General features: G+C 35.2%; 2 protein-coding genes across 5 annotated transcripts in view; both read left to right on the top strand.

Annotated features, from left to right (window-relative positions):
* Positions 1–1,473: 1,473 nt before the first annotated feature.
* cntn1b (contactin 1b) lies at positions 1,474–110,557 on the top strand. Of its 4 annotated transcripts, none has more exons than XM_015338990.2 (24): positions 1,474–1,646; positions 43,650–43,831; positions 60,196–60,320; positions 66,699–66,825; positions 68,155–68,333; positions 69,348–69,443; positions 70,052–70,258; positions 70,831–70,930; positions 71,885–72,066; positions 73,394–73,518; positions 74,236–74,356; positions 76,777–76,927; positions 77,580–77,707; positions 78,513–78,688; positions 82,486–82,606; positions 89,120–89,278; positions 90,826–90,975; positions 92,926–92,996; positions 93,980–94,214; positions 96,490–96,593; positions 97,134–97,323; positions 97,875–97,987; positions 98,255–98,411; positions 102,862–110,557. In XM_015338990.2, the coding sequence occupies exons 3-24, from the start codon at positions 60,266–60,268 to the stop codon at positions 102,936–102,938; spliced, it is 3,024 nt and encodes a 1,007-aa protein (XP_015194476.1). In that variant the 5' UTR covers positions 1,474–1,646; positions 43,650–43,831; positions 60,196–60,265; the 3' UTR covers positions 102,939–110,557. The 4 variants fall into 4 exon arrangements, with proteins under 4 accessions (XP_015194476.1, XP_015194478.1, XP_015194475.1 ...); XM_015338992.2 differs by lacking the exon at positions 43,650–43,831 and adding an exon at positions 3,137–3,228; XM_015338989.2 differs by lacking the exon at positions 43,650–43,831.
* Positions 110,558–118,884: 8,327 nt separating this feature from the next.
* Positions 118,885–121,896, top strand: part of LOC107075909 (E3 ubiquitin-protein ligase PDZRN3-B-like) — a 9,116-nt gene continuing 6,104 nt past the window's right edge. The window contains exons 1-3 of the mRNA XM_015338946.2: positions 118,885–119,692; positions 120,358–120,444; positions 121,237–121,332. Of these exons, the coding sequence (XP_015194432.2) occupies positions 118,979–119,692; positions 120,358–120,444; positions 121,237–121,332 (897 nt within the window). The 5' untranslated portion in view covers positions 118,885–118,978. The remainder of the gene's footprint in view (positions 119,693–120,357; positions 120,445–121,236; positions 121,333–121,896) is intronic.

The raw sequence follows: 121,896 nt of genomic DNA, 5'->3' as shown, positions 1-121,896 counted from the left end.
GCTATCAGTCTTACTTAAATTTTTCCGAATAAAGTTCAGGCAATATTTAAAAGACAACTGAAGAACTAAAACTGTGATGCCTCATAGCAAAAACAACTCATTGCAAACAACATCCTGATTTTCATGAAAGAATTTCTGGTTTCATCAGTGTTGCTCCAGGTTAGCTATTGAACTGTTGCTCCAGTGTTGCTCCAGGTTGGCTATTGAACTTTCACTAGACAGTATTCATACAGTAGTTGCCATTTTCTCTATATTCAGTAAATTAACAGATCTGCAGGTTCTCAGGTCTCAAGGTCTGCAGATAAATACCGTCTACAAAGAAAAACCTCAATATGAATTATTAGCAGCAGTGAGGTGATCAAGTAAGTGTTAAAACTGAAGATCCCAGATTGTTTCATGGAAAAAAACTGGTAAAGCCATGGTTGCATCAGGTATTCTAGTTCCAAAAGAGGGCAAATTAACGCAAGGCAGTCCCCGGAAATGGATCTCAAAAAATGATTATTGACATTCCTGGTCAAAAGTGTAACACTGACAGAATTTCATCAATTAATATTATTTAAACCAGTCCTCCAAATGCTCAGCACAAAGAGATCAGCAGATTTCAGGATGTACTTGGGTCTATTGGAGATGATATTGTGATTATATATAATAAAAACTACTAATGATTCAGAACATCATGCCAACTATACAGAAATAATTATATAGAAAAGAAAATTGATATCACAATAGCTGAATTCATCATATACTGTACAGAATTTTTATAATGAAGTCTTATAATGAAGTAGGCAAACCACTTACTAACTACAATTAGAGACCAGTTTTGCCTTGAAGGGGCCACGTTTTTTCCATCAATTCAACTGGCACCTGCAGTCATTGCGAAAGAGAAAGCTATTCAAAAGAAATCAGATCAAGCAAGATCATATTCGATGGCTGTACTGATGGTCGCACTGACTTAACATTCCCCAGATGTTAGCGTTAAATCTATGTTATATATTATAGACGTATATACAGTGAGAGACGCTTGAAATTAAACAAATGTTAGTTCCATTCTTAGTGTCAGACTGTGAAAATAATCTTCAGGCTTGCTCACTTAATCAGGCTGCATTCAAGGTGTTCTTTGAGATTCTGACATTTATAAAGAAACAGTAAGTATATGTCTGCATGTCTGTCAGCAAGGCCATGTAACAACAATCTACTTCACCACCACCACCACTAATAATAATAATAATAATAATAATAATAATAATAATAATAATAATAATAATTCAGGTATATTATGTCAGGGACACTGTTAATTGTTTTTAATTGTTTTGAACTGTCTCTACAGTCTTCGTTCATGCTTTCAACACAGAGCTGCAAAAGACTGCCACGATTTTTGACTCAGCTCTTCAAACGTTTGACTGCGGACCTACTGCAGCTATCACTGGCATCTCTGCTCAGATGTGTTCATACTAATAGGTTTCAGTGGCGTCGCATTCGTCCAATAGCAGCCACATGAGCGCCGCTCCACCACCACCACCACGGCGTCTGTCATCATCTAGTATCCAATAGAAGAATCTGTCTGTCGGGCTTGTTTGTCTAGCGGTGCGGTGCTGACCCAGGTGTGTTTTGCAGAGATTTCACGGACAGACGGTCCACAAGATCAGGTAAGAAAACGGAAACATGAAAATAAAATTGAACTCAAGTTGTTATTGTCACGGCGGCAGCCAGTCTCCTTATTAATATGTAATGCATAAACCTGTCAGTTGGGTTACCGCAATGCAGACCGTGCATTACAACAGCTGTCCGTACCTCCTTTCACTTGGCATTCATAGACTCGTTTGCACTGGAAAAAAATAAAATGTTTCATATGTTTAAAGTAAAATTGTACTGACGTAACATTTCTCTCAAGACACATATGCGCGCATATGTTGAGATTTTTTACATACAGTAGATACACCTTGCATGCACTAACACTAGTTTTGCTTTTTTGCTTTTACCGCTGTAAAAATCTGCATTTCAGCTGGATAGGCTTCTCTACTTGTATTTGAAAAAAGAAGCAGTTTCCACAATTACACCTATCCAAGATTCATTGTAATCGTGTAGAAGGGGAAAACGGCGAAAACAAACAGGCTGTGTGAGTCTAGAACCTATTTCCCCTGCAAAAAGCTAACGAAATGCAATGAATAATTTTTTTCGCATGTTAGAATAAACCGTAAATATCTCATGGTCATGTGATTTTAAATGAGATAACTGTGATTTTTTAAGTGTCACGGTGAATGCCAGTTTCAGACAAAAAGGTCGAATACGAGGATGCATGCGAGTGGACTGTAAACGCTTTAAATTGCGGTCTTCTCCGTTTCTGGTGCTAAAGGATGCAGAGGACAGACTTACTGTTAAGTAGTAAAGGCTGTAGAATGTCAATGGGCGTGGCTGTCTAGTAAGCGGTGGAGGCTTTTGGTTCTCCTAGCCTCTCAGCCGTGAGATATCAACGGATTCATCTGCATTTAGATTACAGCCCTGGTATAATGAAGAAAATTATACCCGTTGCTGTTAAAATAATTGCGATCTGCACACTTTTAAATGTACGAATTCATCTCGTGTTTCATATTTCTTGAGTCCTCAGATAACATCATTTGCACTGTCACACTGCGCTTTAACTAGGATGCTAAGCAAACTCTCCTTGACATTACTGTCCCCTGCTATATTTCAAAACAATATAGGAGAGTATTTGCATCTGCTGACCACATAATAATCCTAAATAAAATACTATGATGAAGAGTATGGATGCCAGTATTGTTAAGCAAAAATATTTTATGTAATGTTCTGGTCTTTTCAATAACTAAAAGTATTGTTACGTAAAAATTATATGGCCTATATACAGTATCAAGCATATTTTATTTATTTTTGAACAGAGCTGCACCTCATAACATTTATTAAGTCAATCTAAGCTTTCCATTTATGTACTGTAGCTTCAGTTTGTGAACTGAGGCTTCAGTATGGTTTAGTGTGGGCATTCTGTCCAATCATCATTAGTTTAGGCCAGGGTTTCCTACAAATCTTGGTTTCATAAATTATATTTCCTAGCTTTACAAATGAAATAGATGTTGGTGAAAATTTGGGTTGTACAATAAACCCATGTTTTCCATCTTATTAGGGTGTGCTGTTGTGAAAGAGAGACCACATCTGAATTAAGACCTTTGTAATGCTTCTCTAGATGGAGCAGTGTTGTGGAATCTAGCACTGCTGGTAAGTGCTGTGAGACCTGTTTGAGTCTCCGGTGCCTGTCTGTGCAGAGTTTACATGTTCTTCTTTTGTTCACTTGGATTTCCACTGGTTCTTCCTCTTGAGAATGTGCATGTTAGATTTGATGGTCTACTCCAAATACAGTAGTATCCCCAGGACAGTATCCACCATCAGAAGGCGTTTGATCTCCACCAACTCCTTACCCAACCATATGCTCCTCTCCCTTTCACCCTTATTGTTTTGTGTGGAATTAGACATAGTATACTGAAAGGGTTTTCTTGTCCTTTCTTCTGTCATCTTGTAGGAATGTTTATGGTCTTGCAAAACTACCAAATGTGCTTTAGAAAACCAGTTGTATGGTTTGTTATTTTGTCTATGTCAGAGAGTACTTTTCTTTTAAAAAATAATAGATTATTCAATTTGCACTCTTGGTGAATCTATGGATAAGACAGCTCACGTGCACTGATCTCTGTGAGGAATCAACATAACTACAAACCATCCTGCTGGACAGGAATATTTTAGTGCGAAATCAAACTGCAGTGGGTTAACAAGCTTGCACTTTCCTTTATAAGATGAATAACAGCAAGCACTCAGTTTAGGAAAAACAGTGCTAAGGTTTAAGGATGGACATGAAACAGCCAAATTGTGAGTGCAACAATGATATAAGATCATGTGTTATCCGATTGTTCATCAGATTCAGGTTTAATCTTTTTAAAAAAAACTTTCTAAGATGGTAAATTGCAATTTTTGAAGAAACAACATGGATTAACAAGGATTATTCACTGTGAAATAAACTTTAATACAAAAATTAGAAACTTCACCATTAAGATTCTGAAAATTAGATACCTTAGTGGAAGGAGGAAGGCTCACATTTTCTTGTGTCCCATCCTGTAACTGATTTAAGAGCTTCTGTGGGAGGGAATCATCTAGTGCTATATTTGTGATTATTCGATAATCTAGTGAATTATGAATATAGAAGAAAATGTGACATTTGAGTGGAAAAGAACATTTTTATCATGAAGAACCTTTTTGTTAAATAATTTTGGTGCAATGCAAAGTTGAGCTGAGAATGAGATGTTTTTAGTTTTATTACTTGCCTAAAGGATGGCTAAGACTGTTAGCAGGACCTTTATTTACTAATCTGAAGAACTGAATTATACTTACAATATTTTCTCTGTGATATTTTTGAGAAAATTTCTAGTGTCATTATTTTGAAGTATGAGGCCTATTGTAAAAGCTTGGTAATACATTAGCTTAAAGCCAAGTGTCTGTGTAATAGTTCATTATACACAGTTCATTGTCCATAGTACCCTATAGACTTGGACCTTAAGATAAACTGTTAATGCCAATTATCTTTCTTGCATGGGTTTCTGTACTGGAAAATGGGACATCAATCTTTATTAAGAGACTTTACATAAATAATGAGAAAATCTATAATGTTATCCTTTGTGTTTTAGAAGTAGTTTCTCTAAGTGGTTTCGAATTCTGGGTGTAACAAGGATGACTTTTAAAAGGACAAATCATTTTGGGAAATGTAGGCTTCAGTTACTTGAATTTTTTAAAATGGTATACTGGCTAAGTGTGTCTATAGTTTCAGCTTTACCATCAAAGAAACTGTTTTAAAATATGACATTATGCAGCTTTTTGAAGTACAAATTATACAAATACAAATTTTCCAAATGTGGCTTCGGGGGCATTTTTGCCATTTGTAATTTTATGGTATTTAATTCCTTATGTTTATGAATTTATAATTTTCTATTACTTCCCATTCATACCTAGTCATTACATAAAAAGTTCCTGAACCCAGTCCCCTTCTGTCTATGAGGAGAGGATGGGGAATTAGTTCAGTATTACATAAGTCTCCTTGGTCAAGGCTTTAACAGTGATGTTTCAAACTGTGTGTACTGATCACCATCTTACTATATACTTCCTAATGTTCAGCATTACAGAGGCACTGGAAAAACCTTGGTGTTTACTGTATGATCAGTATGTTAGAAGAAAACCCAAGAGAATGTCCGTAAGAAAACTACAAAAGTCACATAATTCATTGTATAAGAAGTCCTAACAACAACAAGCAGATGCCCCAAAAATGCACTGAAAAGATAATTAAAACTTTGTTGTGTGTTATGTGTCTCTACAAGATGACCGATAGCTTAATTAATATACGTTATGTATGCGTGCATCATAGGATCTTGTCATGAAATCATTTGTGTACTATGTATGTGAAATTCTTCCATCTGAAATTATTTGTGCAGACCTCTTAAGAACTATTCTAGTTGAAATGTCTGAGAGCTGTTTGAGTGGAATTTGATGGAGAGGTATGGCAGAGGATCTATAATACACGTTTCAGCGTGGGCTAGGATGATTCAGTTCCTCTGCCCACTGCCTGGCAATCAGCTTCAACATGTATTTTTTGTAGTTGTGCCAGAATTATTAATGTGACAAATACAATTTTAAGTGAAAAAAGCAACAGAAAGCTCTCAAAATACAGTTTACTGTAAATGCAAAAAATGTTTATAACGAGTTTGTAAAAAATATTTTTATTCAAATTTATCAAAATGTTTTATGTAATTTATTAAAAATACTTTATTAATGACAGCATATAACAAAATAAATTTAATGTACAGTATATAACATGAGGGAGTGTATTATTTGCTTTTTATTCCAGTAGGGGTTTTCTATGGTTTAGTTCTATATTAAATCGGAGATCTTGCATCCATCAAGACTGATAAGATGTATTCTAAGAATAAAATACAGCCTGCTATAAACAATGAATGGCAACTTAAATCCAGAATTGTTTTTACAGTAAAACCAGGAAATTATTATAAATACAATATATAATTATTTTGCTCACTAGATCTAATGTTATCAGAAGTAAACTTTAAATTAAGTTTAAAAAGATACATTGCAGTTACTACTGTTTTTTTCACTGTGAACTCAAATAATCAGTACTCATAAAAAAAAATGACAGATACATAACATTCTTAAATATTTGATTTTTAATAACATTAATTCAGTTCTACCCTCTTTGTTCAATTAAACATACTGTATTAGTAGTGTTGAACCACTTTATTTTGAAGTGGTAAAAGTTGGACCATTTACTGATAGGTGCCTCTTGTTGCTCAGGTGTTGTTTTTAGGGTAAATGGCCACTGAAATATCTAAATCATCAAATATGACAGTTTTTTCATCACTCATGCTTTTGTGCGTTTCATTAAGGTTGGGAAATGAATGGAGATTCATTCAACAGTGCTGACTCCGCAAACGTCTGCAATTCAAGACAGCCATTTGTGAAACTACATACTGTACGGTATTTCAGTTCACTACTGTTAGACTAACTTACAAAACTAATTATTGTATACAGCCTATAATGTGTATTTCCACTTTTAGAAGGTACAGATTATGTTGTTGTGCCCTTCTCAGTCATTAGGGAGGAAATTGTATTCTTGTAGTCTTATTGTATTATTAACACTTGGAAAGATTCATTGTGAACTATAGATGTCACTTTATATTATTCTGTCTGCTGTTTGTTTTGGGATTAGGACTAATAATATAATATAGAATGCATTTGCCATTGTTTTCTGTCTTTATTTAATTAGTTTTGTAGTAGAAAGTGATGGACTGTATTGCATATTTCTAATGCTTTTAGGGCATGCATGGCAGAAGATTTTGTGCACCATCTGCTTGAAAAAAAAACTACTAAAATAATGAGCATCATCTCAGAAAGTCTTGCTTTGACAAAAGAGGGTTATGTTTTGGTTCATAAGGATTTCAGTCTCTTATTTGAGATATTGTTGTGTATGTTGGCTACGTGAGTTCTCAATCTGGCCAAAATGTCAGTTTTACTTATTTTGCCAGGTGCTTCTCCTACTTCCCTTCAGCCCTATTCATTTTCACCGCAGTGTCCACATATTTCACTTTTTTTGATACTGGTGGCAGTTGTTAATGACACGCATGTTGCTTCTTGCTGTGTCAATGCTGTGAATATAATGAAAGGTAAAATCTGCAAATCTTATATACAGATGAGAATCAATTTTTGTTATTACAGAGGAGATAGAATTTCAAATTAATTTATTAATAAGATGACTTCAGTTTTAATACGTAAGAGAACATTATGGTATATAAATATTTCAGCACTCATATTAACAGTAATCATTAAGATTATAAAGAAAAAAAAATTCTATAGGATTTTAAATTTATGTTTGTATAATGTTTGTTATTTTAAATGTGTAACATTGGATTTAGATTTAAAATATGAGTTTATAGTATGGAATAAAGGGAGTTTCAGAACGGCAGAAATATGGGTCTTTTTATTATTCGTTTCTTAATTGCTTTTAATGCACTGGTATGTTAATTCGGCGCAAAAAGGTAATGTAAAAGCAGCACAAGAAGTCAATGCAGATTGTACTGTGTAAGAAAGAATACTCAGTGGAATTACTGATGGTTAAATGTACAAAGACAGCTACATGCATTCAACTGTTGTAAAGAAAGTGATAATTCTCTCATGGTAGCTCAATACAGTTAGTTCTGTGTTCAGATAGGAGTTTAATGTAAATGCACGTTTGAAATATACTTTGTTTCATACATTAGTAGAAAGCAGCAGTCAGTGATTTCACTGAACCAACTAATCCATCTAGAGAGATTATTGTCAAGAATGGCTGCCATTTTGATGCCCTTATTATGAAGTGAATGATATCAGAATGCTGCAGATATGGATTCAGAAGTATAATTATTTTGTTAAGAGTTAATTCTTAACTCTGCTGATTTATTTTTTATATGATTGAATTTGCCAGTCTCTGTGATTTGGAGGGGGTGAGGGGGGGTTCACAAAGTCATTCTACTTATATACTGTATAAACCTTAGGAAGATTTTTGAATTTGCACTTGCAAAATCCACGTTGTTTACTGTGCTGACTCAAAACAACCAACTATACAAATTCAATAACAATAACAATTCAATAACAACAGAACGTATACAGTATGTTCAAGAGTTGGACATTTTGGTCAAGAAATCAGAATATGTGATCTAAATTAGTGATACTTCAGCAATTGTTTACAAGCTGTGCTTTTAATTCTGCTGTTTTCTAAGAAAAAATACTAAGAAGACCTGAAAAGATGCTATTATATTTATAATGTATATTAATGTCATACATTATTATTTGATGTATTGGGCTGAAATTAGCCTGGGTTGAAATTGTTACTGAGAGTATTTTTTAGCAAATTAGCTACAGTAGATGTGTCTAGAGTTTACAAATTTATTTCAGTGTAATGTGCTTAAAAACATTTGGAAATGCCAATCAGATTTCAAAATGGGAAGCTTCTTTTTGTATCCATATTTTTCTACCCTACATAAAAATTAATTAAGTTCTGAGATTTAAGGCATGTCGTGAAAGAGATTTAATTCTATACCTTCCTCACAGAGATCTGCTATACAGTACCTCTCTTGGGGGCATGTAGAAGGTGCCCCAATCCAGAATTGAATACAGGAACCAAGTGCTAACTACAACTCCAATCTTCTGCCTCTATTGATGTCATTTAACCTTTCTTCCATAATAAGCACTTTCAAAGATAAATCCACATTTTCATCATAATGATTTTGTGTTTGTTGATCATCAGTGTTGCACTAGAAAGGTCTCCTATTCATTTTTATTGTTTATAAGGTGCTGAAAAATATTGCTTGGCAAGTATCTGTGTGTAGACAGAGGTATGGTGGGGTCAATGGCCTGAATGGGTGTCTGTAAAGTCTAAACAAGGGCTAAAGCAGTTCAGAGTCTTTCTTCTGCTTATAATGATCCAAATTATGAGAAAGTTATCAGTGATTTTAGATCAAACCACATAATGAGTTCAGATGAAAAGAGTAAAAATGTATTGTTTTACATTTGTATGTATGTGTTTAAGGATATTATAATGTTTTTTATGTAAAACAACTTTCTTTGGCAATCACAATAAATTAAACAAATTGGTTGATGGGGGTGAATATGGATTATGAAGATTGTGTGACAAATGAACTGGTTCAGTACAGTAGATTTTTTTTTGCCAATAGTCTAGATCTTTAGATGCTTTTTTGTTCCATCTATGCCCTCTGCACTTTTTACTGTTCGATTTTCTCAGTGTTATACAGGATTCCCAAATGCACACACCCACCTGCTAGAACTAAAGCAATATGTGAAATTATATGTGTGTATGTGAAATAGGCATTTTCAGAGAAATAAATGTAAAATAACAGCCTTCTAGTAAATTGATAAATATAGCAATGTGCAATGTTTAGCTACAGTTTATATTTTAAAATACTGAGACATAAAGCATAATGTGTTGGATTGTATATCTGTATTTTTAATGCTGCATAAAAAGCAACAAAATGAAACTAAAATGTAAAAATATTGAAACAAAAGGGTTTTGGATTCACAAGTTGAAATTACATGAATAAAATGAACTGGGATTATGACATGCAAATGTAGACCTTCATATTTGGTTATTGGTTATTATTGTCTTGCTTTAATTTATAATAGGCTGAATTTGAGTATTATCTTTTTAAGGCATAAATTAAATTTGTCTCAATACTTATAATAGAAATAGAAATAGAGCTTTTGGCAGTAGACAAAGGATCAGCTGGTTTGGAAAAAGTAAACTAATTTGCATTTGATAATGAAGACTGTTAATTATGATTGGCGTTTCAAACTAGCGATTATAAGATTTTCCTTCCCTGTGTAATGCTTGTTTACCCATGGTCACATAATTTGCCATTATACTTCTCAAGTAATTGGAATTGAGGGCCTTGTAGCAGCACCTTTTGCTTTAATTAAGGCCATTTTTCTGAGGACATGAGGTGAAAAAGATATAAATATGGACAAGCTGTGATAGTGAAATGTTTATAGATGTTTCAGTCCTCAAGCCAACTGAAAATGAAATAACAAAATCACTCGTCCACACCACATCTTTGAAGCGTTCATTGTATTTTCAAAGATCAAGTTTGATTCCTTTTAAAGCTAGCGAGATGAGGGTATTTGGAAATTCTTGTCACTTTATGACCATTATGAAGAATATGAGTTGTGCTTTGGAAAGAGAGTCGTATCAAACTCAGTGGCTCATTTTATTGAAGGTGCAATAAATCAAAATTTGTTTTTAATTGCTTGTTGGCTTGTTTTTAATTCCATCTTGTTTACTAGTTTTATTTTTATTCAATTATATTTTTAATTATAAAGGCACTTATTCTCCATAACATGTTAGCCAGTCTCCTTTATCTCCTTATACCTGATAGAGTTTCTTTTTCATGTGCAAAAAGAACAAGAATAAAAGTTCAGATGTGAAATCTTAGATTATGTGTTTAACAAATGTATTTGTTATATTTTGTATAGACATAATCATGTTTTTTTCCCATAATGTCAGGATTACTCCAGATTGGTATCTTTGATAATACTGGTACTGTATATGTTCATTATATTTTGAAATATTATCTGTAAAACAAGTTTGTTATTTTAGAACCTGTAAATTGCAAACAGGAATCTTGAGTTGTGATAGTTTGTACCTATTGTTCTTGTATGTTTGCTGGAGTAAAACATCTCCTGCTGAATATCTTGTTTTCCTCAAGCTTTGTAACATCCTCTCGGTAGCTTCAGAGGGTTATTCAGATGGATTGGAGGTTGAGCCCCAGGGGATTCTCTTATCAGTCCTGTACAGTAAGCATTAGAATGTTGTTCCGCTCTTCTTTTCAATTCCTCATGCTGCTGCTGATTACCTGCATATAATAACGTAACCCTGTCCATGCCTGGATAGATGCCCATCCAAACCCCCATCCTCCACCACCCCTTTTTTCTTTTTTTAAAGCAAATAAATACAAAACGTGTTTGGGAAAGTAGATGCGTGGTGTGTTATTTTGAAAAAAATACAAATCTCGTGGTGTCTTCTGCACATTTATTTTAGTTTCTGTATAATCTTATGTTCCCCTAGATCGTATAGGAAGATCAGTCAAGAGGATATAATTCAGATAAATGTGCAATTTTCTGTTACTGCTTGAGTTTGGTTGCAATTTCTTAATGCCAATGGCAATCAGATTATGGATGGTGCCAATGCACTTGTTAGTCACACAGCATTTAGTTTCAATTGCAGCTGTAAATTTGTCATGAGAAAAAAACACTGCTGGCCCCCACAAACTTGGTTCCCTTTTTTTCAGTCAAACATTTTAACTCTGAAGTCAATAGCAATGTCTGTCTTTCACTGTATTGTTTACATGCTAGGAGAATGTGTGAAAAATTAGTAAACATTGTATATCTATTGTAAGATGACCATAGGAAGGGTCATCCAGGACAGGTATTTCAGGAACGACCTGCTCAATATACTCGAATTAGACCTGAGCAAAATGGCCGCCAAGAGAAACCAGCTGACCCGCAGATGGAAAGGGCTTATTCCGAAAAACAACGAGACACAGGTGAGTCTCGTCAGGAGACAAAATACATATTCCCCGGAAACATTGAACCAGCGCGGAAGCCAGTAGGTGAATGCATTTTGGAGGAGAGAGTGGAATCAGCTTAGTGTTTGTGCGGGTTGAAGAATAATGGATTAATGGAAATAATAAAGGATTTCGATTTACAGTTGGTGATTTAGATATGACGCGGATTTGTGGTACTTTATGAATTTTGGAACTCGGATTGAATAAGAATTGAGAGAACGGATTGCAGACTGGCTTAGAAGATGAACGGACTGGAGAAACTGAGAAAAACTCCACTGAAAATAAAGAAGAGAAGTGTGATGTGAGTACTTTTGTCTCAGTTACATAAACCTTTACCCTGGAGACACCACAATTGGTGGAGGATGTGGGCAGCCGCTGATCGGGATTGAGAATTGTGGAAATAAAAGGTTGATTTTTTTTCTCTCGGTTTGTGTGTGAGCTCTCGCTAAGAAAAATGGAACAATTGATACAACAATTATCCCAAGCCACCCTAACCCAATTCCAGGCTTTAAAAGGGCATCAAGAAGCTATACAGGCACAGCAGGAGGCTAATAAAATTCAAACTGAGACTAATCAATGAATTATAAAGGAACATAATTTGGTGAGAGAGGAATTGCAAAGATTAGGAGAGGAAATTAGACAGTCAGTAACAGGGAGAGATCTCAGTAAGATAGAAGAAATTGGGCTTCAAAAGATGACAGAGCTAGATGATGTGGAAGCATATTTAATTACGTTTGAAAGAACATCTGCCAGGAATGCATGGCCCAGATAGCAATGGGCAGGGAGAGTGGCACCTTATTTAATTGGGGAAGCCCAACAAGCCTATTATGATTTAAAAGAAGAGGATACTGAGAACTATGAAACTCTAAAAAAGGAGATTTTGGCGATATTAGGGGTAACAACGGCAATACAAGCGGTCCGGTTCCATAACTGCAGGTATCAAATGGACAAGCCCACTAGATCTCAAATGTTTGACCTTGTACATCTGGCGAAGAAATGGCTTCAGCCAGAAGAACTAAACTTGGGGCAAGTGGTAGAGAGAGTGGTGTTGGATCACTTTGTGGAGTCTGCCTGTTCACTTGAAAAGAAAAGTGAGTCATGGGGATACCCAGACATTAGACAGTTGATTTAGTGAACAGACAACATGCCACTGAAGCCTTGATTAAGGAAGAAAGAGGGGAATTTCGAAAAAGGGGGAGGAAAAACCCCAAGAGTTTGGGGAATGAAAGTCAATAAAGTACAGTGATTATCGAGGTCAACCACTAGTCCAGAAATCTCTTCAGGAAAGGCCAGTTCAAATGCCCCAACCATGGAGAGAAACCCGTAGATGCTTCAACTGTCATGAAGAGAGACATTTAGCCAGCCATTTTCCCAACTTGTGTGAATCTAGGCAAGTGGACAGCAGAGAGGAAGCAAAGTGTAACTACCTCACGGCAGGCATACCCTCCTGTGGGGAACCCCACATTGCTAAAATCAAGATGGGGGGGGGGGGGGGGGAACATGTCGGGGCCTTGTTAGACTCTGGAAGTATGAATCCCTGGTGACCTCTACAGCACTACCTGAAGACACCAAGATCAGGCAAGCGTAAGCGATCCCTAGTACTTGTATTCATGGGGAAACTAAGGTATATCCGTCTGCAAAAATTCCCATTTCTACAGAAATAGGAACATACTGTATAGTTCGACTGTAGGGGTGGTTGAACAATTACCTCACCCTGTGGTGTTGGGACTAGACTGTCCCCACTTTCTCCAACTTTGGAATACTGTCCAGTCTGCTAAGCAAAGTCCACTCCCATGTCCTGGAGACTCGGATGACAACACAGATGAAGAAGGCTCCGAACTTGGAGATGAATTCTTAAATATGGATTTACCAGACTGGGAGCCACCAGAACATTGAGGGAGGTTTGGGACGACCCATTTGGAAGATGGAAACTTGAGACATGCATGGGGTCTCAAATGGGGAAAAATTGAGAGAATGTTGTGTAATGATATGAGTGCCCTGAGTTACCCTTATTTCATGGAGAAAAACAATCTATATCAGGTGCAGAAGAAGGATCAAGAAGAAGTGCAGCAACTCCTTATTCCCAGAGCCTACCAAGTGAAACTCCTCAACTTGGCCCATAGCCACCTCCTGTGAGGACACCTGGGGGTGAAGAAAAGAGTCGAGAGACTGCTTTCTCGATTTTTCTGGCCAGGAATATACAAGGCCATCGAGAGGAATTGTAGGGAATGAGGTAGTGTCAGAAACCTGCCCCTCAACCTTATTATAAGAATTATTTGATTTCCTTCCCCATCATAGAAACTCCATTTGAGCAGATTGGGATGGACTTAGTGTGACCACTGATTAAAACCACAAAGGGACATCAGTATATACTGGTAATAGTGGACTATACCACGAGATACCCTGAAGCCATTCTTCTGAGAGTGGCTACAGCCAAAAACATAGCTAGAGAGCTAGTGCAAATTTTCTCTAGAGTGGGAATTCCTAAGGAGATCTTAACGTCAATCTTATATGTCAAAAGTCATGCAAGACCTCAGTAAGCTTTTGGGTATTCATCAAATCAGAACCTCGGTATATCACCCACAAACAGACAGACTAGTGGAGTGCTTTAATAAGACCCTGAAAAGCATGCTGAGGAAGGCCATGCAAAAGGGTATTAAACCTTTCCCCCAGAGACACCACACTACATATTTCATTCATAAACTCTACTTCTGTAAACTAGGATCTGTCATTTTTTGTTGTTTCACGTTTTTTTAGAAATACTGTAGGTTTTAAAAATATTAAAGATTGATAAAAAATCTCTAGACTAAAATCTTTCTGAAGAATTTTTACAAAGGCACAAGATTCACATCACATCAGTCAACAACAGTTGCATGAGATAGGGGTAGTACCCATGGGCAGAAAAATTACTAATGTAGTTCCCATATGAAGGATAACAAAAAATTAACAAGTGTATATAGACATATACAGTACATCTACCAACAAGTAAGTCAACATGGATTTAGAAAAGGTAGAAAGGTAAGCCTGTCCAACTTGGTAGAGTTCTTTGAACAAACAGCAACAGTAAGAGATAAACACAGAACTTTATGTTATGGTATATTTAGATTTAAAGAATGCTTTTTACTAAAATTCTCAAAATAAATCTCTCATATTGCAGGCAGTAGGTGTTCAGGGTAATATGTGTCTTTGAATAGAGAATTGTTCAATACTTAGAAAATGGAGTACAGACAAAGGGGGGGATATTCAGATTGGGGCGATTCATTATTGGAGTACCGCAGGGATCTGTACTAGGACCATTGCTCTTATTAGTTTACATCATTGATCTTGAGTCTGGTATTATTATAAAAGTATCAAATAATAGCATTATTAGTAACAACTATAGAAGCTTAAAAGGGTTATTTACATAGATAAAACGCAAGACTGGACAAATACCTGACAGGTGTTGTTTAAAGTGGGCTATTAAAAGTTTTTTTTTCTAAACTATATAATTTATTTTTTTAATATTTAAATATACAAAGGAAAATACTGAGCTAGAAGAAGCTATATTTGAAAAATAATTTGGATATATTGATATAATAATTATTTACATCCTCTAGACAATGTGGAGACGCAATAAAAAAGCACAAAATGTTAGTAAATAGTTAACATTGTAGATTTTAAATGGAAAACTGATGTTAGAATTGTATAATGCATTAGTGAGGTATAGTGAGGTATATTGTATATACGTTTAGAATATTGTGTACAATTATGGTCACAATGTTATACTAAAAATTGCTGCTCTGGGATCATTCCACGGAAGATCAGATACTTTCTAGGTCTTGAGAGTTTAAAGCTGGAAAGTACCATAAATTGTCATTTGTAATTGTGTTTTATCTTGTGTATTTTTTTATTTATTGTTGTTGTCATTCTGTAAAGCGCTTTGAGAAGCCACCTTTAAAGGCGCTATATAAAATAAAGTTTTTTATTATTATTATTATAAATAATATTTCTCACAATCTTCGGAGTCTTCATATAGCAGTGTTACAGTACTGTATGTTGTTATTTAATGTTGTCAATTGACAATAGAATGCAGTGTATATGGATACTATATCAAATGTAATCTATGCTATAACAGTGCACTTGTGAAATCCTCCAGCATTTGAGACTAAATACTTTAAGGATCTCAGGTGTAACTGAGTTTAGTTGCAAGCTGTGCTTGTTGGTGCTATAAGCTGTTGCTGAACTGGCTCCACAGTACTACAGTAGGGGTTGGATATACACTGACAAGAGTTCAGATCTTTTAGGGTCTTTATAAATCAGGCTTGCAGAAAACAACAGATATATAAATACGAGGAACTCTGTTATTAAAAATAGAGAGGTCTGTTTCTGTATATATTTACTGTTTAATATTTTTTTTATTTTACTTTAAAACTTCAGATGCCTAAATATTGTAAACAGCTCTAAACATTCGAGCTGAGAAACATTCACATTACTGCAGGTGATTTTGCCTCATTAGTATGAAGAGGTGTACTTTATGTTAATGTGGCTATTTAACATATTATGTTATCAAATAAAACATACTTGCAATGTGTCTGAGTTAAATTTGAAGATAAAACAGAATGAGTCAGTAGCATGGAAGCACAAGAAAGAGAAATGACATAACTCTGTAAGTTGCAAAGCAATATATCGTCAAGTACCCTCTCTTCCATATGGTGGTTAGCAGTCATCATTCTGACACCTGTTTACCATTGGACATCTAAGGCTGCTTTGAAGAAACAGTGGTGTGCTACTGATTCAAGGTTTATATTGAACATTTAATAATCTCCAAGTTTATATGACCCTAAGTATTTATTTTAATGAAAATACGAGACAAAGTAAGTGTCAGGGAATATTAATGAGGACCCTATGCAGAAAAACCAGGACAGACTCCAGAGGTGTAGTCGATGTAACAGTCCGAGGTCCGAAAGCTGAAGGTAAACAAACCGGTACAAAAGTACAAAATCAGAAGCAGAGCCGTAAGCCGTGAGGAAGCCAAGAGTCCAAGCCAGAACGATAACCAAAGTACCAAAACAAAACCAGGAGACGTAGTCAGAGAACAAACCAGGGTCAGGAAGCCAAAAACCAAGAAGTAATAAATTGCAAGAAATCGAGGTAGTTATAACCAGGAAAAACCTAATACTGAGCACAGGGGAGAGTGTGAAGCAGCATCAAATAGGCTGGGGAAAAGGGCTATTTGGGAACCATGCTGGAATGCGAGATGGAATGACGAGTCCTCTGGGGGCATGGCATAACAGTAAAATTCTAACTCATCTGACAGTTACTGGATTACAAAACAAAACATTTTAAAAATCTGACTGAATTAACATTTTAATAAGGATTATTTCCAAGAATTTTGTTAGAAATACCCTGAATATAATCTAAATGTACAGTAAATGCAATAATAATTGAAGCTAAATATTGTAATGAATGGGTTAAGTTTGTATGGGAAGCATTTATATTTTAGAGTGAGCAATCTTGAAAAACGAACATGGTGTTGAATTACTAGTGTTGTTGGAAGTTCTGCGCCCCAGGTTATTGAGGTCCCATTTCTTTTGTTAAATGCCATTTTGCATCTTTGATCTCCAGTAGGCGTTTTCCCAAGATAAAATATGGTGATGTCAGCTGTCTATGTGACCTCTTTCATAAAAGCATGTTTACTTATTAGAATGTTGTACTCAAAGATTAAAGTTTTTCTTTTGTTGCTTCAGCAGTAATGTAGCATAACCCTTACTTTAAAAAAACGAGTTGAACAATTCTCTCATTCGGAGCAAGTTTTCTTATTTGTTTTTTAACCTTTAATTTGCCCCAGGCTGCTATATTATCGCTATGTTATTTGAACTGTATTCTTTGTGTGAATACGGGTATATACAGTAATTAAAACTTCAATACATTTCAAGGCTAATGATTGTTTTAAAGCCATAGAGAAGCAAATGGCTTCCCAGCACCATGGCCCAAGGAAGGATATGAGCTTCAAAATGGCAAAACCCATTGGTCAACAGGGGAGAGCACATGGATATGCCAGCACACCCAGTGCCCTGGATCAAAGGGGTCTGGCTTTAGGCCATAAAAGAGTCAGAAATGCTGTCTAACAGGTTGAACAGGGAGAGTGAACCCCATGGCCAGAATAAGACACCAGGCTTCCCGGACTGCTGGCTGGAGGAGGAGAGTGATCCTAAGGCCACAGAACCAGTAGGCTCCCTAACATTCCTGCTGTGCTGGCAGGTTCCTTAGTATCTCAGCAGGAGTCAGAAAGCAAATTCTGAATCAGGATCATTTGAAAATCTGATGCATTATCACACCTCTAGTGAGGACATGGGCTTCTCTTTTGAAAGGAAGAAATTCCTAGAAATAAAGAGCAGATAAAAACCTTAGTGAAGAAGGTGAAAAGAAGACTAATGGGCGAGGATCTACACCTGCAACCTGGCAATGTCATCAGATGTGCGGTCCCAGCATTTCCCCCCACTGTTGGACTGTAACTTTGTGCAGCACATATGGGTCCTGAAGATACCATTCAGGCAAGGGGGAAGCCTACTAGTTTTTATATAACTCACTATTTACAGCTGTTTACAGAAAATCAAAGGGATATTTTCTCAGTGCATAGAATATAATGCATCTGAAATATTAAAGAGATTACAACAACAGATACATGAAATGCAACCCTGAAGTAAATCAAAACTTAGCCACACCACCTGTTAATCACAAGCTTTAAAATCATTACAGATGCAGTAGATGTGTTTCTGTGGATTCTTTCAAGAAACAGCTGTGTGGGTTCCTTGGGTCAGCTAGGGACAAACAAGCTGGACGGGCTGAATGGCCTCCTCTTGTTTGTAACATTTCTTATGTTCTTTGTTTCTGATTGTATACTTGACAGGAGAATCTAAATAGCTCAGTAATGTAATTAAATTTCTTTGTGAAAAAAATAAAAACTAAGATGCAGTACAGATACTAGGCTGCCACCTAACTATAATTTTAAGTGTGTCACAAAAAACAATAAAGGATATTAAATGAAATGTAAATAAACCTTCTCTAACTTGTTAATTTTTTGTCAACTCAATTTTTACAGTACAGTATCTGGTATGGCACCTTTAATAATCTGAAAATATAAAGTGAAACACTATTTCCATGTACACACAAAAGTTTAGATTTAAATCTACAATGTACAGTAAATCTATACATATATAAATATACCTAAAATATTAATGGAATGAAATAATGATGTTTCAATTAAATGAAAACTTAAAAAAAGATAACTTTTAATTAAAATGTGTTTTAATTAAATCACTCATAAACCAGTCCTCAACTCCTTTTTAAAATGTAAAAAATACTCAAAAACAGTACAGTATGTCTGCTTATTGTTTACTTCTAACTGAAGCATGTTTAAAGCTGAAACATAAATCTAAGATGATCATTGATAGCAACTATATCCAAAACATGAAACATGCCAATTACAGCTGAATGTTTGCCCATTGACACCTTAATACCACAGATAAGTAATATAATTCTTATAGCCATATAACAAGGTTTATGTTCTGTCAGATTTCACTGCTAGAGCAGGTAGCAATGACAAAGCATTTTTTATTTAAATCTTTGAATGATATTTCAGATATTTCTGATAGCACACAAATTAATATAGTATATATACATTTATTAATTTGTCAAAACTAGAAATACATTTGTAGTACAACTCTATACAACTTAAAATACATTGCTTTGTGATTAGATTATTGAGAATGAGTAAGACATGAGTGTGACATTGCATTGATGACCCTGTGTCCTTTTTAAAACCATACGGCCAGTCACCCTTTGAGGGTTTAAAAATGCATAAACAGGATGAGTGTAATGGCCGTGCAGGTCACATCTTAAGGCATTTTGAAACATGGAGGAAATCCAAATTAAAAGAATAGCTGAGCTTTCAGGAAGCTTTATGCATTTAGAGCATCCTGTTCCTCCTGTCTTGCACCCGACAGCTAAATTGTTTGTGGATCAATAGCTTCCATTCCAATCGCTCCACAGATGAGTGAAGTGCATTTAAACTGAGAAATCACATTACAAGAGACAGAGGCTCGTAAACATTTCTAAAACACAAACAGCTTTCATTTTAAAGATGTAAAAGAAATATCCAGAGGCACCAGGCCATTCCCACAGGGAAACATGTTATTTAATATCCATTCATGTTTTTCTAAATATTATTCAATTTGCAGATTTAACCAGTTGAGGTTATGAATGGCAGTTCAGCTGTCATTTGGTCACCAGTAAATGTTTTTTTTTTCCTGTTACTGTATTCATGTTTATTTAAAGATGTTGAAATGAAGTTTCAGTTATTATATGCCTATTAATACTGCACCAAAAAGGTACTGTAACAAAACAATACTATGTTAAGTTTATATTGTTAAATTAGTTGGATTCTCTGTTTGAATTGATCAATACACAGTTGTCAAGATGTACTTGCTAGTACTCAGCCAATACTTGTATGTTGTGAGTAAACCTTAAAATGAGATCTGTTATGTTTTTCTGTATACTTTTGGACCACCTTAACTGGTATAAGGAATGTATGGTGGTAGTACAATAGTAAGTATGATTTCTCCATGACCTTCAGGCACTTTGTAACATAAAGAAACATTTTTAATGTGTAGTTTTATTTTTTGATACATAAAAAATTTGCTGAACAGTCTCCTTTATTAAACATTATTTTGTAATAATTGGTGTGCAGTAATTACACAAGAAACTTGTTTTTTTATTTTTATATTTATATGTATTTACTATATATTGTAATCTATATATAAATACTGTATAAAATATTTTATGTTTTATATTGGTTTTATTTTGCATACATCAGCAAAAACTGCAAAGAAAATTCCAAAAATAAATTATACTGAAATATACGATGTTCAATCTTCACTTCATGACAAACCTAAATTGATTCAAGTGCACTAAATTATTTGACAGATCATACAGTTAGTGAACACCAGTCATCATTCACATGTTTAGGAGTCCTCAGTCATGTTTGTTTTTCCACAAGAACTGGTTATTGTTAGAGATCTTATTGAAAACCCCAGTACAGATATCACTCCCCAAATACTTTTGGAGAGTACTTTTTAACTTCTGTTTTCTCACACCCAAAGAAGGCTCCAAAGCCATTTCTTTTCTTCTGTTTTAAGTATGGAAACCTAACTTGTTCCTTTGCAGCCTATACATGTACATGCTGACACAGATACCTACAGTACTTGAACTACTTTTAATTTCTATGATTTCTTGGGATTCTTTAGTTTGGAGTGGTTAAAGATTGGCATACAGTACAGTATGTATTAAAACTGCTTAAATTCAAGAGAGGCCATGACATAGTTGTGGTATAAATGGCAGTTTGGGCCAGTTGATGGTATCAATTGGTTATTTGTTTTGTTTAATCAAGAGGGATTCTAGCCTGTCTCTGCTACTGGTTATTTCTTAGATGGGCATGTATCCATGGACCATGCTGCCCCAGCTTATACTGCCTGTGTAACATAAATGACAAATGAAATTACAGTGGTCAAAGCAACTCATGTTTGATATTATGATACTGTAGGTAATTTTCCAAACCTTAACCATCAACATAGGATTTTAACATAGTTCTTTATCTTTTTGATCAGAGTTCTATAGCTTCTACAGTAGTCCACAGAATTGTATTATCTTGGAAATATATCATTTCATTTATCATTACATTTAATGCCATACAATAAAGAATTATTATTACGATGCTTTCACTCCTTACTGCTAATGTTTTGTTGCTTTTTCTTATTCAGTTTTAATGTTAATCTGTTTGTTAAGTATTCTGTGGCTTGAGACTAGGCTTGATTCAGAACCACAAATAGATACCTCTAAATGAAACATAGAGTTGTGCATATACATCAAAGTTATACCAATAAAATAGGAATTTACAGATGTAGTTGACACAGTATATTAATTTTATTTGTGATTATAGCCTCATATGTATTAATTTTAAGGTTTATTTAATATAAAATCTGCTCAGGTCTTCATACACTAAATGTTATAAATATTAATAGCAAAAGTTGATTCTTATTCCTATAATATATTCATTGGTTCAGACTGGAAAGGGAAAGGCAATGGCACACTGTGCTGCAGAGTGGACAGATGGAGGGACTGGGCTTAGGTTGAAACAAGGGTGTGAAGACCTACTGTGACAGAGAAAGACAAGGGGAATGTATGATGTAATGCAGTTTATGCCAGTATGAATAATGGACTCAAGCAAAAACAATTGAGCTACACAAAAGCAGACTCATATACTTAGGTGGTCAGTACACTGTAGGAAACTATAGTAGGTGTTGTTGAACAAATGACAAATTAAATATAAGAACCTACCTTACCCTTTTCTTTAATTAAAGGTACACTGATTTTAATGGCTATCCATGAAGAGAGGGCTGAGGGCCACTACAAACCAATAAAAAGACAGGACAGTTCTTTCTGCTGACATTTAATCACTGGAGCTGCAAACAGTATGGATTTAGTAATCAGCTTAAAACCTGTCTTTCAATTCAAGTTATATTTTTCAGGCTTTGCAGTGATTTACAATGTTAGTCATTAAATGAAGTTATTGCAGTTTAATGGGATTATTTAATTTGTAGTATGAAGTTTGTGATAATAGTTTATCTCTTAGCCTTAACTATATTGTGGAGGAAATAGGAAGTGCTTTGTTTTTTCACATAAATAGGGAATAAATAATGGCAAACCCAAAGCATTTCTTAGTGAGATCGTGATGTTCTGCTTCATTCTTTGCAGGCTGTTGTTTGTGTTCCTGCCTAACCCAGGCTTGACAGAAAATCTCTTTTGAACGAAGCATTGATGTAGGGCATTAGCATTCAGCCTGTAGTGCACAGCATACAGGTTGGTTTCTAGTTTCGTGTTACAGCATTTTCAGTAGGTCAGCTGAAAGGCCAAGACACTCTCTTTCAGCATACAAAATGAGTGGGGACAAAAGAGAAAAACAAATCTCAGAAATTAGTGTTGTTTATTATGCCTGTTAGCTGCAGAGCCATGTAAATCTATTTCTTAAGATGCAATTAATCATATTTTTTAAGACTTCTTGTATTCTACTATATAGTTTTTATTTCAAAATAAAAGCCACAGGAATGGCTTTGCATAGAGCAACATTCATACAGTACCTGTAAATTGAGTCTCAGAATTTATTATTATTTACAGTATTATCAAAGTTTTTTAAATGGCTTGAAGGAAAAAAGCTGTTAAAAGCTGTACAAGTAAAAATGACAAAATATTACTTTTTCATGGGATAGTAATAGCTTTTACAATTGCATTTACAACTTCTGCATGTTCACTGGAGCTACTCACAAAGTGTTAATAAAAAAATTAATAAAAGTGTTAATAAATTATTACTTGATGATATACTCTAGTAATTATATGTCTGTCAACAAACACCAAAGTTCATTTTTCATACTTCAAGTGAAATACCCCTCAGTATTTATGGAATTCATTTTTTGTTACTCCAATTAAACTTGATCTTTTCAATGTCAGGAAATACAAGGCATAGAAATTTAAAACACATGAAATATTTGATGTGTTAGTAATAAGATTCTTAATGAAAACGATAAAATACATGTAAGTCATTTAAAATATTGATGCTGTGATGTGTGACATGCCATGTTATGTTAGAGAGAACAAATAATTTCTGATATGTTTTTAAGACAAATTGTGTGTCTTTAGAAAACCTTTAGTTCGGAATTAATGTAAATACTGTATGTTAGAATAATAGAAAAGTGAGGATGATGGATGAAGCAAATCCTTAGTACATTCCTAAATAGTTTTTTTTCAATCTGATTTGAAAAATCAATAGGTGTACAGTAGGAATACCTTACAGCAAATAAGATACTCCCTCATAATTTTGAAACTTGTGATATTCATTAATTATTTGGTTATAGTAAATTGCATAGGGACGTACATATGTAACATTGCAGAAATGTCAAAATTCTTGTATTTAAAATTTTTGAAAAAAAAATTAGTAGTTTCCTACTCCCTGTTTTCAAATTTTCAAGGACATTAGTAAACATGTTTGATCCAAAGGTCCTCCAAATTGACAGCATTAAATAAAATAGATGTGGCATAAGCTCAGCATTATCTTTGTGGCATCTGTGATATTCCAGGACTTTGGCTGATGAGTATTTTTTCAGATCTATTGCCTTTAAATCATATGGGACTAATGAATTATGCAGGCAGATTTCTGAAGACTCCAGAGCTGGATCACTTTTATTTTGTTCTGTATACTATCAGTGGCAGCATAGCTTATAGCATTACTAAAGGGAATAATTATTTTCCCTTAATAAAATGCAAAGTAATGTCAGTAATGTGACTAATATTCAATGGGGAAATCTCAAAATGTTTAAAATGTTAATTAATAAATATCTAATTGCTGCCTTATACATTAGCCATATGCCAGAATTTAATTCATTTGCATTAAATGTTAGCTGCCGGTAGCTTTCTCTGGACCCTGGTGAATATATTTGCACAATCAATTTATATTTGACTTAAAATTAAGTAGTCTGTCTACCCATATCATATTACAATAAAATTGATTTATTAACTTTATAAGAATCTTAACAATCACAGATCAATGCTTATGGTCAATATTTAAATTCATTATATCTTTTACATGGGCCTCTTTTCAGTTTATCAGATCCAAAACAAAATTCGATATTTTTATTTATTAAATCCTGCAACAAAATATATATTTTGAAACTCACTTCAAAATAAACATTCAATCAACAGAGACTACATATAATATATGTCATTGCTAGACCTGAGTAGAGAGTAGCGGAAGGAATGAGTTTCTTTGAATATTGAAGCACACTGCAATAACGGTGCCAGCTTTGATGCAGGTCCTGCTGCACAGTGTGATGTCAAGGGAGAGTGCCTGGCTATACAGTACAGAATCAGACGTACCCACACACCTATCAAATGAGCATTAATATTATCAGTGAAAAACAAACAGCAGTGACCACTTGAACAATATGTTCCCAGAATGACCTAAATCCCTGAATCCTTTTTTTCTTACGAGTAAAGTGTTCTGTCTTTTCATTACTGAGAATAATGTTCAGAATTGGACTTCCAGACATTTTGATCTTTTCATTCAAATATACAGTATTACCCAAGTGCGGTTGTTGTGGCTTAAGGGTTTTTAATTCAAATCATGCTTTGGTATGTTGTGGTGTAGCTGTGGTTGTTTCCGAAAACCTACAGCTTGTAAAATATTTAAATCCCTAATTAAGTGCAGATGAAGTGCAGGCGGTTAGTTTTATTAGTATGATGTGGGTTCTAACGTGAAAATTCAATGTACTTGAAAAGAATAAGAAACTATTGTGTGAATCAATAATCTTTTCAGTAGTCCACTCATAATTAGTAATACAGCCATACTGAAAGCATGTCACATCTGGTTGCTTGTGGTCTCATGGGAAGTTATCAAATGGGATTTTAGGCTCTTCAGTGCTTTGTTAGCTTCATCAAGACAATAAGAGCATGCCCACTGATTCTTTTTCAGCACCCAAGCACAGCTCACTGTCTATGCAAAGCTCCCCCCGTATTGGTAGAAAAAAACATATCATAACAAAGAGTAAAATGAATGTGATATAGGGATTATTAAGAAGGCTAGTGTCCATCTAACTAGGTTTAATGCACAATAAATGTCAAGATTGTCCTACAACAACGTTGATGGTTAGTATATTTGTACAATTAAAATTTTAAGACAGGACTCTGTTACTATATTTTTGTTCCTAAGTTTATTTATGGTTTTGCAACTTAAGTTTTATTATAATTCTTTAGAATTTGTTTATTTGGGCCGGAGGGGTGGCTCTGTGGCTAAGGATCTGTGCCTGTGGCTAGAAGGTTGCCGGTTCAAATCCCACAGCCAGCAGAGGAATCCTACTCTGTTGGGCTCCTAAGCAAGGCCCTTAACCCCAACTGCTCCAGGGGTGCTGTACAATGGCAGACCCTGTGCTCTGACCCCAGGCTCTCTCCTTATCTATGTGTCTCATGGAGGTATGTGAAAAGATAATTCCTAATGCAAGAAATTGTAAGGGTTAATAAAGTGATGTTAGTTAGTTATGAAGTAAGGGCAGTATTTTTACATGAGATGATAGAACATGAATTTGAAAGCTGTATATTTGTTTGATTATTAATAACTTTAATATTTTTTTTCTTGAGTGGAAGATTACAGCTTTGCTACATACAGTACCTTTGCCATTTTGTAATTGTAGCAATGGTTGCAGATTATAATTATTCACATACAATCTGTGTAACACTGAATTGCAAGACAATACTGGAAACCTTTTCATTTCTGAAATTGGTAGATATTTGTATTTTTCATTTCATAGATGGGACCCGCAACAGTTCTTTTTTTTAACACTCAAGGCAGGGGGTTATTATCACTGTAAACTGATGCGTTACTGGTGCACAGATGGTTTTTCACATTTACAATCACATTAGATCATAACCTTTTTTCTTTTGTGCTACCAATTTCAATGAAATATCAGGCTACAGAAGCTTGATATTTCTTGGTGAAATACTAGTTTCCACCTTTTAGGTGGAAAAAAAGGTTAAGGTTTTAGGTTTAACCCTGCACTGGGTTTAGGAATCATATTAAAATTAAAAATGAATAAAAATCAGCCAAAAATAAGTGTATGTTTTAAACAGAAAGTATTTTCAACATAATTCACCACTAATTTTGTGGAAGGTATTTTAAAAGTCTGATACAAATGTGGATGTTCAGGTGTGTTTTTTATTGCTCGAGACATGGTTCTCAAGCCAAATGTAAAATGGCAGCAATCATGTTACTGTGTGTTTGCTTTGGGATGGTTGATTTTATTGGAGTATACAGTACCTCTTTCCATCCAACATGATATAAATGAGGGAAAGGCTTCTGAAAATGAAAGGGGCAAGGGTCTGATATACTGTACAAATTGTAACATTTTTTCAGGAAAATGCCAGTAAAGGTGCTTTAAAAGCAGAAGGGACATTAACATGAGAGAATGACATTGGGAAATCCATGTGACATCTGGTTAGAGATTATTGAAAGTGTTAAGCTGCTTTAATAAAACTGTATAAAACTGTGACTTGTAACCACCTTATGTACAGTATGCTTGTTTAATACATTGTTATACTGATCACAAGCAATTTACTTTTTATGTCATTAATGACATACTGTATTTTGTCATTAACTGAGAACAATGTCAAGTAGTACTGTTTCAGCATTTACTGTACATATGAAATTTAATACTTAACCTGGAGGAATAAAATGAAACTGCCCAACCCAGCTACTTACAGATCACAATGGCTGAACTGCAGCAGAGATTTAAACAGAGGACTGTCGAGATCTGGGTCAGTTCCCTCCTACACATGTTTCCAGGGCTGTCATAATGAGCCATATGACATACATTTCAGGTTGAAGGAAAAACCTTTGGGAGGTGTTCTTTAAATGTTTAGCCCACTGTATTACAGTATATATTTGCTTATAAATTGCTTTCCCAACTGTTAAAGCTAATTTAAGAAAAGAACATCACAAGTGTAAATTCAATGGGGAAGCACAATCAAAGATACTGTTCTCTGCTTCTTGACTTGTAACTAAAAAAATATTCACTTGTCAAGATGTTTTTATTCTGTCAAGAAACCAATGCATAATTGTGGATAAGGGGAAATCCTGGGAAGTTTTGTGATAATATTTGATGACAAAATTCTTTTGATGGAGCAGGGCTATGGAATTTATAATACACAAACATACAGTATTTTATGTTGAATTAACATTTAACCTTAGAAAAAATAATTTTAAAGCAAATTCACTTTCATAAAACTGTACAGTAATTCTAGAACAACATCAGTGTTTAGTGTAATATTAAAAATGTTAAAACTTCACAAAAGGCAAAATGGAATATATGAAAATAGTGTTTTAAACTTCATAACCTTAGTCAGTGGATTATCCATTTCCCAATTACTACAGAAATGAATTATTCATGAAAACAGTTGGTAAAACCTTTGTATTTCCATCTCTGAAATGCAAAGTAATGTTTGTGTAACCCAAAACACTTTGAAAACTTGTACAGAATTTTTTTTCTCTTTTATCTAAAACCTTAACTTGCATGTAAAACAAGTGAATTATCCCAGTGATCTGAAGCTTAAACAGAACCATCTGTGTAGCTGTTTTTATGATGATGTGAGAAAACTGTCTTAGGTCAAACTTTGATTAAAGATAGTAAAAACATCCTATACTGTATAATGCAAGAATGTGTTAATTCATTTAGAATCATTTTGATAGCAATATTTTAATTGTAATTGTCAGTTTTACTTTGTTTTAAATCAATACATGAGTTTAACATGACCATGTTGCTTAGACACACTTTTGATTCTTGCTGCATACTGTACAAAGTTAAAAGAAACAAGAGTCATCTTACATAATTCTGGTCAGAGAATGACAAAAATATTTGATGGAGTTTTTCTATATCATTTTGTTTTCGAGGTTAAGAAATCTGATAGTTTTATGGTTCCTTTACAATTCAATGTAGGATTATTTGTATCATGTTTTAAGAATTGAACCTGTAAATGGTGTTCAATTACAATGTTTTTTTTTTTAGGTTAATAGGTTCCTGTAAACTTTTAAAAAAAATGCTTTTGCAAGCTTTTGATTTTGTACTGTTATGTGTAATGGTAATTTTACACGTAGAAAAGACAATGGTGTGTGAGATTTAATGACATTGTAATGATGACAGTGAAAGTGAAATATGCAGGGCAAATATAGGAGCAACAGAACACAGAAGTTTATTGGGCAGTGGGCTTCTACCCTTGATTTGGAAAGCCCCAGTTTTTATCACTAAAATCCTTCCAAATCATCTGTTTCTAAAGATTAGAGATAATTGTTAATTATCAGGCAAAAAAATCAAATTAAGGGAATTTCAGTCTTTGTGATCTGAAGGATACTCAGGTTTTAATTCCAATTATTCTCTAAATCATCTAATTTAATACATTTTCTTAATTAATTATAATAAAAGTGTTCCAGATGTTCAGAAATACAGTAGATTATCTGGACATCTTGAGTTCACAAATAAAGGTGCCTGCCTGATCTCGATGATTCAAGCTTTACAGTTTCAAGACTGAATTGTGTCACTGACAGACTGTGGCTGAGATTCTCTATGTGACAATGCCCAATTGGCTGTTATATGTATTGCCAAAGGCAGGATTGGAATTAGCCAGAGAGAGAAACAGAAGCCCCTGTGATTTCCTGGGCACCTGCAGGCTTGTGGCTCTGTCAGTTAAAGATGTGCCTCTCCCCCAGTAGGCACTAAATATCCTATAGGAGGCTCAATAGCCTGTTACATGATGGAATCTCTCCCCATTTCCTCATTCTCCTCATATGTGTTTGAATCAAAGATAATTGAAAAGAATTATTCAAAATGAAATTGATCATTTAATGGTAACCCATATGACATTCTGGATAGCAACTTTTCATTAGTTTTATTGTAAGTCTGAAGAGAGGATTGTTCAGGGTTAAGGGCATTTACAGTCCTGCTATACAGCTGAGTTAGGCCAAACATGTGAAATGATCCAAAGACAAGTTTTCGACTTTTGTTTGAACAACTAAACTAATCACTTAAACATCACAGCAACAATGAAAAATAAAGGAGATAAAAAAAACACATTGGCAATGGAGCCTTTGTCATGCTTGTTGACTTTATTTTTGTATTTATTTTTTTTGCTTACCAGCTAGGTATTACTGCAATCTCCCTTGTACCTTTGCATTTCACGTGCTAATGCAGTTCCCCACTCTGACCTCTAACAAAAAACTGTGGCTGCTAATGTAACAGGCTATCTCTTAAGACCCATTATTTCCAGCATAGTCATCAGACTGCTTTCAGCTGCCAATATCTGATAAAGGCTCCTCTTCAATTCTTACATTATGACTCATGGTCACTAGGAATCATGACTGCACTTTCTATATCAACATGGGGATAACCCTTTGGATAATGCTTTGTACTGTATGTGAAGGGGGTACTTTCTGACTAATGTATTTTCTGTGTTACATTTAGCACAAGAAGATCATGTGAATAAAGGGTAAAACAAAGGTTTATTGTGGTTGTATATTAATATAACTTTCATCCTGTCTTGATGATTAGAACTGCATACTGTTCTAGGAGTTTTGTGAATTTAATGGGACAATTTATTAATTGTAACAGTAACTTACGAGGTGGTTACCAGTCTGCCTGGATACAGAAGGCAGATCTTATTGTATACTGTATATACATGTATAGTATATAATCATGAAGAGATACAAAACAAGGAATATGCATTTAGTATACCATTATCTTTTTATTCAGTCTCATTAATACCAAATCTACATTAGATACTCATAAATTAAAGCATTACTTATATGAATTAAATTGATATCAACCTGTGTTGAGATACAATTGAATTCTCGATCGGCAATATAGAATATTGGGTTTACTTATTCAGATATGGATTTATATCTCCCACGCGGACAGCAAAAGATCAGCCAACAGACTCTGTCAAAGCAGTATCCAATCCATCCTTCCTTGTCCTTCCTTGGCTCGCAGCCAACCAGTTCTTGTGTAGGCTGGAGTTGCGCGGAGAACGAGCATCCGTCTGTCAGCTGCGCTGGACCAGGGTTTACTCTCCACTGACCATGCTAGTTAGCGTTGAGCATAACTAGGAAACTCTGTGCACAGGGGGTGACTGCATCGGTCAAAGCAAACTTGTTTTTTGCGTCCGGTGTAGCAACTACTTCGGGATAAAAATATCCAGTTGTCGACAAAGTCCCATCCGTATGCTCCATTGATCAGGCGGGTGTCCATAGTGCTCTTGCTAGCAGCTCATGAGGTCCTTGCTGCAGGCTTGACCTCAAGCAGAATTCTGTCTGTTTGTATTTGCATACGGGCTTCCTCTTGCTTGGCGCATAGAACAAAGTTGGAAATCCCACACTTAGACAACAGTGCTGGCAGTCATGTGATTAAGTCAGAGAAAGTGGACGGAAGAGCAGCCTCTGACCTCTGTGTGCCTTTTTAACTGGAGAACGGTTGGTGATTGGTCAAAAGTTTGCCGAGCAGGTGAGTTTACACGCCCTGCAGATTCCTGATTGGTTGTTCAACTTTAGGGATGACTGACCATGACCTCTGACTCTAGGACCACAATCCAGATGTGCTTAGAGTCTTACTTGACACCCAGGCGCCAAGAATTGGCATCCATCATGATGGCACTGGTTACATCCCTATCCTGGGAGCTGTTCCTTATCAAGACGACAAACATTCCTTAAACAGTACACAGCATTAATGGCTTCTCTGTGGCTTACAGATGAGAGACAGATGTGGCCTCACTGGGAAAAGCACAGCAACACTTAATTCTGTCTTATTAATAAGCATTGCTGCTACACTGTAAAGAATTAATTGACCATTTCGATGCCTGTTATAAGAGTAACTCTAGTCTGCAGGTACTGTATCAATCTGGTATCAACATCATGCAGTAGTCTGTTGCACTGCTACTACTGCAACTGTGTGAGAGATTGGATGCACATGAACATCCACATAAAAAAACAATATACTGTAATAAGAACTCTTATGTGGTAGTTTCGTTGCACACTAAATAGAGTAACATCCTTCAAGTTGTATGTACATGTGGTCATCACTAACAGTCTATGCCATAGTCTGTGCCATGCCATTTTTATGCTTACAGATTATACATTCCCTAGTTTTATACTTTCTAATGATGGCTTTCTGTTCTGTAGTGTTTAATTATCTATTGGGTATAGCTAAAGGGTTAAAAAAAGAAAAATGTTATACATTATATGGACAATTATTTAGTTGTAAAATCCCTGCCCACTCTGTAATTGCTCACTTTTTTAAAGGATGGTATTAGGTCTCCACATGTATTTGTACTTTCTCAATTACAGTTATTGGATTCTCCTGCTTTAAATTCACTAAACAGACATCCTTATAGTGATTACTTATGACATAACGAAAAGTAGGACACTCAAAATTGTAATACCGAAACCAAAATCTCCAAGGCGTAAATAACTTTTTTATTTTATTAATTTAATTTTTTTCCCTTGTTATCACTGGTAATGATTTATCTTTCCAGTCTGAAAAATAAATTTGAGGATGCTATTAATTTAAGGCTCTGCTTCCAATTTTCTTGTTATGCTGTCTTATGTTCCATCTTCCTCAGCTAAGGAGTAAATAAGTTAAGTTCTGAAAGGACAGTATAAACACAAAAAATGATTAAATTTTATTCTCTGTTATTGTTTTGTTCTATATTATACAGCTCTGTTGTATAATTGTAGTTACAGTATACTAAAAACGAAAAAATTCAAATTGCAAGAAAAATTAATTGGTTTGGAAAAATGGTCGACTTTTTTGAAAGTTCAACAAATTTTAGGCATCTGTAGGAAATACTGTATCTGTTCAAAAATAAATGTTTCCATTAACTAATAAGAAGCAATTCTTATACTTCTTATTAGTTAATGGAAACATGTAAGTAAGATACTATAAAGAATCTTTAAAATTACTGTCAAATCTTTCATATATAATTCATAAAACAGACATGTAGTAGAAACGGAAGAAACTTCATTATTTTTTCTTTAAATTGTATTTAAATTTCTTTGAACATCATTTTGTGTATAATTTTCTGACATATTTAATTTAGGTGCATTTAAAACATTAAATGAGCATAAACAGTTAATGTAATTCACATGAAAGCAAAGTTATAAATGTATACTACATTTTTAAAGAACTGGTTACTATAAATTAAATAATTCAAGTAATCAGATTTGCAAAACTTGATTTCATAAAATGAAAAGGACATTCTGTCAGATGTTCCCTTTGTAATTTTATCAATGTGAAGAACATTTAGTTCTTAGCCTAGTAAAATGAGTAACAGTTGTACTGTAGTACTGTAGTTGTATCCTGACAACTCAGAATCCCTGTTGTTTCTTTCAGGTTTATCAGAACACTCATAGCAAGAGTAGCCCCTGAAAAGCATACAGCTATAGTATACAGTTGCAGAGGCAAGTCCCTGTTGAGAAACAGTATTAATGTAGTGTTGTTTTTTAACTTACAAGTCTCTTTTAGACTAAAATATATTTCCACCAGTAGCAGAATTTGTGTTAATCAAAAAAAAAACTGAGAACATTAGTAGATGTATTAATTGAAACATTTTTTCTATTGATACAATTCTTTGTATGAACGTGACCAAAACAGCCAACAATGTAACAGAAAAAAAACACAAATTGAATCAGATGTAGCAGTTCAGTAGGCATATACATTTTCTGTTTTTCATTAGTCATATTTGTTTTCTGGGCCCTGGCCAATCTGTCACATTCCCATTTAAGAGCTTGTTGTGATCAGCAGCACTGCCCCCTGTTTCTTCTGGTAAAAGCAGTCTGGCAAGAGGAACAGTACCTAGAACAAGAAGGCAGTGTCTGGCCATCTGCACAAAGCATAGTGTTTACTGGTGATCCTCTGGGGAGGGCCAGTAGAAAGCAAATCTATTTTCATGGTCCTACAGTAGACCTAGATCTTCCATCCAGCTTTCATGTAACAGGGGATCTTCCATCTTACAGGTTTGATACAATTGAAATATTTCTGAATATCATCAGGTATACTAACAGTGTATATCCTTATGTACATATAGTATAAGATGATGTTTGATGATAAAAAGTGCAGTGTGAAGTATGAGTCTTACATTTGTTATTGTATTTAAATGGCAGCTGTTTAACAATCTATAAGCATGGAGGTAAGAATTGTTGTACACATGCACAGTTGTCTTTGTATTTTAAGTTCTTATGAAATGCCTGTGACTGTATGTTTTTGATGCAACAAAATGAATATAGCTGAAGTTGCTCCATTAGGATTTTGCCCATATGTCCCATATGCATATGCAGTATACTGTATGTTACCTTAAATGAAATTATACCTGTAGCCTCTATACAGTACAATATGTACTCTACAGAATTCAGCTGGTTGAGTTCTGAATCCTGAATCAAAATCATTTTTGTGTGTTGGCTCCCTTTGTGATATAGGGCTTATTTTTAAAAAAAATGTACTGTTGAATTAGAACGACAGAAGCATGTGGTACTCTGACTTCATCCTGTCTCAGAGACTTACCTGCTTTTGTTCCATGTGTTTGTTATTTAATTGCATACTTGCTGTTTCTTAGTCCTCAGTTTGAAATCAACAGCTGTGATGAATGAGGTTAGCACCATTTTACGCATGTTTTTGGGAATGTCTAAATTTGGTTATGTTTTTGGAGAGAGGTTTCTTCCTCTGCTTTATCCACTGTTCTAAAGAAGAATATAGCTCGCTATCTCTGAGTAATTCTACAAATTGCTCATTTTGATCCTGACCCATAACAGTGATAGAAACACTTTTTTCAGTGCAGCTAAGAAATTGTTGGCTCTGTCTTGGGAACCTTTCCAATTGTGATACCATTTTTAAGGAGCTTTTTGACCATTCATGATGTTGGGGGGCAGGGAAATGGTAAAGACCTCAAATGCTGCAGCTGAAACATTTGCATCCTTGCCACACAGCACCTCTGTTGTAGCTATTAATGCTGCGTAGGGCTCCTTTGGGTAGAAAAACAGAGTGGGAACCACCAATGATGGAGGATTGGCCTGTGTTCTTATGTGTGTCAGCATAGCCAATGGCTGTCTAAATAGCCTGTTAGGTTATGTGCATAGAAAAGATTAAATATTTCTATAAAGTATTACAATGCTGTTTGCTATACTGTACTGTATGTGCTTCTTGTAAGTGATGATTTCCAAAATTGTACAAAACTAAAGTTTTGATAGGTCTGCTTATTTTATCTATACAACTACATATATATATAAGTATTACATATATATCAAACCTTTGAGATAATCCTTACACCTGTGAATTTAACTGATTGGTATAGTAATTTTATCTTTTTCTATATATAAACAATTAAATTACATTTGTATCTGAAGGTCTGTAACATTTAATTTAATATAAAAATTGCTGTTACCATTCTAAAATAGTGTTCTTAAAAAAACTCCCAAATGAATGCCAATCTATATGAAAATCTAAAGTTTAAATGTTTATATTCTCTGCATTTATTGTTCGTCAAAATTATTTTTTATATCAATGTGGCATTTGGTTTTAATGTCTGAACACTTGAAAAAACAACATTTGCAGAACTTTTATGTTGTTATACTATTTTAGCAACATCCCTATGAATGTTACATAGTAGTACAGTATGATTTCAAAGTAATATAAATATTTCATTTTTTTTCCTTTTGCTCTTGCCTTGTTGACCTTTAAAAGAATTACTGTTTGACATGCAGTTACTTTATCGAAGAGCTGCATCATGTACTAACCTTTAGGAGACATTAATTGTCTTTTAATGGTACTTGAAACAGATTTTTTGATAGGCTGAACAAACACTGCACTAGGATTGTAATGAGACTGATAGCAGTCCTGAAAACCTGCAAAATATTCTTAAAGACATAATCAACATTACTGCAGATGAAAGAAATAATGACTTTCTTGCATTGAAATTATTATTACATGTTTCTGACTGAATATATTTTGAAGCAATTCACTGCTGTCAGTACTAAGTAGAGCTTTGATTAACATAAGTCAGAGCCCTGATAGGCAGGAAGCAATTTTTGTTCTTTAATGTGCTTCTTGTTGATTTTGTCACACATTAGTGAACATTGCCTTTGATTCTCACAGTTCAATTTGACACGGTTACAGTTTCCTATTGAGATGTTCTCAGGAAAGTGTTCAGAGATGGAAATTTCATTTCAGAACCTTATGGTGGGCAAGTCTGTTCATTAGCCTCCTACTGTCTTTTTTGTGGCAATATGGAATAATTGGAATTAAAACTTGAAACATAAAACCCAAAAATATTTAATTTAAAAACAACTGCACAAATATTTTATTTTTAATGTTTTCTTTTGCACAGAATGATTTCCATTTTGTTACATAGTATTTTTAAAACTAAAATAGTCTAAGCATATTCCATGTTATACTGTAGTTACAATTCACCTCCAAAACCTGCAGTTTACAAAGTAATAATAATAATAATAATAATAATAATAATAATAATAATAATAATAATAATTGCTTATACTTTCATAGCGCTTTTCTGGACACTCCACTCAAAGCGCTTTACAGGTAATGGGGACTCCCCTCCACCACCTGGATGATGCGACGGCAGCCATAGTGCACCAGAACGCTCACCACACATCAGTAATCAGTGGGGAGGAGAGCAGAGTAATGAAGCCAATTCATGGATGGGGATTATTAGGAGGCCATGATTGGTAAGGGCCAATGGGAAATTTGGCCAGGACACCAGGGCTACACCCCTACTGTTTTCGAGAAACGCCCTGGGATTTTTAATGACCACAGAGAGTCAGGACCTCAGTTTTACGTCTCATCCGAAGGATGGCACCTGTTTACAGTATACTGTCCCCATCACTATTCTGGGGCATTAAGACCCACATGGACTGCAGGGTGAGCGCCCCCTGCTGGCCCACTAACACCTCTTCCAGCAGCAACCTTAGTTTGTCCCAGAAGGTCTTCCATCCAGGTACTGACCAGGCTCACACCTATAGTATGTAGAAATATGTAGTATATCTAGGTCTACTACAATTAAATTATATATTTCAGTTCTAGATTTAAATGTATGTTAGACAGGTTTGCTAGAGAAGGCTATTCTTTAGAAAATCTTACAATACAGTATATTATTTTACCTTTTGTTTTAATTACATGAAGTACAGTATTTAATGTAAAATACAGTGTACATTAGTAGCACAAATTGATTAATAGCAGAAAAGGTAATGATTAAAAGTGTTTGTTTTTGTGTGAACAGGGATTTATAGCGCACTCAAAATAACTAATTGAACTGTGCGTTCTTTAAGTGTTATCGTTTTCCATTTTGGCAAAACGTGTGAGCTTTAGTGCCACCGAGAGGAAACACGACTCCACCTTCTGTATAAAGAGAACAACCAGTTCAGTTCTTCCAGTCCACCTTTGGGTCCACTTAACGAATGGCAGGACACAGCTAATTTACAGACTCTAGAACCTCATTTGAGGAGAGGCTTTTACTTTATTTAAATTTTATTAGAATTAAATTTTGATGACTGACCAATGACTGGTATTCAATGAGGCTATTCATGCTGTTTGTAGCAAAGAAGATGATTAATAGATTATATCATCCTAAATCTATTAATAGTCATGGAATATTTCCTTGAAATACCGAAGTGGTTGAAGCAGCCTTTGTATAGTGCCTTTCAAAAGTATTCAGACCCTTGTTATGATATCCTATTTTGTGAAATTACTAAAAAATGCATACACATTTCTTGAATATAATATTTTGTTAAAAATCGTAATGCTCAGACTGGAGATTTACAGTAAATATCAGCAAAAACATATATAAATAAGTTCTTAAGATCATAAGAAATATGTTAATTCATTAAGTATTCTGACCCACGATATACCACTCGTTCAGTATTTGGTAGAGGCACTTTTGGCAGAAATTATAGTTTCAAGTCTTTTTGGTTTAGTCTCAAACAACTTTGCACATAATCTTGGTGCAATTTGTGCTCGTTCTTCTTGCCAGATTTGCTCAAGCTCTCTCAACTTGCTTGAAAATCGCTTATGGACTGCTGTTTTCAAGTCTTTCCACAGATTCTCAATTGATTCAAGTCAGGTCTTTGACTAGGCCACACAAGTACATTCACTTTCTCATCCTTAAGCCACCCCAGTAGAACTTTGACCCTGTGCTTTGAATCATTATCCTGCCAAAAGGTATTTCTATACCCAGTTTTAGGCCTGAAGGTGATTGTCCTCTATGATTTGCCAATACTTTGCTCCATCTATGTTTCCATCAGTCTTGACAACCTCCCCAGTCTCTGCTGATATGAAGAAACTATAACATAATGCTGCTACCATCATGCTTGACAGGAGGGATGGTGTTGACTAAAGGAGTGCACTGTAGATGACAGAGCCTGAGAGTCTCAAAACGTTAGCATGTGGTGTGTGGATTTGTGGTTATTACAGACAATACCACCATGGTGTGAAATTGCTTCTTTTACACTAGAGAGTGAGTAGAAAAGAGATCAGATGCTTTGGCTAATACTCAAAGGTGGAGGCATATAAACCCTACTTGGATTGTGTTGATTTACAACGGGATAACATTAATAAACCATAACTGGGCAGCTAAGCTGACTACCAACACAGACCACAATCAATCCACATACAGCATGCAAACACCAATAGCCACTCTACCTCTCATGCTGCACTCTGATGGGATCTGCTCTTTTTGCTAGAAAACTGATATGGCGCCCCAGCAAGCTTTTCCTTCTGGATTCATGTGGTCATCTGACTAATTGAGTTTGCCCCACTGGTCAGGTGATGGCATACCGTTGGTATTTCTCACAGCGGTCCTTGGGGAATGTAGTGGGCCGAACATTTGCCATCTTGTTCTCCTTATTTTGCAATGCCACATCTTTTTAACAGTCTTAAGTAATTTAACACTTAAAATTTAGATATTTCAATTACAATAAGCACCTTTGTGTTTCAGGACCTCACAGCTTAAACATTTTTACTGGAAACCTTTAATATGTGACAGTGTTGCAGGCATCTATGCCATTTTTAGTCCAGTTTTCAAGATATTCATTGAGGATAACAATTTACAAAGACTGGTCTGTATTCAAAACTGAACAGTCTTGTTATAAAAGTGCAGTTCCAGCCAGAGCTGAGGGTGCCATTGTGTGGTACTCTCTCAAGTGATGAGCATTATATGGCTGCATTTATCTTGGTTTGTTCTTTTTTTTATGATCTTTCAATGATATTGTAAAGAGGCCTACTTTAGACTGAATAAAGGTGTTTTAAAGATAGTTCATATGCTAGATGGCTAAATGAAAATTTACTAAAGAAATGGCAAACAAGGAACAAGATGAACTGCTCACCTCAGGTACCCTGAGAGGATTATGCATGTTCTGTAGGTGGCAAATGGAAATCAGTTTGCGCTATTTAGTATGTTTTCAGTCAAAACAAGAAATTCCTTGTGTCTTAGTTTACTTTATTTTTGTCTAATGAATTGGTGGCTAATCAGAAACATAAGATCATGTCTAAAATGGATCAATGGGTAGCCTTTAGATTTAAGTTGTGGACTAAGGCATAATTTACAATCGTGTTTCAAACTGCAATAACTAAATAGTAACTAAACTCTTGAAATAGCAAGGCATTTTTTAATATTTACAACTATATCAGTAACGTCTTGAAGTACAGCAATTGTGTAAAATTGTAAAACTGTAACATAAACAATGTGATTTGATTAAATTTGATATTAGTATACCAAATTTAAATTATTTAGTATCATTTAAACAATTTGGTATCAATATGGTAATTTGGTATCATAACGACCACATGATACTGTATGATATATGATTTCACTAATGTCTGTCAAGAGTAATGTATTAATATTAAAATAATATGAAAATCTTTCTCTGAACACAAAAGGCATTTTATCACTTAATATTATTCATAAAAGCTGATCATATTTCATTCTGTTGGATCACGATAGAGGCAATATTATCTTGCTTGGGCCTTTGCCAGGACTAAGTCAGTTTATGATTATAGATAGATGGAAATGTACTGTACACTTTCTCCAAAAACTAAACAGATGGTTTGGGTAGAATTTGGTGCTGTGTATACACATGGCACCTAATACAGATGGCTGGTATTACAGAAATGCCAAAAACTGAAACACAAAAAGCACATTTGGGGTATTTCTTGACCTGAGTAGTCTATATATATATTTTATAGGCCATAAAGATAACACTGTGCTACCACTGTGCACTTTACTACTGTGTTAAGACAGTACACCTAATATTAGGATTAGACCCTTGTGAGACTATTATATTTCAATTCTGAATGATTTACATTTTACACAATTTACATGATCATCTAATAGTTTACATTTTTATAATTTACATAATCATCTAGAGCCAATTAACAGGGAAACACATTTAATAAGATCTAAAGTTTAAAAACATTATCTAAATCTACATACAGTAATCTTGGTGCAATTTCTGCTCATTATTCTTGCCAGATTTGCTCAAGCTCTCTCAACATGCTTGAAAATCACTTATGGACTGCAGTTTTCAAGTCTTTCCACAGATTCTCTATTGATTCAAGTCAGGTCTTTGACTAGGCCACACGAGTACATTCACTATCTCATCCTTAAGCCACCCCAGTAGAACTTTGACCCTGTGCTTTGAATCATTATCCTGCCAAAAGGTATTTCTGTACCCAGTTTTAGCCCTGAAGGTGATTGTCCTCTATGATTTGCCAATACTTTGCTCCATCTATGTTTCCATCAGTCTTGACAACCTCCCCAGTCTCTGCTGATATGAAGAAACTATAACATAATGCTGCCACCATCATGCTTGACAGGAGGGATGGAGCCTGAGAGTCTCAAAACGTTAGCATGTGGTGTGTGGATTTGTGGTTATTACAGACAATACCACCATGGTGTGAAATTGCTTCTTTTACACTAGAGAGTGAGTAGAAAAGAGATCAGATGCTTTGGCTAACACTCAAAGGTGGAGGCACATAAACCCTACTAGGATTGTGTTGATTTACAACGGGATAACATTAATAAACCATAACTGGGCAGCTAAGCTGACTACCAACACAGACCACAATCAATCCACATACAGCATGCAAACACCAATAGCCACTCTACCTCTTATGCTGCACTCTGATGGGATCTGCTCTTTTTGCTAGAAAACTGATATGGCGCCCCAGCAAGCTTTTCCTTCTGGATTCATGTGGTCATCTGACTAATTGAGTTTGCCCCACTGGTCAGGTGATGGCATGCCGTTGGTATTTCTCACAGCGGTCCTTGGGGAATGTAGTGGGCCGAACATTTGCCATCTTGTTCTCCTCATTTTGCAATGCCACATCTTTTTAACAGTCTTAAGTAATTTAACACTTAAAATTTAGATATTTCAATTACAATAAGCAGTTTTGTGTTTCAGGACCTCACAGCTTAAACATTTTTACTGGAAACCTTTAATATGCGACAGTGCTGCAGGCATCTATGCCATTTTTAGTCCAGTTTTTTTGTAAAGAGTTTTCGAGATATTCATTGAGGATAACAATTTACAAAGACTGGTCTGTCTTCAAAACTGAACAGTCTTGTTATAAAAGTGCAGTGCCAGCCAGAGCTGAGGGTGCCATTGTGTGGTACTCTCTCAAGTGATGAGCATTATATGGCTGCATTTATCTTGTTTTGTTCCTTTTTCATGATCTTTCAATGATATTATAAAGAGGCCTACTTTACGCTGGAGAAGGGTCTTTTAAAGATAGTTCATATGCTAGATTGTCATGCCCAACATCCCTCCCTAGAGGGCGCTCCACTGCTCCCGTTATTGTCCTTGTGAGTGTTAAGCTCCCCAGGTGTACCCTCTTAGGTATATTATTTAAAGACTAGCTCCTCCAGTCCTTGGGGCTCATCATTAGGGTAAGGATGTCGCGAGGCCCGCCTGGCACCATGAAACCCTATGTCCGTCTCCTGAGGGCATAGGCCTCATCCCCGACACCTCCCGCTTCCTGAGCCCATGGTCTGGAGGATCTCGCCCCGCCACCCTTGGACCTCCATATTTTGTCTGTTCGTGTGTTCCACCCTCCCGGGGATTTCAACTTTGTCGCGTCCCAGGGTGGATTTCTCGCTGATGGACTCTCAGACTGTGCCCTAACCTGCGTGTGGACCTGTTTGGATTTGGATGCTATTCCTTGTCTTCCCCGCTCACTGTCTCACGGACTGTCACTATTATTTTGTGCACTATTAAACCCCTGTGTGTTTCCTTTTACCATGCCTCCTGTTTTCTCCAGCTCTTACCGCATCACGTAGGGTCCACTACAAGACCTGACACGGATCTCGGTCCGTATCCGTAACAAGTCCGAGTGTATACATATGGCACTTAATACAGATGGCTGGTATTACAGAAATGCCAAAAACTGAAACACAAAATGCACATTTGGGGTCTTTCTTGACCTGAGTAGTCTATACATGTATTTTATAGGCCATAAAGATAACACTGTGCTACCACTGTGCACTTTACTACTGCATAAAGACAGTACACCTAATAGTAGGATTAGACCCTTGTGAGACTATTATATTTCAATTCTGAATGATTTACATTTTACACAATTTACATGATCATCTAATAGTTTACATTTTTATAATTTACATAATCATCTAGAGCCAATTAACAGGGAAACACATTTAAAAAGATCTAAAATTTAAAACATTATCCAAATCTACATAAAGTAACACTGTAAAAATTACATATATGTATCTTACATAAAAGCATTAAATATATATTTTTCATTGATATACAGTATTCCAATTTATTTTATTCATTGAAACATATTGAGGTTAGGAAAAGCACAAGACAAACTGACAAACTGTAAGGAGTCCAAACGAGAGCAAAAGTACCAAAACCGAAACCAGGAGACGCTGACGGAGAACAAACCAGGCTCAGGAAGCCAAAACCAAGTAGTGAATAATGGTAAGACTGGGACTAGCTCTTGCCAGGAAAACCCTAATACTGAGCACCGGGAATAGTGTGAGGCAGCACTAAATAGGCTGGGGAAAAGAGCTAACTGGGAACTGTGCTGGAATGTGAGGTGGAATGCCGATTCCTCTGGGGGCGTGACATAACAGCTCTGTCTTCGGTACAGTAAACAGACATGTAAACTTGAACCAGGGATCAGATAATAGAGTAGAATATTTTCTCATAGAGGTACTGTAATTACTGGGGGAAGGGACAATGGTAATGCGAAAATATAATGTTGCTTAAGCAATACATTATGAATTTGCTTTTCAATATGTAGTGGTAACGTAGATGTAACATACTAATACATTGTATTTATGTGTAACAACATTTTACAGTTAATATTTGGCTTTTTTGATATAATTAGTGTTTGTTCATGTAGTGTGGGACTTTGGGTTCTCTCTATAACACTGTTCGCATTATTGTGTGTATTTCTGCACCCAGGCACATCAGTCAGCTTAATAAAAATGTTGACCTATATATCAGCACCAGTCAAAGAAAAGGCTTCATGGTAAGCTGTAAAAAAGATTATGGCATTGCTGAAAGACACTAGCGTGAACTGATAATAAAAAATATATAGGACATGTCGGGCAAGATGACAGATGTCCTCATTGCAGATGATGTAATTTTCCGTCTTTCGCTACGGTCTGGATAATTCAGCTCTTACAACGGTAATTGTGTTAATGTGGAATGCACCCTTGCTGCTCATAGCTGAATATGTGAGGAACATAGAAAAGCAGCTAATGACGAGATACGATGGTGCAGCAGAGGCAGAAATAATAAAAGTGCAGCAGGACCAAAAGCACCCTGCAGTGCTGTTTTCTCTACACACATGCGCGCACATGGAGACACACACACGCGCGCGCTCGCATGATTTATCCTGTGATACCAGTGTAAAAAACCAACATACCACTCCAGACTATGAACGGGATATTTTCTGTTGCGCTTAACCAATGATCTCCCATTTGATTCGTTTAATAGTAGAATGATCGATAACCTATTACACGAGTTCCCAGTGAATGCAGAAAACTGACGACTTTGCTGTATGAATTATGCATATGGTGCCTGTTCCTTATTCCGTGAGCATCATAGGAGACTTGTGGAAGAACCTGGAATTGCCTTTTGCATTTAGTGACTGCAGAGAGGGATTTAATGTTTTTTTTATGCAGGCAAGTGGCTGTAACTGATTTTTTGTTTTGTTAGTTTTGTCTTAAAGTGGCTTAATATTTTTTGGGGGCTTTGTGCTTTGTCAGTAAGCAGCAGTCGTGGTGTGCTTAGCTCCTTTTCCTGCTGTCTGTCCTGGTTTTTGCATTTGTCAGGAAACTGCTGTAGCTGAGGCTTTCTCTGAGGTCACAGCTTGAAGTCCTTTTAATTTGATGGCTGCTGCAGGATAGAACATACCAGCACTGCAAACAGCAAGTGGAATATTTACAGGGTATCTGGACCATTTCTCTCATTCTTTTGTACTCTGGGTAAGAAGCTACAGACTGTCCTGTCTCAGGTAGGTTGACTTTTATTCTGGCAGTTATGTGATTGTAGGAGTTTCAGAATACAAAGGCAAAAAAACAGTGAAGTGTTTTTTTTTCAGACTACTGGCCCTACGTGAACACAGGTGCTGAAATTTAGGTGGCATCTTCTGCTGCAATTGGGCTCTTTTGGAGAATCAAGGTCTTTTGCATGTGTACTGCAAAGCAGAACTACTGTTTGCTCTGCAGTACCTCTAAAAATTAAGCCAAGGTGTTGGGTGTTTGATATAATCTGTCAACTAAAATAAAATCCCTGAAATAGTGAGGTATTTATGTACTGATTTCTCAATACTGATCACCTAAATCTAGATACTTGTCAGACTGCTATAGTAGGGATTTAACATTGTTATTATGTACAGTACAATATACACTGCATTAACAGTACACACTAGTTTAGTGAGAATGTTTTGTTGCTCTTCATAAACTAACCCTGTGTAAATCAATGTACTGTATATTTTTTGGAAATTTAAAATGTATGTACTATAAAGAAGACATAAAGACTTAAAGAAGACATATTTTTTACCACATAATTGTCAGTCTTGTCCATTTGACATATTTTATATGAACCCTGCTGTCTGTGAATGATAATTACATGATTATGCTTCAAACACAATCTAAAACAGTTTTACTGCATCATTTATATATTTAAATTTGTTTATTGAATTAAAATGTAAAAATAAACATCTCAGCATAATTTCTGAAATAACCTTTAAGAGCATATTTTTAACTCTTTATTAACCTCATACTAAAAGCACAGGCATGAAAAAACCTTTGTGACCTTTATTATTTTTCTGTCTTTATTGGCTGGGTTTCTTTACTGCAAAGTTGTGTTATTAATTTAAATGTTTTTTTATGGTCAAATACCTTTTTCATTCTTGGATAAAAATTCTTTGAACATTATTGTTCTTTAAACAGTGGCATGATTTTAGTGTGCAATTTATACAAAACAAAAAGTGATTATTCTGTCACTGCCTAAAGGCCTTAAATCCAATTAAACAATATCCATTATTTAGGCTTTGACTGAAAATTTTAATAAGGGGTTCAAGGGATGTTGGTGTCAGAGCAATTACTCTCATTGCATTAGAGCACCTCTCCCAGGCACAGATCTTTCCAGACGCTTCACATTCTTATGTGTAGATTTGTCTTTCTTCACCAATGTTGTGTTTTCACATGGCCTAGAATCACAGTCACAGATATTATTGTAAAAATAGTAGATGTCGGCATATTTAATAAAATAAACCACTCTCCATTTAGTAGAATAAAGTACAGCTTTAAGAGAGAGAACATTTACGTGAATGTATTTTCAAATCATTCATTTGAAAAAAAAAATATTGCATTTGGTGTTTCAAGTATTTGGTATGCCACGTTCAGTCCTACAATGTCTGGAAATCATTGCTGAGTCAGTAAAGTTGAGGAGCAGTATCTACAAGTAAATCATTAATATAGGAGTCCCTGGAGTGAAAAAGATACAACAATTGAAAACACATTGGAGCCACTATGAAAAATTAATGCTGGTTTTGCAAGTCAATAATTGGAATTGGAAATTAAGGACTTTAAAACATATGGCCTGCTACCCTGGGTGTATAATTAAAAAAAACTGTAAAACATAAGTTAAACATTACAGTATTACCCAAATCAATACTTTAGTACTTTTTAGTTATCCTGTATGACATTAGTTAGTCATTAGATATTAGTAAACCTGGATTATCTTTAAATGAGTCTTAAATTGAAGCAACTGGAGACCCTAGGCATTTTTTAAGCAGCAGTGTTTAAGTTCAGTCCATAAAATATACTGTATCACAGTTACAGTCAGAATATAGAAACATGGTTTTAGATTATACTGATACTGTATGTGTTCTATTTATATATAATATTATATATATAATTTAATATATATAATAAAAGTTCCTCTTATCCAGGTGAATATTTATTCCAATTAGTGTCTTTTTAATATCATAGTTACTATGAAAATATCACATTTCTAACAAACAACACTGTTTAAAGTTACTCATTATCTGTTTTATGAGCAATATTCAACCTTTTCCATGTCATTGTAATGATATGTAAAATCTGAAAAGAAAGGAAGAATAGATCTCTTTTAGGTTCAAAGTTACATCCTGTCCCTTTTGCTTTAGACCTATATGAAATTGGTTTTTGATAGACTGAAATCCATTTCCTAATTAACAAAAAAGACTAGATCAGCAATAATGTGCTGCTTAGATTTTTCTTTGTTCAAAAGAAATTGAAAGGATGAGTGTAGGGCTAAGGTGCTGCTCCTTGAGAACATATTTTAACACTTATTTTAAAACTTAGTCTCTGGAAATAGTCTTGCTGTGTTCAAATAACATACAGTGTCACTCAGTTGTTTTTACAATATTCAAACATATTTCAGTGTGTTTAGAATAAATGTAGAGTCCCCATTTTTCCACTGAAAGAAGGGAACGGAGGCTCTCAAAATTCTTGAATACTGCCATGCTTTCCCCCATCAAGAACTTAGGGTGGAGTTTAAAGAAGCTTATTCCCTACTACCCTGGGTCCATATACTGTAAATGAAACATATTTATGGCTATTAACTATTCTGTAGTCCCACATGATATATCTGATATCAAATATCTGATATCAGGTAAATTAACAAATTAGAAACTCATGATTGCAGAGTAAACAGTGTGTTACTTGTGTCCGCTAATTATGTGAAGGAGATAACCATTGCTTGAGAAAGAAAATGTGGTCATCTAATAAAGATAAATTCCATTCTCTTTCACACTAGTTAATTTGGAGAGCATAATCCAAATTAATCCACATTTTAGTTCATTCGACACCCAAGTCCAGCTCATTTTGGCAGTTCGGAAATCAGGGTTTGGATCAGAGTGCCTTCCAAATGAAGGAACTATGATTCCCCTGAAAAGGTTCTTGGCTTGATTGAGGAGAACTTTCTCCCCCTTCAAATTCAAGCAGTATGAAAGCAATCAAGACAGATTTCACAAGTAAACCGAATGGCTGATGCCCACAGTTACCCATAAATGAGACTTCCTCCAATGGCAATTCTAATATTTTAACCTCTTTTGTTAGCTGAACAAATACACAGAGACAAAAAACACAGTGAAAAATCCAGTTTGGTAAAATATTTAGTCTTCTCACTCTATTCATAATCACCATGGGTTTTAAAATGCTTCAGGACATTTCTTAAAAGATTTACAACACTATTATAACATTCTAAAAAGTGACCTTCAATTCTGAGCTCCATCCAAAAAGAGAGGGGACACTTGAAACTACCGGATACATTAAGAAATATGGGAATGCTGACTGGCTTGGCTGAAGTGCTTAATGGAAACTGGCTACAGCCCAGTTAATGTTATTTAATAATTAAGTACTGTCTGGTATAATATCTATGTATATATAGTAATTGAAAATTTGGTGGTTTCATCAAGCTGGTTTCAACACAGCCCAATAATTCACAATTGACCACTTTAACCGCAAAGTGTAATTAAAGCTAAATGCAAATAGTGAGAGTATATATTCATTGGAATGTTAGCTAAAGATTGATCAGAACTTCTTTTAAGTTTTTAAATTTTAATAATTGAAATGAAATTGGTATGTGTAAATATAAATGTATGTTTGTTATAATATACTGTTTTTGTATGATAAATATTTCCTGTAATGTATATTGTTATATGTCACATAAAAGTTGCTATTATCCTATTAACACCTGAAAAAGGCTCCACAGCTGAAACGTTGTGTTTTCTTTCCTCTTTTTTCCTATTACCCTTTTAAGCCCATGTTTATTATCATCAATATGAAGTATATGAAGCCATCAATATGTACAGTATATGTGCTTTGAATGAGGATTTCTACCGGAATGGAAAAATCAATTTGGGAACCCAATTAGTCATTTATATTTAATTGAAGAGTCAGTTATTGTAACATGGGCTACATAAAAAGAAGCATTTATTTTGTTGTTTTTAATCCATGTCATATTCAATGAAACATATAATTAAGTGTTTTATGTTTATTTTTTCTAAGAATCAGTAGTTGCACACTAGAATTATCTGGAAGAGAAACTAGTTAAACAGGAAAAGAAAGTGTTGTACTTCAGGCTCAAGAGTACTGTATATTACTTCAGCACTGAAATTAGAGAGTATTCTGGAGCAGTACTGTATTTTTTTATATATATATAGTTTTTAACTCCTCACCCCCATATGACAGAATCTGTTGGGTTTTTTTCGCACAGATAAAAATAGTATTTCTGAATGTTGTTTCCACAACATACAGTAGGTACTGCAGAAAAAAGTTGAAGTCTTAGAACAAACATTTTGATTGCAACTCAAACTGTAGTGGCATATAGTTGATATATGTCCACTTCTTAGTTGCAAAGGTGTTCATACTCTTCAGAGGCTGCTTTCAAGGGCTGGACCACTGCCAAGAGTGTGACTCTGTAGTTTTGAAAGCTTAGATCTTTCCCTTATCATTTAAAAGGATCCAGTCAATCACTGGAGCTCTCAGTAGTCTTTTTGAGATGGAACATTTGCATTGCGGTTCTCTGCTCTTACACAGATACAATGATTTCTCTTCAGCTGGATTACATTAAAATAAAATTAATTTGTGATTTTAATGATAATAATAACTGAGCATGATTTAGGACTGGTATAAGAAAATGTCCTTCTTAAAAAATGGAAATGGGGAAGACTAGTAAGCTGAATTCCTACCTAGAACATATCATTGTTAATATCTTGCATCTCTAAAATCTTCAGGTAAGAAAATTTACTTGCTTCTTTTTTGCATTTATCAGTTTTTTCTTGGAATATTTCCTTAAGTGTTACTGTATTTCTGCACTTAACCATTTCTGAACGTAGTTCTACAATGGTTTACCTGCATAGTTGTGTCATAATTTTCAGCCTAATGAGAGGCTAGTCTTGCCGTTTTTTGGTATGCAAATATTGCTTAAATAAATATTTTAGTAATGTTTAAACATTTATCAACAACATTTATCATCAGCAGGCATTTTATACTATTCCTTAATTCCTTAACTCACGCTGTTACGTATATGTATGTAAAAACAAGCAAACAACAGACCAAACAACCAGACAAATGGTAGTATTTTAAGTATTTCAAGTTTTTCTAACAGTTAGTGCTTTAATAGAGAAATTGGTAACTCCAGTATTATACTGTAGGTTTAATGAAGTGTTAAGGCAGTTAAAATTTCAGTTTAGTATTGTCACAATATGGACGGTATACTGACCTAAAAATGGAGGGCATTAATACAAAAACATGCTAGTTCCAACATGGTTATACTGTAGATGTATGAAAAATAATACCTTTTTTATCTGAAATACAAATTACTGTACACCGCAAAAATGTGAAATGGCATTTCACTGTCCCTATACTTAAGCTTTTCACTGTGTTTAACTAAAACAGAATAATTAATCTTGACGTCTACATCGTAAATCTTTTGGATAATTGTGTATAAAAGTATTTTTGATGCTTGCTTGGTTGGTTAATTTCACATTCTCGATGCATTAGAAGTATCACCCTTTACTTCATCATCTCACCTAGTATTAAATGGATTTTCATTTGTTGCAGCATATATATAATACATATATGAAATGCACATTAGGCAGGCATTAGGCATGTATGTACAATATGACAAGTTCATAAAGTAAAAAATGAGGCTTGCACAAGCTACAATAGAAGTGCAATGCAAGGTTAAATAAAATAGATTTAAAAGACAGATACCAAGCATTATTGAAGGAAGCCTGATGTTACAGTATGATATATCCCTCCTCCCGTTAAACAGCTTAGCTTTCACCAATATAAAGTCCATTGGAGACAAATAAAGATTATGATCCGCTGTAGAATACCTCTCTGTTTACCTCCTATTGACTTCCACATCTAGGCCTAGCTGTAATGGCCGATGTGTAATGCTGGCTCCAGACATCAGCAAGTTTGCACTCAGCCAACCATATCAGTATCACGCCTATCCTCACTGACCGGGGATGGCAGTTCACTTGGGTGGGGATACCTGCTGTCTTTAAGTAGCCTATAATGCCTCAGGATGGTCTAGCATAGCACTGATCCTTGCATTTCAGGATCACTGCCTTCTGTCCCTCACACAGCTGTACCAATACAGTACAAAGTACCTTTGTATAACTCATCCACCTTGCATCTGGGCAGGGGCAACATTAACAGTGACCTGTTTCTGGACTGAACAGTAAACTGATACATCTGTTCTTTTTCTTTTCCCGTTTACAACCGTTTTTGTGCAATATGTGCCAGGGACCTGTGCAGTACATTTATATTTATAGTCATATTGTGCAATACGACTTTTTTGTGTACTGTTCTGTTCTGGTTTGTTCTTTGTGTGTTCTGGACTGTGAGTAACTCTTCTTAGTGCACTTCTCACTGTACTGATTGTATTGTATGTATTGTATTATTATTATTGTATCATTGGTTACACTGTGGCTGTGTTGTCTGTGTTAAGCTGCTGTTGCACTGCAATTTCCCTCACGGGATCAATAAAGTACCTATCTATCTGAGGCATCCCATCCTGCCATTGATGTTGCTTTTCTTCTATTCCCTCTACCACCATTGAGATTCCGTCCACCTTGTCCTGAGCCAGCTGGTATTTCTTTCTGATAAGAACCAGATAAGCCTTTCATTACATGGTGGAATACAGATACAGCATTTTTCAAAAGTACTGGAGTCCATGAGTCATTGTATTGTTGCACTCTCGGGTTCGTGTGGGTATGCACCCTCACTGCTGCCACCTCAGGTCAACCCCCAGCTGCTGGGGACTTGAACCTGAGCTTCCGGCGTCACTCAACAGGGACCCAGCCTCTTGAGCCAAAGGGAAATCTCCCGTCAGCCCGACAGCTGCGGTCCCTGCTATTCACAGGGAAGGGCGGTGACGTCACCGCGTTGGTAAGCCGGTTCGAACAACCTGCAATGTCAGCCGTATGCATTACAGTATCGTAGGGAACACTCAGACATACAGTACTCGCACTACGGACTATTTTACAGTAGCCAATTAAATTAACATAATGTCTTTGAACTGTGGGTGGAAACTGGAGCATCCAGAGGAAACCCATTCAAACTCAGGAAGATTCAAACTCCACACAGATTTGAACCCAGGGCCCCAGTAGAAGCAGTGCTAACTACTGTGCCACTGTGCTATCCCCAATAAAACAATAAATCATTTTTTCCAGTACTTATGCAGTTTAGATTTTATATGAACAAAACAGAGCTTGACAGATTTAAATGTCATTACTCTAAAATAATTGTTTTTTTTAATTGATGCATTAATAAAAGGGGATTTGTCATAGCATGTCAACCAATATAATCCTTTCATTTTCAGAAATTCATTATAGAATTTTAACTACAATGCATGTATTATCATTTTTGCTACAATCAGCATTCAATTCCTTAAACCTAGACATCCTGAAAGTCTTCCTGTGTTTTAGTAAGACGGATGGGCTCATAAATTTATGGGCAATGGTAAACTGTTCCTAAAGGCATTATGTTGTTTTGAAATTTGTTATTGGAGAGACTGTTCTTGGTATTACAGTAAACCAGATGCTCCACTGACAGAGATAACGTTTTTACAGGCGTTGTTATACTGCACTGGTTGAATCACTGATTGAAATTCACTACCTGACTGAAGGTCCTTACAGAGAGAATATTTATATATAGCAAATATTAATTGATTCTTCAAAGTGTCAAGACTGCAGACTTTAAAGTAACAAAATGTGAAAAATGTGCAAGGATCTGAATACTTTTGGAAGGCACTGTATATATATTCCCAGCTATTTCATAACATGTATTTACCATATTTGTTTTTCCCTGGTCCTCTTATCATTTTGGCTCATGCATGTTCTAATCATTCCAAGAAAAGACAGTTTTCTTAACTAAAAAGAGTTTAAGTAAGCAACAGCTGCACACTGCTCTGAATTTTGATGGTGAATTGTGTACAGAAGTGATGTGATTCTGGTTCTGTATGCTTCCCTTCATGTTTTATTTTGATTTAGATGGATCTTTATTTAGAAACATTTTTTGGGAATAGTGTAAACTATATCAATCAATGATCATAACTAAAAATACAACAGGATATCACATAACTAAGAAATCATATCTTCGCTTTAACAACTGATTACAGATCCTTTACTCGTGGAAAAAAGGGTATGGAATAGGATATACGAACTGTATCTAAACACAGTTGATTTTTAGCTTCTTAGACTACTGCTTTTCCTGTGAAGCGCTTTCAGACTCCAGATTATTTTCACAATGGACTGATTTAGCAGTTCCGTTGGGGAAAAAACACATCCCAGGACAGATGGCAATTGTAGTTCTTTACTTTTTTGTACAGAAAATTATGCGGAGTAAAAAGTCTGTATTATATTATTTCCACATGCATACTGTGTACAAAAATGCTAAATGTCTTAAGGTAAATTAAAACAAGCAATAAACTGATTATGAGGATATGTAGGGGAAGCAGCTAATATTAAACAATTGAATGATTAAATTAGAATTTGTTTCTAACAAATAAAGAAATGTCACCACACTGTTAATTAATATACCTGCAGTCTTTTTGAGGCAAACTGATATATCAACATTAAAGAACTATTAGTAGAGTTCCAAAATTTGCCTACACTGTATTGAGGTTACGTTTATGATATTGGGAACTAAATGAGAGATGGGTGTCATTGGAAGCAGAAATGTACAGTATTCTTTGCATTAATGTTTCTGCAGTTTCATGTGTTGTTTAATGTCATATTACATCTTTCTTTTTCAAAGCTAATTTAGCTTTCATTGAGAACTTTTATGCAAGAGATCATTTTCACTTTAAAACAAATTACTAAAGTTACTAGGGTAAATTCATGATAGTGTAACGCATACGCATATTGCAGGTTGTTCGAGCCAGCTTACCAGCGTGGTGACGTCACCACCCTTCCCTGTGAATAGCAGGGACCGCAGCCATCGGGCTTCCCTTTAGGAGGTTTCCCTTTAGCTCAAGTGGCTGGGTCCCTGTTGAGTGATGCCGGAGGCCCCGGTTCAAGTCCCCATCGGTGGGGGGCTGACCTGAGGTGGCAGTGGTGAGGGCGCATACCCACGTGAACCCAAGAGCACTACAATAGTATAATTCAGTGCTAAAGGAACAAGACTCCAGATATAAAATACAGTAAACCCTTAGTTTAATGAACTATGAAGGGGCATGGGGTATGTATTAAGGCAGATTGTCCATTAAATTATGAATGACTTTTTTAATCCCCAACAATACTAAAAAATCATTTATTTTTTTTTGGAAGGGTATTTGGAACAATGAAAATTGTTCCAATATGTGTATTTCTTGTGTCTTAAATATACTGTTTAAAATTCACTAAAGCATATGAAACACAAGCAAAAACCTTTGCAAGCAATCCCCTACCCCTGCAATCCCCTACCTTGCTGTAGGGCACCATTGATATTTGTGTCTTTTAGACCTGCTTTAACCTGCTTTTATATGTTGTATACAAGTTCTCATGAATTGTTTTATTATATTTGTATTTCCTGATATATTGTATATCTATCTAATTTGACTGTATATAACTTTTTTGTAAATATGTATTGTGTCGTGGTATGTGCACTCTTTTATTTAAACATTGTCAAGCAATGAAGAAGTGGTCAGTACTTTAACAATATTTTACATTACATGTATTTTACATTTATACTTTTATTTCTTCTGTTGTGCCCTATTTTCAAGAATAAACCAAGCCTGTTGTCCAGATTAGCTACCACTTTACCGGACAGTCCTTCAAACAATAGCACAGTCAAAGAGTGTTAGATTATTAAATCAAGCTAAAGATGTTTTTGCAAATTCAGAAATGTGGCAGACGTTAAGCACGGGCTCTATATACGGTATATCTCCCTGTTTAAGCAAAAGTTCCAAATCATCCCAGTCAAATTTCTGCCTTTTCATATCTTATACACTTAATGTAAATTCCTATACTGAATTCTGTATACTGAACCTTATTTACTTTTCTGTCCTTTGCTCTACTGAGGTTGTATGACATTTTTCAAATATCCTGTCTTATTTCTTATCTTTACCCAGCAGTATAAGCCAAAAATCTTTTTTCCCTTATCTTTTTTCACTGATGCCTTGGAGCAGCATGGTGTCATGAATGAGGTTATTTTGTTTAAGTTACAGTTATACCAGAAATAGTGATAAAGATCTGTGCATGATCGTAAAAGTACATCCTTTTTCTTATGTATAATAGTTTTGTGTGGTTGAAGCTAAGAGATAGACCTTTAGTTTTTCATAAACATGCATTAACTGTGGCAGAATTACTGTAAGTACTAGATTGTACTTAAACTTAAATAAGAAATAGACACCCATGCTAATAAAGATTCTAAAACTACAAAGCAAGATGTCTTATTTTAACACATTCTCGTGCCACTGACACTACATTGTGAAAGGCAACACATTTTTACAAGCTGTGAGAATTTGATCAACAGGCTTATTTTAGGAGATGGCAGCTTTTCCCAAACATGGAATTGGAATTGGTGAGAACTGAGAAGTGGACACACTGGTGAATTTTCACAAGGATTGAAAGAAAATAACACGCAATTCCTATGAAGGTTTCCTATGGTGTTTTTAAGCACCATGAAATCATCTCAACTACATGGTAAAGCACACTTCAAATTATGACGACCCATGGCAAAGCAAAGGAAGTGTATGGTGTGGGCAATGTTAAAAACCTGATTAAACTAAATATCTACATATTCACAGTAGTGGTATTCTTAGTGATGTTCAAGACTAAATATTACTGAAGTTGTTTTGCTCTTTATTTTTGACAATTTTTAATTGTACAGGCATCATGAGGTGTGGCTCTCCTGCAATCTTCAGTAAAAATAGTGCCCTACAGTATGTGGGTATGTCTCTACCACAAGTAGAAACAAGACGTTTTTTTGAGGATTGTTATTATTTTGTATGCAAGCAGGGCAGAATATATTGGTTTTTTGCAAACCATCAACTGAGACCAGTGCTGTTTCAGACCCTAGAAAAGCTACCCTAGAGATTACTTTTGTGTTGTTTTCTGTGCCTGTAATGAGAAAAACTCCTTCCATCATGTTTCCAACTCTAATCTTACGTTATTAACTCAATCTAAAATACAGAGATTGAAGTCATTAAACCTTCTTGGTGAGGAAGCAGTGGGTTTCCGTTGTGAAAACTTAAATCTTTATATCCATTAAATTCTTTGGTGAAAGTGAGACATTTATTGCTGAGTCATTTTGTTGTCCTGAGTTTGCTTGATTAAAAATTTTGGAATTGTCCATCATTGATCTGTGGTGGACATTAGAGTAGAAGTATACTAAGTATTTTGTTTCATATTTTTTATATTATGTTGCATTGTTTTACTATTATATTAGAAAATGGAGTCTAGAGTAATTGAATGTTGTCTTCCTTGGTGACTGTTTTACATTTTAAAAAAGGAACAAAAACAGAAACATTGAGTGCTTTTCAAGAATAATCTATTCTATTTTTTATTGTTTATTCATGTTTTTGTAAGGCCATAGTGAAACACAGCAGCTCTTTTTCAAAAGGTGTTGCTAGGATACCAGCAGTGTGAAGATGAAATCCCCACTGTGTTCCTCTCCAGCTGCAAAGCTCAAACAGTATATTTAGCTAGTATATATTTGTGACTGAGAAGATGCATTTTCTTTAATACACACACTCCCCCAAATGGAAAACAAATTCAATGTCCTCTTGGAATGGAGGTACCCTTTAGTATCTTGAATTGTCCTCGAAAGTATACGCCATACAGACATGATAAGGATCTTCAATTCAAGGAAACCCCTTAGACATCCTGAACCTTAATATTTTATATTTCTTACTAGGTACACACATTACCTTAGGTACACACATTAGAAATATGAAAGACAAAAAACAGGAAAAAAACAACAAGCTAATGTTATTGCCTTTCTTCAGACGTTAATTTCTCAAGTTGTGGGACACCTACTATAGGATGTACATTTCTCTTTCTAGGTCTTCTCTAAAGGATAAAAGTTGAGTGGATAAAAATTTGATAGTGATTGAACAAATACTGTATAGGTTTTCTCTGCCTTCCCCAAAAATGTAAAACAATAAAAAATAAAGAAAATAATAAATTATGTACTATTTTTACTATTTCACTACTGCAGGTCCTAGAAAGGCTTTTTATACTGCTTGCAGTTAAATAGTGTGTTTTAAAACTTTTTAATTGTTTTTGCACTTTATGGTATGTACAGGACTTTTGAGAAACAAATTAAAAAAAATTATATGCATGCACTCTGTAGAGAGGAGGGTTTAAGTCCCTGAATGTTTAGAATTTGCTTAACGTCAGCTATTTCTACCAATTAGATAGAGCCAGCAGCTATATCACCCTGTAGCGTACAACTGGCAACCCATTGAAGCTAAACAGGTGTGAGCCTGGCCAGTACTGAATGGGACACCTCCTGGGAAAGCTAATGATGCTGCTGGAACCAGTAGAGAGATCTCACCCCGTGGTCTGTGTGGGTCCTAATGCCCCAGTATAATGACTGGGACGCTCTACTATAAAAAGGTGCCATCCTTTGGGTGAGATGTAAAACAAAGGTCATTAAACATCCAAGGAAGTTTCTTGAAATTATAGGGGTGTTACCCTAGCCTCTTGGCCACATTTCCCATTGGTCTTTATCAATCAATGCCTCCTAATAATCCCCATCTATGAATTGACTTCATTACTTCATTGTTCTCCTCCCCACTGATAGATGGTGTACTATATGGTGAGTGTACAGGTGTACTTTGGCTGCTGTAATATCACCCAGGTGGACACTACACATTGATGTTAATGAGGGGAGTCCCCAGAAGCACTGTATAAGTATAAGGATGATGATGATGATTATTATTACTGTATATGAGCTGTTTCCATAGCTGGTTCATTTGAAAATAAACAAGAAAAGAATTATGTTGTTAGCCACTTTCCTTCCCCAGAAATGGCCTTTCTATGTCTTTTTCTGAAATTTCATGTTGTAAACATGAATTTTTTGCTGCTGCAAGGTAAGCGTGTCTGGTTTTATGAGTTTTTGCTTTTGCAATTGCATTTTGCTGGAGAATTGATAAATTATTGATCTGCTTTGAAGCGTCTAAGAATTGATTCACCAGACATGCTTCCCAAAAATTCCACTCTGAAGCTGAGAGAAGATTTTTCTTATGTTCAAGGTGCTGTGTTTTTCTGGTAAAAATATATGGAATTCACACTTTGTTCTGTATGTTTATGAAGTCTTGCAGGTAAGCAGTATATCATTAATTTGTTGATTCTCTCAGAAAATATCTTCAGTGTTTTGAAAGCAAACTCAATGGTTGTGTTGAGAGGATATTGGAAATCACTTGCATTTGTGATATTTTGAGAAATGATTTAAAAAATGTTGCTTTTGGTAATGAAAAGTGTAGCGGTAAAGGCAGATATACACATATACACACGCTATTGGATAAGTACCAATGGAGTATATTTAGAAAAATATACAGTACATAAATATGTAGAAATTTACAATCAGTATTTGTTACTAAAATTAAATCAGCTTGCCTCAAAGACTTTTTAAAAAATAAATTTGGTAAATTTAAAAATAATCTTTGTCTCATTTAAACATGCAGACAGTATTTACAAGCTTTGAATTACTTTGATGATAGAAAATGGTAACATGAAAGACTTCCATTTTTGCTAATATTAGAGATGCTTGTCTTTGTTTGCAATAAAATTTTCAGTTTCATATAAAATATACTGTGCTGTGTACAGCTACTGTCTGAAGAAATTTCATGATTGAAATAATCTTCTGGTTTAGAGATTAAATATTATTCATATTCCAATGTCTGAAGACTGATTATTTCTAAAAATATTTTTAACGCTTCAGAACATTCCTCAGAAAGTGAAATTTCATTAGGTTCACTTACAGGGTTAAGAACTGTATTTTTGTCATGGTATATGATTTTTTCACCTATGTTGAATTTCTTAGACCCACTCATGTGTAAGAATATTTAAATGACAAAACATTTGACATTGAAGTGTGTATGGATGTGTACTGCCACACTCCAGCCTTGGGCATTGTTATAATTATACCAGTAATCTGGTAATCTCAGAATTGGTAATAATTTGAATCTGAATTAACTGTAACATTAAATAATTGATAATTGTAGATTAAGTCCACCATTATCACTTTCTGGATAAATATGTTTGTGATAAATATCATTGTGATCATTCTTGGGCTGAAGTTTTAAAAGTGCCAGGAATGAAAACTGCCACTGATTGGTCTGATTAAAGATTTCTTGTTCAATTTATGTTTTAGGAGCTAGTATGGTGAGAACTAACTGCAGTAGCTTTGTTGCCTCTGCATCAAAACATAATGGGAAAAATGTAAGGAGCTGTCCAGGTGATCTGTCCCTAAAAATATTTATATATTCACATGGGCTCTTCAGTTAGTTGACGTTAAACTGATTTTAACTTTTCCACAAAGCTTGTGCAATCCAGCAAGGCTGGGAAATTCAACTTGCCAGTAGTTGAATTGAGCTCTCATTTGTAAATTTGATGTTGTAAATTAAATTAGTAATAGCCTAGTCTGTACCAGTCGGGAATTTAACATCTATTTTATGGGCACTACCCTCGGAATTCATCTTTCTTCATCAAGAAGTCTAGATGACTATTTCTAGTCCATCCACTGTTTTGAAATATATTTTGCAGATATCAAATACAGGAGGATTCCGTCCTGGCTTTAGAGCAGTAGACTCTAACTCTCCAACTATTTGTCCTCGCACAGATATTTGAGTGGGCATGGGAGTTTGCCACCCCTATCTACACATGTTTTGTGTACATTGAAAAGGCTTCAACCATGTACCCAGGGGTATCTTGTGGAAGGTGTTTCAGAAGGATGGGTTGCCAGGGCTGGTGCTGCATGCCATCCCATCCCTGTATTAGTGGAGAGGGTTGCATCGACATTCTCAGTGTAAAACTGTGTCCATTCAAGGTGGCCGTCAGACTCCACCAAGTGTGTGTCTTGTCTCCTCTCCTGTTTGTGATTTTCATGTCGAGGCACATCTGAAGTCTGTAGTGTATGCAGTTTGGGGACCTGAGAGTTGCATCTCCGCTCTTTGTGGATAATTTACTGGAGAGGTTTGCAGCCGAGTATGACACAGTTGGCACTCCAAATCTGAAGTCATGGTTCTTTCCTGGAAAAGAGTGGCTTTCTCTCTCCGGCTGAGTGGGGAACAGATGCCCCAAGTGGAGGAGTTTAAGGGGCTTTGGGTTTTGTTTGCATGTGAGTGTACAGGGGATTGTGAGATTGACCAGTGGATTGGTGCTGCGGCTGCAGTTAAGCAGACACTGTAATAAACCATTGTAGTGAAGTGGGAGCTGAGACAAAGCTCTCAGTTTTCCGGTCAATCTACATCTTCATCCTCAACTATGGCCATGGCCAATGTGTAGTGACAGAAATAGTGAGATCACGGGTACGAGAGGCAGAAATTAGGTTTCTCTATAGTTCTCCTGGGCATACTCTCAGTCACAGAGTGAGAAGCACTGCAATCTTGGAAGAATATAAGAATATGCTCCTGTGGAACAATAAGAGCCAGGTGAAGTGGTTTGGGCATTTGGTGACGGTTCCCACTGGGTGCATCCTGCTGAAGGGATGCCGGGTATAGCCCAAAGAGAAGACCCAGGACATGCTGGAGGGATTATATCTCTCCTGGAATCCCCTGCAATATCATGGAAATCCAAGGATAGGTTGCTGGGGAAAGGGAAGTCTGATCTGCCCTGCTCAGCCTATTACCACCATGACCCTCACCAGGAGTAAGTGGTTAGAAAATGGATAGATAGATGGATTTTGCACTCAGGAATAAATTCCCATGACTGAGAGAGTATTTCTTTCAGTCTACAGGTGTAAAAATAGGTAAATTTAGCCTCAAGGGCCTTCTTTAACTTAAGTCTGCACCTGATTACCCTCTGATGCCATTTTAATGGCCCCATCAACAGTTTGAGCGACAAGCTTTTTAACATTTTTATGTTTCCCTAACACCCCAAAAATGTACTCTGACAAAACAGTGTTTGTCTGTCACCTCTAACCCCAAAAAACCTCCTACACTGTTCAGTGCATTATGCAAAACTATTGAGACCTGAACTTTGTTGCTGACATTGTCAGTTTCTTCAACTGCAAAAATGGTGTGCTGCATTTATGTGTTCTTTTTGTCTTTTCTGTTTACCCCACTGACAGATGCTTTTGAATTATTTTGTATCCTAAAAAAATAATGTAAAACTCATTTATAACTTAGTGATTAATCATGTTTTTTATTTTTTTATTTTTGCAGAAAACCAGGCCTTTCCAGCAATTTTTTTAGTGACTCTTCAGTGCAGCCCTTGCCATTTTCTAACGGAAAAATGCAACAACTGCCTTTGTTCCTGTTCTTTCTCTTATACGATTTCTCTTATGCTGGTAAGTAAAATATCGGTACTGTCGCAAGCTATTTTAAATTTGACAGTGATTTTTAATTTTAATTCCTTTCAGGTTAGAAATTACTTATTTCTTACATACTGTACTGTAACTGTATAGGCATGTAGAATGGCCTACCACATACAGTATTATTCACTGTTCTCAAACTGAAAAATAAAGTTAAATATACAGTACATGATGTTGGGAGCCGTGGTAGCTCAGTGATGTAGCTTGCTCTAATTCCTTCCAGACAGCTTCCAGGTCCACTCAGCCTCCTTTCCAAATGAGTATGTGGGGCTAAACCTTCCGGGGATTATAGGCTGGCCGGAGTATGATGCTGACCACATCACCTCCACTTCCAGTGTCGGATGGTTGAGAAAAATTGTGACCCTTGCCCCCCCATTCTCCCATGAGCCTTTATGGCCTGAAAAGGGGACCTTAGCTACAATACCTACCTGATATTTACCTGTGAATGATGAAATGTCCAGGGCCATGAGTGGTGTCTGTAAAAGAAAAGACTGCTTCCTTTGTTAATTAAATCCTGTGGGATGGCTCCACTGATAGATAAGAATATACACTGGGAGTTTTTCAGGCTAGTAGAGGAAAAATGGTGGAGTTTAGGATTTGAAAGGGGTGGAACAGAACAATGAAGCCTGAAACCTATACCATATATATATACCATATACCAATATATTACAACACACTCTGAACCATGAAGACTGCTTTGAGCTTCATTGCAATGACATTGCACAGTTGTGCAATCACTTGGAGAAGCTGAGAGTACAGAATTTAAGTTAATTTTCCACTCTCAATCAAATAGTCTATGCAATTCACGAAAACAATGGTCAGAGAAAAACAGAGAGTACCAGAAATTATCAAAAGTCTTTCACAAATTGCACGTTAAATTTAAAATGCTTCAAAGGGACCATAAAGCTATATTTATGAAAAAATATTTCGGGATTTTTTAATTTACATTTAATTACCCTGATAAAGTAAGATATGATGATATTTCACACAATAATTTGGTTTGATATAAAGGAGTTATGAATTGTCTTGTATATAAGAAAAAAACTCAATTGAGAACATCTCATAGCCACTGTACTTCTGCATACTGTACTGGAATAAACACCTACTGTATAATGTCATAGTGTCAATAAAAAACAGGTAAATCTTCCTCATAAGTAGCCTCTTCTATCTCAGTGTTTCCCATTTTCCCAAAATAAAGGTCATTTTACGGAGGAAAGCTCAAATACAATAATTTCTTTGTCTCTAGTCTCTCATTCTCTGTGAGTATCTTATCATCCCTAAGAACCTGGATATATGGCAGGAGGTGAGCCCAAGAGTAGTCCAAAACTGTTTGAGAACAAAACAGTACATCTGCCTTTTCATGTCAGTCAATTAATGAGTCAATCCATCAGTCAATCAATCAAGAAGTCTTCCTTCTTGTGAAGTGAGCTCCGTACAGTATGTCAGTCCGGCTACACTTAATTTAAGTCACAATTAGGATTTCATAGTGTGTCACTTTCTGATTTAGGTAGACTACATCACAATTCCATTGTAACAAACGTTGTAATGTCTCATTCAACAACTAGTGAAATTCATATGCAACAACATATACATTGTTATAATTTATGGATATATTTTTTAAGAATAAAGTGTGCATATTTTGAATTATTGAGTACATTTGGAGTCATTTCGATTAATTGATCATTTATGACTGACCATGGTTCTCCTGAGTGACTTTGACTGTAACTGTTACACTGACAGCAGTGAGTGTTTAAAGATGGACCCTATGTGGGTGATGAGGAAACAAGAAAGCCGTAAAAGGGTGTTCAAAGTCCAAAAAATACAGAGAGGCAATCGGTTCGTCAATACCATCGTCAAGTTCCAAACTACGATGTAAAGAAGGCAATCCAAAAGTCAGAAAAAAACAGGAAGCAGACTACATCAGGAAAAGGGCTCTGAAGTGTTTCCCAAGAGTTATAACCCAATACTGAGCAAAGGTAGATGCAGACAGCTAGGTTTAATGAGAGTGAAGGAGAGGCGTGGTCATGAGTTAACGCCTCCCCAGAGTAGGTGAAATAAGTCGTTAGTACCTGTTACTGTTATTGTTACTGTTACTGTAATTAAGTAACAAGTAACAAGATATATTTGCAAATAAGCTGTATGTACTCTTTCTGTCAGGATTCATACAGATGCTTAGCACTGAAACAGCTCCCTGATAGTTATGATTTATTGATGTCTGTTGACTCTGTTTTTATGCATTCTTGTCCTGCTGAACTTTAGCGTACCATAAAATGAATCATATCATCTTGCTGAAAATAATGAAGTGGGTTTCCTCTGAAGATGTCTCATATTATTCTTCGGAAGTTGTGCATATCCGACCATATTTCTCCTAGTCTGATGAGGCAAACCTCAGTCATGCATCTTTTACAATCTACAAAATTAAAATACTTTTAAAATCAAACACAAGGAAATTAAAAACAGATACAGGAAATAGTACCAGGTCAGTTTTAAGTCAGTGTACCAGTCTACCCCTTCTACCAGGCAAGTAAAACAAAGATACCGTAGGGTATTCCAATTTAAAAAAAAAACCTTGTAAGATCATATAACTGTTTGCTATGATTACAAACCTAAGTATAATGTTAATTAATATCATGCTTTCCAACATCATCTATTAATTCAGATATATTTTCCAATCCATTTTAAGTCCAAATTGTCAGTGGCCCCCAGCCAGTTAGCAATGAGGACACTATTATGTTTTAGAATTTCACCCTCTTGGCATTTTTAGATTGTTTAACTAGCTTCCAGAGTTATTAATTGGGAATTAGAGAGGTCTCATTTATGCATTATTGCCCTAGGAATAACTCATTTATAACATACTTTCACTCAATGAAGTCTAATGGGCATAAACATGAATGAAATAGAGGGATACGGGCCTATCTGTTCTTTTACATGCCTTCAAGCAGCACTGACAATCCAATAGTAATAAATGTCACTTGGTCGGTACTTATCAGGAGGCTAATTGAAGAAGGGGAAAGTAATCCACAACTCATTACCTATTAAAACCAGTTCAGAACACCGCTTATGAAATGAATTTTTCCCTTAAAGTTGATCAAAAGTCAGCTTTTATTTTGTGATTCCACTTCTGAGCTTAAGTACTGTTGCGAAATGGTCCATAGATGGTTTATTCAGAGAGGACGGTGACAGAGAATAGGCAGGAGGCAGGTTTGCAGTTTCACAAAGGCAGGGGTTTTACTGTCTTTCTAGTTACAAAAGAAGGTGCTATTCACATTTCTATTCACAATTTACCTTGTGCTTCTGTGAAAATATATTTAGTATAATCTGACAGAAATGACATTATTATTTAACCTTAAATCTTTAAATAAGCTGAATGAGTAGTGATATCTAAATTAATAAGTAGTGAATGTCCAAATGCTCTAAATAGTTAGCATTCTCCCTGTTTCAGATAGATATACACTGTACAACAGGCACAATATTGCCAAATTTATAAAGGCAACAGTATGTACTGTAGTTCTGGTGTTGCTGGGTTATGCTGAATTGTCAATGTATGTTATGTTGCAAGGCATAACTGTCATATGTTCCTGGCAGAGTTACTAAAACAATGAGGAACTTGCTTGACTGAACTTGCTTGACTTGCTTGAGTGCACAGCCAATGTCAAATCCTTCATGGGCAGGTTTTACTGTATAAAAATACCACTCTTTTTAATACTTCTTTGAGTCTGGCCTGCAAGACCTAGGCTCCCATATGCATATGTAATAAAGAAGACTTCTGCTTAATGGACACCCGGATTACTGTTATTTGTTTGACACAACACGTTACAACACATAGTTGTGAATATTTTGAATATGTACTGTCCAAGTATTTGTGACTGGGGAAATACTGTTAGGGAAAAAGAGTGTAATCTTAAATACAATCCCAAACAGATATCTTATTATGCTAATTGAGATACTACTGTATATAATGTAGAAATGTCTGGAATTTCAGTTTATTTACTTTGAAAGCATAGTTATGGAAGATCACTACAGCTTAGTCAATATAATGTTTTAGCATTTAAAGGATTTTAGCTTATTGTTTTTTATATTCTAACTTAATTTGAAAATGTAATGCCACTGGTTTGGTAAATTAATGCAATTATTAACATGACCATTATTTTCTGCAATTTTTTTTTCATTTACCTGCTCTTGAGCCACAATTTTTCATACTCATATCACAATTTAGACAGAACACTAATTACTAATGTTTTATTAACATAGCCATGGAAGAAGAGAGTGTCACTAGTTAAGACAAAGTTGCCACAAAATGGATGTCTTGTGCCTTAATTAAATTTAAGTTTATAAAATATGTATAGAATAAAGAAAGATGTATAATATATTCTATATTACTTATGCAGCTCATATGGTACAGTATATTAGGGAATACAGGAAAAATACATCAGGGTGAAACTTTTTTTAAAACATTTTTTAATAAGGAAAAGTCTCAGATTTTGCAGTCTTCTTGCTTAGTAGGAGGGCCTTTCTTTTAATTTGTACCCATAAGGTATAGTGTTATCTTTTACAGGATAATCTCCCTTTGAACCTTTTATGCAATTATAATTTTAGCAACAAGGAAAGTGTGATGATTTTAGTTGCTTCTGCAGTGAAGAAGCAGAAGTGGTACAGAAAAATATAAATCTAAATAGGAACACTTTATGAGGGAGAGACTTGTAGAATCATCGCTAACTATTGTCAGAAAAAATCAGATAGCCCATCTTAAACAAATTTAATTTCTAACTTAATATACAAGTAGCCAAATTTTACAACAGTTCTAAATTCTTCAGGTCCTATTACTGAAGATTCTCCTGTAATTTCCTGTAGGTATTTACAGTATATACTGTAGAATTAAATACCAGATTTAGAACCTGAAAGCATGCAAATAAAGTGGAAAGTCTGTTCTGTATAAACAAATATAAGTTGATTTGAACTTCTTTTTGATTGCTCAATCTGGTAATAAACATGTTGACTTGTAGTTTACTATTTTATACCTATTTTGACAGAGCTCTGTCAAATGTGCTCCAACTCAAATGCTGGAATGTCAATATCATAACTGTAATCCCATACGATTGCCCCTGAATTTTAGTCATAATCTTAGTTCTAAGTGGTCTTGAGTGGTCTTGAGTCATTCTATTGGAATCTCAACACATCTGAGTTGGCCTGTAAGAATGGAAAAACTGATGACTCAAGGTCTTTGTGAGTGTATTGCTGAGCAGTAAGGCACAAGATGTTCTTGTGTTCAATTAAATTCTTTACCACATTAATATACTTCCACCTCCCCATACAGTAGGTTGGCTTCAACAATGTAACAGTGAGTATAATGCCCACCAAAACATCTCACACATATTGTCCTCTGTCTTGTCTGCCAAGGGCATAAATTTCATCAAGGAGTAAAGCATTCAACCACTCTACCATCATCTCAATTTAGTATCTCAGCTATTACTCATAATGATATTGATGCAGGTAGTGAGCTGGAGACATCTGCTGATGCATGGCTAATTTCTTCTCTGAATTTTTAATGCTTTTGCCTCCACAGTCTGAAAATGATTGCACTGGCAATGTGATAGATGTAGGTACTGCTGATTAAGGTGGCATAAAATGATCAAGAGTGTGGGGCCCAATAGACAAAACAGCAGGCAGCAGGGTGTGCCAGTCCTGATCCGTGGTCATAACAGGCATGGCCTGAAGCCTGGTGGCACAGTGTGAAAGCACAAAAAGGAAATACAGAAACTGAGGTTGGGATGAAGCAGAAAGGTTTGTAACTTAAATATATCACAGTTCAAAGCACCAGGGGTAAGTCCGAGAGACAAGATCAAAACACAGCAGGGTCAGTTATCCAAACAGAGTGCAAGATGGTGTAATACAAAATAAGCACTTCAGAGGCTCAGCAAAACTTTTATAATTGTAACCAGAGCACTAGTCGATCAGACCTCACATCTCTTGATTCACCAGGAGACATGGGAGGTGATTACCCACAGGTGAAGCAAGCTTCCTGTCTGATTGTGTTTCCTCTAATTCTGAATATTTTTTCCAGTGTTATTCTATTAAAAAAAATTGTGAACTTGAATGTGGTGCAAGATTTGTACTTTTTTTCCACAGAAATGCATCAATGCTACCAACCTGAATACAGTTTATACATATAAGTTTCTCTATTCAATTTTTCCCTTCAGGATTAAACCTAATTATAGTGTACTGTAAATGTAACTTCCAAAACAACTCTATTACTATCAAAAGCCTTTATAGTAACTTTTTAGTAACTACACTACAGTTTCTTCTTTGTAGGAAATATATATAAATGATTAAATGACAGTGTTTCTTTTTCCACAGAGGAAAGGACAGGGTATGGACCAGTGTTTGAAGAACAGCCAATTGATACAGTCTACGCAGAGGAATCCCCTGAAGCTAAAATTTCTATGAACTGCAGAGCACGTGCCAATCCACCAGCCACTTACAAGTAATATGTTTTGTACATTTTTAGCAAGATCTTGTTTTTTACTTGCACAACAAAAAAGTGCTCAATATCCACCAGCATTGATGGGTTAAATGTCGTGGGGGAAAAAAGCAACATTAGACTAGAACTTGAAATAAAAAAAAAAATATTTGAATAAAAATATTGCACTACAAAATAAAAGCTGAATTCTGAACATGTCTGTATTTGACAGTTTTTAATTAGTTTTTTTTTATTTTGCACAATATGAATATATGTGTTCTGTTTTCAATAATAAGGCTTTTTCTAGAGTTAGAGAATACAATTTTGGGGAGTTTCATTCAATTCTAATGTTGCCTCATGACAGTCTCCTGGGACTTAAGGTTTTTGACAAGTTTAAGTAGGGATGAGCATGGTTCCTTAAGCCTATTTTAATAATATGAATGACTTGGATTTGTATAGCTCTTTCCTCCCCAGGGATCCCAGAGTGCTTTATATATACAGTAAGAAAGGATCTATTGAAGTAGAGCACCCTTCAGATCAGGTGGAGAAGAGATAAATTGCTTCAGCAGTTGAATTAAGAGGGGAATATAGATAGGGCAGATGGTGCAAGCCTGCCAGGACACTGTTTGACAGACAGAGCAGGTGCTGTCTCAGAAGATATCGGTCTGCATATAGAAATAAATAGACACAATGTCAAGTTCTTTGAAGATGATGATGTTACCATCCATCAGACCAGTGCTGCATGATTGCTTTTTCTTGGCCCTTTTTCCCTGCCATGCACTCTGAGGTGCCGTCTTTTTGAATGTTATCAATATCAATAAAGGGCAAAAGCGTCTATCTTTAGATGTGCAGAAGGGTGCCTTGCACAGAAATACAGTATGTCATTCTTTGTAGGTCAAGAGCAACATCCTGCCTTTAAGTTCTGTACCTTTGAACAAACCTAACTCCATGATTCCAAGCATTTAACTGCTATATTCTGGTTGTCGAATTGTGTAGACGACATGAAGTGAGCAGCTGTTTCAAAGTTTTTTTTTGTGACATTCAGACTTTGGGTTTAAAAAATGCAAAAGAATACAGATTACGCAGAATATACTGTACTGCCATTCAGACGTAATGTGTATCATAAGTCTATGTGAAGTTTGTAATGCTAAGGTCTAATTAAAGTGTAATCATCGCCTGTGTGTTGTGTTGCAATTGGATGATTTTATGTATTAAGGTATCAAAAAGCTAAAATGGATGGCAGGTGGTTGAGTTGATTTTCAATGTAATTAATCTTTATTCAGTTAGGATGGGTGTTATAAGCTGACCATGATTTTATAATTAAGAGACATGTAAATGATTTTCTTCACCTAGGTGGAAACATAATGGCTGGGAAATCAAAATACTGGAGCCTGATGAACATTATAGCATGTTAGGAGGGAATCTCGTGATTCACAAACCAGACAGAAACAAGGACGCTGGAAAATACAGCTGCATAGCAAAAAATGAATTTGGCACAGTTGTCAGCAAAGAAGCCACCCTCACATTTGGATGTAAGTCACATGTGAATGCACATAACCTGGGTTCTGGTTTGGTGCACAGAAATACATTAAATATGAAATCTATTATTTTCATGGGTCCCTAATGTCTATTAAACTGCATGATGGACTTGTTCAGTGGCACTCAAAATTATTTCACAAATTTATTTCATTTTGTGTTGAATGCTGAACTATGGTAGCCATTTACAGTGCATTCAGCAATTCCCTAAGTTGCAGGTAAGGTGTAAATTCTAATGAGATTTTCTTCTTGATTGCTACAGAGTTGAAAGTGATAATAACCAAAAGGGAAATCTTATCCAGCCACCTCAGGTTGAGCAACAGGAGAAAGAAAGAATGTGTCATGTACAGTACAAAGAATGTACTGGTGTTATACTATATACTGTGACTTCCATTAACAGATAACATTTTAGATTTAACAAATAGGCTTATGGATTTTATTAAAATAATTAAATCAAATGCACAAATAATTGTGATCCTCTTCTAGAAAAAAGGAGGATATGGATCTCAATTACAGTTAAAACACCTCAGTGTCTAAAGTATTCGGTGTCTTAAGGGATTTTTTTATGTAACTATAATAACATTACAGGACTATTTGACTTTAACTGACTATGCTTTGTCTTTAATAATAATATGAAGTAGCAGCCTGCAGATTTTACATAATATTGCATGTAAATTGTCCCAGTATTTAAGTGATATTACACAAACAATTGAAATGTGGGATTATCATAATACATGATTCCTTGCTAATATTACCATTGGTACAGTGTACAGTAGTTTTTCTGGATTCTGTTTATACAATTTTTTTATGTATGATTTTAGTTACACTGTCATTCAGTCACATTAATCATTCAAAGTGTAGAAATACATTTTGAGGCTGAAAACGCCAATTTCATTTTAATTTTAATCGTTATTCTGTTATTTGAAATTTACATGTACTATTTCTCAAGTAAAAGTTTCTCACTTTACAAAGTACTGTAAGTATATCGGAGTTTCTCGGTTTCTGTCTAGATCTGGACCCATTCTCTACAGAAGAGCGTGAAGCAGTATATGTGAAGGAGGGACAAGGTGCTGTCCTGCTGTGTGCTCCACCACCACGCTTTCCAGGTTGTCACTGTCAAGATCACTTTTACACTATACAGTATGTACATGCATCAGAATTGTGGGGAGGTCAGAAACTCCTTATTGCTGGCATTTTACTGCAAGATTGTCTCATCAAAAGACTCCTATTGTGAGCAATCACAGAGACCTGTTGGGAATTTAAACTACACACTAGAAAGTTAAAATATATAATTTGTCATAAACTTTGCTGTGTAAAAGTCTAAGGGAAACAATATACAGTATGCATGAAACAGGCATAAACATTGTACTCAAAGTCTCTAGTTGTGTTTATTATTATAACAGTTTTGATTACTAATGACGCTTTGATTCAGTGAGAATAGAATCAAGATTTCAGCAATTGGAAATGTTCCATTTACATCAAAATGTAAAAAGATCACAATTTTTTTTACATTTGTTCACAATAACACAATTTATTTTAATAGATAATCCATCACATTTAGAATAAAAACGAATCGATTAATTATTGGGTGTTCCTCATCATTAATATCACTGTAAATTATCTGTGGTCAATGTTTATGTTATCAAAATGGACACATTTATAGTAGGCAACTAACTTTAGAAACACATTAAATAATATTTTTTGACTCTTTCAGATGAGTTGTCATATCGTTGGATTCTGAATGAGTTTCCTGTTTTTATCCCTTTGGATAAGCGAAGATTTGTCTCCCAGAGAACTGGAAATCTTTACATCTCAAAAGTAGAGGCATCTGACAAAGGCAATTACTCCTGTTTTGTGCACAATCCATCAATTACAAAAAGTGTCTTCAGCAATTTCATTCCTTTGGTTCCCCAAACAGAACGTGAGTACTTACTTTGATCTGTCATTTGTGTGTGTGTATTGTTTCAGAAGGTTGGTGTCTGCAGACAATATATTCAAAACACAGATTTGTAATCATTCTTATCATCAAACTGAGCATTTCTATCTGTTGTAAATCACTGTGAATTTTTTTTAATTTGAAAAAAATATATCAAAACTATGTAAAGTATTATTTGTATTACAGCATATGTTTAAATAACTTTTCTAGTGAAATTAATTACTAATCATCAGCTGAACACTCTCTGATGATATCTGATGAACTGAACAGTATACAAACCCTTGTAGAAAGAGGCAACAGTATTTTAACTTTGAAAACTGTTCATTTGAAAAGGGATTGAAAAGCTTTGGTTTTGAGGAACTCTTTGTTCATCTCTTTATCCTGTGACATAGTTCATCTTATAAATGATTTTTTCCTTTATCTGTATTGCTACAAGTTCTTCTAAATTATTATTATTTTTTGCTTAGTAGTTAACTTAGGCTTTAAAAGACATTGGACAATGTAAAATGTAACGTTACTTACTTTTTCCATTTTTTTGTTTTACTTTCTATTGGAAGGCCCTGTACGAAAGTATCCAGCAGATATAAGAGTAAAGTTTCCAGACACCTATGCATTGGTTGGCCAAAATGTATCACTTGAATGCTTTGCACTAGGAAAGTAAGTAAAACATTTTCAGAAAACTCTGAATTCAAAGAACTGTACAGTTTGTCATGTAATTTGCCAAACCGCTTTATAGTATGGCTTTATACCATACTGTGTCATGGGAAGCCGGAGCCTACCTGACAAGCAACGAGCACAAGGCAGGGTACACCCTGGACAGGGCGCCAGTCCATTTGCAGGGCAAGGGCAAGCCAATCATACATGGGCACAATTGGTAAATGCCAAGGGGGGAGATTTGCCCTGGACACCAGGATAGTTTCCTATTTTTATCAAGAAATACCCAGGGATTTTTAATTACCACTCAGAGTCAGGACCTTGGTTTAGCATCTCATATGCAAGGCGGCACCCACTACAGTATAGTGTCCCAGCCAGCTTTATGACCCACACAGACCGCAGGGTGGACGCCCCCTCTGGTCCACCAACACCACTTCTAGCAGCAACCATAGCTTCCCACAAGGTCTCCCGTCTAGGTACTGACCAGGCTTAACCCTGCTTAGCTTCAGTGGGTAGCCAGTTGAGAGCTGCAGGGTGATATAGCTGCTGGCCTGTACAGTTTGGAACTGTTTCAAATACCAAAACTTATTTTCCCACCAAAAAACCTTTTGATTGGTGCACTTTATACAATGTATGATTGTGTTAATTCATTTACAGCATGTAACCAAAATATTCAAATATTATATATTTTCTGGTCACTGAAAAGTGGCCTGTTTATGTCTTTGACTTTTGTAGGAGAAATAAAAAGTGTCTTTTTCTGGGCAGGAAAGATTTTCACCAAAGATTCATGGAATCTCAGCAGACCATTTAATTCCATTGTAGGTCTAAATGCTAGGTCCTCAATATTGGAAATTACTTTTGACTTTAAAAATGAGTGAAAGAGCCTGTGTTAACTCAGCATGGAATGTATGAAAAAGGAAAAGATGGAGATGTTAATTTATTGTCTGATTTGCTTAGCCCTATTCCTGAAATCAGGTGGAGAAAGGTAGATGCTGAGTTACCAAGCAATCATGAAATCAGTATGTCTGGGGCAGTTCTTCAGATCAACAATGTTCAAGTTGAAGATGAAGGAGCTTATGAATGTGAGGCCTTAAATTCCAAAGGAAAAGATATTTACAGAGTGAGAGTCTATGTCCAAGGTAGGATCACTTTTCATTATGGTTATTTCTGATTTTAGCTTGTACTCATTATTTTATTTAAAAAATGTTTCTTTAATACTCTGTATCACATCTGCAGCACACTGAGTACTCGTGAAATGTATACTGATATATCATGTCATTACGGTAGGTGCACATTTCTAAATAAAAAAACAATGGGTATACTTGAAGAAAAAGATGTGTAACTAAATATTTATTTCTGATCTCTGATTCATACTGTGTGTCAGTTGTACCATATAACATACTGTATAAATTGTTGTACAACTAAATATAAAAATTAATACAATACCATCCACCAATACATATATTTCCAACCTAATTTCTATCATAACCAGATAATGAAATTAAGGATCTTGCCAGTACAGTAGGTGTCCTAGGTTTTGATGTCTCTTAGTTTCCAACACCATTTAGGATAAGGCTGTTTTTCTGTTTTCACACATCACAGTATATGCCTCAAAGCTGTAACTCCATTGACTAAAAGGTATATGATTGTACTAGATGCATATTAAAATATTTGGAATATGGAAATGCTCCATTAATCAAAATAATTTATTTTTAAAATCTGCATGTTGGAGTGCCAGAGTGTCTCTCTATATTTAATAAAGACAAGGATCTATATAGTCCAGATGCCACTGATGTGTGTAAATAATTGCAGCACAGAATTCCAAGTACCACTGGAATCGATTGTGCTTTAGTTAGCATTTGCCTTGGACCTGCTAGGCACCTCCAAGCACACAGAGTTCTGGAGAAGATCTTGGAACATCTTGGTGGAACAAGGAGAATAAGCTTGAATGACAAGCTTCTGAGTACTTTCTGAGATGCTGTCATAGGTTGCAAGTTACAGTTTACAATTGGAAGGAGATGGAAATTGAGTATTTCATTTTATTAATAGGAAAAGCACTGCCGGATTTTGAAACACTAGACTGTCATGAGTCTGTCCACTGAACTGAAGTGTGTCATCACAAATCCAGCAATACCACTTCTAGATGCTAATTTATCTTTAGTAGATTTTTATTGTTAGTTGTCGTTTTGCAGCTTCTGATGATATCTTATTCTAAGGTGGGACCTTATGGACCTTTTACATAATATTTCTAGATTTTCATCACAAAACAATGACAGGGTAATTCACCACACATGGGATACAGTGTATCAATAGCATCAACATAAGTGTTTGTACATGCAATTCATTCTAGTATAGAGACTGTTCTAATGTGTTAAAATATTTCACATTCATGACCTACAATGCATTTCCTTCTTAGCTGTTTCATATTATATTCTAGTTATATTCTAAACTAGCTTCTCTTTCTAGCTTACCCTGAATGGGCAGAACATATCAATGATACGGAAAAGGATATTGGAAGTGAGCTGACTTGGTCTTGCATGGCTAAAGGAAAACCAAAACCAAGCATTAGGTGGCAGAAAAATGGATATGCGGTAAATGTATTTCAAATTTACTTGAAATGTTAGTGTTTTATCAACATAACCAACAAAGGAATGGTTGGTAATCATTTTAATTTGTTTAACACATCTCTGCAGACAGCGGTCATCTCTTCCATGCATCTCTGCTGACAGAGGGTGGGGGTGGTTTTTGCAAGGGGCCTTTGGACATGTCTGCTACCCTGGAGGCTTTTATAAGTGCTGATTCACTTACTTTTCCAGAGGTTTCTTGTGTAATTTTATAACAAGAGAGATTGTATTCTTAATAGTGATACTACTGGATGATCTGGGTGACTTGGGATGCCTGCATTAAACAACTTTGAAGTATTATAAAGCACAAACATTCTAGTTAATTATTTCAATACCTGATTTTCAGTACATCTTAAAATTAGTCCAATAGTATCGACATATAATGTTCTTCACTTTTAATTTATTTATGTTTTGTTGCCTCTCATGGGACAGATCTGGAGACCTCTGACATTAATTTAATTTGAATTCAGCTGTTCTAACACTTTTTTGTCTATATATCAGAATGGAAAGTAAAACTGTTTGCATAGGGTCAATCCGAGTTCATTAATAGTTTGTGGTTGAGCAGCTTTAGAGATTCATTAAAATTAAAAGAAATCCACAGTCACACTCACAGTTAGCACTTTAGGCGTAAAAAAACCTGTATTTACAATGAGTTTGCTTACCAAAGATTTTCTTTCTTTTCAGTATTCGAGCGGCATTAATCTGAAGTTCTCTAGGCTTACTTTGGAAGATGCAGGAATGTATCAATGTATAGCTGAAAATGAACATGGGCAAATCTATGCAAATGCTGAATTAAAAGTGACAGGTGAGTCTTTGTGAACTGATCAACAGATGCTATAAAATGCAGATATAAAAATACATGGAAAGCAGAACTATAATATTATGTACTGTACTTCATATTAAAATTGAAATCCTTTGCAAAGATGACAAATTTACTGTGTGCCGTAACAATGCTGACACCCTAGTCTCAGTCTGGACCAGTCTAGGAGAGCAGACAGGGAGCGCAAGGCCCAAAATAAAATCTCAACATGTTAAATGATAAGCCTGCCCCGGTAGAGATACAGGATGGGACAGGCAAAATGAAAAAGAAGAAAAACGAGGGCCTCACGCTCGGGTACAATCCCCTCCGGTACTGCTGATGTAACGATCCTCCTCTTCTGGGGGTAACCCTGCTCGTGTCTTCAGCGGGTGTTCAGGGTGCCTTTAAAGAGCCCTGCAGCTCATCTTTGATTAGTGCATGCAGCTGTGTTTACAAAGACGAGGTGTCGCCCTTCCTCCAGGGATCCCCCTCCACACTGAACACAACCTCCGTGAGTAGTGCCACAGTACCTAATGCTTAATAATAGATGTTGGTACAGCAAAATGACTTTTTTCATATTTTTTTAAATAATTGCATGATGGTTAGCACTTTTGCCTTACTAATCTCGGTTCAATTGCAGTTTCAGAGTCCTGTTTAGATTTTAGTTCACTCACACTTCACGAAGACATGCAGGCCGTTCACCCTTTTCAGGGCCTATTTTCAAGGGGGTTCAAGGGTTCATACTTGGAGGGGGCACTACAACTAACTTTAGCTATGGGATCACACAGAAATGGACACTTCTCAATTGTGTTTATGCTGAGGTCTCTTTTAAAAACACATGAAGTGAAATGATCATTTTGCCATATCATAATAATAATAATAATAATAATAATTGCTTACACTTATACAGTATAGCGCTTTTCTGGACACTCCACTCAAAGCGCTTTACAGGTAATGGGGTCTCCCCTCCACCACCACCAATGTGCAGCATCCACCTGGATGATGCGACGGCAGCCATAGTGCGCCAGAACGCTCACCACACATCAGCTTTTAGTCGGGAGGAGAGCAGAGAGTAATGAAGCCAATTCTGTGGCATATGCCATTGCAGTAGTTCTAGAAAGTTAGGCCCCCAAATTGAAATTATTTTTATATGCACGCTTTCCAGTGCCTGAATGGTACAGCTAAAATTCAAGCCCACTGTACTAAAAGACCAGATTTCTGGCCCAGACCAAATATAAAATTTGACCAGCCAGTCAAATGCAAATTAAAGTGATCTCTTGGAAATGCAAATGCAAAATATACTGTGATCTCTTGGAAATGAAAGGACATTGTAAAGCACTGGGTTTAAAATTTTCAACTTGTAAGTGGAAGCACTGATTTTAATTCCACAGCAACCTCTGAACATTATAATACACAATAGCTGATGGTTGCTATGTGCAGTTGAATCTAAAGTCTAATACTCTACTAAAATGTATAAAAGCGAAAGAATTTCAGTAGATAGATTAAAAGGGCTGTCAGTTCACAAGAGATAAAGGTACAGTACCTACAGTATATAGTGGTGATAGCAGGGATTAAGACAAATATATTTTTAAAATATTTTATAAAGCTGTACAAAAAAATCCATTTGTGAATTTTCACAAAAATAATGCCAGTTATTAGAGCTGTCAATTCTACTTTGCACAATAATTCCATTCTCCTTCATCCATTTTACCTGGCACTCAAGTCTATTTGAAACCAGAATTAATTTTGCATTCTGCTAAATAATAATGCCAGCCTCTGTGTGTAGTACTGACATGAAGACATGAAGATGTGTGACTTTCTTATAGCTAAATAATCAATTTGTAACATGCCATGTTGGTTATGTTTAGCTTTTTCATGTGCATCAAGAATTTGAGAGGCTCTTGTGAGTAATTTATGAACATAGTGTCAATAACTTGCAATATATAGTTGGCTATGAAGTGTAATTCCGTTTGAAAAATAATATTGTGTATTATGTGTGTATTGTATAAAGTACACAATTTGAGTTGTAATACATTCTCAAACAAATACTCAGTTATGAAAGAAGTAGACTAATATATGCCAGTAAAATACAGTATGTAAAGTAATACAATATTTTTAACATAAAGTTAAATACAGAACTGGATATGATAGGCAAGGCAAATACTAGGCAAAAATAGGCTCAGGCAAAAGTTTTTGCAAATTTATGTTTACATTTCCAGAAAATTGTTTCATTTAAAGTCCATCACAGGGCACAAACAGGCACGCACACACTCACACCAGGGTCAATTTATCTAGAAGTAAATTAACCTACCAGTATATCTTTGGACTTTGGGAGAAAACTGGATATATACTGTATTGAATATATAGCTTATATATAGTTAAAGCATACGACATAAGCATATGGTTTTTTTTTCTTCCTCATTTAGCTTGTGCCCCTACTTTTGAATTTAATCCAGTGAAAAAAAAGTTGCTGGGTGCCAAAAATGGGAGAGTGGTTATTGAATGTAAACCAAAGGCTGCCCCAAAGCCCACGTTTTCATGGAGTAAAGGGACAGAACTGCTCTTGAACACATCGAGGTTGGTATCAAGGGGTGGTGTGGTAGCTCTGTGGCTAAGGATCTGTACCTGTTGCTGGAAGGTTGCTGGTTCAAATCCCACGCTGGCTGGCAGAGGAATCCTACTCTGTTGGGTCCCTGAGAAAGGCCCTTAACTACTCTAGGAGTGCTGTATAAATGCTTGACCCTGTGCTTTGACCCCAAGCTTCTCTCCCAGTCTGTGTGTCTCATGGAGAGCATGTTGGGGTATGTGAAAAGACAAATTCCTAATACAAGAAATTGTATATGGCCAATAAAGTGATCTCATCCCATTCCTGTTATTCTGTAATATGAAAAGAGGCTGTTTAATCCTTTGCTGAATGTACTGTAACTGCAAAGGTCCTGTGAGCCTTTAGGCAGAGTATGTAGTATGGAACGTGTTTACTTGAACAAAAGGTTCACAGCTTTACAAATGATACACTTTTCGTTCTACTAAGTTACTGTACCATGCCAACAGCTTTTAAAGGAGCTATTATATGTTTAAACATTAAAAAAATGAGATATTAACAAAGCACAATTTAAAAACCTTTAAAAGTAAGTATGGCTGACTCAATTGTAGGTTATATAGTGAATATTCAGGTTGATTTTTGTGTTTTAGTTCAGTATATCAGACTGTGCTGCTGTGTTTTTCATAGAATACGCATTTGGGAAGATGGGAGTCTTGAAGTCATTAATGTGACAAAGATGGACGAAGGAAAGTATACTTGCTTTGCAGAGAATGACAGAGGAAAGGCTAACAGCACAGGCACCCTCTCTGTTACAGGTGATTTTGGTTTTTAATTTGTCTTGTGGTCTTTTGTCATATTTCTATATAACTTACAGCTTATAATGACTACAGTACGTGGACTTTTTAAAATAATTTAACAAAAACATTTAATTTGATAGTGTGACTTTTATTTAGTTAAGTTCTGTGAATAATGTTTAATATAGATACTAAGAGCTTTAAGGGAGGTCAAGACTACTAGCCACCTTTTTGTCTTTTTAGCAAAATATTTATTGTTAATAAGTACACTTTTAAGTAATCATATATTGGGATTATTAGATCACAATACATATTAGGTATTTGTCAGCACTAGACTTGCTATACTTGAACTCAAAAATCAAATTAATAATCTGTCAAAATAATTTTCTGTTTTAAGGCAATTTTAGTAATGTTGACCATTCAAAAGTTGTGAAAGTATTTACAATATATTTAACATATTATGGGTATATTCTGAAAGCCTGACATTAATTTAATCATATTTAATTTAAAGTATTAATTCCCATACCACCACTCAAGCTAGCCCTAGTGTTTTATTAAATTAAGTACTGTAAATTCTGGCTTCTTTTAAAAATGAATAATCAAAATCTAGTTAATGGTCTGAGAATAAGGAGATTTTATACTAAATAAAGCTGATTTTCTGTTTTGTTTAACAAAATACATCTATTCTAAGGTGATAATATTCTCAAGTAATTTTTTTTACAGAAAATATTAGAGGAACGGCTTCTTTTCAGAAAAATGACTCCTTGTCTTGTGGTCTGTTCTTATCATTTCTCTAATTGCATAATGCAATTTTTCATTTGTAAAGAGGCCACGAAAATTACTCTGGCTCCGTCAAATGCTGATGTGACTGTGGGAGAAAATGCCATGATGCAGTGCCTTGCTTCACGTGACCCCAGCCTGGATCTCACTTTCATCTGGTCTGTTGATGCCCATGTGATAGACTTTGACAAGGAAGCTGAACACTATGAGCGGAATGTTATGGTAAGAGGCAAGCTTCTGAGAAAGTTAACTTTGTTGTTTTTTTTAAAGGAGGACTTAAGAACTTTATCCTCTCAAGTAATTTGAATGGGATCACTAATGTAGAAATGTTTTTTAATTGTTTCAGCCAGGGCAACACCTTGTAAAACTTTTAATTTGTGTAAATTTTGGCGACATCTGGAAATATTTAAAACCTTTATATGCAAGATTTGGTATGCTCCCATCATCATTTAAATAAAAACAAATATTGTACAGTATGTATATTGATTACAGTAAGGAAAGTACAGTAACTAATAGATATACCTTTTACTTACTGTATTAAGTGTTAAGTGTGTCTGTACTGTAGAACTGTCACATCTGAGCCAACACTAGAATTTTTGACTTAGTGTATGGCTGAAACAGCCCCTCAGCAATGTCCTCGTTAATACTGGGTTGTGCAGGGCAGAGCAGTGGCTCTGTGGCTAAAGATCTGAGCCTGTAGCTGGAAGGTTGCCGGCTCAAATCCTGTAGCTGCCAGAGGAGTCCTACTCCATTGGGCCCCTGAGCAAGGCCCTTAACCCCAACTGCTCCAGGGGTGCTGTACAATGGCAGACCCTGTGCTCTGACCCCAAGCTTCTCTCCCTGTGTGTGTGTCTCATGGAGAGCAAGCTGGGGTATGTGAACAGACAAATTATTATTGCAAGAAATTGTTAAGGGTTAATAAAGTCATTTTAAAAGCTCAAAACTACAGTCTACTGTAGTTCTAGGTCAGTGTAGTGAAGCTGGCAGAAGTAAAAGTGAAAAATATGTCTATTTCAAATTTAGTTAAGATTTTAGTTTAGTTATTTTTGTGATTAGAAGAATTATGTTTCACTCCAGTTAATATTTATAATTCCTCTGGTAAAGCTGATAGTGTGAAGTTATGGCTCTTGGCTGTTTTTTGGGGAACTTGTCTTGCATTCTTCTTTTTGTCCAGCAAGTGGCGTCTTATGATCATTTTTCTTAAGGGACTCTCCACATACAGCACAGCATATAAGGCAGAACTCCCTCAATTCTTTGTCAGATTGAGTAGTCAGATATGTTACCTATGTATTTTTACCATTACTACAGTTAAACATGTCACTTTTTAAAAAAATGCATAATACTGTCTTTAAGAAAATATTATTTAAATATTTTATCTTTTTTTGTTACCATTCTGAATTTTGGTTAAAAGTTGTATCTTTTGCCTTTGAGCACCGTACATATTTTATTTGTTCTGGAAGTGATATTTCTGTCCTCTGATAATCTATAAATGATGAAATATGTAACTGAGCTGATAAGTACACTCTTTGTACCTTTTTAAATAAGATGACATATTTCTCCATAAATAAAGATCACGTTTCCCATTTTGCTCTTGTGTTCATCTAAGCAAGACAGCATTGTTTATATTTTAAAACGGTGGTTCTTTTCAAGTTGTGTATCATTTCTGCTCCTGGGTGTGTGAACTGGTTTCTTTTAGTGAATGTTATTAATCTCATAAAGTTTAATGTTACATTATCTCCCCCCGTGACCTTTTTGTAAACAGATTCCTTATGTATATATGGAATTATGAAAGTCTCCTTGAAAATGGTTTTGGATGTAGAATGTTACATTTCCATACAATCAATCAACAGGCCTTTATGATTTAATAGTTTTAATAATGTTTAGCTATTTGATTCTTGAAGTTAAAATAATTTGATTACATGTCCACAGCTCATTTTGTACTCCTATCTTATGTATAGCATGTTATGTGCTGTTTGTCTAGTAGCTGGGTTTGTCTGTCATTGCTATTTAGTGTTTTCCCATAGGGGATATTAGCCTGTGAAAGATTTTAGAGCTCAGAATAATGGGACTGAGGCCGCAGTGAGATTAGATCCTGTTTTCTCACCACTACAGGATATGGAAATGAACTGGCAAACATCTAGAACTTGTGAGACTTAAATTTACAGGAGTTTGGTTACCAATGATACTGGCATTTAAAAATGATATTGCATAAATCATGTTCAATGGTAATGCATATAATAATATTCAGCTATTCCAACACAATAGACCTTTCATTAATGATAAATGAACAGTACAGAAAATATTATGTACTGTATCTACTAAACTGTATAACACAGAGATTTTATGCATTCACATCTACTTTGTGGATAAAAAAGTCTAAAGGTAAATAGTTGTCAGTTATGTTATCGGATTAAAACTGATATTTTTTTCAAATTAGAAGAGAAAGGTATTTTATGTAATACTTAAGTATACTGCAGTGTTTTATTTGCTTTATACATCTTTAGATTATTCCAATCCATGATGGTTATGCAAACGTTAATGATTAGGCTTGAAGAATCACATACAGTATGTAACTCTTTATTGGCATATAGTATATGCACCAGAGGTGTCCATGTGTATTTTGCACCTCAGCGTGATGTTTTTACTTAAAACGTTAGACTTAATTCAAACATTTCAGATGTAATTCAAAACTTCAACTGAGCTGTCATTCACAAATTACAAACACACTGCCTGATTGAAGCTTTTTTGTTTGTCTGATATATGAAATATAAAATGGAAACCCACCATCAAGTATAGGTGTGGAATTTGCAATGGGTGGGTGGCTTGAAGTTTTTATACTGTATATTGACTTTATTATGCTTAATTTTAGTTCAGTTAGACATGATGGTAATTTGAGAGGTTGTAGCACAATAACACTTTGAAAACCGTCCTGTTATGTTGTGTATAACTGGAGCTGTATGAATGAAAAGCAAAATAATTTACTAAGTTTCACATCTATGATACAATTTGAGGTTACACAATCACCTACACCTACAAATCACCTACAGTACAAAATCTGCATTGACCGAATAATGATATCAAATGTTATCATGAAATGTCACATTTGTTGACATTTTTCCCCTGTGCATCCAATTTAAAGATCAGATACTCAGAAAACCATAGTGAAGTTCTACCTCAAAATACATTTAAAATTTGAGAATATTTTATTTTGACATCCATACAATAACAAATTAAATTACACTAAATACACTTCATGATTGCTCATAAAAATGTGTATTTCAAACATATTTAATTATAGCCCTAAGAAAAATACGTTAACTCTCTAGAAATTGTACACCGGGATCCTGTCGGAAATCAACGGTTAATTAATGAAGTCTTGGGAACGGGGAAATGTCATAACTTAAAACCTGGGTAAAAATTGTTAGGTATGTGATAATGTTAAAATATTCTTCACACAGAGGGCCAAGTGAGATAATCAGCATTCTTTTCATGGATAGCAGAGGGCTTCCATGAACCAGTGCAACTGTACATGTCTGTCCTTCCTTATTAGTCTTCCCTTCCAATGAGTTGCTCATAAGTATGAGAATATGAAATACCTTAAAACGTGATTAATTTGTACTTTTCATAAGGACTTTCTTTGTGGTTGCAATGAAAGATACTTAAATTTGCTTTGGTTAAATTAGTACTCATGTAGTTTACAGTATTAATACTGTACAGTATATGTGTAGAATACAAGGCTATTATTTACTGTATCTAATTTCCTGTATCTGTTAAAAGGAACACCGTACGATATTAAAATGTGTGTAAGGAGCATTGACTCGCAGTGAGTTATGGGTCTGAATGTTAGTTCTTGTCCAGTCATGACACTACGGCAGAAGTAAATGTATTAGTCTTCTCATTCCATCCTTTTGTGCATGTAAAGTCAAAGTTAGTGGTGTCTCCTGTGGTACTATGATTAGTTTAGAGCAATCTATCTTACTGCCGTTTTATGATTTACTTCTGTGCTCTGTCTCTAACAGAAAGAATCAAGTGGGGATCTATTGATAAAGAATGTACAGTTGAAGCATGCTGGAAGGTACACCTGCACAGCTCAGACCACAGTTGACAATGCCACAGCATCTGCAGACCTTGTCGTAAGAGGTGAGTTGCAATGACAATTATTTTTTGAAGACCATTAAATGAACAGCTGTTACATAAGGAAAATACCTTTTACAAAGATTTTGCATTGTCTCTCAGTCCAAAATTTAAATAAAAGATTTACAATACATTATGAAATTCTACGTATTTGGAGTTTTATTATCAATATGTCTGTGATACTTAATAATTGTCAATAGGATGATGTTCTTTGCAATATCAATGTGTTATATTAATCTTGTAACGCCATTAGACCCAGATTGTCCACAGATTAACAGAATATGATATGAATATTATGTTACAGACTCCACCCTGAAATAAGGTGGTTCAAAGGATCTGTTGCAAAGATCCAATACAGGCTGCTATCTTATTACCCCAACTACTAACTAATACTGTATTGTACATTATATACAGTAGTATACCCAAACATTCCATCCATTACACCCAATGCATGATATGCCCTCTAAACCCTTTACCAATTATCTAATTAATTAACTAATCATCAGTGTGCCTATATACAGTAATAGACGTTTTTAACAGCTACTAGCGAAAGGTCGATTGATGAATAGTTTTATCACAACATGTATTACTACACCCTAATGACAAAAATAACTTACTTCTCACTTTTTGTATATTACAATGTGGAAATCTTTTTTTAGAATTCTTATGCAGAGGGCCTCTAAAACATGCATGAGCAGATAATCACATTCTAAAGCCATCCACTTATTATTTTGTGCACTACAAGTTCGCAGTGGTGACAGTAGAACAAAGGTATCAGAAGGAGGGCAAATCTCAATGTGTGTCACACCTCATTGATGTCTCCTCGTTATGCCTAACCAGGTAGTTCCAAGATAAGAAGCCATGATTATCTTCATACTTGGATCATACTTGTTCCATCTCTTAAACATCATTTTTTCACACTCCATTGATCTCCATTGATCTGGACCCTTTTTCTTACCTGATCTGTCCTTTGTTCTCCTGCAGTTTATATCTTTGGACCATACCTCTCTCCCATCTACATAAAAATGCTTTACAGCCAAAAAATTATGCTCCTTCTTTCTTTCTATTTTCAGTGTGGAATTAGTCTTTACTTGATTTTCAAATTAATGAAAATACTTTTCCAAATTTTAGGGGATAATATCACTAGCCAGTTGTTGGACCAGGTTCCCTAAGTGGTGGTAAATAATTGGCTTAACACCACCAGGGATGGGTTGTCCTTAGTCAGCCAAGATTACCTCTGCTTTCAGCTACTCACCTGAAATTTGTATGATGTAGGGAAGGGCCAGTCCTATGCTGAACTCTAAATTTCTTTAGGGGACTGTGTAGCTTGCGGCTTATCTAAATGTGATAGGCTCAGACGGTTAGCCAGTGTCTTGTACTAAATATCAGCTTCATAGTGACAGGGCCAGACAATAAATCACAGGAAATCAAAATGATCTGAAACCTAAAATTACCTAGGACAATGGAGTTGGCACTCCCAACACTTTTGGCCATATGTACTGTAGGCAGGGCCTAAATTTAATATCTTGGGCAAAAGGTTCTATGTCCTGCAGAAAGATAGTCCTTGTCAACATTACTTGTTTTGAACTTATGGGCCAATATGAAGGATACTACCTTTATGTCCACCAGCAGTACATCTAGCCGTGACCTAATTCTTCTTAGATGTCTCCGATTAAATTAATCTCCAATCCAAGCCAAGACTTTGTTAGGTTTGAAATCTAAGCATTGAGTAGATCAGATGAAATGCAATTAGGGCATCTAGGCACTTAAGGCAAAGAAAAATATAGGAAAGACAGCAGTATTCTGTTAGTTTGAAACATATTTTATTTTTCACTGTCTAGAATATCTATAAAATAATTGTTTCAGCACTGTAAAGATCATTTTCTGAGATAACCCCATTACGTATTCCATGCAACATAAGCGGTTGTGCATTTACAGTATGATCAAGCAAAACATATTATGATTGTTCTAGAATACACTGTTAAATTTTCAAACATGCCCTCTGTGTCACTAGTAAATAAAAATGCTATATTTGTAGTACAGATTTTTCTGAATTGTTTCATGCTATTGCAGTTGCGGTCTCTAGGGAAATTATGTGGAGTAAAGTTTAATTGAAATTGTAGCTCATAAAAAGATGGATAATACAATTGTAAATACAAAATATTCCCAGAAAAGGAGTACATATGATAATGTGATTATAAACTAAAAAAGATCTGATATGGGAATTGAGCAGCTGATCAGACATACTGTATCACAACAGAGTGGAACATTAATGAAATAGAATGTTAGAAAATCATTTGAAATGCAATATTAGTTCACTCCTACATTAGTCTACTTCAATTATTAAGTCTTTGTGCAGTTTCTGTACATGTCCATTATACTGAGGTTAGAGAATGTTATTACACAAAGAATCAATCCTGAAAAATCACACTAACCCATATTAAGCTCTAAAACATTTAGCCTGAATGCCCTAAGGAAAAGCAACAGTTTAGTGTGTACTAAACAGGTATGTTGAGATGCCAATCATTTTGGGAAAGGTTTAGGAAATAGGAATTTAGGAATTCTGAATAATGTGTTTATGTGCAAATGTAATGGAATTTTTCACAGTTATTTAGGGATTGCATGCAGATATAGACAGAATACTGACCCTGTTGAGCATGTGCAACAGAAATAAGGTGCTATTGTAGAAAACAGTGTAAAATAGTGCACAGATATAGATAAAGAATGGCATTGGGATAATATGTTTGTTTGACCTAATAATCCATTAGTTATGCATTTGTTTAATAGTTCACAGTTAATGTGAGTATTTAAAATACTTCTGATTTAATTGTTAATGAGGTATTTGCATGCCTCCAATACATAATAGAAATACTGAATATTGTGATAATAAAATAATGTAACCCTTTATATGGAATTTCAGTGTTTCCCAGAACTATTTACCAGAATAGCAGTGTAAAGAGGTGTTTTTTCCTATGTAAATTTTTAATGTTAACTATATATATAATGTAGCACAAATAATATAATAGACATTTGGCATCTCATGTAGTCAGATCAATAATGATTGATTATAAAACTCAAATAAGGTTTGTACATCACTTCAAAAACAAAAACAGAAATATGAGTGTATCCACAGATTTTGGAGAGAGAAAAAACATTGTGAAGAAAACAAGCTATCTTAAATTTTTGGATTCAGCGCAGGCCCCAGTAGTGGGCTATAAATTTTGCACATGCATTGAGCAGGAAAAATTTATCAACCATGTGGTTTTCCCTTAATGGACAGAAATATTTTGTGGAAAGAAATACCTTCTAAAAAATGGATATATGCCAAAAACAAAAAAAAGTGAGAAGATCAAGTTTCACATAATATAATATTTACATGGTTAGTAAAACTATTTTAAGAGCTATCCTGACCTAAGATGCATTTTTATTCGATCTCACAACTCACAATGCATGTTGGAGAAAATATGATTTATGCCTTTAATATGCCCTTCAAAGATTTGTCCTGTAGCTTAATTTAAAAAAAGCAAGGGATGTCTTAAGCTTTTCCTAGCCAAATGTATAAATGCAATCATTTGAGTTGTGTTATCCTGGCATTTCTGTTGAATTATATATAATTATATTGGGGTAATAAACTTGCTTGCAGTAACTAATAATAATAGTTATTGGAGGTTAAATGTAACAGAACTGCTGTTTGATCCTATTCATACTTAATTACATTATACACAGGACAGGAGTATTTGGAAAACAAAGCAAAACACTTAATTGGTATCAACTTTAATCACTAAATCTGGAAAGCTTTATTTTCAATACTGGAGTCTGAATGTCCTATTATAATTGCTTTACTCAGCCCAATGGTTTCTGAGAATATAATTTTGAAAGCTTTTGAACTTGTAATGTTTTCATTTTGTATTGTAGCTGCATTAATACTTCAAAGTAAGATGCAATCTGTGTATTAATGATGGTGAAACCCACTTTATAAATTGAATTAAATATAACAGATAATTGGTTGTTAAAAAAACATTAAAGAAATAATTCCATTAATATTTTATGATAAATTTGCAACAAAAAATATAAAAGCAACTTTAAACCTTACTATAATATCCTGCAATACACAAAGAGAAACATTAAACGTGAAACTGATATGCCTCTTTAATACTTACAGCGTTAAAATCTTCTTGGAATCACTTACAAACTCAGAGTAAAAGGCTTTCAGATATACACAATCTTTTCCTCTTATCTGAAAAAAAAAACATTTCATCTCACATTTCTATATACTATAGTTAACTTTGATAAAATGAGCCATTATTTGTAATATGTTGTCATTTTGAAGAAGTTGCAGAAATCAGTAATGCTGCAGGCTTTTTCCACTTGTAGATAACGCAGATAATGCAGATGTTATTATAATAATAATAGTAATTGAAGATTTCCATTTAAAGAAAAAAATAGTTTCACTGCTTTAACCCTGTTAAGTTTTCCAGTTTTATTATTTTGAGAGTCATTTCATTATTTTCAGGGTTGTTTGTTAAAAATCAAAAGTTCCAATTATGGTCTGTGTATTATGATGTTGTAGCTGGTGTAAGAACAAATTAGAGTAATAAATGAATAGGCATTTAAAAAAAAAACATACCTCATAAAATTTTTTGAGAAATTCAGAAATCTGTGTTCTCCACCCACACTATACATTTTAAGAATATGGCCTTCTTCACTTACTAAAATAAAGCCTTAATGATATATGAAATGAAAAGAATTACTGCCAATCTCATGTAAATGTTGACAAGGGTAGAAGCCTAAAAAATAGCCTTCTAAACAGAAATTAATAATGCTGTAGTTTTTAGTGAGTGTTGAAATTATTTATTGAACAGCAAAACATTTATTCTTAATTACATTACAGTAATGTTATTTCATGTCATAAAGAGGAGACTATTGTAATTAGACAGCTTTCAAGCATTGAAAGATAGGTGAAAGCAGAGAGGTTTGGATTTGCTGGGAGTAAAACAGGAAAGCTTGAGGCTGTAGTAATGGGGTGATAAAATTATTTAGTATAGTCTTTCTTTCCCAGCACAGCTAAGAGATGTAATCCACATTAGTTCAACACAGAGACTCTTGAAATATTGTCTTAGGTGCTATTGTAATGTAATTATTATCAGTTGATATCTGTCAATTAATTTTTAAGATCTGTTAATGACATGTTCATTTTCCATAATTTTCTAAAATGCATTAGTTAATTTAAATAGTATTTAACATATATGTTTGTATGAAAACTACAGATCTTAAATTTAACTTTTTCTTAAAAAATGAGTACTGATAGTGCAGTCCCTATATTAAGGTGCTAACTTGGCAGGAATCCACAGAACAGTTAATTTTCTGAAGAAAACTACTGATTTTTTGTATTACCACAGATTCCTGTCATGCATTCTGTATCATTTTTCACAGTGAGACATTAAAGAGCACTATTCCCCACATCTCATTGACTGAAGGTCACAAAGTACAATTAGTAACAAAACCTAATTCTGAGATACTGCAAACACAGTGACACATGATCATTGCTCTTTGACATCTACACAATAGAGGAAAGTATCAAGTATGTTCTTCATTGCAACCTGTTGTTCAGGTAACAGGTATTTTTGCTCTAGTGTTTTATCAGCAGCACTTGAAAACACTAAAGATGTGATCAGCACCAAGTCACAAGGAGGTAACAAAAGCTATGCTTAAAAACAATTTATCCTCCATGCTGTACTCTTTCTTTCTCAGAGAGTTAAAGGTTAAAAAACAAAGTAAGTAAAATCTAGAATTCTAGTAGTGAATAATAACCCATAGTTGAGGTGCCAAACTTTGAATTTTTTAAAAGCATGAAATAACATTTCAGATTGAAACAACAGTGGTGAAATATAATATGGAAAACATATGCTGTATTCTACTGTGAAAAATGAGATTTTTGTCTTTGTGGATACGATTTGCAATAAATATTACACAAGAAGCTGGAAACTCTCAAAATCTTGGAACATTGTGGTGGAAATAAAATCCCAAGGGCATGATATTTATTTTTTTATCTGGACAGATTCACCCATTAAGATTCATTTTTATTTTAGAGCCGTCTCAGTAGTTTAGGTTTGTAAACCTAACAATGTGTGTTTCCAATTACTTATACTTTTATTTTTTAGGACTAAAAATGCATTGTCTAAAACTGCATTTTGACCTTATGTAGCAAGAACAATGCTTCAGTCTGCCATGCATAAATGAAACCATGTTTTTAAAACCACCTATTTGTTTATAAATGTGGTTTGAAAATGAAGCAGGTGAAAGCTTTTCTTGTGATAGGCTTACTAATGGCTTATTATGTAACCATGGCTGTGCTGCCTGTGCAAAAATAGCAAAATGAAAACTTATTTAATTGAAGATGCTGACAATGTCATAGTTTAATCAACTTTTTCTTGTGGCACTTGCAGAAAACTATAGAACAAAATAAAATGTTTCTACATTGTTTGTATGTGTCACAACATTAATCTTTTCTTTCTATAGGACCACCAGGGCCCCCAGGGGGTGTGAGAGTGGAGGATATCAAAGAAACTTCTGTCAAACTAATTTGGAGCCGAGGAGCTGACAACCACAGTCCAATTTCCAAATACGTTATCCAAGCCAGAAGTGCTATGTCAGACGAGTGGAAAGATGCTAAAACATGTGAGTTTATGATTTGCAATACTGTAAATCACTCTGTGAGAGTAAGAAAAATTAGCAAGTGCTTTTCTACCAAAAGTGTTTATCAGACATACATACAGCACAAACTAAACTCAAGGCTGATTTGGGTATCTTGGTTGAAGAACAGCAAGCTTTATATAGTTGAGCGGTAATTTTGTCATGCAAGATGTTTATTACATGCTTTGTGGTTTCCAAAAAAAGACTAACAAGTGTGAGGTTGGTATCACTGGAAAACTGAATGGTAGAGTTTTGACCTCAGCCCCTATTAAATATAAGTGGAAATATTCAGAGATGAGATGTGCATTGCAGAAGAATGCTTGGCTTTGGCAAGGCAGCATTCCAAATCCAGATTGGTTTTACATGTGAAATTCTTATCTTGGAATCCTATTTTAAAAGTTCAGAAAACTGCCAAAAGTGCTGATTTCATACGCAAAATAACATTTGCAGGCATATGTATTGATGCAATGTCAAAATTAATAATATCAATTGCTGGTATATGGAAGTATTTTTATGTAAATGTTAAAGAACTCAATACATCATAAAAGAAAGATCAATTTGTTTCACAGCTGTCCTTCGACAATCTGAATTTCTAAAATACAAGACAGATTCCCAGACCAGTTTTATAGGTTCTCTTGCAGAGTTCTAAGGAGAGAGATGACTTATTTGTGCATTGAAAGTTTCTGGTAAGCTTAGACTATTGTTAAGTTTGGAGGAATCTTTCTGTTCTTTCTCTGATCTCCATTTTCTCCATTTCTCCATTCTCCATTTTAAGAAATGTTGAGACTACTATCTGGCTCAGTAATAAAACCGCTCCTGATTTTACAGCAGAAGAGCTCTGATCAATCATGTTTACCACAATTAATTTTTAGAGGCCACCTTATTATTTTACAAGAAATCAGGACTGACTCTAAAAATGAAATCCCAAATAAATTGACCTCTTTGGTGAAAGAAATTCTGAGTGTTTGAAAGCTACAGCTCAGGTGAGGTTTTTTTTAGTGATGAATTAGAAAACACTGTTGGAATATATGTGAAAAGCTAAACTAGTATAGCTTTTCCTTCTTCTGCTTCTTTCACCAAGAAAAGTGTTCAGTCTGAGCATTACATTTTTTATATAAAGGTGTATGCATAATTTTTAAGTCAATAAAATGGAACATCATTGGAAGTAGGTTAATTATTTTGAAAGGTACCTTAATTAGTCTTTAAAACTATAGTCCATCTAAAGAATTGGATTTTATTCATTAGTTTATTTCATTTTTTCTAATCATTTTGCATTATACAATTACTTGTTTTTATATACTCAATTAAATGTTATTTTATTTTTTATTTTTTTATGTAAATGAGAATGATATAATTAAGAATGTGTACATATCAAATTGTTCTGCATTATTTTTCCTTTTTGTTTTAGTTGTGGTGTATTTTTCCTAATATATACTGTAGACATACTTTCCTATCACCAATGTATTACATAATCATCGAATAAAAGAATATTTTCTGCATTCTAATTATTTCTATTTTTCGTCTTTCTTCAGCACCTTGGAACATTGAAGGCAATTCAGAGACAGCATCTGTTATTGAATTAATTCCTTGGATGCAGTATGAATTCAGAGTGATAGCAACAAATACATTAGGGACAGGAGAACCAAGCCTTCCTTCCCCAAAAATTATAACCATGGAGGCAGGTTGGTACACAGCTTTGTGCAGATGTTTACTTTTGGGAATATTATTTATCAGAGATTGTTAAGCTCTTTTCATCACAGCACTACTAGTGCAGTAGTAGGTTAAAAAGTTCAGGTTTCAAATTACACCTTTACACCCTCGCCATGGAAGCTGACTAATGAGTAATGTAATGTCAGTGTAGACCAGGTGAAATACAGAAGGACTCCTTCCATCCCCAGCACTTTTATTTCAATGCTCCTAGTCATGATCAGACTTGGAGAGACCTCCCAGAAAGCTGCACTGCATTAGTGGTCCAGGAACTCAGAAATTTACTTTGACATCACTAACATAAGTAAAACCTCACAAGCTGGAAAAAGTCTACTCAAGGAATATAGAGGGAGCTATACAGTACTTTTTTTCCTGGAAGGGAAAATCAGAGGATGAATGTTGTATTCATGGAGATTAGTTTTTCATCAGGAAATAAATCATCATCCACCTTCATGGGTTACCCTGTTGGAATCAATAAGTGTCTCATGTGCGACAAAACCAAGGAAGATTTCTATGCGAAGCACGACTTAATTATTTGTGAAAACCTGAAAAATTACAGTCATATTCTACTTTAGAGTTTAGTGCTAGAGTTACAAGAAATACCAGTCTCTAGTATGGAATCTTTGGCAAGGAAGGAGTTAAAAGTGTGAACTCCTTATCAAATGCTCAGAGCAATGACTCTTCATCAGCACCTTATTTCAACAGAAAAAATATCCTGGTAAAATCTACATTCTAAACATTCTACATTCTAAACACTTATACAATTGAATTGTTGCAAAGGAACAAGTAAAGGTTTATTCCATGCTGAAAAGAGAAGGAAAGAAGCACAACGTTTCGGCTGTGGAGCCTTCTTCAGGTGTCAATTGAATTGTTATTGTCCTTACCAGGAATCCTGAAGATGTCTACATCACCAAAGCAATGACAGGACATATTCATTCAATTATATGTATCAAAATAAAGCAATGCCACCAACAAGCAAAGACACATCTTTAAAGGAGAACTTGTGCCATGAAGAACAGGTGAAGAACAGAAAAGTGAAAGGAAATTCAGTATCTTGAAGACATAAATGATATCCTTGTTTTATTTACTGCCAAAATTATTATTTATGGCTCGAATAGGAACCATCCCTTTAAAACCTAAGGTAGGGGGAGACCTTCTTTAGGAAAGGGAGGCGGTTAACACTCATTATAAAAAGTATTTTCCATCAGAAATCCAATGTCAGTAATGGATTATTCTATTCAGTCCCAGAATACCATGTTCAAGTTAAATGTGGAACTCTACCACTCTAACTCTACCACATAAGGAGCTGATGAAAGCCATACTTTGTTATTCATCAAAAATAAAGAACAACAAAGATGTAGATGATGAAATTCCCACTGACTTTTTTATTTTTAAGGATAGATGCTAACACTACATCTCCAGGGTCTGTAAAGCAATAACTCCCAATGATTTCAAGGATGCCATGATTACAAAATTCTGTCTGTCTGTCTTGTGAATGTCTCTCCTGTCCATTGTGGACAAAATCACTACAAACAGTACATTCTAGTGAATTGTCTCATTCCTCTTACTAAAGAACTTCTCCTGGAATTCTAATGTGAATTTTGACCTTCAGGTAGCTCAGATGACATGCTTTTTACATCCAATCACAAATCAAATGTGGGGAGGACACATTTCCTGATATCCCAGAACTAACAGCTGCCTGACTTCAGTCTTCAAACTCCAGTATGCTGATGATGCTGTAGTGCAGTATGTGACTAGGCAAAAATATATTTGCAGGCATATGTATTGATGCAAAAGTAAAGACGGGACTCTAAACATTCAAAAGACCAACATTTTCTAAATAAGTTCCAAGTGCACATGTTCTTATTGATATTCATCAATACGTCAAAGTTGACGTAAGAATGTTTTATATGTTCTCTTATTAGTTCCAAATGTGGCTCCCTCAGATATTGGAGGAGGAGGAGGAACAAGCAGGGAGCTGACAATCACGTGGACGGTGGGTTGTGGTATCCTACTGAAAGAAAGATGTACTGTTTTCTTTCTCTTTTGTAATGGTGCATTATAAATTAGATAACACAAGAATATAGCAAATGTGGTATTAGCAGAAAGGAAGGAGGAAGGCCAGCTTTGTAAGGAACACAATTTGACTTATTTTAGAAGACCTACAAGTACTGTTACTTGTTTCATTTTTAACCATAATGAGCATGCGGCTATGACAAAAAATAATAAATCAGAAAGCAATATGTTGAGAATATAATAATAACGCTGATGTAACAGACATGTTTATCATGCATTTTAGTCTAATTTAGGGCCACCAAAAAAAGAAGTTAAACATCTGCACATGCAAAGAACATGTTGCTTATTTTGGAATTTAAATACCAAATTGTGTTCCTACAGGTTTTGCAATGCCTGATACAATCCTGTCACCTTTGGCTTGATAAGCCTTGTATTAAGATGAGTAGTGATAAATGCATATTTTTCATATTGTATCCCTTAGTCCAGGGGTTCTTAACCTTTTTGAGACTGCGACCCCTTTTTGGGTCCACACCCAAATAGGAATTAATGTAGTGCCCTCGCCAGGTGCGATGCAGAGCAGGCTGAGGTTTGTAGCCAGGGGATAGTCTGTGGACTTGCAGAGTGACCACTAAGTCACCCTGCTAATGTAAATAGTCTTAACCATCCAGGTGTACTGTACAGTATATAATAGTTAATTGTTTACCTCTGTTATTGTCCTTTGATGTGTAACTACCCTGAATCAGCGTATGTGTCCCGTTTACTGCCCTAGTGTGTGTGTTAATCTTTGTTTGATTCTGTTTCTGCTGCCTATTGTGTGACCACCCTAGGACCACATCGCGACCCTTATGGGGGTTGCACCCCCCAGGTTAAGAACCTCAGCCTTAGTCTAAAGCCAAACCAAAATTATTATTTTTTATTCCTAACTTTCTTAAGATGCTTTAAGATGCTACTTTTTTCTTCTAGCCTGTGCCTAAAGAGTATCACTTTGGAAGGAATTATGGCTACATTGTTGCCTTCAAGCCACATGGGGATAAAGAGTGGAGAAAGGTGACAGTAGCTGACCCAGAGGCAAGACGTTACGTACACAAAGATTCTACAATTACTCCTTCCACAGAGTTCCAAGTAAAAGTGAAAGCTTTCAACAGCAAGGGAGAAGGACCATTTAGTCTAACAGCAGTGGTGTACTCTGCCCAAGATGGTAAGTGACCCATAAGTGACTATAGTCACCCATTAAGTGACTATTGGCCCAGACTGTCATAGTCAGTAAAGTGTCAGGGAAACAGACACACAGACATAACTATAAAAGTAAAAAAGTAAAAAAAACTGCACCTCATTTCTACCGAGTAGTCAGACTGTAAACAATCAAAACAAATCAATTCCTAGATCCTCTTTGAGCTCTAATGAACTTGTTCTCTTCTTGTTTATCTGTCAGTGGGATCCTTATTCAGTCCCTTACTTTGTCCATTCTCTCTTCAGTGCAGAACATAACAGAAGTCTTGCTCTATTCCTAGACAGAAGAAATTAATGAAAACAGAAGCCTTATCTTTCTGGTCTTTGAATTGTCTCCTGACAGTTGTTATCCTTATAACTTTTAAAGAGTCGTTAGGTGAATTTGGATTGCAGGTCATTCCCTTCAGCTTTCTTAGTTCAGACATAATGAGATGTTGCAGATGGCCAGACATGTTTAGAAACATCTAGAAATGATGTAGAAGTCAGTAAACCAACCGTTTTTGGGAACAGTAGAGTAAAATTATGGATCCTCAATAATGTATAAATAAGTCCCCATATGCTCTATCCCTCTCTGATCCATGACTGACAAAGAAACAGCACTGTGCATGCATTTTCACCTTTTAGAGATCAGACTATCACCACCTTGAGCTTTCCCCTGGTTTTACTGAAATAATCCTCCTTAGTTTAAACTTAAGTTGAAAAAACAAATCTTACAATTTGTCTTGTCTATTTAATTGTGAGTGTAAAGGTATCCCGTACCGTATATACAAATATATACAATATATATCATGTTAGTTCAAGAGAGAATGGGCTGTGGTTTAAGGTTAAGGTTAGAACACCCCTATAATCAGTGAAACTTGGGCAGCCAACAAAGGCTGGGTTTTGGTTCTGGAGTTAAGCGCCACTCTGGATTTCGGTGTGGAGACATTGGGTTAACATCTTCCAGAACACCAAAGCCACAGGACAGTACAAGAACATCCTGCCACAGATCAGCTAAAATACCACAATTCAATTTGGATTGGCTGGTTAATCCTGCTAGTTGCAGACTGGGAGACAGGTTGCCTTGGGACTCCGCCAAATTAGTGTAGAATTCATAACTTTTCATAATTTTGCTCAGTTATACAGTACATTCATTGATTTGGCAAAAATGCCAGTATTCATTGGGGATGTCAAAATTTAGTAGGTAAAACTTGGACTCATGACTGGCAGGTTGTGGCTTTGAGTTCCCACTGCAGCCTCTGTACCTCTGACAGAGGTCCTTGGGGATAATCCCAGCTATAGACCGAAGTTCCATCTGAGCTTTAGTCATGTGTTCTCTGTTGCTCTTAGCAGTGTGGAAACTGGGATGAGCTCTGGCCTAAGTGTTCACAATATGTGCCCAGAGTCATAACTAGTAATACGTATAGTAGCTCATATTTAATAAAACCAGCAACTGCTAAACTAGTACTGCCAAGACTACAAAAATGAATAAAAGAAGAAAAATACTATTGTTACTTCTATGATAAATTTAGACCTTTAACAACTATTTAATTAAGACAATTCTGCAGTGTTTCTATTTGTCAGTATTGTACGGTATAACAAACATTATACATGAACATGTTACAGAACTTGTCTGACCCTGCTGTGGTGACATCATTCCCCAGTAACCTGGACAGTGCTGAATATTCCCACAGTAGGGAACCAACTCAACTAGCATAGTGGAATTGCCCACTGTCTGGGGGTGCAGTGTGGCTGGGAAGCTAGAGTGTCATTTTGACAATAGATTTTAAAATACAGTAAGAGAAATTAGCAGCTGCACTGTTGCTTTATAAATATTGTATGTGAGTGTATAAACATTCTTTTATATATATACAGTATACTGTTTATACTAATCTACAGTATATTAACCTAAACAAGTGAAAATGTAAAGATGTGATCAAGATTTATATATACAATATCAGCAAGAGCTGACATCGGAATCAAAATCAACCTGTAATTTTTAAATGGCTGCACATCATCAACAATATCTGTTGTGAAAAACGTTTTGCAATGCATTAACCTGAACCTGTTTGTTTAAAAATCAGGGAGTTTCCTTCATACATACTTTAATGTACTGTTCAGAACCTTACTGTATGTTTTTATCTTTTTTATTAGTTAGCATAAAAAACAAGCTCTTTATCTTGTTTATTTCCTTTGAGGTTTCTTTATCAGGCCAGATGTCGCTATAAAGCTGTGAACTGTAATCATAAAATGTGTGTTTTCAGCCCCTATGGAAGCCCCATTGGGAGTGACAGCAAGAAGCTTGTCTGCCACTGAGGCCATTGTGTCTTGGTTGCCTGTACACCAGCAATCCATAGAAGGTTATCAGGTATAATTTCTTTGTCTGTTATGAGCAGAATTGTCATAAGCTGTATACTGGATGTATTCTCTTTCAACAAAGAGGTACCATTCACCACTGAAGTGCAACACCCACTTGAGTGACACAATAGTAGGTCTGTCAACAGCCCCTTTCAGACAATGCCATGGTTTTCTTTATGAATAACTCACATCATATGAGGATATTGGTTTGGAAATTCTGGTCCTGGTATTATTATTTGTTCAGATAGTCAAAAATAGTTCTTCTTAGGACACTTGAATGAGCTTTTGCAATTTAATTTGTTTTGTGTGGCTTGTCATTGTTATTGTTCTTCTTTGGCCAGCAATAAAGTAAATATACTCAGGGACGTACTGTACATAGACAACACAGATGTGGGAGGAGAGATTTTAATCTTAAAGAATGTTTATCTCTTGCTTTTCTATGTCATTGCCATTTTCAAAATTGTATGATCTTCGTAGAGATAGTTCTATTTTATTTGTTCTGAAATATTAATAAACACAAATGCAATGCTTTATCTTTTTTCTTCTTCAGATAAGATATTGGAGGAAGCTATATGATATTGAAGCTGCTGCACATCGAGTTCAAGTACCTAGCACTGAAAATCACACTAGAGTTGAAAACCTCCTGCCAGACTCACACTACAACATTGAAGTTCGAGCCTATAATTCTGCTGGACAAGGCCCTCCCAGTGAAATCTATGAGATCTTCACGAAGAAAGCACGTAAGGAAAGCTTACAATGTCTGAATTGTATTGAATATTACTGATGCCACTACAAGGAAAATAAATAAAAACATAATTTAATTAAACAGGTTCACTATTTGCCTGTAAACACTTGTTCGAAATATAAATACTGTGATTTTTTCCATGTTGAAGACAAGAGTTAAAACACTACTAGAAAGAATATCATGTACTATATAGAATATACTGTACTGATACCTAGGTTTTCATAATTTTCATGTGCAAAAGGGCCAATTGACTTCTACCAAAATAAATCTGTTTCACTCTATGGGGATCAAGTGGCTTAAAACATGTTTACTATTATGAAACAGGCAGATAATGATAAATTATCTTAAAAAGCACATTTTGCTCCAAAGCATCATTCAGTACTTCTTTAAATTACATCTTGTTACAAGAATGCTTTATTTATTGCAGTTGGGTAATTTATTTTTTCCACAATACTCTCTATATCTTTAATACTTTCAGTGATGTCATAATGTGTGTATTTAATGCATTTATCATCTCCTGAAATTTGAATTCAATATCTTTTTCAGCTCCAAACCGTCCTCCACGAATCATCAGTAAATATGTGGATCGTTCAAGAGTGAATATTGCTTGGGAGCATGTTGAACCTTTAGCTAATGAGTCAAGAGTGGATGGCTACAAGGTATGTCAGCCTCGACAGTTAGCTTTACCATAGGATGCCCCACTTTTTCTTTTTCCATTGTTTAGAAGCCAAGCGTAGATACTTTAATAGAATGTTTCAAAGGCTCATCAAGTAATATTAATAATTGAATGAGAAAAAATACATTTAATTATGTCTATCACCAGTTATGATCTTGTAGTATAAAAATATTGTCAAGAAAGCAGCTTGACTTCTTATTGAGCTCTCAATAATCTCTCAATCATTCTGTCTTTCTCCTTCTTTCAATAGGTGTTGTTCAGGCAGGAAGGACAAGCTGAAGGAAAACTGTATACAACAGGCAAACATTATATAGACCTTCCTGCTCCAAAAGAAGGGGATTATGTTGTGGAGGTTCGTGCACATACTGAAGGGGGAGATGGAGCAGTGGCCCAAGTTAAGGTTTCAGGTAAATGGATGATTTTGGTATTATTCAACATGATTCTTTTCAGACGTTCAAATGACAGATACAGACCTTTTAATACAGAACTGCACAGTATTTCTGAAATGATTCTGTGTTGTTTCAATATGCCAATTTATCAATTACTTTTCCTTGTACTTTACTGTGCATTTTTCATTTTTATGATAACACCTTTTGCATTTATAAAAATGTTTTCCAAATGTATTTATAATATATTACTGGAAGGGTAGGAGTTCCAACACAGTGGTTAGCATTGCTCCCTTGCAGTGCCGGGGCCTTGGGATCAATTCTGGACCTGGCGTGCTATGTGGAGTTTCTGTGTTCTTCCCGGGTTTATGTGGGTCTCCTCTGGGTGCTTGGGTTTCTTTCCACAGGCCAAATACATCCATAGCTATTCTTGATTTTGTTCTTTAAGATATACAGTCAGAATGAAAAGAACAATTAATCTGGATCTGGTACAGTATGCCATTGTACAACAACAACGACAATAATAATAACAATAGTAATGATGATGATGATTTATAAAGAGCCTTTTCAAACCTTAAGATGCTGTACATACTGATAAAGAATAAAAGGACAAAAAATGCCATACATATATTAAAAAATGAAAGAAGAACATACAGGATAAACAGTAAGGTGATCAGACATGGGCCTTACTAACAAGATGGGTTTTAAGTTTAGTTTTGAAAAGATTCAAAGATTATGTCCTTTGAAGAGTCAGAGGAAAGTCCAATGTAGAGATTTAAGTACAGGAGTGATATGCTGCCAGGATCTAGTATGAGTTAGAAGTCCAGCTGCATAGTTTTAGACCATTAGATTGTTCTTCACTGACATCACTTTCACTTTACCTTTTCAAATGCTGTCATTTATTAATATTTCTTAATGTGGAACAACATTCATTGTTTTAAATTGAGGTGGTTGGGTTTTGCTAACTACTGATTTTATACTGGACAAATTGAATTTTCCTTTGTAATCAAATGTTAATGTACAATTATTTCTGATCATCCATTTGAAAAGAGAGTTTTAAATATCTTCATCTGGGCATACCTTGAGTAAATCACCCATCGAGCAATTTAAGACTAAAAGTAAATAAAGACTTAATTCTTATTTAATGGTATTTTGTTTCCTTACAGATGTATGCCAATGCAAAGTTTTATAATTCAATACAATGGCAATATCAAGTTTGTTGGATACATTGTAAATCATTGTATTTAAAATAATTCATTACAGTGTAAAAACTAATTGTCAGTGAAGGAATAAATGGCTGTCAATTCAGTTCTGTCCTTAAGGATGTACAGTATTATAGTCTTGCTGACAGTAGACTCTGTCATAAACCTCAATGTGAGGTAATATATATTATTTAATAAATGGGTATTTTGCAGTATGTTCTACATTTTTGTAAACAAGAGACAAATGTGAAATTAGCAGTAAAATGAATGACTGTTGATTTTAAATTAGAAAATGTAATCCTGTAGTATGTCATTCAGAAACACCAGAAAAAACTATGTCCATTAAACTAACACCGACAGTTTTATAGTTTGTGTTTGAGAAATAACACCAAGTGTCTATGAACCATAACTGAACTACCTCTATGTACTCATTTCTTTGTCCTTCTTTTTGAAAGATACATTGCCTTCTTGGGAAGACAGCTATACCATTCTGTAATTGATCTCAATTGGTGAAGGAAGTGCCATCGTATCTATTATCATTCATCCTGAACATATCTGACAGCTTGATTTCACGGTGCCTGAAAATGAAAGCTGTCAAGGGTTTAAAATGCAGGATGTGAAATATTGTATGCTTAATGCGGTACTTAATGATGTGCTGTGAACAAGATCTCCACATTTTCTTCCCCTCTATTTCTACGTTACAGCCTAGTTGCTCTCTAAAATATAGTGCAAGGCATAACAACATATTTGTGTGCCTTTTAGACTATACATACAGATGTTTATAATTTAAACATTTTATGGTTTTATAAATGCCTTATACACTTTCCAGATGCTCTTCTGTGGAAATTTGTATAAATATCCATATGATCTGAATAGCATTTTGCAAATGATGTTTCCTCCATAACATTTACACTCTCTGTACTCTTAATATTTCAAGTAATATTTCTTTCTACTTTTGTTTCCCAATTTAATATATGTGTTTCTTATTTTGGAAATCTGTACATTTTGTGTATATATAATAGTGACAAAATCTAGTCCAGCTGTATTTTCTTTATAGTACAGCATACAGAAAAAAGATGAATACAGAAATCTCCATTATATTTATACTGTATGTGCAGCATATTTTCATTTCATATAATATGCACTGTGTTTAATAGATTATATCAATATTTTTTATGAAAGAGATGATTGCAAATGTTTATTATCATGGTTCATAAATCTTTGAATAGTTATCCTTTATATTGGTCAGTATAACTACATCCTGTACATATACTGTAGGTCTAAGAGTGTACTGTATACAGTATATTTAAAACAATTTCTTGTCATCTTAATATACTTTATTTGTTTTTGATGGAGGACTTTTTCCATTCAAAGTGTTCTTTTTTATTAACACTTTTTATTTTTTTTACTGATTAAATGTAGAATGTGTATTTCGATGTTTTACTGTATTTTATCAGTAAATAGTATAATAATATCAGTTTAATAGTATTTTTATATCAGTAAGGGGGATTATTTAAACTCATACTTCTTTGGAAATATATCTGTATGTTATGCTTGTACTATATAACCATAATAAGATGTTTTATTCTGTTACAATTCTGGGTATGTCAGAATTTTGAAAAATATTCGGTGGTATATTTCTGAAGCCTTTTTTGTTATCCTTTTATATTTTTCTTTAATTAGAACAATGTATATGATAATGTATATGTTGTAGTATTGGTCATAGTATGCATTTAATATTACCATAGCTTTAGCTTTTTTAATTTTGCTTTAATTTTGCTTACATGATACATAATTGGATATTTAGGACAAAGAACTTTATTTGAATATCCACTGTAAATGTTGTGCTTGTCGGAATGTCGGAAGGGCAAGCCGTGGAATGACAAGGAGAGCAATAGAGACCCTATGTGTAGCGGTAAAGGGGGCAACATGGAGGTTAGCCCAGGCTCAGGGGGTCAGACGATGTCGGTATAGAAACCTATGCCCTCAGACCACAGACAGGAACAACCTGGTGCTAGGCAGGTCTCAGGACATCCGAACCTCAATGCTGAACCAGGAGCAGAGCAGACACAGGAAGTAAATAGGCTACACAACAAGACACACCGAAAAGACATGAATAATCACAGGGAACTAGGAACAGAACAGAAGTAGAGCGCCCTCCAGGTGTACTGGGCGTGACAACAAGTGGACAGGACACCACAGGAGTCACTATGAGTGTAGAGAGCCTTGGCCAACTAATGCCTCCCCTCCCACAGGGGTGATCAGCCAATTGCATGCCACGTCTTGGAGATTCTCATTCTCATCTGGCTAGTGACATTCTCCAGCTCAAACCCCAATAGTAAAGTCAACCTGTGCTCAGATGATTTACTGTGTGAGTGAGCTTGTAGGCCCCTGATGAATGAAAACACAGGTTTTATATAGAGTACCCTGATGGACATAAGTGAATGTGACACAGTCACAGAGAATGATGCTCTTGTTTTGTACAGCAGATCAGTGGATTAGGAGTTTCAAGTGTGATGGTCTGGACAGGAGTGTCTAGTTGCTGTTTACAAGTTGCTGCTTGTAACTGAAGCCACCCAGACAGCAAAACTCTACTCCAGGAAATGCTTCTGCCCTTTCTGTGGCCTTATTCTGACATGAAAGTATGCCAGTAGGACACAGGATGTCGGCATGCTGCTTGTGTATCTGCAGTTTTCTTCTTAGTTGAGAATGTAGTAGCAATTGTATGATGGGTGTCCTGCTTGCCAGACTTCGACGATTTGTTTGATATGTTGGGAGACCAAGGAATAGGAACATACAGTACTTGTCCAGGCTCTGCAAGAGAAATGGGACAGAATGTCACAGGACAGTATCTGCTTCCTGGTACAGAGCAGAGCACAAATGTACAGGTCGCACTGCTTCCAAAAGTGGCCAGACACACTACACTACTGTATATCACTTTCACTGTAATACCCCAGATAATCATCCCTGTTGCTCATGTTAAGCACCATAATGAATTTACTCATGTCTGCAATGTACCTGTACCTCCTACAAAATAGATTAGCATATTTTTCAGATACCTCCAGGATTTTATTTGCAGTTACTGTATATACAGTATAATAGTTTTCTGTGATGTTCAGAAAAAGTCAGACACCACATACAGTATTATTACTGTATATTAGAAGTTTAAATCCACTATACTGTACATTATATAATGAATATACTGTATAATGAACTCCATACTCTGTGAGATATTGACCATGTGTTGTCTCTTGTTATTTGCCTTTCAGGTCGAGCAGCAGTTAGTGTGCAGTCTACCAGTTTGTTGGTCCTGATTGTGGTTGCCCTGTGTTGCCTGGAACTCTGAATGTAGCTCCTTCATTATTTTTCTTCACTTTAGTGAAGAGGACTCTGTAAGGTTCACACCTATGAGGACTTTGGCTCTTTCAAGAATCCCTGGTATCATCCTGAAGGCAATTCTAATATTCCTTGGAATATATAAATGGAAAAGACACTGAGAATTTAGAAAAAGACAAAGACATCCAAGAAATCCCTTATTCAGAACCTATAAATATCTTTGGAAGAGTATCAAAGGAATTCTTTTAACTTGATCAATATGCCTTATATAAACACTTACACCAATCTTTTACAGTTGCATGACTTGTTCTAAAGGGGCAAGGTACCAATAATAGGATTACCACAGTTTAGGCTGTACTGGAAAATGATAAAAAGCTAAAAAAAAAACTAAAGAATAAAAAATATATATGTTCATGTTGGGGTTATAGATCAGGCAAAAAATGGCCAATTTAGAAAAAAAATGAGTGTAACTGGTAAGTGTAAGAGTAACTGAATTTGTCTTATGTGTCTGTAGTTTGCAAATATGATTGACAGCCTTTTGTCTATATTAAAAATTAAAGCACCCCTTTCCTGATATAGATACAGTCAAAACAAATATAAGGTTTTTCAGGCACATCCCTTTTTTTTAGTTAGCTACAATCGTGAATATGTCAATTGATATAGCACAGTATACTATTGCATATAATAATACTGAACGTTTGCACATCTAGTTACCATAAAATGGTAACTTATTGTGCGGTCCATTACAAATTCAGTTAAGGGTATTTTTGAAAGCACATTAGCATTGAGGTGAAAATGTCTTTTTTTATTCAAAATTTATTTCCTAGAAATTAAAACATTAGAAAAATGTAAAGAAGAGAGAGAAATAATTGTTATTGTGAATATGAAATACTCTGACAGAATGTCTGTTTTCTTAATTATGATACCAAATCTAAAATATAATCTCAGACTATTTGAATGTTCAATACTATTTTTCAGTAACTGTAAAGATACACCAGTAAAGTGATAGTGTCTCTGTAGTTAGCATGTGAAAAGTTGGAAGCAAAAAAAAACAAATATCCGGCACTTGTATTTATTGATTTTTCATAAAACTGAGTGAATGCTTTACTGAGTGGGGATTGAGAGCTGACATTATAAAACATGGTCAAGAGTACCTGATATTCAAAAATTTCAAATCTATGAACATAAAAAACAAGCATACAAATAACAATGTGTTTTAATTTACTTACCCAAATATAATATTTATAAATGTATTGTGATGACAATGTATTTAGGAATTATAATGCCCTGTGTAACATATTTACTGGAGTGAAAGTTAACAGAAAAGTATTAAACTTAAAGATGTACTGAACATAAAAGGCTTTTGTTTTGACTGTATCATTGGGAATTCAGTGTTACATGCTGGTGCTCTGTAAAGAATGTTTTATTTTTTTTCTTAATATTCCAGTTTGAGTGTGATTATTGACAATATGCAGTGGTTCTGAATCAGCTGGATCAAGTATTAGTGTTATGTCTCATGCTTCATGAAATACTAGCTTTGAATGATGTTTTAGTACTACAACCTGGCTAGCTCAGTAGAGGTAGTTTTAAACTTGTAGAATTACCGCAAGAAAAAGAAACAAGCATAATGCAATTGACTGTGAGAAATCATTCTGCTTTGAAGAATTTGCTTGTTAGAGTAATATATTACTTTTATTATGAAGGATACAAGTGGCTTGAGATTTATGTTGGGGACCTTTCTTTGATATATAGTAAATCATTTTTAGGAACTGCCACTTGTTTAAGGAAATATATCATTTTTTCCCCTGAAAGATTAATACTTAATTTGGATTAAGCTGTAAACATATCAATGCTACACACAATTACCTTGCGCTTCTGCATTGTGAGTTCCTGATATCAAATCACCAAAAAGTGCTTCTTTTTGTTTCCTACATAATCAAAATATCACCAGGACAAATTGCCAAATGCATGAATGCCTTTAACTGTAAAATCTATGATGTTCAGAGAAAATGGTACATTTTATTGTGCATGAAATGAAAATGGAAGGTAAAGTTTCATTTAAACTTGCATTAATATAGCAACACAATTCACATACTGATCAGGTAATTCCAATCTGCCTCTCTGGTATAATCATACACACATTTGAATGACACTCTCTATGTCAGAAATAATGTTGATAAGCCTAATCTGTGTATTATCTGCTTACATAAAGCCAGTCTTCTCAATTAAAGTTTAGACAAAATAAAATGATGCTTGGTGTATTTTCACAAATCTACACGACATTTTTATAACAAAAGTCTGACATAATCATCTTTCAAATGCATTTCAAAGGCTAGTTTGATTGGATGTATAGCAGTTATTAAAATCACAGTTTAAAAGATAAACAGGAACCACAGGATGTGATTGTCAGTCTGAGGAACTGATGTTTGAGGTTAATTCCACACTGAACAGAGAAAGGAAAACAAGAAAAGAGCAATGTTTCAGCTGTGGAACCTTCTATAGACGTGGGGAGACTTCATAGCCCAAATGTTGCTTTTTCTACTTTTTTTTAGTTTAAATTAACCTTCTTAATTTGTAACTTGCTCACTGTCCCCACCCATAGCTCTTCAATATACAATAATGTTAGCAAGTCTTATGTTATGGTGTGACTTAGTCAGAAAAAAGCCTGAGATAAAGAAGGTTTTACCTGAAACATTGCCCTTGGAAACTACTTTTAGAAAAAGTGTTATAATAGAGTTGTTCCACCACATCCTTCAGTATAAACCTGTACTATTTGATTAAATTATGTTTGGCAGATCCTACCTAAGGTACTAAAGGATTGCAAAATATGCATCAAAAAGACATAACTGTACTCAGTAATTGGGAGAAGAAGAGGCATTACCCAAGCTGCTTTGAACTTAATTAGAAACTTTGAAACTTGCTCGATACAAATGCACTTCAGCAACCATGATTCCACAGTGCCAAAACATTGCTAGGGTCCTCATTAAAAATATCTTAAAAAATAAAAACTTTGCCTTTTTAGAGAAAGGAAGACATAGCACCTATTTTGCGGGGATTACACTTACAGTACAACACTTTTAGCATCATTATTGCAAAGGCTGTCTGTTTCAAATAATAAGTTATGAATCATGCATTTTACATCTCTTCAAAGAGTTATCGATGAGCTAAAATATGAAAACATGGAATGGAATTAATCTTAAGTTAAATGAACATCTATTGCTAAAACCCATCAAATAACAACATATTTGTTTCCAGATAAAAAAAAATATTGATGGCATGGATGAAATTTTCATACATTTCTAAGAAAATCAACATCTTCTCATATACAGTAGGAGTTCAAGCACTTACACTGTAGCTTTGTCAGTAGGCTGCAAAGAAACAGGTAAAGGTTTATTCCATGCTGAAAGGAAAAGAAAAGAGACACAATGTTTTTGGCAGTGGAGGCTTCTTTGGGTGTGGTTTTTCTCATTTTACAAGGTGGTAAGTTTAAATTCAGCTATGTTTCTAATTGAATCTTGTTGTTTTAACTATTTTTGCGAATTTTATAAATTACATAGCATTCATTACAATTACTGGGAATTTCACTAGGAAAAGGTTCAATTCACAAAGCAAACCAGATCTACTTTTCTCAGTAGAATTCTGGTTCTACAAGTCAGCCGGATATTTATGTGATAAACATCTATATCCCACTCCTAGAGCACACATATTCCCATAGCCACCAGTACCAGACACAAGATTTCAATAACAAATATGGCAACAAAGCCTGAAAAAAACTGAAGAAACATTTAAACAATAAGAGCAATATTTAACTTAGGTTAGGCAATGCCTTATGGGTCTGAAATGGATACCCATACTATAATACAGTCAGTTAAACAAACTGCTTGTTAATTGATTTTTGCAGTTTCAGTATATTCTAGATTGAAAATATACTGTATATATATTTTAAAAGTAGATCATGAAGAAATAAACAAGATAAGCAAATGGCCAAGAGGCAGAACCGGACATCTTCGGTGACAATGAAATAAGCAGATAAAAGACTGACAAGTTAGAACTGACAATCTGGAGAGCGGGGTGCTGGCTTCGATGGCCCCTGCTATCTAACACCAGCTGGGCACACAGCATCTGTTGATCTAATCTTATTCTTATTGTATATGGTCTCTGAGCTTTAAGTATAGATAGTATAAGAAATATTCTTTTCAGAATAATGTACTTTATGTGCGCACGTAATGTGCAATTTTGTGCCTGTAGTTGAGAATGCAGGTTATATAATGATTAATTCACTGGCATCTTGGGTACAAAATACTAAATTAAGTGACCAGAAGCAATTATACCCTTTAAGATTAGAAAGCCATCGCAGCAGAGTTTTCGTTCATGCACTTATAATTCCCTTCCCTCGTGACCATGACACTACTATTCCTGCAACATTATTTTCCTTTCCTTATTGAATGTTTCTGTCGGTGATCCCTAACTGTCTTTTGCAAGTGAAAGATTTTTGTTCGCAGAAATAAAGTAATTTCTTACAGTTTCAAAAACAATTTCAAACTTAATCAACTGAGATCAGTCTCATCTCCAATTTGACCTCGTGATGATGTCATGTCATGTTAAGGTGATTACATTGTCAGGGGACATCATCACTGTAGGCTATGTGAATTATTATCACTGGATTATGGGACTTATTGTTAACATTTATTTTGTACATGTTATCGTGTATGGAGCTTTCCACCTTATAGAGTCTAAGGTAAATACTGGGATAAATCCTTTGTTCAGAAGTATTTACTTTAAGATGTAATAACTTTTAAAATATAAACATGTCTTATTTTCACTGATGTACATGGATATTTAGATTGGGGTTTTCGAACCTAACTACCAAGAATTAAAGTAGAATTTTCAGTGTTGAGAAAAGAAAACTTTTCTGAGAAGCTCTTAGAAGCAGAAATTCTAACCTCTGCAACACAGTCGTATCCTTAAGAAATAATGGGTTCCAAACTATTTATATTATAGACCATTACCTAAACTTCTAAAATGAATAATGAAAGATTTAATCACATAACATTGAATTAAAGCACTTTCAGGCAGTTTTTAAAATCATGACATTTTATGCAAAGTTACGTTTGTGCTTTGTTTAGGAGACTATACAGTATGTATTTGCACACACTGAATACTGGCCTACCAGAATATTAAGGGATTCCCGTATTGTCAGTCCTCTTCCAATTTAATTACAGGTGCATCTTTACAGATATCTGTGAGGATATGAGATCACTCAGCCAACAGTTGTGAAGTCACTTACTGTACATCGGCTTTGATAGTAATAGTATAGAGCACTGAGCAAACAATTTGGTTTGTTATAGTCTTCATTAAACACACAAAGTGCTAGACCACTCCCATTTCAGTGCACAGTATAGGTAACTCATGTAGGCTGTACCATTTCTACTATTTTGACATGTACAGTATATCTATCCATTCTGGGTAACTGTGCATGGGACAATGGTCTATTGCAGGGCACACACAGACATGCATTCAGTCACATGTACATTGGTGACAATTTACAGTACAAATTAACAGTGCAATTAAGTTTGACAGCATGGTTTTGGACTGTGGGAGAAAACTACAGCATCAGAGATAACCCATGTGGATACCTGACAAACATTCAAACTCCACAGTGAAGGCACCCCATGCTGGTATTTTAACCAGGACATGAGGTGAGGGGTAGAGAGCTAACTGTCACACCAGTGTGTTGTATGTGAATATTTTAGATATTTTTTGCCAATGTTACCACCTGCCAGAGCAAGTGTTTCATCTGACGAATTATAAAATAATATTAATCAGATTCATTTTCCATTGTCAAGCCTTTTTGAAATTTTACTTTCATTGTTCATTATATGAAAGCAAAACAGCAGGAAATGTACAGTATCTAAAATCTATGTATTGCTAAGATGAATACAGTATGTATTGCTAAGTAGAGATGTGATTGCACTTCTGCATGGGTTAATAGAAGAATAAGTAAATATATTTCCAGTTACCTTATTATACACACAGATCCCATCATATTTCTGTATCATATTCCTTTGTTTACATGACTTCCTTAAAGTTACTCGTTAGTTGAAGGTAGACTTTTGTCTTGACAGTCAAGATCAGTAAAGTCTTGCTCCTGTGAAATAATGTGAATGTAAAGCAACACCTGCCAGACAACTTGATTCCTTCCAGACACTGCAGCATGTCACCAACATGAAAGCCTTCACAGGGCTGTATCAACCATAGCAGTCGAAAGAGAAATGAAAACTGATCCTTACTGTATGAATCCTTTAAATCTGTCATGCTACATTAGAAACTGAGACACTGGGGAATCCTGCCATATCAAATGAATGGCAGCTTTTAAGAATTTCATTTTTTAAGTTCATCCTCAAGTATCAAATTACCTCTCTTTGTTGCTTTACTGAATTTCCCAGTAGACCACTTGTGCTGATCTCTTACTGCAAAAAAGCAATGCAGTGCAACTGAAGTGGTCTTATTTCAAATTCCTTTATAAATAGCTGCAATCATTATGGAAAATAGTAAAAGTGGATTATGTGCCTTCGGAATATTGAAAATGCCAACAATTTGAAATTGTAATGGATAAACAAATGAATCCAAATGATCATTTATTTTCCTGATGTCAGCATCTATTTCAAAAAGTTATTATGAAATAACATTATAAATGTGACCATTTTTAATTAATGTAGTAGCTAGCTTGCTGAATGTGACTAAATTTGCTTTTGAAAGGTAAAATAACAGGTTTTATAGATAACAGATGGGACTGGAAGCCATACTTTGTATTTATTTTCCTTTCTTTCAGCTTTCAAATATATTTAGTGAGGTAGTTCATGGCCAATACAGCATTATACAAAGACAAACATATAAATTATCTTGATCAAAATACTATTGATCAGAAATGACAATGATAAAAAGTTGATTTAGAAAATAGTTAATTTAATTGTTTTGAAAGGTGTCTAAAACTGCACACTTTTCCTTTCTCTTTCTCCCTTATTTCTCTTAAAACAATATTGCATATTTTCATGCAATGTTAGGAGCATAGCTTTGTGTTTGTGATTCAGCTAATGGGAGAAGGATAGTGATGTACAGTATTTAAGCTTCCAGCCCTTGCTTTAAGGCAGAAGGGCACTTCAGTAGCTTTTAGGGACATGCTCCGGTGACCTGTTTTGGGAAGAGGAATCTAAAACATCTCTAATCCTGAGTGGATAGCTACAGTATATCCAGTGGGATAGTCCCTTGGCAGTCCAAAAACATATTAAAGAAATGTCTTTAAAAATTGTGACCTAAATCATCAAGACCCTAGACTGTCCACATCACATTTGGTCCACACGTGGCCCAAGAACTCTGCAGGTACAGTATAATACCAACATGGACAACCTAGAGGTACATGAGAGTGACTATAATTTCTTCTGGAAGAAAACATAAAGGCATTATGTTGGATTCATGGAATAAAATTTGCAGTTGAGAAAGATATCATCAATTAACCTATCATCCTATACTATACAAAGTATAACAGCACCAAACTGTATTTACTTCCAGTGGAGAGTGTGGAATAATTTGTAATCATGGTGAAAAAATAAAATGTGTATGAGAATATGATTGTTTGCTTTCTTTATGGAATATTTACAAAATAAAACTGGACCTTACAAAAGAAATACACTAAGTTAGCAGCTACTGTATCACTATACTGAGAGGCTATAAAACAAATTCTTCTGTGAGGGAAATTTTATGACTCCATCGAGTTTCATGTGAAAAATAGATTGCTTGGTTCTAATATTCAATTCAATAAGCAGAGAAAATAACTACAGTCTACACTTTAATAAATTGGCTGTGAAGTAAAAGATCTTGGGGAAACATGGTTGGGTTAAGATGTCTAGTAATGGTTGCCAAAACTCTGCCATGTTACATGTCTGAAGTCTGCAAGATATTGATTAATACAAGCATTTCACTAGTGTGATAGTGCTCCCAAAGATGCTGAAGAAAACACTGTGGTTGAAGATCTCAGACATGGTAACCCAACATGTCCTTCATGTGTTCCACAGAGTTCAATGAAGCAGTACAGGATGTGCACAATGCCTTCGTAACCCTGGCTAAGCAGGTCTGAAAATTGTTGTGTTGGAAAATCTTCTGTTATTACTATTGTACTATATCTCACCAGATTGTACAAATAGTGAGAGTTAGACTGCTTGCAAGGAGTCATCCACATAGCTGTGATCAATAGTAAGTATTACTTTTACTCACACCAATCACTCCTCCTTTGTCAAACCAGTCTCATTCAACAGCACAGTTCTCTTTACAAATCTTTCTCCCTGGAACTATTAAATCTGAATTCATCAGATAAAATTACTTCATTCTAACCTGATAGGCTAAGGATGCTCAGTTTCCTTTTATGTCTAAGGACATGTTGTCAACTTTAATTAATATAGATTTATATATATGATACTGTAAGTTAAGTATAATTATTTATTCACACTGAAAGGGAGTGTGTTGCAACTCTGTCATCCTATTCACTGAATATGAGTTTTATTTTGTACATATCCCTGTACTTAGCCCATAAGAAAAAATGAAAATTGCGAGAATCTACGTGAGATTAAAGGGTTCTACAAGAGAATGAAACAGATGTCCACAGCCTTTCAGCTGGTGGTTCTGAAGCGAATGTAGGGAGATCACGTGAGAATGTCATATAGGGTTTCTAATGAAGACCCAGGTGGTACTGACATTCTCATGCAAAACTGGTTAGAGAGCGGGAAGCTAGAATGCCCTCTTGTGGTGTATAGTAAAAAATCCCTTCTCACTGTCACAGAAAGCAGACTAAAACAAAACTTCATATTTTCACTGAATTATAACCAAGTTTTGTTTCACAAAAAAAATGTTTTGGAAGTCAGTTTTTCAACAGCATTTTTCTCAGCGCTGCTCCAACAACAGTTTCCTCTAGCTCAGATCTGTCCCAGCATCTCCCTTCTGACTCATTGCCTGCAAAGAGAATTTAAAGTTTGAGAATTTGTTTGTATTTGTTAGCTGCTATTTTACTGGTGTAGTCAAACGTTAATAATACTAAACTGAAATGTTACCTGCTCTCTAGGCCTATTTTGAATTTACAATTTTACAATTAAGAATTTTCTTTTTAGAAACGGCTTGATCCACTGAAGCCATTCATATCACAAACAACTAAACTTCTGAGCTGAGGTCTACCTCCGATTTCATAGGAAAAGTGATAGAGAAGATCCAAAGGGAAACATTTACGATTCCGTTATTCAATTCATGTTCACATTTTAAATTTACAGAGTTTATTGACAGGAAACACCAGTTTGAGTTCTCTTAACACTACATGGAGTTTACAACGAATGTTCAGGAGGGATGACAACAACCAAGATCAATCAGACTCAGTTGTCAGTGATTTGCAATCGCTCCCGACGTCCTTTCCTCTCCCAAGACGCTATAAATACCTACTGCATGTGATCCACATCTCTCCCTCGCATACGTCTCTTGCATCCCACTTCCACCCCATCTCCACTTCTGCTGTTGTCCCTTGGTCACCCTGCATAGGGGTCCAGGACTCCTTGTCCTATGGCCAGGAGGTCAGCCCTCAGCCAAGCAGGTTAAACCAAATTTTCACTCCATAATCCTTTCATGATGCTTTAATCTTGGGTGTTGTCATTCTTAGTGAAATACAATTTGCAGTGTCACCTGTTATAAGTAGATAAAACATACTGGATAGGAAAATAATGGAGAAAATGACATGAAATGAGAATACTAACTGAAGACATACAGTAAGAGTAAGTAAGAAGTAAGAGGATTACCTGAAGTGAGAGTGCTAGCTGAAGACATACAGTACATGACATACAGAAAACGCATTGGTATAGATGAACCAGGAAACAGAGGTCTTACCACAAGATAATTTGGTTTTGGTTCTGATCCTAACCTTTTAAAAATATATTAAATAAGAGTTTTCAATCATCACATTCAGTGATTCAAAAGTTTACTTTGTTTCTATCTCTTTATCTTTTGCTGTAGAGTTATGGAACTACATGATGGCCAACATTTGTCCAATCAACCACACAAAGAAGCACAGAAATAATGAATATGGACCAGGTCACAGTGCTGGATCAATATCATACAGTATGTGCCAAGACAGTAATCAACATGCCAGGTACAGTACATAATGTAAATGCATATTTTTTGTAACTAAGTAAGATAAATACTTATATTACTTATATATTACTATATTACTGTAATATCAATGCTTTGAATAAACAGCCCATATACTGTGGTCTAGAACATTGCATAAAATAAATGGATAAATGATGTGTTAGATCTTCTGACAGACATATGGCAACAAATGAAAGACCTCAAAGAAAAACTAAAAAAATAAAGTGTCAAAAAGCAATTGGTGACATTGGTAGAACTGAAGAGTATCTGAATTATTATTGTTATTCATCATACAAGCTCTTATTCTTTAAATGTTACAGTAGTAAAAGTTGCTTTTTGGTGTTATTGAAGTTTGATTACAACTTGTGCTGAAGGAAACATACAGTATATGCTTTGGGCACTGTTTAACTTTACATATGTTCAACAAATATAAATATTAACCTCAGATAAGTACTTTGCGTAATTCTAAGCGTCAAAACATACTAATAATGAATTTTCAATCTATGCTTTAATCCAATCTTTACTCTGTTACACCAGCCTTGTACAGTTTTAATTCCCCTTAAGAATAAAGGTTCATATCTTTTAGTAATGCATCTGTTAAGCCAATTAGTGGTTGATTATTGATTATCCTCTCAGAACGTTAGGGAATTGATGTGTGTTATCAAAATATACTTTTTGTATTTAAATTTTAGAAACAAAAAAGAGAACCTCTTACTGTATATCACTTTGTAAATAACTAATGAACAAAGGAAATTATATTTTTTGAGTAATTCGATTTACCAGATTTTCACTGAGATGTATAATATGACCTCTGTTGGTGAGAAACACAAACTGCACACACAAGTTTTCTTGGTACACTTTGGTGCATTAAAGTTATTTCTGCTTAAAACTGAAAAGTAATGTGCAGACAGAGTAACGGTAAGGGATGCAAAACACTGTACACTTGTGTACTGTACAAAATTCAGTCTTTGTCCAGCTGCCAAAAACCCAGGTAATGCATCTGTCAAGATACATTTTTTTAAAGTAGAGAAGCTGTTTTGTGCGATGGAGTCGATTTTAATTGATTTTAAAAAGTATTTGTTTTACCGTTGGAACAACAGAGTGTCTTGGACAAATGTGGGGCTTCTGCTGCTGGTAATTTCGTAGAAAAATTCAGAACATAACATATTAGCTAGATGGGCCACAGCTTGTGTGGGTATCCCACAAGCAATTTTGTTCCAGCTTTTATTGTTGTGGTACATACTGCTTCCTATTTGTACCCTGGAATATACAAGTATTCTACTTTTTTATGAACATTAAGATGAAAGAATGTTTATGTTTATGCTTCTAGCCATAATTTGATTAAGGGGGAGACTTAATTTCACAAATGTTTCCCTGCTGTTAGCAAATGTTTTTTATTATATTCAAGAATGGGTATTCTTGTATATACAGAATATTTTGATGGTCTGAGAAAAGATCTGATCTATTTTCTTTGTATAGTATGCATTAAATGAACCTATACTGAATACGTTACCAAAAAATGTAGTAGCTGGATTTAAGTAGCTGAAACAGAATTTTGCTCTGGTTTATTTATACAAGTTAGTTAAACCCTTTACTCATAGGTTTTGATTGGTTTTGTTTTAATGCATAAATATGAACAATGTCAAATCTTTGACTGTATTCTTAATCCTGCTCAATACCTTTACACATGCACTCACACATGTACAATGACTGGCAATATTATAGCAATTTATGCAAATCTTACTGGAATTCTGATAATACAGGACAGCTACATAGGAACTATTATCATACCCTACACTATAATGTATCAATTTTAAAAAAAGATGTAAAAGTCAATGTTTTGTCTACGTCTTACTTCTGTTACAAAAACCTTTTTACCTTTTTAAATCTACTATAGATTCCCTGCTCCCTGCACACAGTTTTCAGAACTGAAACTACTTGAGACAAGAGAACCATGTACAGTACAGTATGTAATCCTGTGAGTGCTTAAATACGAAACATCAATATTAGATATCTAACATGTTCTTTTCTTTTTGTGCTTTCAAACAGCTTCATACAGTATGTAGGACTTTAGATAGATAAATACTTTATCGATCCCGTGAGGGACATTGCAGTGCAACAGCAGCTTTACACAGACAACACAGCCACAGTGTAACCAATGATACAATAATAATAATACAATACATACAATACAATCAGTACAGTGAGGGGTGCACTAAAAGAGTTACTCACATTCCGGACACACAAAGAACAAACTAGAACAGAACAGTACGCAGAAAAATCGTATCACACATACAGTATGAATATAAATATAGGTGTAAATATAGATATATATATATAAATAAATGTATTGCATGGGTCCCTGGCATATATTGCACAAAAAAACGTTGTAAACGGGAAAAGAAAAGAAAGAGAACAGATGTAGCAGTAGATGTGTAGATGCGTTCAGTCAATAAACAGGTCACTGTCAATGTTGCCTCTGCCCAAACGTAAGGTGGATGCGTTGTACAGTCTTATGACAGAAGGCAAGAATTACCTCCTGGAGTGCTCCCTGTCGCACCGTGGATGAATCAGTCTATTGCTGAACGTGCTCTTCATTTCTACAAGCCTGTCATAGAGGGGATGGGAGATGTTGTCCATGATGGCATCTAGTTTGGACACCATTCTCTCAGCCACTACCTCCAAGGGGTCCAGGTCAGACCCAATTACAGAGCTTGCACTCTTGATGAGCTTGTTCAGCCTTTTAGAATCCACTGCTCTAATCCCAGGGCCCCAGCATACAGTACCACTGCGTAGAAAATGGCGCTCGCTTCCACCGACTGATAGAACATATGTAGCATCTTACTACATACATTGAAGGACCTGAGCCTCCTCAAGAAGTATAGTCGGCTCTGTCCTTTCTTATAGATGGCTTCGATGTTCATAGACCATTCCAGTCTATCGTCGATGTGCACTCCCAGGTACTTGTACGAGTCCACCATCTCCATGCCACTCCCATGGATGTAGACAGGAGTATGTTTGACCTTTTAAACCTATCATCCAGTTACTGAATAAATTTTTTTTATATTTGAGCAATCTTCAAGAAATGACAAATTATAAAGTGTTCAAAATGAATATGCAGACTACTACAGCATGTATGACTCTAGTTAAGGCATATCTTGAAAGCTGTATGGTGTTGAGTATGTATGCTGTATGAGTTCTGGTCACCATATAATAAAAAAAATAATGGTGATTTTAGAATGGGTCCAGAGTTGTGTCCTCATGCTTACAGTACGTTAGAACCTGTCTGATCAAGAAAGTGCAACAGCGCCTGTACTTCCTAAGACAGTTGAAGAAGGCTAAGATATGTCCCCAGATCCTCACTAACTTTTACAGATGCACTACGGAAAGCACACTGACAGGCTGCATCACAGTCTGGTATGGCAACTGTAGTACTGCTGACCGCAAAGCCCTACAGCGGGTGGTGAAAACTGCCCAGTCCATCACTGGGGTTGCCCTCCCATCTATACAGGACATTTATGACAGACGGTGCTTGAGGAAAGCTCTAAGCATGATCAAAGACCCCACACACCCCAGCTACAAACTGTATGATCCGCTACCATCTGGAAAACGGTACCGGAGCATTTGGGTCCGGACTACCAGAAACAGTTTTTACCCCTGCACTATCAAATTATTAAACTCCCAGCCTCTCTTACTCTCACCTCACCTCTCACCTATGATCTGAACCTCACAGTGCCTTCTTTCTTACCAAAAACCCAAACACACATTGAAAATCTACCTCTACCATACATGTCAAAAGCTCACTCCCCATGATTTCTATCCCTTTATTTCATTCTGTTGATGCATGGTTTTGCACATAACCTGTTACCTTTTTGTTTTTTTGCACATTGCCTGTTGTTGTTTTTGCACTTTGCCTGTTGTTGTTTTGCACACTGCCTGTTGTTGTTTTTTGCACATTGCCTGTTGTTGTCTTTGCACATCACCTGTTGTTGTTTTTTGCACACTGCCTGTTGTCTCTGTCTTTCTTTTGTTATACAATTGTATTGTTGTTGTTTTTTTCTTTGTACTACTTGAGCTAGCTAAATAGCATTTCGTTATGCCACATACCTGTACTGTATATGAGTATAATGGCAATAAACTTGAACTTGAACTTGAACTGAGGAATAAGAGGTCAATAACAATTTGACAGACCTTAATTTCTTTATCAAAAACTCCTGTCAAAACAGGACCAGGACCTTTAATGTAATAACATGAGATTTCGTCCATTTCCCTACAGGATTAATAAAGTATTATCTATCTATCTAATGGAATTATAAACATTTCTAAAACTTTCTGGAACTAAAATAATTCGTACTTAGACTAATTTACCCAAAGATTTTTTTTTAAAACCAGGCTCTGTGATGTAATAGCCAGACTCATGTTGCAAGTGCTCTGTATGTGAAAAATCATCAATTTCTGCTTAATATTATTGTGTTATTAACCAGTTCAATATTGGTTTCTTCATCTTAACCTGCTGTTTAAAATGATTCTGTAGTTTCAGCACATCAGATGATCATACAGCAGTGATTTATTTCTCTGTTGCCAGTCTTAACCCTGGGTTATAAACTGCTATATTATTTTTTTCTGCATTTTGGATAACCTATGTATAACAGTGATCTACTGTAGCCCCTATTACATATAACATTACAACTCATACATATTAATTACTCCTGCTTTAACTGTAAAATGTTGTGAAATATGTTAAGATAAGCTTGTATTTTACATCAAATTTATTGCTATTCAGGTCTCTTGACCAAATTATTGATATTATGTCCGTGAGACAAGCATTCTTAGCTAGTCTTTGAAATTGATTAAAGGCATATGAGTAGGTCAATTGGGAATGGTATGGTGGCGCAGTTTGTGTTGCAGCCCCACAGTGCTGGGGTCCTGGGTTCAATTCCAGACCTGGGGTGCTATCTATGGGGAGTTTGTATGTTCTCCTGTGTTTGTATGTTTTTTTTTTTCTGGGTGCTCTGGTCTCCTCCCACAATCAAAAGACATACTAGTAGGTTAATTGGCTTCCGAGAAAACTGACCCTGGTGTGAGTGTGTCTGTGTCTAAGAGTACCGTGCGATTGACTGTCCAGTCCGGAGTGTACTGGTAACTTGCACCCACTGCTTGCCAGGATAGGCTCAGGCTCTCCCGAAACCCTGTGTTGGATAAAGCAGATAGAAAATTGGTGGATAAGGCCTACTGTCTTTTGTTTCTGTTTATAAATGTTGGCATCCACTTTTAATTAATCAATTAGCATTAATGCAAGATTGATTTGTTTGCATTTTAAAAGACCGCTTTAACTCCTTTAATTTAACAGTATGAATGAGTCCAAACGTAGCTCTTCATTTCAATGCACGTTAAGAGTTATTTCATTGTAAATATGTTGTACAGTTTAGTTTGGGGATTAGCAAGGTTTCATATATATCAGAATATTAGTACAAGAAGTGAAAGAGGTTTTCATTAACAATAAAAAGTGTAATGTAATTTTAGTATTGCATGTTTCGGTAATTAATGCGTGTCCTATTAAAAAAAGTAATATTGACATATCCCTGGCAATGTAAAGCATTATATTTTGGTATTCATAATTTACTTTTTAAGACTAATTGACAATGTTTCGATTTGCTTTAATAATACCGTATCCTTAAGGGTACATGACAATTTTGAAGCGCACGATTTAGTTGAAATACGGTAGGATCGGTCGGCTGAAAACTTCATTACAAGCAAACCGCCAGGTCAGTAACAGCTACAGTAGTCGGTGACTGAAAAGTATCCATCGTAAACGCATAAAGTGGGACAACTTACTAACTTAACGACCATTGTTCGGTGCTACTTACAATAATGGGACTTGACGTGGAACTTTTCGTGGATTCCGTGGACCCCGACTTCAGGTGCAGGTTATGCACCAAAGTTCTGGAGGACCCTATGTCCACACCGTGCGGACACGTTTTCTGTGCGGGCTGTATACTACCTTGGTCTGTACAACAGCGGCAGTGCCCGCTGTACTGCAAGCCCATTTCTGCAAAGGAGCTTCACCAGGTCCTGCCATTGAAAAATCTCATTGAAAAACTCATCATCAGATGCTTGTATCACTCCCGAGGCTGTATAAAAAAAGTTAAAGTTCAGGACTTGGGGTATCATACAGAAATGTGTGACTATAGTCCGTCTCGGTGCAGAAATAAAGGGTGCAATGAAGTGCTCAGCTTGAAGGACATGGACACGCACATGAGGGAGAGCTGTGACTGTAGACCGGTTGAGATGTGTCAGAATGGTTGCGGGCTACTTTTGCTCCACAAAGACATTGTGCACGGAAATCACTGCTGTTTGAATGCACTGCGAGCCCAGAGTGGGGCCCTGCAGGTGAAGAGCGCTAACGTGGAGCAAGCAGCCAAGAGACAGGGCATCAGGTTGGCCAGAAGAGAAAACTCGCTGCTGGCTCGGGTGTCAGCCCTTCAAAATGAAGTTCATCTCACTGCACTAACATACCAAATGAGGTTTAACCGATATAAAATCTACATCAACAATTTAAGTAAACACGTAACCGGGCGTTGCAAGGTGAGAAAGCAATACAGCAAATAGAATTATTAAAGAAAGTAGATGTTGGCTTTTAATTGCACATGGACTGTCGAAGGTGTAACAGCTGTTTTTGTAATAGCTTATAATAATTTAATACAAATTGTCATTTATTTTTAATACGCGAACAGCGAACGTTTTTTTTTAAATGTGTATAAATGTTTCTTCTTTAAGTTGAAATTCCAGGGTGATGCAGTACTTCCCCTACTTCAAGAATTTAAATTGTCGCCGAGATAAAAATGTTAGTCCTGTAATAGACGGCCATCACATGAGTACGGCTTGTAATTCCTAAGAGAATGTAAATTCAGTATGTGAACAAATAAAGTAATCGGGAATTAGGAATGTGTGTTGTCAGTAAAGTTCTATAACTACTAGAAACAGAAATCTGTGTTTTCTTTAATTGCAGTTATCCTACAAAAAGATAGTTAATTCCTGGTGAATGGTCAAGTGTTTAATACTCTTATTTTTAAACATCGCTGTACTTCACAGTGGCATTTTATTGAGGTTTAAGATACTTTTGGCAAACAGAAAACAGCCATTTAGTGACAAGTTCAGAGTTTTCAGTTCTTTAGTGGTTTAAAGTTCAAGGGAATCTTAGTAATCTTATCCAGACTCTGTTGACCTTTTTTATTTGATCTTTTACCTAGGGAGGAGAATTACAGCGACTGAGTATAGCCCTCCATAGGGAGAAGGACAGTCTAGGATTCAATATCATTGGAGGAATATTACTTCAGGTAATGGCAAATGGGATTTCCCGACAAATAAAACATTTGATGTATTATGTACAGATATCAATTTGTACTTGAAAGTAATATTGTAAGCTGTTTATTTTTTCATTTAATGTAAGAAGTTTTGACTTCCTACCTTTTTGACAGCCTCCTTAATTGTAAACTAAATAGTCCTTGAACCTCCAGCTCTAGTATCAAGGAGTAGTTTTGGATTTTGACAGAACTGCAGTTTTTAAAGGTTTGTGCTTTCTAAAACCCAGATCACTGCTGTTATATGACAGAAAATTGCTGCAAATTTTCTGATAAAGAAGCAAGATGTGTTTATTTTGAAAATAAGTACCCTATTCTTAAAAATATTGATCAAGTTTAATTAGTGAATCGATTATTGTTATTGCTGTTTTGCTCTGCATGTGTTTATGATTCTAGTTTAACTAGCTACTGTATATTGGTACATCTGAACACCACTGGTGACTTTAAATTTATTTGCATTACATGCAATGTTATGATTTAACCTCATGGTAAAGTGTAAACAGACCTGCACAACACTCAGGAATATAGTGTTGCCAATATAATTTTTTGACATTTTGTTTCCTCTGCTTCTCATGCCATGCAAGCTTTTACAGAAATTTAATCAGGATGTGTCTGACTAATGACACCACTGTTATCCCCACTTTTCACTGTTTCTTTTAAACAAATGTGTACAAATATACTGAAGCAGTGTTTTTTTTTTGCAAAGAGAGGTGATTTTCATTTCACATTGCCTTTATTTATGATTTTTTAAATTACTTATTTTATCAGGAAGAGTCTACGCCTGAAGGGATTTATGTGTCGAAAATTTTGGAAAGGGGACCAGCTGACAAGGCAGGACTGCAACTGCATGACCAAATCATTGAGGTAGGACCCAGCCTTCCCTGTTGCAACTGTACAACTTCAAGTAGCTGTTTATTTACCGTAGATGTGAGCAAGTTTACTCTGGTTTTAGTCATTAAAGAAGCTTGTGCTGATCTTTGCATTTAGTTTTTGTATGAATTTTACTTTGCAAAATAGTGTGAGGAATGAAAGTCCTCTTTACTCTGACATTGTAATGCTCACCAAATGTCATTTTAATTATCTCAGCTTGTTCTGGAAGGGCTTTAACATTTTACCGTGAATGGGTTGTTTTTAGTTAATGGAGTGAGACAGTCTTTGACTCAAGTGATCCAATGCAGGTAACAGGTCATGTTGAATGGAATTATTACAAGGTAATACCTGTATGCACAATTCTGGTACAATGCAATTCTGTGTGCCTTTTCAATTGTAAGTGGCACAAGACTAAAGTTTTAACAATAAATGGCTTATTAGGAACCTATAAATGCATTGGTACTGTACATCCTGCAAATATAAATTGAGGAATAACAATGTGCCCATGGATCAATGTGCAGTTCAAATATGACAAGTTAAAAACACGATCTGAATGTG

Source organism: Lepisosteus oculatus, chromosome 7, assembly GCF_040954835.1.
Source record: "Lepisosteus oculatus isolate fLepOcu1 chromosome 7, fLepOcu1.hap2, whole genome shotgun sequence".
NCBI classification, from domain to species: Eukaryota; Metazoa; Chordata; class Actinopteri; order Semionotiformes; family Lepisosteidae; genus Lepisosteus; species Lepisosteus oculatus.
This window is presented reverse-complemented; position numbering and strand designations above follow the sequence as displayed.

Excerpts from the sequence above, each read along its gene's own strand:
- cntn1b (XM_015338989.2), top strand. The coding sequence starts at position 60,266 with ATGCAACAACTGCCTTTGTTCCTGTTCTTTCTCTTATACGATTTCTCT. Across the intron at positions 76,928-77,579 it reads CTGCTCTTGAACACATCGAG|AATACGCATTTGGGAAGATG; the intron begins GTTGGTATCAAG and ends TGTTTTTCATAG. Across the intron at positions 97,324-97,874 it reads GATCTTCACGAAGAAAGCAC|CTCCAAACCGTCCTCCACGA; the intron begins GTAAGGAAAGCT and ends TATCTTTTTCAG.